This window comes from Phoenix dactylifera, chromosome 13 (genome assembly GCF_051530095.1).
Source record: "Phoenix dactylifera cultivar Ajwa chromosome 13, Ajwa_hap1_PhDact_Kaust_v1.1, whole genome shotgun sequence".
NCBI lineage: Eukaryota > Viridiplantae > Streptophyta > Magnoliopsida > Arecales > Arecaceae > Phoenix > Phoenix dactylifera.
Genome location: NC_143202.1, coordinates 25,245,866 through 25,389,076, shown reverse-complemented (window position 1 = coordinate 25,389,076; position 143,211 = coordinate 25,245,866). Strand labels below are relative to the sequence as shown.

The 143,211-nt window shown below is 37.9% G+C and overlaps 9 protein-coding genes, 1 long non-coding RNA gene and 2 other non-coding genes across 21 annotated transcripts; 2 read left to right on the top strand and 10 right to left on the bottom strand.

Moving 5' to 3' along the window:
* Positions 1-8,544: 8,544 nt before the first annotated feature.
* LOC120112141 (uncharacterized) lies at positions 8,545-10,022 on the top strand. 2 transcript variants are annotated; one of them, XR_015972734.2, is made up of 4 exons: positions 8,545-8,695; positions 9,434-9,496; positions 9,609-9,762; positions 9,844-10,022. It is a non-coding gene; the product is annotated as an uncharacterized LOC120112141 (long non-coding RNA). The 2 variants fall into 2 exon arrangements; XR_015972733.2 differs by having other exon boundaries at positions 9,609-10,022.
* A 3,105-nt stretch (positions 10,023-13,127) lies between these two features.
* LOC103711043 (GDP-L-galactose phosphorylase 1-like) lies at positions 13,128-15,924 on the bottom strand. The gene is made up of 6 exons (XM_008797016.6): positions 15,400-15,924; positions 15,140-15,255; positions 14,717-15,019; positions 14,439-14,624; positions 14,029-14,289; positions 13,128-13,663 (listed from the first exon to the last, which is right to left on the bottom strand). The coding sequence occupies exons 1-6, from the start codon at positions 15,509-15,511 to the stop codon at positions 13,331-13,333; spliced, it is 1,311 nt and encodes a 436-aa protein (XP_008795238.2). The 5' UTR covers positions 15,512-15,924; the 3' UTR covers positions 13,128-13,330.
* Positions 15,925-20,084: 4,160 nt separating this feature from the next.
* On the bottom strand, positions 20,085-44,260 carry LOC103711044 (phosphatidylinositol 4-kinase beta 1). Of its 3 annotated transcripts, none has more exons than XM_039130794.3 (16): positions 41,993-44,260; positions 38,390-38,578; positions 38,236-38,284; positions 34,716-34,848; positions 33,881-34,364; positions 33,103-33,183; positions 32,898-33,020; positions 31,866-31,935; positions 30,381-30,478; positions 30,178-30,282; positions 27,340-27,393; positions 24,259-24,402; positions 24,095-24,148; positions 23,943-24,017; positions 21,206-21,289; positions 20,085-21,022 (listed from the first exon to the last, which is right to left on the bottom strand). In XM_039130794.3, exons 1-16 carry the CDS (start codon positions 43,763-43,765, stop codon positions 20,921-20,923), a joined length of 3,618 nt encoding a protein of 1,205 aa, XP_038986722.3. In that variant the 5' UTR covers positions 43,766-44,260; the 3' UTR covers positions 20,085-20,920. The 3 variants fall into 3 exon arrangements, 2 of the variants coding, with proteins under 2 accessions (XP_038986722.3, XP_008795239.4); XM_008797017.6 differs by having other exon boundaries at positions 41,999-44,260; XR_015972732.2 differs by lacking the exons at positions 20,085-21,022; positions 21,206-21,289; positions 23,943-24,017; ... (1 more) ...; positions 24,259-24,402; positions 31,866-31,935 and having other exon boundaries at positions 27,358-27,393.
* Positions 44,261-48,468: 4,208 nt separating this feature from the next.
* EMB3144 (AAA-type ATPase family protein) lies at positions 48,469-69,436 on the top strand. 6 transcript variants are annotated; one of them, XR_015972755.2, is made up of 18 exons: positions 48,470-48,822; positions 50,556-50,811; positions 52,601-52,976; positions 53,611-53,869; positions 57,728-57,859; positions 59,619-59,693; positions 59,772-59,897; positions 59,987-60,096; positions 60,174-60,252; positions 60,374-60,511; positions 60,605-60,716; positions 63,288-63,451; positions 63,575-63,680; positions 63,846-63,922; positions 65,980-66,123; positions 66,216-66,386; positions 68,838-68,955; positions 69,059-69,436. XR_015972755.2 is itself a non-coding variant. In XM_088710004.2 (17 exons), exons 1-16 carry the CDS (start codon positions 48,547-48,549, stop codon positions 66,357-66,359), a joined length of 2,574 nt encoding a protein of 857 aa, XP_088566130.2. In that variant the 5' UTR covers positions 48,470-48,546; the 3' UTR covers positions 66,360-66,386; positions 68,838-69,436. The 6 variants fall into 6 exon arrangements, 4 of the variants coding, with proteins under 4 accessions (XP_089783144.1, XP_089783143.1, XP_088566130.2 ...); XR_015972757.2 differs by having other exon boundaries at positions 48,469-48,822; positions 63,846-65,583; positions 65,673-66,123; positions 68,838-69,436; XM_088710004.2 differs by having other exon boundaries at positions 68,838-69,436.
* A 4,441-nt stretch (positions 69,437-73,877) lies between these two features.
* On the bottom strand, positions 73,878-78,300 carry LOC103711098 (uncharacterized). The gene is made up of 5 exons (XM_026806218.4): positions 77,048-78,300; positions 76,348-76,849; positions 75,261-75,462; positions 74,675-75,172; positions 73,878-74,486 (listed from the first exon to the last, which is right to left on the bottom strand). Exons 1-5 carry the CDS (start codon positions 77,340-77,342, stop codon positions 74,043-74,045), a joined length of 1,941 nt encoding a protein of 646 aa, XP_026662019.2. The 5' UTR covers positions 77,343-78,300; the 3' UTR covers positions 73,878-74,042.
* Positions 78,301-85,316: 7,016 nt separating this feature from the next.
* ADH (alcohol dehydrogenase 1) lies at positions 85,317-89,698 on the bottom strand. Its single transcript, XM_008797019.5, has 12 exons — positions 89,537-89,698; positions 89,232-89,324; positions 88,898-88,990; positions 88,164-88,300; positions 87,873-87,919; positions 87,008-87,333; positions 86,847-86,929; positions 86,584-86,659; positions 86,298-86,359; positions 86,054-86,149; positions 85,791-85,952; positions 85,317-85,630 (listed from the first exon to the last, which is right to left on the bottom strand). The coding sequence occupies exons 1-12, from the start codon at positions 89,571-89,573 to the stop codon at positions 85,514-85,516; spliced, it is 1,329 nt and encodes a 442-aa protein (XP_008795241.2). The 5' UTR covers positions 89,574-89,698; the 3' UTR covers positions 85,317-85,513.
* Positions 89,699-95,503: 5,805 nt separating this feature from the next.
* Positions 95,504-98,832, bottom strand: LOC103711045 (alcohol dehydrogenase 3-like). The gene is made up of 10 exons (XM_008797018.6): positions 98,689-98,832; positions 98,437-98,573; positions 98,246-98,292; positions 97,567-97,892; positions 97,396-97,478; positions 97,059-97,134; positions 96,652-96,713; positions 96,386-96,481; positions 96,126-96,287; positions 95,504-95,819 (listed from the first exon to the last, which is right to left on the bottom strand). Exons 1-10 carry the CDS (start codon positions 98,723-98,725, stop codon positions 95,703-95,705), a joined length of 1,143 nt encoding a protein of 380 aa, XP_008795240.2. The 5' UTR covers positions 98,726-98,832; the 3' UTR covers positions 95,504-95,702.
* An 8,211-nt stretch (positions 98,833-107,043) lies between these two features.
* On the bottom strand, positions 107,044-112,817 carry LOC103711048 (uncharacterized). The gene is made up of 5 exons (XM_008797021.6): positions 112,510-112,817; positions 109,457-109,521; positions 109,183-109,358; positions 107,568-107,676; positions 107,044-107,424 (listed from the first exon to the last, which is right to left on the bottom strand). The coding sequence occupies exons 1-5, from the start codon at positions 112,778-112,780 to the stop codon at positions 107,116-107,118; spliced, it is 930 nt and encodes a 309-aa protein (XP_008795243.3). The 5' UTR covers positions 112,781-112,817; the 3' UTR covers positions 107,044-107,115.
* A 1,133-nt stretch (positions 112,818-113,950) lies between these two features.
* LOC103711049 (uncharacterized protein C57A10.07) lies at positions 113,951-121,034 on the bottom strand. Of its 2 annotated transcripts, XM_008797023.6 has the most exons (4): positions 120,945-121,034; positions 119,601-120,666; positions 115,590-115,714; positions 113,951-114,568 (listed from the first exon to the last, which is right to left on the bottom strand). In XM_008797023.6, the coding sequence occupies exons 2-4, from the start codon at positions 120,196-120,198 to the stop codon at positions 114,248-114,250; spliced, it is 1,044 nt and encodes a 347-aa protein (XP_008795245.4). In that variant the 5' UTR covers positions 120,199-120,666; positions 120,945-121,034; the 3' UTR covers positions 113,951-114,247. The 2 variants fall into 2 exon arrangements, with proteins under 2 accessions (XP_008795245.4, XP_008795244.4); XM_008797022.6 differs by having other exon boundaries at positions 119,601-120,945.
* Positions 121,035-124,636: 3,602 nt separating this feature from the next.
* On the bottom strand, positions 124,637-124,709 carry TRNAA-UGC (transfer RNA alanine (anticodon UGC)). Its single transcript has one exon. It is a non-coding gene; the product is annotated as a tRNA-Ala (tRNA).
* A 1,235-nt stretch (positions 124,710-125,944) lies between these two features.
* On the bottom strand, positions 125,945-130,147 carry LOC103711050 (uncharacterized). The gene is made up of 5 exons (XM_017843779.5): positions 129,649-130,147; positions 128,547-128,644; positions 128,401-128,466; positions 127,546-128,192; positions 125,945-126,192 (listed from the first exon to the last, which is right to left on the bottom strand). The coding sequence occupies exons 1-5, from the start codon at positions 130,026-130,028 to the stop codon at positions 126,142-126,144; spliced, it is 1,242 nt and encodes a 413-aa protein (XP_017699268.5). The 5' UTR covers positions 130,029-130,147; the 3' UTR covers positions 125,945-126,141.
* Positions 130,148-130,335: 188 nt separating this feature from the next.
* Positions 130,336-130,417, bottom strand: TRNAS-GCU (transfer RNA serine (anticodon GCU)). Its single transcript has one exon. It is a non-coding gene; the product is annotated as a tRNA-Ser (tRNA).
* Positions 130,418-143,211: the final 12,794 nt, after the last annotated feature.

Here is a 143,211-nt window from a genome sequence, read left to right as displayed (position 1 = left end):
ATGTGTATTAATGCATCAGTTCTTATGTGCGGCATGGACCAAGATATTGAGCAAGGATTAGGGTTTAAGGATCGGGGCGGTGATCGGTAATAATCCAAATCGAAAGGGGAAATCATGCTAATAGATGCGCTGATTATGCCTATGAGTTACCGTGTCTCAAAGAGTTGCAAAGCCTCACATATAGACGATCGAGCATGGCATATATATATATATTAGTATGTAAAATGGTGCATCGTAACGGATATTCATAAGCTTTCACACGTATGCATTATGTAGTAGCTTTAAGTAGTAAAGAATTTTTTTTTGGTTATAGGAAAGATTGCTAGGGGGGTAGGCAATCAAATAAAAAGCTTTTCGAGCTTATATTTTATAAGCATGGAAATATGTGATTTACATGCGATGCACAATTTTCGTGTCCCATAATCCTTTAATGCCACGAAAGAAGATCTTAGCCTGAAGTAAACGTGCATGGAACCATTATTGGATGTAGGTTTTTGTCGAAGATTCTTCCACGATCAATTTTATCACTTCTTTTTTTTTTTTTTGAAGCATTCATCTCCTTCATAGCTTGAATCAATAAATATATGATTGATTGCCGCGCTGCCCAAAACTTTGGAAGGTAGGTTTTTGTCGAAGATTCTTCCACGATCAATTTTATCACTTTTTTTTTTTTAAAGTATTCATATCCTTCATAGCTTGAATCAATAAACGTATGATTGATTGCCTCGCTGCCCAAAACTTTGGAAGGTAATTTTAATGCCAGTTTTGACAAATTGGGCAATAGCTACTTTGTATATTAAAGATTCTATTTGAATTTAGCTAGCTCATGCTCCGATGGCTTAGTATTCCTAAATTCGATTCCAGAAATGGCCATCTCTCATGAATAAATAGAATTGGAGGACTCCTAACCCATGACTAGAAAAGAGAATTCAACATTCAAACACCTAATCCTTCAAAGAGCTTCCATCCACTTAACCAGAAGACCATAGAGATATCTTTCTGTGTTTTTTTTTCCCTTTTAATTCAATCCCTCCCCAGAGATAGAAATCTACATGTTGGGAATCTTTAGTAAGACATTTGGAAGTAGATTTTCTGAATGCGTGGTGTTGTGGAAAGGGCTTGAATATAGTCCCACATCGGCTAGTAGCGGAAAGGTTCTGTGCCTTAATTGAGGGGCAAAGCCATTTCCTCTCGAAGCACCTTTTGAAGGGCAAAATCGTGAGGAGGGCTCCGGGTACGCTCGACCCCAAAGCGGACAATACCTCGGGAGGAATGCGGTCCTCTTTTTCTGCTAGCTTAATGTGGGCTATGCTGTTGTGCGAGGCTCCGGCCAAAGCGCCGTCCCCACAACAGATGGCGCTAGAAGGAGGGCCTCCCGCACATAGAAACTCTTCCTGGGCCTGGTGGGCTGTCACGGGTAAAACCGGCACAGGACCTTCCCGCTAGGGAGGTTATGTTGTGGGAAGGGCATAAATATAGTTCCACATCGGCTAGTAGCGGAAAGGTTCTGTGCCTTAATTGGGGGGCAAAGCCCTTTTCTCTCGAGGCGTCTTTTGAATGGCAAAATCGTGAGGAGGGCTCCGGGTACACTCGACTCTCAAAGCGGACAATACCTCGGCAGGAACGCGGTCCTCTTTCTCTGCTAGCTTAATGTGGGCTATGCTGTTACGCGAGGCTCCGACCAAACCGCCGTCCCCGCAATACCTGGTATTGCTGTGCTTTGCAACAATAAAGAACTTGCAGCATTGTCGAGATCTATCTCTGTGTGGTGAGCAAATCACAAGACCTTCTGTGATCAAAGGAAGATAATGCCAATTGCATCGACCATCCTGTTCCCTGACCTTTCATCACACTACATACATATAGCAATAAATTTAAGATTGAATCAATGAAGCCAGCTTCATGCTTCAGCTTAGAACTGGACACTCTGTCCGGCCTACTGAATACCTGAAACCAGTCCACAATAGGCTCTGCTGCTGGTTGAGTGCGAGGCCCAGGATGAGGAGAGAAGCCTAACCATGGCATTAATTCTTCTAAGATCCTCATGTCTTGTCCATTTGAACACCACTGCAACCAACCAAAATCCATCAATGGTGGACGAAACCATGCCTGAATGACACTGAACCTCTTGTCTCCACAGCACTGCAGCTTCCCTCTCCCTAGTGCTATGAACACACTTGCTGAGATCTGGCTCAGCTCATACCTTGTCATTGGTGTTGCCTCCTGTGAGATACGGGCTGAAGTCGGCAGCCCCAGCCGACTTCGGCCCCGTCTTCCTTCTTTAGAAGGGGCAGAACAGAGGATCGCAAATGCGATCCTCTCCGGCTCCTTCGGGAGCGATCGGGGCGAGGCCGCTGCGGACATCCCGCGGCACCTCCCCTCCAGCCGATCCGCGGCCAATCCGGCCGTGGACTACGCTCGACCGCCACGATTTTCGCGGCGGAGAGCCATTATGAAGGGGCTACAAAACTCCTTCGTTCCTTCCCCTAGGACCACCTTCCTCTCCTCCCTCTCCTCCCTCTTCTTCTTTTGTTCTTGCCTCCCGAGTGACCGGCGTCCCCTTTCCGACCGAGCGCCGTCCGGATCCCCCTCGCGACCATCCCCTGTTCCGAGATCCATCCTCTCCGTTTCGAGCGCCGCCGCCGCTTGACCGCCGGATCGAACAGCAGCGGCCGAGATCTTCCTCCCGCCGCCTCCGTCGACCGTCGGTAAGCCTTCTCTTGCCCCGTATTTCATGATTATTTTTTTTTCTATTTAAGCCCTAAACCGAGGTCATCCTCGGATCCTCCCTTCACGGCCGAGCCGCTGTGGCACTCTGCCGCCGGCCACGACCGCCCTACCGACGGTCGCTTTCCCCGCGAGCTGCCGGCCGGGCCACTGTCCGGCCAACTAGGCCGGCCCCCCTTCCTCCCTTATTTTTCCATCTCCCCTATCCGTGGGGAGATTGGGAAGGAAGAAGGCCCGTTGTGGGCCGAACTGGGCCAAGATTGGGCCCATTTCACAGTGGGCCCAACTTGGGCCCAGTTCACGGTGGGCCCAACTTGGGCCCAGCTTTAACCTGAATCCGAATCCGAACCCGAACTCGAACCCAAAACCAGAACCCAAAATCCAAAATCCGAACCCATTTGGCCAATAAATGAAATTTTGCAGTTAAGCCCTTGACAATATGTTATTTCATAAAAGGGTCTTCTGTAATTTGTGTTTGATCCCTAGAAGAAGTATTTATTACATAAAGGTCCTCAACTATATTTGTTTGGTCCCTTTACCCCAGTTTTATTACGGAACGGTGCTATGCAATTAGATATTGGTCCCTGAAACGAATTTTTATTGCATAAATAATCCATTAGAAACCAACTTTGGGGGCCTTATTAGGCCAAGTCTATGCGGGCCCATTGGGCCATGTCCGATATAGGCCCTATCGGGCCATGCCCGCTATGGACCAACTCTGGGCCTTGTTGTGTTGTGCCCAGTAGTATTATTTTTGGATTTTGCTTAGCTCTGAAATTAATAAGGGATTAATTAAATTTAAACAGGGGAACCTGATCCGCCTACCTGAAGTAGAAATTAAGCGAGAAGAGGTAAGTAACTTAATACTTCAAGTGTGATTTCCAAATTATTTGATAAACTGACATATGTTTTGTATTCAGTAAAATGAGTCAAGCATGTTAAATTTTATTTGAAAATCATGTTATATACTTTAAAATCCGTGAAATATGACTGTACAGTTTATGAAATCTATTTTTATATATATACATTCTCAGCGTGGCTATGATCTGTTATGTTCTGTTCTGGCCTCGCCAATGGGGATTATACGTTGGACCTGTCGACTTGTAATCTGTGAGGAACCGGTTTCGACACCATGCCATCGGTGATTAAAATAGTGGTTTCTGGACACCGTTGCCATCGGTGACTAACAATAGTGGTTTCTGGCACTCTGTGCAACCCATGCCACTGGGTTAGTGGCCGTAGCCTATCATGTTGAGATTCTGGTATCAGAGTTTTCGGAAAAATGATAATAAGTTTTGAAAACAGCAAAACAATGATATTTATGATTTATTCCAGACATTATCCTGTATTTTAATCTGATATGCTCTGACCCTACTTTGGGGTATTTTGTTGCTTACTAGGCTAGTGTAGCTCATTATTTTATTTTCTCTGTTTTTCAGATCCAGAAGCTTGATCGCATGGGATTGGGGAGTGCGTTAGATTTTCCGATGATTTCTTCGATTATTGGCATTTTAGTTAGATTAGTTATGTTAGCAAATGTTATTTTGAAATTTTGTAAGACTGCTTTTGAATAACTTTAATTATTTATGTCAATTTTAAACATCTGTGATTATCCTTAAATAAATCTAAATAATTATGTCAGTTTTGAACATTTGTATTTGCTTTGATATGATCCGATGCCTTGCACGCCTGTGCGGCCCGCCGTGCGGGCGTGCGGCGTCTGCCGCGCCTCGGGCTCGGGGCGTGACACCCTCTTCTGCATCCTAATCAATTCCTTCTGGTACGCCCACTGCTCCAAGAAGTCTTCTGCGATCTGCTTGCCTGCAAGTATCTCTAGCAACCAATTGATATTTTTAACTAGTTTAGAGATCTGTTCTATCAATGGCTTTCCTCCTATGTTTGCTGCTGTCTGACCAACAGGAACTGAACAGTAGGATTCTCCAAGCAGTTCCAGCAGATAATTCAGAGAAGAATTGCAAACAACTGATAATTCAGCCCTATGTGCGCGGAACACCGTTGGATCACCCACCGAACAGATCTCAAAGTGCTCGGAACTCCAGATGAATCTTTCTTTCGCATGAAAGATACAAATTTGATGAGAAATAAACAAAAATATCGAAAATTAGTACGACTGAAGCTGAAGTAGCTACTTTCAAAGCAACAAGAAGAAAGATAACGACTGAAATGGAAGAGTTAGAGATGAAAAAAGAATTTCTCATTTCGCACCGCCATTCAAAACAGTACGTGAGATGAAAAGAATTTAATTTTTTATTATTATTTTTTGTATGTATAAAATCGAATCTATTGGATTAGAATTCTGGAGCTTTGATAAAGTAAAAGCTTCTAAATAGAATAGTTTTGAATATGGATTTATTAGCAAAAAAAATCGCCCAGTTTTGAATTGGCGAAACAAGAATTTCAGGTCCAGCTCTTCTCCCATCAGACTTGGGCAGAATAGTAAAAACAAGTACAAATATTTGTGTTGGAGAAAAAGTGGATTGCTCAAAGCACGTGGATATATCGCCGGCCCTTGATCGCGAGCGCGATGACAGCAACCCTCAAGGTGCCCGACCCCAAGGCGTCCGGCCCCAGAGCTTGCAGCCTTAATCTCAGCTAGGTTGAGCCTGATCGACCTCAAACCCAAAGAAAATCCAGTTAAAGGAAGAAGCAAACCCCTCCACTCCACCGAAAATCAAGTCCCCCTCCTTCTCATCCGGGGTCCAATCCCGCGATCTCCGTCTCAACGACTGCCAACGATTAAATGTGCACAATCTCAACGGACCGCCAGTTAGCCCAAAATCTCGGGCCGTCTACGGTAACTCATTAATTCACACGATCAAGTCTAATCACTATGGTAACTCATTAATTCGCACAGTCACGTCCAGTAATAGGTAACCCATACATCTCTCTTATAAAAAGGGGGACTTCTTCCTTCTCAAGAGAGATCTTTTCTTTTAGGTAATCTCTCTGCTTGCTTCACGAAAAAAATCTTTCGGACTTAATCATCGAAGGACCGGCGCCGGAACCCCCGGCCACCGTCTTCTTGCAAGTCCCTCGGAGAAAGTTGCTCGCCGCCGCATCCCGTGTCGGCTCCTCCTTCTTGTTCCGCGGTCACCCCGCATCCAGTTTCCAGTAACAATTAATAGCACAATTAATAGCACAGAAAAAATGGGTCCTCATCATTAATATGCACGACCGTAGTAATTATGGCCCATTAGAAGAATCGAAGACTATATCAAAGTTGCCGACCCGGATGCAATTCGTGGGAGTTGATACGTTTCTTGTACAACTTGGGCTCATAAGTTACCTGGACATCATTACACCGTGCAGGTAACGAAAGCCTTCCCAGGGAACCGGACAAAGTTTTATTTTTGTTACACAAAGCCTTCCTATGTCGGTATCATCTCTCTTAGTATAGTCAATTCTTGCGTCGAATCTAATCACAATTATGCATATCAAACACAATGATTTAAAGTGTTTTGCCTGACTCCTTGGAGCCTAAGGAATTCATTTCAAGGTAAAAGAGGCATTCGACCGCAACTTTTGGAAAGGAAAAGAAGCAATCACAAATCCTTGGGGACTCAAATAGTTTCGGGAAAAGGAAAATTAAAAAAAATCAACAAAAAATAGTTTTTTGGTTTGGTTAAATTTTTTTAAAAAATAAAAAATAACATTCTCGTAAAAATAAGCCAAAGAAAATATAAAAAAGCTATTTTATGGATTAAAAAGTAGAATTTTTTTTATCAAAAGTACCTTTAAACTATTAAAATTTATGGATAATATCTTCCTTTTTATTAATAATATAATAGATATTTCATACAACTTTTTCAGAAAAGTAAATGTTCAAACAAGCATAAGCCACTTTGTAATGTACCATTTTTTTTTTTTTGCCACCAAGATGCTAGCACGGTTGGAACAGGGCTAAGATTCAACGGAAGTGACCCAGGTTCGAAATGCGTGGGAGTCGATTAAATGTGGGGACCAAATATCCCCTGCCTGGTTTGTCCGGTGGAATCGCCATCTGGTCCGCCGGTACCTAGGTGGCGCTGGGGTGACGTACTCACAAGTGGGGCAACCCACAGGTCGGAAAAGGCACGCGGAAACTTGCGACGTCCATCGAACATTCCCTAGTGAAAGGGGGCCCAGTGGAGGCTGCTACGCAGGTGGGTTCGTCCCTCCCTCCACCTATTTTTTCATCAAAAAAAAATGTACCACTTTTTTATGATCAATCAAAAAAACTAAAATTATTTTTTTCGACATAATATTTTTAAAAAATATTTTTTAAAAATATTTTTTTTTTATGAATCAAACGGGCCATGAATGTCTTGAGTAGATATATTGCTGGCCCTCTGATCGCACATCCTTTGGCATAAATGATTACCCACGGGTCATCTATTATGTCTGGTTGTGCATGCTTACGTTAGTTTGATGGATCAGTGAATAATTAAAGTAGAAGAAGTGGAAAGTTGGCAACGGTAAGTTCCATTGGAGGTGGAGAACCGCACGCAATAGCTTCCGGTATAAATATGCGAATTTAACGCCTCCAAACCTCCGAATCCACCGCCACCGACGGCCTACAAATAATAAAAGCTTCGAGCCATCTCTTTTTGACTTCGCAATGACACGATAACTTCGGAGTTCAAGATTAGATCTTGTTGAAACAGATCTAAATAAAGTAATATACCTAGTTCTTAAAATGAAGAAAAATAAAAAGATTTGAGAAGATAGAGAAAAAAAAAAACATAAGATAAATAGATACCACAAATCTTGGAGCACCGCAGAGATCTTACTACAATCAAAAATGATAGATTAGAGGAGCAGAGCGGCCTCTCAACAAATCGTAACCTCTAATGCACCCCATTTCACCTACCTATCTAGAACGAGGAGAAATTTTTTTTATCAAAATGGGATTTACAGACCTCACAAAAATTTCCAAATATATTGAACCAAATCGTAATGTGGGATGGATCAAAGAATTTAAGACGCACTTAACAGTTCTGCTACGTGTTATAAAATTTTTTTTTGTCAGGTACAATGTAGAAGTACTTCTATATATTTGCTCAAAAACTATGCAAGCAACGTTGCGCCAATATATACCCACTAGGTAAATAAAAAACTAAGATACATATTATAAAAATGTTATAAAAATAAGATACATATTATATTTACCGACAAAAGTCATAGTTGCATAGGGATGAACTTGAAACCTTGCCTAATTAATGAAAAAGATTCTATTCAGAAACACAACATACGGTATGAAATTTCTTTAAACACTTGCTCTCCACCGAAGGTTCAACCTTTTTTGAAAATATTCTCATTGTCATCCCCAACCTAGTCACTGCTTCGGACAAGACTATGCTTAACTGAATTCCATTTTTTGAGGAAAGAAAAAAAAGAGTCTTCCAGATGTCTTCTGATGGCATGCCTGGACCTTCCGACGCGTTGCTTCAATGACTCAATATGAAAAACGACCAGCTCTACAACTTTTGGTGCCATAGCATATCATTATATCTTAATCATATTATAACAGCATGAGTTGGAGCCTTTGTGCCTGTCACCTTTGCCTTGATGAAATTTATAGTAGTTTTTTCATTAAAAAAAAGAGAATTTTATAGCAGTTTCGTCTCAAAATTTTGTTGATAGCCTGATTGAAATAAGATGGAGTATGTCATTGTCTTCCCCCATAACACCATCCACTGCCACGTGTGCAGAGACCAGTATCTTCTCTACACGTGTATGATCCTCCTTTCGTAGTAAACCGACACGCGTCCGTCAAAAAGCGCCCAACTCCTCTATATAAGGATCTCCCATCCTCTGCATTCTTCTCTCTTCTTCTTTCTAAGCAGATAAAGAGAAGAGAGAAGGTAACAGCATGAAGAAGACATCTCCACGTCTCAACATAGAGAGGAAGTCTTCAATAGAGGATGAGCCTCGCACTCTCAGGCTTGATCAGTTCCAATATGCAAGGGTAGCCATTTCATTCTTCTTTGTTACAACTAAAAAGATTACTCTTAAGTTGTTTGCCCATTTTATTTTGTTAGATATATGGTTAAGCTTCCTTGTATCCTTATATATGGTTTTGGTTGGATCCTTGAGTTAGAATTTGGTATTTGGAATTCTCCCACTTCATTGTTACTGATGATCTCTGTACAGTCCCTATTTAGATTGCCTATGTTGTGATATTAGTTATATATGTAATATTTTTGGTAGATAGATGCATATGTAAGTATGGTGTTAGCTGCAGATAAAGATTAATTGGAACCTTGGTTTATTTCTTTCTTGCTATTTTTTCTTATTCTCTTGTAGTTGGATGTTGACAGGGTGGAGAACTGGATCTTGTTGTACTTAGTATCTCCTAGGGGGCTTGTTTCTTTCATCTTTGGTGAATGAAACGAGGTGGATTTGCTCTCTCTTTTTTATTTTATTTTTTTGAAAACAAAAGAACAATGTTTTTTGGTTTTTATTTTTGCTTTCTTTACCAGTGACCTCTTGATGGCTTATTATGTTAATTTCTTAGTCATATATATTGTGATGATTCTTCTTCAGAAAGAAGAAAATTGGGGATGCATGGTTCTTACTAATGACTTCTATGTGGTCTCTCAATAGATTGCTCACTTTATTTTGTTAGCTATACCTAGCATGAGTACAGTTAGATGCACTGAAGTAATTAGCTCTTCTTTTTTCTTCTTTTCCTTTGTTATTTCAGGAGGAAGCATTATGTGTGCTAAGCACCAAAACCATAGAAGAGGCTCTTAAAATATTCACAGATGTGAGAGTCATATTTGTCATCTTTGGTTAAGATTATATGAAAATTTTGCCTAGTTAAAACTCCAAAGAAGGTTGTTTAGGTAATGAATCATGATCAAGTATTGCTTTTTCAGGGTCTGAAGCCAGTGCTCAGCATAAGGGACAACAAGGATTTGGATGCTGATGCTGAAATGTTGGATTGCGCAGAAATGGAGCATCTAAACCTCCCCTTGCTAAAGAGAGAAACAGTTTCCTCCCCTTTTTAGCTAGTCTTTGCGCATATGATTGGTCCAAATTTTCCTTTGATCTCCTTAATTTCTTATTTTTCTAAGTTTTTTTTTTGAAAATTTAAATTTTTATATAAAGCAGGCATGTTGAGTGGTGGTGGAATAGCTTATGTAGCTATCCTCCATATGGGGCTCTTGAAGAACTACTCGGACTATTTGATCTTATTTTCTTTTAGTTTTGTCACTTGTACAAACCTAAGAAGCTTCTGTACGGGATGTTGTTAAAAGAATTTCTAATGATGTCTACTATATGTTTTCCCAGCTATGGTGCTGAATAAGGACCTAGAATTTTTGGCAGTTTAATTTGTTTGGATCAGAGGTTTATTCTCATTTGGTTTGACTTGCGAATTCATATCACTTCAATTGTGAAGTCCCAAAGATATTGATAAAATCTATTAAGTCAGTGCTTGGATTACCACCTTTAATCTGACCTGCTCGCTTTGGAGGAGTCAGTGAGAGGTCGGTCTGTCTGTGCTCCTTGGGATTCTTGAAAACTTCAGAAGTCAAATGCATTAGAAAATTAGAGAGGAAGGACCGAAGGCCTCTATTTTATGCATTAGAAATTTCGAAGGCTGGAGAGTTAATGCCACATTACAGAACTTTGATGCTTATATTAATGCAAGGATTACGATCCAAACTAAGGCTGAAAAGATAGTGATTTTATGCGCCCGCTACTAGAAATTCTTCCTCTTTTAAGCCTCTTTGATAGGTCAAAGCCAATGGAAGTTAGGAGGAACCTCACCCTTGACATGAATGAAGCTGCTGCAATATGAAGCACCTCCCTTGGCATTTTGTCCCTCACAGGGCACGGTTGCATTGCTACAGGAGGGGAAGAAACTAGCAGATATTAAAGTTTCAGTAACAACTTAGGATCTTATTCAGAAAAACTAGTTAAAAGATATTATTTGGATTTTCTGATTCTATCTAAGTACCAAAGATCTACTTAGTAAATAACCGATATGGGACTCAATACATGCTTGCATAGATCATCACATTCTCCTCTTGTTTAAGCTTTGGCATTCTCGTTAGGCTGAGAATCCAAATCCAATCACAAATACCATGATTAACTCGTAGTCAGCTCAAATATACTTGTGTTGTATGGTTTTCTAGTGTACATAAGTTATAGGCTGGATCCACTCTGATATTGTTTATAACAACCTAAAATCTTATCCAAAAAAGCTAGCCAGAAGATATTATTTAGATTATTTAATCCTATATAAATATTCTATATCTATTCAGCGAATAACCGACGTGAAATTAAACACATGCTTGCACGGGTCATCACAATTCCTATCAAGGCTTCCCTCATTATTGATTGGACACTGAATGCATTTGAAAGTTGAGCTCATAAAGTTATAAAATTATGATGTAGTTCAAAGAAGAAGCTTTTTTTTTTTTTTTTTTGACCATTGTGTTGTACTATTAAAGTTGGAAGTTTTATTTTCAAGAAGTGTAGGCTATTATTGATCATCTTTAAATAAGGGGAGCAAACTTGAGTTTTTCTGAATTATGAAAGAAGATAAAACAGTGTGTCTATGCGCGCATATATGTAGATAAAGATGGGTTTTGCTCTAAGAGAACGATTTACTCGCTCGATTTTAACATCAATAATGAAGCATCAAAATTGAAGATTTATATTATGGTCACCAAAAAACCTAGAAGTCAAAAATTACATGTTTTACTAGTTTTTAATATATGCATCGTGTGGATACGAAAGGGCAAAATGATATAAGCTCACGTTCTATTATGAACTAAATATCAAAATCCATATGTTTCAGCGTGTATAGATTATAATCAATAAGGTGAATTCTCAATTGAAATTATTATGCATTTTAGTATGTTGGCATAATAGAAACTGTCTACTTTTATGCCATATAATACATAATGGTCAAAATATATGATTTTTAATTTCGAGATATTTTTAATGGTATAGATAATGACCAATCAAGTAGATCTTCGATTTAGATACTCTATTATTAATTTTGAATTCGAGAAGAGCCGCTACTCTCTCCTCTTCAGAGTATGCATACATATATACGTACATACATACATATGTATATACAAATACATATATACATCAAATATCTATATATATGTATATGCACATAAAAATCCCATAGGAATATATGCATATGTATATGTATATAAAAGGCCCCACAAGTAATGGGCTATTTAATAGGGATAGCCTTCTTCCCAATAACTGCAATTCTCCAAATCCAGGTGAAAGCAAGATTTGATTGCAGATCATTTGGTACAACAGCCAAAAACTTTACCAATAGCAACTTCATTAGAAAGATCCTTTGATCATAGAAAAATATCTATACTTCTGTATATCCACGAATAGAAAACTCTAGAGTACTCATCATTTGTTTTAAGGGCGCATTGGCCTTTATCGATATCTTCTAGTGTGTATGTATGTATGCATGCATGCATGCATGCAGTGCTAATCACAGCCCTGCTAATGGGCCCAGATCATGGCCCTAATTTTGATGTTGATTTGGGCCAGGCTTTGGAAGCTACACGTTGCCCATATGTGGCCGCATTGAACGAGGAGCAAGAGCCATTTCATCCGCTATCAGTGGCAGTGGTCCATCCAATCCACGCTTAGCCGTTCTTCTTCACCTCCTTCATTCCTTTAATCGAGCAGCTGCTTTCCCGTTTGCATTCTTGTGGTTCTTCACCTTATCCTGCAGCCTCCAACTCTTACAGCCACTACCTTCTCTATGTCTATGACCTCATCATTGGTGCCCCCACCATTAGTGCCACATTTATCAAGGACCTTTGTCTATAATTCCAGTAGATCAAGTACCTTCACTGAAAAATATTTCATAAGAATTGTTGCAAACAAGCTGAAAGTGTGCAAGAAGATCACCTATTGGAAGCAGCACTTTTGAGTATATAGAGTTTAAGCTGCCTGTGAACTGCTGGAACTATAAGAACACTTCTTATAGGTGCAGGATTCTGAATAGCAGCAGTTCAATTGAGTTCAACTGCTGATGGATAAACATTGATCAGAACCAGTAGAAGAAAAAAAGCACATACATAAGTAGAATTGGCATATTTCTTCATCTGACGTTATACAAGTGACACAAAACCATACTGATTTCAGAATGGAGAAAAAGAGAACTCCCTTACTTCTCCAATGCAGCCCGTCATCCTCCATTCATCCAGCATTGAAGCACAGGTGGAAAAGAACAAAACTTCACTAAAAGCTGTTGGTTGTAATCACTAGCTTTTTCTAATTAGGTCAAATTATCTTGGCACTCATTTTCACAGTGCTCTTACTAGTTGTTTCCTGCTGCTCATTTAAGTTCATGGATCCATTAGAAACATCAACAAGAACAGAAATGTACATAGAACTAGATATGGGTCGAAAACAAGCAATAGATTCAGCATCTGCTCGACATTCTAACAGTTGGTACACAAGCCAGCCAACCACAGAGAACACACTAAAGAAAAATAAGTTCAGGCAGTGTTGCTGCAAGCAACAGTATATTAACTGCCCTTATTTGGTTCAGAAACAAGCAAAAGCAAACAGCAGTAACCGATGCAATGAAAAGGCTCATCCTTCATTGTTGAACCAGACACCCTTCTGGGAAATGGGTAGTGTCCACAGGGGTGGACTGATGTGAGGTTCTTTTATTCTCGTTTACGTCCGCATCTTCCACTTCAGCCTCCACCAATCCTATGGCTTCAAAGATATAAGCTTTCACTTCTTGAAACCTCTCTTCAGAGAGGGAGACCTCAGCCAAGAGACTCCAAGCGTAGTCCTCTGACGCCTCTTCATAATCTTTTTTCCGCTTCAGCACGATATGCCCACTGATCTCCCATACAGCAGGGTTCACTTGAGTATCCAGAATTTCCTGGCTCACCTCACCGAGAGCTTGTTTTTCAGCGTAGCACTGCACCATTTGCGCACACGAAAGAAGACCAGCAATCAGCAAGGCTTGTATGTATTACATCATTACATATTTACAATTATGTAAATAGGTTCAGGCATTCTTGGTAAGTTATCTTATGATTATATCCACAAAAAATTTAAAAATAGCATACTTTCACAAATTATATATTATAATTATGTAAATACCAACTAATCAAATCATTTAACCTGACGTAATCTACTTTCGCAAGATAAAAATTGCATACTCTTGTTTGTTGCTTATGCCTATTGATCCACAACTGAGCAAGAAATTTCAGAAACATGGCCAGCATGGAAGGATCATAAAATCATGACAGAGGTGGATATGAACAGCAGGGTGACATTTACCTGTGGGAAGAGGAAGATCCTCCTGCCTGAGTCAGAAATAAGCACATTAAATGGGATGTTGTTTTCTTGAAGACAAATGCAGGAGTTGGCTACCACATCAGCTAGGTCCTTCAAGGTGTTGCCACCCTCATAAACCAGGCCTCTCACAGGATAATTCATCAACAGTGAGACCTTCAGACCACTATTGGCCGGGCCCTTAGCCATTGGTATCTTTTCCGTTGGGGCCTTCTCCACCGGGAAGGGCAGCGACAAGTAATAAGCCTGTCGCCATACAATCGAAAAATCATTCCTCTACCAACATAAACTTTTTTTCTGACTTCATTATCACAAAGTGGGATGCAATTCAAATAAAACAGCGAGCATAAGCAGTCAAACAATAAGAAAAGAACACATAAAGCTGGAGCAGTAACCTGGAAATGCAGGTGATTAATGGTGGCAAAGGCACCCAAACTATTGTATCCCAGCCTGAAGTAAGGGTTCCCTGCTTCTGCTGCCATGTGAAAGGCAAGCAAGAAGCTCTCGGCATCGATCCTCTGAGGCAAGCAATCGAGCAAACGAGGAATCAGCAGCACATGACCATACTCGATGGGGCTCACCTGTAACCATTAGACACATCAAACAATCTGTCGTAAAACTGGATGCATGAAAATCCATACTAACACGAATACATCAAACGATGGCATGTTACATTGATCGCGACGACGGTGGGAGAGGTGGCTCCATCAACAGGGGCACTCTCAAAGAAGTGAGCCTTGTTGCCTCCCCCGGCCTCGAAGCGGAACAGCACCTCCTCCTGGCCAACCTTGGTGAAGTTAAACTTGGCGGGATCAAATGGCTGGAGGACACGGTCGATACGGAACTCGGTGGGGCGTTTCTTGAGGTGGCGGCCCTCGTTCAGCTGGGCAATGAACCCCTGCTCCCCAGGGATCACCTTGGTCTCGCAGGTCGTCACATCATACCGGAACAACCCCTTGCTCATTCGATCCTCCCACTACAAACCGCCCCCCAAAAAAAATCGACAAATCAAAAATAATCACATCACCGTAACACATCACAAAGATCAAAAACAACAAAAAGATCAGATTTTGAGGGTATTCATATATAAGAATACCTGTCCAAGCAAAAGGGAGTTGAGGAAGAAGTCGGCCAGCGGCTCCTCGGCGGCGCCCGATGGAGAATCCGGCAGCTCCGCCGCGCTCTTGAAGACATAAAGGGGAAGTTTCGAGACTGCCGATGATCCCAGGGAACGAAACCAAACACATATAGCATCAATAAAATCGCCATAAAGAAATCTCAAAATTTCAGTAAAAAATGGATTTTGCTGAAAGGACTTCGCTGATTAGATCAAGATGATGGTTTAGGGGTCTTTACCGGGCAAGCAGCACTTGCCGAGGCAGTTCCGGCCGCAGCCACGGGGCTCGGCGGCGTCCTCCTGGTAGTTGGAGAGCACGGTGGGGACCCTCTTGATGGTCAGCATCTCCATATAGCCTTATAGAGCACGTAGATAAGAAAGCAGAGAAGGGGAATAGTTGGTCGATTACGAGAAGGGAAGGAGGAGCGGGGCAGCTAGATGACCGCCGCCTGCAAGGAAGAGGAGGTCGGAGGGGCTTCCGCCGGCGGAGGGGAGGGCTCCGCGGCCTCCGTGTAGGGCGGGGCTGCTCTTCTTGTCTAAGAGGAGGCGTAGGGCCACGCCGGCAGCCCGGCGGTGCTCCACTCGAGGGTGATGGTGGCGGGGGATGAGGCGGCGGTGGGTTGCCCACCGGCCGGCTCCAAGGCTAGCCGTGGTGGCCCAACTCGGAATCCCTTCGATTCGATCGAGCTCTCGTTGCTTCGCGCTCGCTTCCTCGCCGCCCGTCTCTTGCTTGGAAGTGAGAGAGGGAAGGGGGTCTTGCGTTCGTTTTATAGAGAAGAGAGGGAGGTTGGTTTGGGCTTGGATTTGTTGGACTCTGGTGGGCCCAAATTGCCCTTTTCAATAATATTTTAATTATTGTTGTATGCAGGACAAAGTATAACATGCTATGAAATTACCAACCCAATACCTTTTCTTTGTTTCCAAGAATGCCATTGAAAAAAAAAAGAATGCCATTGAATATATTATTAGTAAATACTGATAAAATGAATGTACTATAAGAATTTAGTATTTGGTGGCAATTAGTATTCTGTGGAACTATGAGTCATGACTTTAGCTAGTTAAATATTCCATAATACAAGAATTTTTTTTATAAGATTTTTCAAATCATCAGCTTCAACATTCAAATTTGAGTAGTATTTTAATTTTTTAACGCTGATGATTTTGCTCTCTTTCTCTCTCTATGGTCTTTTAAATTATTTTTCTTTTAAAATATAAATTATTGTTGCAAGATTTCAACTCAAAATATTAAAAATTTGAATTTTTTTAAAACATCCAAATATTATCTTAAATGAAAAAAAATGTTCGATCATCATTGAAATAATGAAAAGCTATGTTTAATGGATTTATGCTAGGTTTGCTATGCATATTGACTCTATTTTGTTGCAATCAAATAATTAAATCCAAATTACTTTATATACTCAATTTGGTTCGTTGATATTTAAATGAAATTATCTATTTTAATACTTAATTTTATTATTAAATTATTATTTGGTCTCTCTCTTCTAATTAATGGACTTATCTTGACACAAAACAAATAGGTAAGAAACATGCTCTTTTGCTTTTATATAATTTGAAAAATATTTTATAATATTTGAAAAGGGAGATTTTTTTTTTTGCTTGGTTTAGACAACAAAAAAAAAAAAAGCCCAACAAAGTTGGGTAAATAGACTTTTTCAAGTTTATGACTATATTTATTTATGAATCAAATCCAATCGAACTGAACTGATGGGCAGTTTTCTGTAATACTCATCTTAAACTATTTTTTTATCTCCAGAAAAAAAACTATTTTTTTTTTGCTACATATATACCAAAAATGGTTCTTGATTTCAATTCACTTTTCATCTGTTTCAATTATCAAATTTTTTCTTTCATATATGATGTCTTTCTTATTTAAAGGACTAATTGTCAATTATTTCTAAGGAAAGAAGTTAGGAGGTCAAGATATAGTAATCTCTAAAAATTACAAGAAAGTTTGAAAATAAGTTGTTCCTCAAGCAATGAAAAAACAAATGATAAACAAGAGAAATATTTATTCATACTATGTTAGTGTTGAATTTCGAGAGAGTGTCCAACTATCTATGGAACCCACAGGCCAAAAGATGGAATTAATCTAAAATTTAGTTGTTTCATTTTCGCTACGTTTATCTCACCAGTATATTCAAGCACTCTTAGCCTCTTGGTACAACATAACCCAAAGATTACCATTTTCAAATTTTGTCACACTCAAGGCTATCTTGGGAAGTTCATCCAAAGACATGAGCTTATTTTATACAACATGGTGACATCACTGGACGTTTAAAAAGAAAAAAAGAGACAGGTTTCTACCTTTGAGAGATCCCAACCAAATCTTTGGGAAAAAAATATATTTTAGGAACAGTAGCATGTGGACGCTGGGGATCCAATGAGGTGCGAGTGCGTCTGAGGACGGTAAACGTGGCGGCTTCCTCCCCACTCACGTCTTTTGTTTGTATATCCCGTGGTCCTTGAGCACCTTTAGATTTTTCTCTGCCTCCATTTCTTCTTTTCTTTTTTTTGTTTTGTTTTTTCAGAAGTCCGTACAATCCTCCCCAGGAATCCAATGGTGTCCTTTCATAATTGATACCGCTTGGGTAAGATCTTGAAGGATTTTAATCACATTTAGCTGTTCTTGAATCTACTTCACTCTAGGGACTAAGCAAGAGAAAATTCAGATCAAATGGTATAAAATAAACAGGACCCAGGGATGGAGTGTGAAAAATTATATAGAAAAGCAGCATTAAACAAATGCAGATAAGTCGGATGCATGATGAAATCAAGAACTATAATAATAATAATATTATTATTATTATTATTTACAGCGTGACCAAGGGGTTCCAGGAATGAGGGATAGATGTGATACAACAAATCAACAATGTCTGCCTCACATGATAAATATTCTCAATCCAAAACAAGAATATTATATGTCCTGCCCATTTGGATGCAACTATCCTTCATGAAATGGATGAGATAGGCTTTATTTCTTGTCCATACTGGCTCCATGAGACCAAATTCTGTCTACAATTCTTGAGAGAACTGTTGCTCAGTCGCAGCAAACAATATCAAAATACCCCCATGTCATGACCAAAACAAAAACAGGGAATATTGCAAGAATAACAATCCCATCCATGCTATATATAAAAAAAAAAAAAAACTCTATTTTCGCTTTATGATCAAGACTCTATAGTTTTGGCTGGTGTGGACATGGAATTGTTAGTCGAAGTGCCTAATAAATGGCTGTGGTAGACCTCAACAAGCATGAGTGGTGCAGAAAAGTTCTTCGAGGTGAACCGATTGGTTTTGGCGGTGGGTTGCATTCAGAAGACCATGGATTCATGACTTGGTCATTGGTTCCTGCTAGCATTTGGTCTCCTCTGGTTTGAGGTCCCTGTCCAAAATGTTCCAATTGATCAGACTTCCTTAATATTCTTGACAAGGCCAGCTGACAACCATAAGAGAGAGATAGAGGGATATGAATCATGGGAATTTCAGGACCGTAAGTTGAGCTGCCCTTTCTCATGGTCCTTAAGCAGCCAGATCCATGACTTCAAGTGGATTTTACAGTCGAGGTAGGGCTACTTGCGGGTGCATTTACGACAGCATGATGACAATAACCTTTTTTTTTTTCTTTCTTGGTTTTCATGTGGGACTAAATTACTTGCTCCACGAGAACTTGAAAGGTCATAACTAAAAAGAGATACGTCAAAAAGGGAAAAGAACATCCTCTCTAAGCCTGGTCAGAGTGAATGCGGATACCAAACTTGTCCAACTCATACCATCTAGATTCTTGTATAGGCAAAAAATAATGGAGACATCTATGGCTGAAAGATTGTTAATTCGACCAGCCCTGGATAAGAGGAAGAAACTCTATTAAAATGCTTTCAGGAAATAAAAGTCCTGGCCAAAGAAGAGAAAAGAAAAGCTGTGTCAAGAACATCCTCACCTACAACCTTCTGTTGCACGTTAAACAGATCTTGCGATACCATTTTTCTATTTTTTCCGGAGGAAAGTATTTGAATAATTTATTGGAAACTGAAGAGTCGAGCTAATTGTAATCCCTCGTTTTTATTTTTTCATATGTCTGAGATAATATTCTGAACAAGATTCCAGGATCTAAGCTGCTCGTGGTGAAGACACAACCACATGCCCACGCCACACTAGTCAAAGGACCTGCGGCTAACCGGCCAATTTGATAGTCCCCAATAATTGATACAAAAGATCTGAGCTTGATCCTAACCTCACTCTAGTATTCAGCTGGTGTTTAATTTAGAAAGTATAGAGCACCCAATCCAACAATTACTCTTTAGCCCAATAAAAAAAAGGAAGGAAGGAAAGGAAGAAGAAGAAAGAAAGAAGACTTAACAATATGATCGATGGTCATCTTCCAAATGATTTTGCATGAAGAATGGGGAAAAACTGACAACTAAATGGCATATCTGAATGAATGCACTGAAAAAGCTCAAATACAACTCTATTTTAATGCAATATAATCATATCATGGCAAATGATTGTAAGAAGTGCATCAAGGAAAAAGATATCAGAGTAGAGATAATCCTACCCAATATTTCCCTACCCAATATTTTGATGCTTCAGCCCACACAACAGAGCAAAAAGGAAAACCCCAATTTAAAATGCAACTGAGTCGCAGGTTGCAAAGAACAAATGCAACAAAAATAGTGCATTTCAGGATGGTCTCAATTGCATATAATTATGGTAGCTCTCTCCTTTGGCACTTAAAAAAAAAATATCAATGTTCAGTGTGAGTGTAAATGCCCAAACTTTGCTTCAGAGAAGCATACTTCTTTAGCTTGCCCAGAGTAGTCACCAACACAATGATTCTGCAACTTTAATAACCAAAACAAAGTCATGGAAACACTGCCTCGCAACTTCTATAGTTCACCCACCAATAGAAATAAGAATGCATCTCCTTATGAAAACAAGCATTGTTGGTGAATATTATACATAGTTTATACATAGTATCCTGAAATCCAAATCAAAGTATGCAAGGCTAACTGGAGAATTCCAAGCAAAAAGTGAAACAACAAAAGAAATGTTCCAAGGAATCATAAAAATAAAGCCAAGATGTCAATGAGCGCAGACTGGAAGCAGCTGGGCCTCTTTTTTTTTTTTCAAAATCACCAAGTGCTTCATTACATTTCTGCCAAGAATTGAATGCACAAATGTTTTCAGGTATCTCATAACCTCAAAGCTATGTTTGTTCACAAATCACAGCTATGATCAGGGAAAACTTTTACAATTCAGACAAGAATCAACTGGGCTCCTTGTACACATGCTGTCTCCGTGGCCCTCTTTTGTCCATTTGACATCAAATTAACCTCTTCTGTACAGTCACTGACAATTAAATCTCTTTTCTTTTGAATATCTCATATATGCTAACCTTTATATCTACAACAATGTGGGAATGCAGCTCTCAGTTACAGATCACAGAAACAATGTCACCACTTGCAATTTAGTCTTGTATGTTTCCTTCTAGAATCTGCCAAAGATTAAACAACTTCATCTCCCACAAGACTTGCAATGCAACTTTCATTCAAGGAAGTCACCACGTAAGACCAAAGTGTCAGAGGTGCTGAGTTATTGACATTAAACCACTTGGTCAGGCTCAAAAAACCCCTCTCTATAGAAACCAAACTTCCTTTGGCCTAACATCCTTCTGTAGGTTTGCTTTTTATGAAGGAGAAAAAAGCAAATCGGCAAGAAGAACCTGTAATAGATGAAAGCACCTCACAAAATCCCATTCAGTACCCGCTGGTAGTAATCGTACTGTCGTGTCCTCCATGCATCTAAGCTGCTACTTATCAAGGAGAGCACCAACGAGACACATTGCTGCTTGAAATCATCAGATATTGCAGTGAGAAAATTTCTGGATACTTCTTGTAACATATATTTTGTTATCTTAATGAAGCTGGATGGAGATTTCCCTTACTTTTCTCAAACAAGGGAGGGAAAGAAAGAAATTTTCTGGATGCTGAAACAAAAAGATATACATGAAAAGTTAGGTAAACAAACCTCTTCTGTAAGGCTCAAATGGAACCGTTTCCTCAAGTTCTGTATGGTACGAGGACCGCCTTTAAAGCAGGGGAAGCCAGAGTCCTGAAATTTACAGTTGATGCATAGGAAGTGAGCTCTCTAACATTACATTCACAGAACCAGTTCAGTCATTTCCAAGTATCCAGAAATTTTGGTATGTAGAATTCTCAAAGACAGAATGCAGCTAATAGATGACATTTACATGTTCTTTTGTCAGATTGTGCAATAACAAAAAAAAATTTGGGATTCATGGGCAAGGAAAGAGGGGCCTTTGATGAATTTCAGATGCCAAAGATATTCGACAAGTCGGGAAAATGACTTTTTGTCGAAAATCTTTTTCATCTTCCTTCCGTTTTTCTTATGCCACCTAATGATGCAGAATGAGAAACACAATAATGACAAAGTGTTTTTGACGATTTTCTTATACATTATGGTAAGCAAGAAGAGCAACTTCTCAAGTCACAACTCCTTGCTTATTTGGGTCACAGAAAATGTTGGTTCTTGGTTCTCAAAGAGGGAAGGTAAACCATGAGCCTTGAGCAATTGGGCAGATGGTATAGGGCTTTCTTGGTTTGGGGAGTAGGACGAGCAAGGAAGATAGGACAGCCGAGGAAGCCACCAGAGAAGGCATGTGTTGCCCCATTACAAGTTGGGAAGCAACATTCTGGCAGCTTCAGTGGCTCTTAATCTTTGAACAGCCAATACCATATGAGACAGGGGGGAGGGAGGGAAAGAGATTTTGGAGTTGAATCCATAAGGGGTTCCAAAAATATCAAAGGTGGTCAACAGGTCTTTTCAACTAATTTGAAGAAATGTGTGGGAAAGAGGGTTTCTTGATTACATAGTTTGGATGTGATGAAGGCATTGCTGGTAAGTGTTGCTGCGTAAACTGGAAGGTGAATAAAAAGGACCGAAAGACTAACTGGCAAGGTTCACCAAATCGATACCAGAGGTTGTATTGACCAGCAACCGGTTCGATATGGTACAAGTCTGTATTGTACCATTTCAGAGCATACCAAAACAAGGAGAGCTAGAGAGGGAGGAGGAGAGGAAGAGAGAGAGAGAGAGGTTTGAGCCATCATCGTCGTTAGGGGCGAGAGAGCAGGAGGGAGAGAGAGAGGGAGGAAGGGTAAGAGGGGGGGAGAGAGAGAGAGACTTACCTAGACGATTTTGTCGTCATCATTGTCGTATGGTGTTATCATCGAACCGATCGCCGACAAATGGCTTCAGGGATTAGTGTTTTAAAATGGGGGAGGGATGAAGCGAAGCAAAGATGAACGGGATCAGGCAAGCTTTATATTCTAAACCAAAGTCTTGAACCATGCCAGTAACCAACCAGTCCGGTTCATACACCTCGAATTGGCTGGTTCAATATGGTTCATCTAACCTTGCTGATTGGCAATTAGAAATTGAAAAGTTGGAGGTCGGATATGAGATCTTAAATCTAGGTAGTCGGGGAGAGAGAGAGAGAGAGTTGAGTAGGTTTCTGGATGAGATAGGTTCATGTACAACTTTGAACTTGACAAGCTAGGTTGGAGAAGGAAGAGGAGAGCAAGCTTTAGTTAATTTCTTTATATGAGTATTTCACTTATAACATATGAGCAAAAAGTTCATTATACATACAAAAGCTGGAGTAAGATTGGTTGCTTAGACACTGGTATGCAAAAGCGAGATAGGATAGGACAAAATATATAAAAAAAATCATTCAAAGGTCTGTTGTATCGCCCCATACCGCCCCATACGGGCCGTACCGTGACGTACTGAGAGAAAACTAGTACGAAACACACATTCAAGTCGGTACAAGCTCTGTACCGAGCCGTACCGACCTATACTGAGGCGTACCAAGGTGTATACCGGTCCATACTAAGGCGTACCAAGATGAAAATTGAGAAAATGAGTAAAAGAGCTATTTCGGCACAGAGGTATATTGTACCATACCGAACCGATAAGGAACCGATACGATACCCAGTACCGAGATTGTGAACCTTGATTAGTGCAGGGATTCTCATAATAACCCAAAACATCCAGAGGTCATTAAAAAAATTCAGACTTTTTTGTTTAAGCACACCATGATATATGTTTAAGCTCTCAAACCCACATACTATGATACATGAGGATAAACTAACGACATATATGGATATTTCATGCCAAACACTGATACAATTAGTCCATTTACCATTACAGAGTTCATGATGAAACCCATCTTATACTGATGAGGTTAAATAAATATTTAAAGACTTCTTAAGAAAAATTAAATTACAAACAAATATAATTAGAAAGAACAAGGTAACTTAATATGGCAAAAAGTTCTCCAATCTAACATTTAGAAATAGGGTTTTCATAGGTATAAACAATTTTGATTGGTTAAAACAATGATTCATATATTGGTGCATACTAGTATATATTGGATTGTATTAATATGATACTAGTATCGATAACCATAATCCTTTGTATAGGTACCATACCAACATGTACGGTACCTAGTTTTGCTGTACTAGCGTGTGGAGGTGTACCATGTGTCGGTGTACTATGCTACCATACCTGTAAGGTGCCGATATGGGTATTGATACTAGTACTTCAAACCTTGAGTTAAACAAACATATTCGTGAATGTGAACCAATCACTAAATATTTACCGATAAATCACAACTAAGAACTAAATGCAGTAAAAGAGATGTACATTCTGAAAATTCAAATCAATAGCGACTTTGCATTACCTGCAGCATTTCAACAAGAAGTATGATGCGCTCCGCATGCTTGCGACATGTAAGAAAACCTTGAATGCATAGCACCTGCACAAAGCAAATTATCGAATTTATTCGAAGTTGCATTATTGATTACAACGAAAAGGTCAACATTGATCACATACCTTGAAGTAGTCAAAGAATTCGCTAGGAGTTCCTTCTGCATCAGAATCCATCACCTAGCGGCAAAACATCCCATAAGATGTCAAGTAAGAAGGCAACTGTTAGACAAGACAATAGTTATTAAATACAATCCTAAGAATAAATGCTGCAAAAGTTGGTATTTGACCTCAAGAAGCTCTCGAGTCAACTTAAATGGTGCACTCTCGAAATTTACACCCCCAGGAGAATTAGATAGCATGAAACCAAAATCGATATGAATGATATGTCCTTCTTCATCCATTAAAAGATTTCCATTGTGTCGATCCTTAACCTATACAACCACAAAAAATAAGCTTTAATTACCCAACTCCATGCAATTGCAGGAGCTCGAGAATGCCAACTTTAGAGTGGCAATAGTAAAGCAATGAGAACTGAAAGTCACAGAATAGTATAAAGGAAATCAATGGCTAGTGGAAGATCATTGATGGTGGCAAAGAGCAAGTACTTTTTTCATGAGCCAGTGCATTCTTTTTTTTTATAAAATATACAAGTAATATTATATGCGAGTAATAAATAGGAATGATGCCTTTCTTATTACGCATTTAAAACTATAAAGAAGTTCTAAATCATCATTTATGAAAGAACTAACAAAGCAACAAGCAGAATGAAATTCTATCTTACCCAGAAACATAATTAAAGAAAATAAGTATGAAGTATATGGAGGACAGGTCTAACATTGTGCAATAGCCACATGCATGCAGTTACAGGGAATTAACAATACTTGGTTGCAAAGCACCAACACCCATTTTAGCACAAGTTAATGATGCTTATTCCAATCACATATTATCTTGAACCACCAATTATGCAACGGTTAACAGTGCAAGATCACATGAAGTCAACAGACCAAAATCAAGAAAAAGCAACATTATTCATATATACATGGACATTATCGAGGATAGACAGGAACAATATTGCATTATGCTAAGTGTAGTCAATACCCAAAGTATGTACACTTAAGATAACCAGCACCACACTCAACAATAAATTGCTTTATAGCACAATATAATGATGAATAATTTAAAAAATAAGGTAGACTAGGACCCAGTCGACTGGATTTTCAAATCAGATTTGCTCAGGTGAAATTGGAAGATGGGATTCCAACACTGATGATCCATGTCATGGATGTAATCTACTACTTTTAAACTACTAACCGACCAAAAATTATGTAATTTGGATATCCCTATCCTATGCATCAAGTGGTCAAAGCAACTAGTTTAAATAACACCTTACAATGCCTATGTTTGACCGTTTGATGCATAGGATAGGGGTCCCCAAATCATATGATTTTTGGTTCAGAAGCAGTTTAGAGATATTAGATCACATCAGTGACTTAGATCATTGTTGTCAGACCCTCATCTTCTAATTTCACCTGACCAGACCCAACTTGAAATTCGGATGACCAAATCCTAGTCCACCTCTTCAATACACACCATAATCCATGCATGAAAGTTTGCTATATAAAACTAGAATCATGTATGGTGTCAGATTTCATGAAAAAGTCCACAATATGCATTTAAATAGGATAGGTGGAGTAGGGAACGAAACAATATAGTGGTATAGTCGTAGTAGTAGAAATGGATAAGAAGGTAACCAATCTCAATATGCATTGTCTGCCACCAAATAGATAGCATGTGTTATAGGGAATGAAATAATGAAGCTGAAGAAATGGACAACAAGGTAACCATTATGAATGTGTATTTTTAACACAGATACAATTGCTAAGAATTGACAAAAATACAATTACCTGAAGTTCATTCACAGGGTCCCCGGAAAAACAGCATCAATAAAAACACAAAAGAAAGGGGTAGGACAGAATGAGCATCAAATAGAGATCACACAAGGTTTACGATATCATTGTGCATCATATCATGTTTTCCCCCTCACTGGTTACAGTTGATGTCAAAGTACAGCATCACTCTTTGCCTCGCCAATTAAAACTACTTCCAGCACATATATATGGGTCATTACAGCTTTCTCCTCTCTTCTTTAGTGTACTACAAACTCTCTCACTCACTCTCTCTCATGTGTGTGTCTCTCATTCTTTCCCATTGTTTGCTTGAGGAAGCCTCCTCTCCTGAGAGGAAGCTAAAACTTAAATCTGGTAAGTGGATGCCTTTAGTTTGCTGCCAGAGACAACTAAACAACTCTCACTTTCCAATTGAAATATACGCACTCCACACACACCACATTAAGTTAAGTTCTCCTAGGAAGAGGGAATCCTAACTCCTGAAGCTTAGGAATCATAGGATTTAACTTGCAATGCCTGCGTTTTGCATCGTATGCAAGGTTTGAAGTTTCAGCTGGAAGACTCAAACCAACCAGCTTCAGATGGAAGTGATCCAAAAAACCAATTCCAGTCAGTTTTGGTTGAAAGTTACTGAAACTAGACATGAATGCTTTTCTCTTAGTTTTATTTTATTGTTTACCATCATATGGGGATCATTTCACTACTTTTTAAGTGCATAGGCTACGTAGTGGTGATTTTGGGTAGTTTTTCTTCTCTGCTGGAAAAAAGGATTGATGATAAACATAACTTTTAACAAGGCAAGGCCTCCACAAGACCCTACTGCAGTACTTTATCAGAGACCAATGTGAACAACTAACCGCAAGAAACTACCATCTATTTTAATATAAAAAACATATAACATCCTAAAAATATATGCATTTAATTTAGACAGCAACTTAAATGAAAATGGAAAAAAAAGTTTGGAATGCTAAATTTAATATGTTTGCCTTTTCTATTAAAAAACTGAAGAAAATATTTTGAATAACCTAGGCATTGAAAAGTTTAACAAATTGTTAGATATAGTGAATTTTCAAACAAATGAACATCAAGAACTAAATAATATATAAGCTCACAATACAAAATACTGTTATAATTTATGAGTTTCATTTATATGCAGGATTAACTTTAGCTTGAAACAGTTGAGACTACATAAATAAAAAACTTTCTAAAACTAAATACTCCAAAATGTTGTCCAATAAATTTTCTTAACTTCCTTCTATTCTTTTTCTATATTTTCAAGTTTTATATTTTTTTGATTTTTTGACTTGACTCCAAAACTTTCATTGATGCACAGGCTAAGCAGTTCATTGTATCAAAAAAAAAACATACACAGAGGAGGACCAGAAAATTGTGAATTCTTAAAATGACCATACTGCTTCTGAACCAGAAATCAAGCACCCAAAAAGAGGAATATAGTAATACCTGAAGAAGGTAACATAATATGGAATATCCGGCCATGCTCTCCACAAAATTTCTCTGTAAGGACCACCAGGCATCCATACATCAATAGCACATATCATTTTCATTTACATAAATTAACAAAAATCAAAACTAATGCTTGGTTTGAGGAAGCAATGACAGGAAATCAATCAAATGATAAGAATATAAAAGAGTCTATCCCAAACTACAATTGCTGCAAACTCAACAGGATGCCAACAATAGCACCTGACACTGGAACAAACTACATAAGAAATATCCCTTCAAGTTAATTAAGAGAAATCTTTGTAATGTTCTTCCAGGTCATACTACTCAGGATTCATAGTCATATAAGATTCCCAAATAAAAATGTTTCTATGACCAATCAGAACTTTCCAATATTAACCAAAATTATAATATAATATGTAGTCCACACACCATAACTTAGCATTCCCATAAAATTTCCCAATATGGATGCAGAGCATAATTGTTACACCTGAATTCATGCTTAAGCCAACCCACCTAACCTCAACTGGGAAATACATCAGCAAAAAATTTATTCACAATAAGGTGGAAGGAAAGCAAACTTGTCATTTACTCATTTAGAACCAATTTTCCCACTCATCTTTTGTTCCAGACCCTCCAACCAAACCAACGCATTGGGTTTCGATGACACACCATAACTTAGCATTCCCATAAAATTTCACAATATGGACGCAGAGCATAATTGTTACACCTGAATTCATGCTTAAGCCAACCCACCTAACCTCAACCGGGAAATACATCAGAAAAAAATTTATTCCTAAGAAGGTGGAAGGAAAGCAAACTTGTCATTTACTCATTTAGAACCAATTTTTCCACTTATCTTTTGTTCCAGACCCTCCAACCAAACCAACGCATTGGGTTCCGATCATAACCTGAAGTAAGAACTAAAAACTTTGCAGACAAAAAGACTATGTCCCAGGGAGAGGGGTTCCAGATAGACTATCCCTATTGTAGGTTTCCTACACTCAAAACAAGCTGGACTATAAGGTGCTCGATAATATACTCATTTTGTGCATACAGAGAAGAAGTAATGCTAGGATGCCTAATATTTATGAAAAGATAGTTAAGTAGAGTTTTCAGTCCACGGAGGATGGGAGGTGTGATATCAAAACAAAACGGAAACAGGGTTAATGTGAGAAAAACTTCATAACTCTCTTTCTGAAAGTGTCTAAAACTCCTTAAAAGAAAACTATTAATAATTCTCTAATTCAGATTTTAAACATCCTCATCTGATCGATCTGCTGTATACATTATCTTGGCAGCTTGGATCACCTATCATCCCAAGTCCCATGCACAAAATAAGTTGGAAATCTGTTGCTTTATAAGATTGTTATTGTGCTTTCCCCCTATGTCATATAGGAAGAACTAATGTCCTTACACAACACCCACTACCATATTGCTATTTTATTTGTGAAATTCTTTTCATTGATTCTTTAAATTTTCATAAAGTTTCTGTTCATGAATATATCATGATATGAACCCAAATTTTAGATCCCCGCAATTGCCAAATGTTCTGAACGATTGATTGCAAACAATTTATTGGTTACTTCCTGAATGAGTTTGAGTCCTACACATCTATTAGAATGTTTCTCATATTCTTTTGCACAGTTGCTTCCTTCTAATCTCAATTTTTTTCCAACATCACTGAATGCTTATAGGAATATCTGAATGCAAATTGATCAGATGTTACTCATGACTTTCCTTGCATTACGAAAACATCACACATGTCGAGAAATTTGACCATCACTTCCCATCCAACTGTAGAGTTAGGAAGCAGATTATATTCAAGTTTTCTTGCCCTTGTTGATTCAGGGCTCTGATTTTCTTCCATATGCAGTACCTTTTTCCTCTATTACTAGGGTAAGGTAAGAGCTTATCACCAGTAATTTTGTTAACGAGATTTGAAGCAGTCAAAGGAGAGAATGGCATACTCCTTATCTCCCAGAAAGATAAACACAGATTCCCTAACTTGTTAAAAATAAAGTAACATGGAAGGCTCCCAACCAGCAAACAAAATCTATGCACAAAGCCAAAATGAACTCCCCACTGGAAGACTGAACAACTAGCATCATTAGACTAACCAATACCTTTCCTGCTTCTAACTCAAGTCATTATTAGATGGATCAAAGAAACTAATTTATGATATCAATTTCATAGAGTTTAGATGCCCAAAGCCAAACGGAGAGAAAGAGTATGCGAAGGGAACAACTCATATATTGCTCAAAAATCGAGGTGGTGCAAGGAATGGGAGCAGTGGAAGGAGCAGGAGCACGGTTTAAAATGGCTTCAGCAACATAATTCAACGAGTCTTACTTGTAAAATCCTAGTTTACATTAAAATAATAAATATGGTTCTACAAAAACGTGATTAAAATTTGCTCCAGGAAAGCCTACAATCTTTGTTAAATCAACCTCCTACACGGAAACAAACTTGCAGTATACAAATGCCACAGCATTGACAGCACATGGGTGCACACTCGACAAAAGAGCACCAAATATGTGCACAACAAGATTGTCGCATGAAAAAATAATTTATCAATATATTAACAATTGAATAAATATTTCATGATTTAAGGATATCGGAAGAAAATTCAGTCCCAACTGAGGGAAAATTACAAACGATATAGAGATGTTATTGCAAATTATTGACAAGTTACCAACTAGTATAAGCATTGTAAATAAGCAACAGATCATGGAATATTGCAGATAAAGGACATGTCAATTTAGAAAATGAGCAATACAATACAAAATGATTGAGCAACAAGTCATCCAAAACAGAATGTACCATAAGGTAGATTACCTGGGCAAGTTTAAAATTTGGAGAATTTTCTTCATATTTGGCTATGAAATAATCATGCAAGCTTGAGATATTAGGAAACCTACTTTTTATGGAATGAATTGAAGCCTACACAAAAGAAGGGAAAAGTAAGATGTTAAGGCAATGATAGACAATAAACATTACAGGAATGAACTTTATAAAGTTTAAAGGGAACGAAGAATCACCGTATCAGGAATAGTCTCGATCAGGGCTGTATAAGAAGATGTAACAAGAACCTCATAAGGACGTAACCAAAGTGGCAGGCCAGCTTCTTGGTATATATCTGACAATGAGATCCATAAGAAGCCTTTTAAGTAACTAAATGGCAAGAAGTTATGCAAAGAAATGACACATACAAAAGCAGAACAACCAAATGATTAGCACACCGTTTGGGTATTTTCTTTTTCACCTCATAATTCTTTTCATAGTAAACTTTTCGCTATTCTTTTTTTCTGATGAATGTATAAGGTTGCTATAAGTGGACTTTGTACACGCACCTTAGGAAAAATATTTTACAACACTGAGATGGTCACATAGCATAAAGTGGAGATTTGAGCATAAAAGAGGCAGCATATGCATGAGACTTAAAAGTAATGTGGTGAAAAATGAAACAACTAAATCAAAAATTAGAATATCTAAATGCTGCATCAACAAAGCATAGAATAATGAAAGCCAAACTTGACTTTGATAAGGTGGTAGGCTTGGATTTTGATCAACAATGGGAAAAAAGGATTTGGTCACAGGGAGGACCTAAGGTAACTTAAATGGAAGATGAGAAAAAGGTTCTGTGAAAGCTCACGATCACATGAGAAATTGCATCTATTGCTTACAGAGAAGTGAATAATCAGAATTCATGAAGCTGACCACAACAGCAAGCCAAGCCTAGGCCCTAGCTATAATGACAGTCTGTTTTACAGAAGACAACTAATGAACTAGAAAAGGATCCCTAAAATGAGCACAAGACCCAAGCTAATAAAAAAAACAGTATCTCCAGAATATCTTCTACATTTCAGTCACAACAGTGTCCAACTCTGAAAATGTTAAAGATGACTGCTTCATATAATTCAATTTCCAGCTCTATGATCAATAGAAAATTCTTACTGGAGAGGTCAGCGTTGATTTTTTTTTTATTTTTTTTTTTGCATCACTACTGTTTTCTGTTATATTTCCAAGCAGACAGTTTAGGAAACAAGAAAGGCAGAAACCCATCCATGGTCAATTTTACTTTTTATCAAGTAAAGAATGTTTATTATTTCCAAAGCCCAAGTCCGAATATGTGGTGATGAACTTCTCTATTTCTTGACGTGACAGTAGAAGGATCATTTTATCTCTAAATAATAATAATTTCCTACAATCACTCTGAAAACTGGCAACTATTTATTTTCAAGATGAATTTTTTTTATCAATTTGGAGCAGTAGAATTAGCAATCAAAGACCAGCAAACATTTCTCCCATCACTTAACACATTAGATTCTGCTGCATCAAAAGAGGCGTGAAATGTAACAATGAAGATATTCTGACATTTGAGGATCTAAAATTTAGGGTTTTAAAACAGATGCTTAACATAATCATCAAAATCCATAGAAGGTGAGCAGAACCCAATTATACGCAATTAGTAGCAGCTTAATATGACTGCTGATCAAGAAAAAGACAACTGTATAGATTACTACCATAGAAATGTGAAACAAGTTGCACAGCCAGATGCTCTTGTCTGCAATCATCACCGCTCTTCACAATCATCTGTTTATTAGACGGATGAACAAGAAAGTGCTTAAGGAAATGACATGAAAAGCAAAAAACTAATTATATGAGCAGACAGATTTGATCTAAAACTATCAACTACCATAATCTTTTTTAAAAAGTTTAAAGTCTTGTACAATCTGCATAATTAGATATTAGAAGTTCAACACAAGATATTTAGTGCAACATCACATACTCTACTGAATTCAAAAGCAAACAAAACCTCCAAATTTTAATCTTTACTTCAATCGCGGCATGAGGAGCTAGAAACTTATTGCGAAGAAAAAAAAAGCATGGTTGTCAAAATCCTCAGCAAAGGTTTGTTAGGAGGCAAAAACATCTTCAATACAAGTGACTTGCATGAAATTATGCAGCAAATTAATGGTGGAAGCATTGGAGATCTAGCCTGAGGGAGATTATCAATAAGATTTTAAAGGTGGAGTGCAAGAGTTGATGATATCAGTTAGCATTCAGTCTGCCATCAGCAATGATGTGCAGAAATTCTGGTTAAGGCTTCCCTATATGAGTTGAGCACTTCAATGATTTTTGGACTAACATCCAAGGTTCCTTCAATCTTGCCATCGGATACCATGCAAGTACTTGACTCATGCAAAAGAAGGGCCAAAAACAACCCAAGGCACAGAGAACAAAAAACCAGGATGAAGCTTAAGGTCATCACAACTTGCATGCAATATCATCTAAATAGTTTGCATCAGAATCCAAAGGTCAAGAGGTGAAGAACACAAGTTATATAAGCTGACAAATTCACAAAAGAATCATTATGACATTATATTGTATGCAGTGGCCAAATAGTAGAATTCACATTTCCTTGCAGAAGTACAAGCATGCCCATATGATGGGTTCTTAGTTCCTCCATAATCTTATTAGTATTTTGCCTGCCCACTCAGAATAACTAATGTTCATAGCCAGATCAGAGAAGTTTAAGCAAGAAGGTCACTTACAGAACATAAGTCCCAACCAGGTGATTTCCCATACACTGATGACCTCCGTATCCTTTCCTTCTTTACCTCCCAAAGTTCACCAGACAAAGCATCAGTGGGTTTAGGAGTGCCACCATTCATCACCTGTTAGAGATTATGCCTCACTGTTAACTCCATTCACCAGGTACTTCTGAAATGATTAAACAGTAGATCCAAAAACCTTCACCTCTGGTTTTGCATCCTCAGAATCCTGTCCAGCTCCTTTCAAAGGTAGCCCAGGTGGAGCCTGTCCTTTCGCTGCGGCAGCCTAAAGTAGGAACTCAAATTAATCAGCAACGACTCAGGTTCCATACAACCGTGCCTGATGGCTTGGACTTCATAACAAATGCGTAACTAAAAATTGACAGACAGTCAACATGATAACAGCAATTTTTTATGGCCATCTTGAAAACAACAGTTACGATGACAACCACCAAAACAACAACGAAAAACTGCCTAGTACTGCCTAGCAGAAGTTTATAGAACTAAATAAGGGTCGGAAAAGTTTTACAGACTGCTAATGAAGTGTATGAAATATTGAAATATCAATATCAGATTGATAGTAATGAAGAAAGCAGCAAACAAGCGACACTAATCACTAGACAATATTAAGGACCCTTAACTAGTAGTATCAATTACAAAACAAGTCAACAACAAGATGACCCGGCACTTGAACAACATTTGACGATGCATCTACTTCTGATCTAATGCCGATTTAATAACAGCACAGTACAATGTCAATTACACATCCTGACTTCATATTATATTTTTCCAAAAATTAAGCTAAAATATAGCATCACATACTCATGCCAACACCGAGCAGTCTACAAAAGCTAGCCGTGCAAAAATTATTAAACATTTCAAAAACCATGATGAAATACAAAAAAGGGGAAAATATATCTGGTCTGACTGCTATACTGCCAAAACTTCGAATATATAATTATATCTTTCACTTACAGGCCCACCTTTACTTCCTCTATGGCAATGGTGCTTGGAACACGGCGATGGTCTTTTCGACGTGCTGGCTCTTGATCATCCACATCTTCCATGTTGACCCCAGGAACTGCTGTCAGATTAACACTTATCCATTCCAAGTTGTGATCAACATTAGGTCTTAGCTCACGAGCTGGATATTGCCCATTTACAGCTTGCTGGATGCTGTGTCGAGAGTCAGGCCCTTCACTATTCTTTGAGCAGTCTTCAAATTGCTTCTCAATAGAGAAACTGACATGAACAAATTTTACTTTGGCCTCCCATAACTGAGTCATTGCTTGGTCAATAGCCTGTGACGTAGACATCAGCATCCTATCTGTAACATTTTGATGCATGTCATACTGCCTCCATAAAGGATATGCCCACGGAGGAGGCTTTGGCAATTGTGCATCTCCATTTGCTAGAGGAATCCCCCCTTTAGAGAGCTTTTGAGCATCGGAAGACACCTTTGTATGACTGGAAAAAAATACATAGTGTTCATAAAAATGTTGAGTGTGACAATCTAACGTTCTGACTGCATTTTTTTCATTGATCACGGTCATCAGACGTAAGATACTGGTAGAAACAACTTCTATAACTAGATAATTTTAACATAAAGCATGTTCCAGAGTACCATAAATTACTTTTAAATTATAGCAATTCGATTTTTGTTATAAAGAACACACTATTTCAACAACTGTTTCTCTCTCTCTTTTTTTTCTTTTTTTTTTTTGCTAAGGCGGGTGGATCATACCTGACAACTGTTTCCCTTTCTTAGAGCAAAAAAAAAAAAAATCAACCGGAAGGTGTCTATAACATCTCATATACCTTGGTGCTTCACCTTTTAAGACCTCAACACATATTAGGTAAGGTGCCTTCTCCCTAGAATTCAGAAGAACAGCTTCATCCTCAGGTATATGAACCACCCTGTACATTCCCTTTCCCATTGGAAAGCAAACTCCTGTGATAATAGATGAAATGATTAAAAATTGTGGAAAATCAATAGTATTCAATTCATATTGAAATGTATAAACAAGAACTAAACAGACAAGAACCTGAGGTTACGATCACCCCAAGTTGGAAATGGAAGCCAGCTAGCAATAATATCCAGTATTTACCTATTTGATGATTCGAATATCAGGAAAAAGAAGTAGAAGCATGATATTAAATTATGACCATAGCATCCCCACCTCTCTTCTCTCTCTGAAGAAGAAACAGAAACATATATCTTGAACTATGTGGTTTAGGATCAATCAGGATGGCCTACAATGATGCATTGAAGGACCTAAAGGGTTTAAAAAACTAGGGTTTAGGTCAAGAAGTTTCCCTGCTGACCTATTACAGAAACCAGGGGGAAAGGTGTCTTTTGGTGATTGTAGAATTCAAGGTCAAAAAATACCTGTCGTAGGTCTTTAGAATTTAGATGAGGTAAAGGTCCAAAGGACAAGTTTCTAAAGAACACTTGTCAATTGGTGGTAGTCTATAGTAATCCCATATCAGCAATTTGGGTCACATATTTTATATCTATATATAAAACAAAAGTGTGGTGAGGTTTAGATTAGGAGGACAGATCAAAGATAACAGAAGAGAATTCAAGAACAGAGCACCGGCGAAGGGGGAGATAAAAAGGGCCAAAATTGACCTAAAGAAATCCGTAGTTGTTCCTTTTAAAGTAGATCACATACAATGATTTTCATCAAGCTTAATGCACCATTTTATAGATTTTATATAACTCATTTTGAAAATAATCTAGGACTCTTAATAACCAGATAGCCAATCTCCAAAAACTTTCCTAAAAATATAAAATTCAAAATCCCACATACTCCTATATAGAAAGACACCTAAAACAGCAAGATGTCCAACTTTTTTCAAACAAATCATACTTAAAATGGGACTCTAAAATATATTGTAAGCATTATCTGAATAAAATTTCTGAAATTTCAAAATTATCTAGCATTAATCATTTTTTAATTTGTCATCTCTAAGCATCTTATTTCGAGCAAAAATGTTCAAGGCTTTATATTTCAGCCAAAACAGACAGGTTTCAGCAAGAATAAGAAACAAAATTCTAGCCACAAGCAACTTTAGGTTTCAGGTTACAGCCAGAACTGATCAGTTATGATCAAGTCCTTCCTCTATCAATGAAACACACAAATATACCTCTCAAACTATGCTTACCATTTCCAGGACAGTATTCAAGCCTGTAACTTTTGGCCAAAACTAATTGGTTTAGGCTAGAAAGAAGCTGTGAATTTCTAGCTATACTCATTCAAGTAAATTTTTGGACTTCTCCAAGTCTCATCTCTTATTCACCAAGAATTAGTTGAGCAATATAAATAGATGACGAAAAACCACTTCAGTTGCCAATTAATCAAAAACATACGACACGAAAGTATATCCCAAGTCTCAAAAAGATATAAGTAGATGACGAAAAACAACTTCAGTTGCCAATTAATCGAAAACATATGAGAATAAAGCAAACAAGATAAGAAAACCTTGATTTCTACGTATAATAGGTTTTACTCAAAATTTCAACTATGGAATAGAAAATATATAGCTCTGTTTAACAATTAGTCACATAAAGAATGCTACTATGCCTACACATGAGCAACAAATACAATCTTCAGGAAGCATTTTCTTGAGATTAAAAACATTTCTTTTGCAGCTACTAAGAGAACTGGAAACAATCAGGAGTTCAATTCAAAAATTCAAGAGCATGCTGCACTCACAGGCATGTAGACTGATTGACAAGATCTAAACTTGGGTTTGAGAGATCGATCTTAGATCTTATAAGCAGTTTAACGAGCTCATACTTCACTTACATCATTAAAGTTTCATACTACGTTAACAAATTAACATTCTAACAAACCTTAGTATCTTAATTCAAAGGTAAGAGATTATCAAGATTCCTTGGTCACCCTAGTTTTTAATTAATAACTTTTTGCGTCTACATCTATAAAACTTAAAATTTAAGTTGTCTTTGTTTTTTTTAGTGCAATCCAGTTTTCTTGGGCAAATGTGTGTTACTCCCTTATTAGCATCCTCGTGTCATTTATAAAAATGAAAATAGATGCGTGTGCATTTATACATATACCCCTCCCAGACCCCTGGTTCAGCACAATAAACCCCTCCCCAACCCCCCAATTCAACCTGGTCCAATTTTAAACCCCTCCCAGCCCCATCCAGACTGTCCAACCCTCCACCCCCCCTTCGCTCGTGACAATTCGAGAGCTCACCCCCTTCCCCCACCGCTCGCAACCGTCCGAGATGATCTCCCAGCGGATTGAACAAATTGAGCACTGAGGAGCTGTGGGTTGCCTCAACAATGTGAGGAAAGCGCCGAGGGGGGTGAAGGAAGGGAACGGGTGCCGAATCGAGAGCCACAAGAGGCCATCACAGGTAAGCCCTTGACCCTCCCCCCTTCCTACCTCCCTCCCTCCCTCTCTTTCTCTCTCTCTCTCTCTCTCTCTCGCTCAGGGTTAGGGTTACGGTTTAGAGGGAACCTCCCCTTTCCTCCCTCTCTCTCTTTCTCTTTCCTTTTCTCCCTCTCCCTCTCCCTCACCCTGTTTTTGATATGTCCCGAAATGGCACGGTATGGACCTGTACCAACCAGTACGCCCTTTGGTACCAGTTCAACAAATATTATTTAGAGGTCTCTGAGCTAAGGAACAAATGTTAGTTGGTTATAATGATGTGATGTTTTGTTACTGTCTGAACATCAAGAATTATTGAGTTCTAACTTCGTCATATTTTAAGATGTATGGAGTTGGAAGAATTTTTAGTCTATATACCTACTGTGTGTAGAATGGTCTCTCACCGGTGGATCAAGGTGTAAAAATGGAATTATAAACCATGATCAATGGTGAGGATTTCCAATTTGGATGGCTCATCATTGCTTTTGAATCATTAAAATCTTTACTAAAGATTTAGCATTACATGTACATGTGTGTGTATTTGTATGAATGTATGTATGATCTACATGTTCAAAATATTGTCTCCTCATATTCACAGAAACATACATATGAATTTACATATGCATACATATAGGCAAATATATGTGTGTGTGTGTATATGCACATGTATATATATGCATATAAAGAGCATATGTGCATGTATCCTCGTATATCTGAATGTATAATAGTCTAGACAAGGGTTGCCTGGGCATATGGAGACCTATATGTTGCCCAACTGGTGACCTAAGTGAATTTGATGTGAGAAGATTCTTAAAATACTTCATATAATTAAAAAGATTGCATTGATATAATTAAGATATCCCATGAGCAAGCACCACTTGGAGATAGTTGACAATAATAATGTTAAAAAATGCAGTAAAATCTCAAAAAAATACCTCCATTTTTCTCAGCAGCAGCAAGATGTGAATTGATCTCCATGAGCGACTAGCAGCACAAGAACCAAAAGAAAACAAATTGAGAGAGGTTTTAGAGATAAAGAAAAAAAATATTAAGCACACAACTAGATATCACTGGATAAGCCTAAGCAACCTCACGAAGAGCAATTTTGCGATCTTCAATAGGAAAAATGTCCACTAGCCCATATGATGTTTCGCACAGTGATTGAACAAACTCCAATGAAGCATGATAGGACCCCTTGCGAATTTCTGCTATCACATTATTTGGTAGAGGCGGCTTTCCATGCTTTTCATTCCGTTGTCTTGGTGAACCAGGACGCTTCTGCTAAGCACAAAGTGAGCAGTAAGGAAGCACGCATATAGATCAAAACAAGTGCCCAAGGCACAACAGAACATCAGCATAATCTATTTTAAATTGTTTCAGTATAATCTGCTTATAATGGGACCTTATATTTTCAAAAGCAGGCAATCATGTCATAGTACTACAGTAGTATGACAATAATGACAAAATGTGGTGACAAGTATGACATGTAAGGATCATGCAATCACAAAATTTTTGAGGTTATTCTTCAAAAGCATGACATATAAGGATCATGCATTATTCTTGAGGTTATTTAACAGGTGAGAATTACATGATAGGAGATATCTTCTGCAATAAAATTTTAGATGAGAGTTGGGGAAGAGAATAATAAAAACAAAATACTTCATTTAGAATTCTAAAATCATTCTAACATTCAAATTCAACTTGCCAACATGTTTGCCTAACATTCAAATTCAACTTGCCAACATGTTTGCCATCTTGTTTGTGATTGCCTATACCGTCCTATAATGTATAAAGCTATCACATCAAAGGCTCTTTTGCTGTAAAAAGTCTAATCAAGAAACTTGTAAAGCACAACATTGAAAAGCTGTGAAGAACTGGTAGGTGTTGAGTACCTGAAAGGCAACAAATTTTAGCTCATTTATCAATATAGAATATGAAAAATAGGCCTTCTAAATAATCTACGTCAAAATAACTGAAGATCATATTATAGGGTTAGTGGATTATCTCCAGTATGCGATGACATGATTGACATGGAGTTGGGATTCTGTAAAGCATGCAATCTCTTGGTTTCTCTTCGACTACATTTGTAATTGAACGAGTTTAATCAGCACATGATGATACATAAAATTAAGAAATTATGCAAAATATAGGTCATTAACGATAAAAAAATCAAGCATTTCCAAGTGGATGATTAGGAATCAATAATTAGAAAAAGGAAAGATGACATAGTAGTATAGTTACATGTTCAGCATAGGAAACATCTGATCCTGCAGAATGCTAATAAGGTTATGCCCGTGGTTTTAAATACCAGTGGGACAGCAGGGCTTTTCACCATCCCGACTATTGAGACAAGGCACCATCCCAACTGTCAGGAACAAACGAGCTGGAAAATGCTCTGGGACAAAATGGGCCATCAGCTGTGCCAAGTGTCGAGATGTGGGAAATCCCGTTCCACAAAATAATGGGGATGGCCCCATTCCATAGTATTTAAAACCATGGTTGTGCCTGATGCATCTAAAATAGATCCTTTCATGACATATGGATTGCCCTTATCAGAGTTTTCACAGAAATGATATGTTGATACACATCTTCAAGGTTATAAATATTAGAGCAAATCTCTACTCAAAAAATGTGCTGCCTTATGAAACTTATATTTTAGAGATTTGTGCTCAAGATAGTTTGACTTTGCAATTTTCACAAAAGAACTGCTTCTTGTATACTCTTTCATGAGGTTCCTATCCCCTCATGCTTCTCTAGATAACAAAATTTGTCGGATCAAAATGGAAATCTATTTCCCATAAAAGACTTCCTTGTAGTGGGCTAGAAGAAAGTTTTATTCACAGAGAAAGAACAAAAGAAAAGCCACAATCATCTAACTGGTGAATGAGAATCAATGACCGATGTAAACAGTTAACTAAAGTGCCCCTTACAAAGGCACCATATACAACATGTAAATTTCACAAATAGACTCGCCATCTACAAAGGTACAATAAAAAAGGTATGCTTGCAAAGTATCCATTAATCTGCACAAAAGATTATGAAATATCTTGTATTTCATCTATCTTAATCTCTCACGAAATGGCCCATGTAGATTTTAGAATTAAAGAAACACCAACAAAAAAAAGCTACAAAGCATGGCAAAGATTCCTAGGCTAGAACCAAGATAAATGCACAATCTCAAGAACACACAGTGATTGATAAGAAAAATAAAGAAGCAAATGATCGATAAACTCATCCACATCCATGTCATGTAAGGTATGAATATGTGGAGTTTCAGTTTATAAGACATGTGCAGCATTCAAAAGTGAAGAATAACAAGGATTCTCTCGACGGAAAAGGGATTTCTTGAAGATTACTCGGGCCATCCAACTCCTAGGCATTCCACGGATCATCATCTTGTAGTTTTATGATAATTAATCAAAGGATTTAGCATGCGAATTTGATTTGTAATGAACAAAGTCTCTTGTACAGACAATCATTGATAAGTCATGTTCAGAAAACAATGGCAACAATTCCTGAATTTTGTAGACAACAAGCAAATTAAGAACTTCAGAAATCACAGGGAACAACAGAAGAACCAACTAGTGATCTTATGATCTTACGGAACAATCAGAATAGTACTATTTTGCAATGTTATTGAAGAATCGAGTTTCCTTTTATGTACAGATCTGGTAAGGGGATCTATCTCACTATCAACAAGATTTTTGGTGACTCAAAATTTTCACCTTGCATAGGATTCAGATAGAAGATTACGAAGGGACAATAAGGTTGTCCGTTGAGAAGACATGAGAATAAAATGAAGGCAGATAAATACAATAACAAGGAGCTTCATGAGAGCTATCTGGTACAGCTAGTATTTTTTCCAAAAACAACATAATATGGAAAGTAGAACAGTTATTATGTTCTTTTTTCTGTTTTGCTTATCTTCATGCATCTGGCATGTTAATATATTCTCTGTTAACAGGAACAGTAGATATAACTTTCTTGGCCAACCAGATTGCATTCTTGGAGTCTAAATATTGCAACAACTATATTATAAGTTGGCATTGCCAACTGCTTTGGGGACTGGTTCACTTCACTGTTCGGGGAAAGCAAGACACTAAAACCTAAGATCATCAACTTTAACGAACCTGATCAAATATTTTAAAACTTGTAGGCACTAAAATGAGGGCTTTTTTCAGAGAGAGAGAGGGAGGGAGGGAGGGAGAGAATTTCTGATTAATCAAGTAGTGGGTAAGAGTCAGGCACAATATCAGCACCATACTCAACCTTCCTTGCATTTCCCAGAACCTTGCCGGTCAAGAAGCATAGTGTTAGAACATCGTTTGTTACTGTCTTACATTACAGGTGTATTTTTATTATCCTGATTCCTCGCAGAAATAATTATTTTTCGCTTGTTAGGATATGGTAATAAATATAACAAAAAAAGATACATCTATAAATGGTGGACGGTCAAAAGATTCATCTCTGTTTGTCAAGGTGGTTGACATTAGAATGCAACACCAATGTGCTTTAAATTCCATGACTAAATAAATGAGAAGAAACTGGATGACAGAACAACCTTATGATAGAGTAGTCAAATTCATAATCAAGCATCCAGAATGCATCGGCAAAGTACTGAATATTACCAAGAAAGAAGTACATGAAAAGTGGCGCAATGCAGAGACTAATGGCAATGAAAGCAAGACTCACTGTTACCTCCTTGTGTATCTTTGAACCAAACAGTTCAGAATCTTCTACAGAGCGGTCTCTATCCCGAAAAAGCCTCCGGAAGAAGTTCTCTGTCCCTGGGCTGCTCTCCAGCGAACCACTGGAAAGACCATTCTCACTGCTACCCCTTGTCTTAACATCTTCAGGATGCACTCTAAACAACCTACGGAATGACAAAAATTCTGAAGCATCCTCTTCCTCAAAACTCCCATTTTGCTTATTGGCTTCCTCATTCCTATTATGCCCTTCATTTTTCTTCTCCTCATGCTTGTCCTTAAAAAACCTACGGAAGAAGCCATCCTTTTCACTTTCCTCAGTGCTCCCATTACACTTGTCCTCTTCATTCTTATCATGCCCAACAACCTTCTTTTCTTCATTCTTGTCCTTAAAAAGCCTACGGAAGAAATTGTCGTCCTCAACACTCCTGCCGAATTTGCCTTCCTCCTCATTCCTATCATGCCCGCCATCTTTTTTCTCTTCATTCTTGTCTTTGAATAGCCTGCGAAAAAAACTTTCCTTTTCATCCTCCTCGATACTCTCATTATCCTTATCTTTCTCCATGTTCCTATCTTGCCCACTATCTTTTTTGTCTTCAATCTTGTCTTTGAAAAGCCTGCGGAAAAAACCATCTTTCTCATCTTCCTCGATGCTCCTCCTTGCCTTATCCTCCTCATTTCTATCATTGCCACCATCTTTCTTCTCTTCATTCTTGTCCTTGAAAATCGTACGGAAAAAACTGTCCTTCTCATCCTCCTCTCCCAATTTCTCATCTTTATCACGAAACAATCTCTTGATAAAGCTTTCTGAACTTGCAGTCAGCTCCACATCTTCATCCTTGTTGATACTGAGCAGTCTCCGAAAGAAGCCATCCTTTTCTGAATCCTCATCCTCCTTATCCTTGCTATCTCTGAGCAACCTACGAAAGAACCCATCCTTGTCTGAATCCTCCTCTTCCTTATCCTTGCTTTCCCTGAGAAGCCTTCGAAAAAAACCATCTTTGTCCGACTCCTCCGCCCCCTTCTCCATGGACTTCCTAAAGAAAAACGCATCCCGTACTTTTGGCCCCGGGATCAGCTTCTTCAACAGCTTATTTTCCTCTGAAGAGGTCAAAGCCCTGCTGTTCCCATCTCCACTGCTATTGCTCTTGCTGCTCTCCTCAATCGGGGGGCTGGATCCCAATGCCGGGGACGAGGCCAAGGACAGCAGCCGCTGCTTGGACGAGAGTATCCGGTTGAGCACCGGCTTACTCTTGGGACTGGAAGGGGCGCTGGCGGAGGCCGGGGGCACACGAACCAGCGGCGGCCACTCCCCCATCAAGGTGGCGGCGATCTGGCACTTCTCCTGGAGCCGGCTGATGCCCTCGTTGTCCTCGGAGTCTTCAAGCTCGGCCATTAAAAACCAGTGCACCTTGAGAGCGATCCGAAGGGATTTCGAGCACGTATCGATGACGAACTTGTCGAGCGAGGGGCTCGGCTTGTGGACGAGCATGTAGCAGATCTGGAAGAGGTAGCTCTCAATGCCGGCGAGCGGTAGCGTGTACATCCGGTTGCAAAGGTAGTCGCGCACCCCAGGGTGGTCATGCTTGTAAAGGTAGCTCACCGCGATCCACTCGCAGAAGAAGGCCGAGTCGAAGAACCGGATCAGCCACCCGTTCTCCCCGCTGCTCTCGCCGCCGGCGACGATGGGACTCGTGCGGGTGATCTCGCGCGGGGAGTCGTCGACACCGAAGCGATTCAATCCCAGCAGCCGCACCATGATCAATCCCCCATCCCCCGCAGCTCCCCTCACCCCATCCAAACCCGAAAACACCTCCAATTCAAACAAAACCGAGAACAAACCAATCCAAGATTCCGAACCCTAAACAAGAAAATCCTCTCCGAGAACCCACACAGACCCTAGAAAATAAGCCGAGCCGAAACCCTAATTAGGATTTGAATTAGGGCTTCGATTCGGGTTTCCTGGATCGGAGAAAAGGGTTTCAATGGTTTCGAATCAATAAGAAATAATTCACTGAAATTTACGGACAGAGAGACGGAGAGATTCTCGGATTTCAAGGCGGCGGGAGTAGAGATAAGCGGAGAGAATTCTTCTCTTCAATGGGGGTTTCGCGAAGGGCTTTTTAATATTTTTCGCCGGATTCTAGCTTTGTTTTATTCCTCTCTCTTTTTTTTCGCTCCTCCGCCATGTCGTCGGCGAGAGAGGGAAAGAGGGGAGGGAGGCGTAATGGGTTGCGGTTTTACCTCCGAGGCAGAGGAAGGGAAGCCTTCGACTTCGCGTCCGCTCAGCCCACGTGGACTTCACTCGTCGTGTATCGTAAGGAATCCCTAGTTGCCAGCGCGACTTTTGAAGTCCAGGTAGGATGCATTGTTGCGGGTGGGACTCGATTTGTACAACGTGTAGCGGATCCGACCAACCTGTCGAATTCTTTTTTCCAACGGGTTAAATTTGAACTGTCTTCCGTTCGATCCTGGCCGTTCGAAATAAGATCGACGTGGAACCTTGGCGCGCCGCTGAATATAAGGATTATCGACGTTGGGATGAGCGGATCAGAACCGTTGGATATAATCCGACGGGTGCTGGATGTTGATGGTACACGATGAAGTCGAGACCCATTGAAGTGTTGCACGGATTTCGGAGCTTTTGGAGGCGAGGGTACGGCGCCGGTTCATCGTGAGGGCCTGTAGGCCATTTGTGGGGTTATTTTTATATAAATATTCTTCAAATATCAAATTTTATATAAATATATTTTTAAAATTAATATTTACATATATATTTTTTTCATAAAATATTTATTTTTTTTATTTTTTTATTTTTGCATATATATTCATACCATCCAATACCATTAAAAAATTAACGGTTTAAAATTAAAATGACTAAAATACTCTTGATGAGTAGATATGCAAAAAAAAAAAAATTATATGAGACGATCGTGATGGAAGGTAAAAAGCAATTTCAAAATTTTATTTTTCAATTAAAATAAATATAATTTTTATTAATAATGTTAGAAGAATTGAGGAGTATTTGTGAAAAACAATAATATAGAAATAAATATAAATTTTAAAAAATATTTATGCAAATTTAATTTTTTAAAAGGATATTTATATAAAAAACTCTCATTTGTTTTAGTGTTTTAGTTGAAGACAAGGACATTGCTTAGGACAGGGGGCACATTTGCTTACAAGGAAGCACAATGCAAGGCTATCATGTTTGACGTCATAGTTGGCAAGTTTTGTGGGCGTCTCACCAATATGTGGACCACCTGACCAACCACCATGTCGTCAAGGAGCGGTTGCTACCCAATTATTGACTGCCGTTGGGTAGGATTGCAAAATCAGAGCATGGAGCTCAACTGAACAATGAAAAAAGGATCATGTTTGGGTAGTGTAGCTACTCGATTAGTGCATGACATATAGAACCAATTATATCATGCATGCATATCTTTCGAGAGAACAAAAGGGTTGGGGGGAGAGAAAGGAGGAGATACCAAGGGCTCACGCTCGAGAGGGGAAGCCGTTGGTGGCTGTCAGCTCTCTTACAGTGCTATACCCGAAGCCGAGTTGTGAGTCATGGGTGGGCATTCGCTATGCTCACCGCATGTTGCGGGCCGATTCTATTATCTTGAAGGGTGACTCGGTCCCAGTGATAGGCTGGATTCAGGAGGGCCGAGTGAGTTGGGCAGAGACCACCCCCTGCTTCGGAATATTTGGTCGATGGTCGGAGGTAGGGTGGCGTTCCAGGCAAACACGTTTTTAAGAAGACCAATGACGCTGCAGACTGGGTGGCCGCGCATATGGCCAATCACTCTGGTAGCACATTGTGGACCCAGAGAGTTGAGTTGCCTACGACATTCCGTGATGTATTGTTTTATGATATTATTGGATGTGTCCGTACTTGTATAGTCTGACTCATCCGCCTTAGAAAAAAAATAAATAATAATAATAATAATAATAAGGGAGTTTATTTTTTCAGTTTGGTTGTGTATCCTCCGCTCGTAGTATTTTTTTTATATAATAGATTTGTACTTGTGTACCATAATATTAGATAGTTTAGCAGAGAGTTTATTAATCAATTTGTGAATTTTCTAATTATTGGTGATGTCTGTGCTGATTATTTTTTTTTTGGTATAATTAATGATATAACAAATAGATGTCAAGAACGTAAGGAATAAAACCAAGTTGAAATGAAGTTCGTATAGTTATAGTGACCATGGTCCCAACTTTCTTTTTGGTTTTAAATAGCCACGGCCTCCAACTAGAAAACATGGGTCATTAAACTTTTAATTTTTCTGTATCCATGCAATTTTAAATTTATTATGTCTTGCTAGCTCTTCAATATCTATGGTCATCCATCATGCAATTCTCTAATCATGCTCTTATCCTCTCTCTCCTTCTCTATTTCTCCTTGTGCAAGTATTTGTGTGGGCATAATATTTCAAGAACTTTCATATTTGCACGCGAATAATAACCATTTCAAATAAGAATTAAAAAAAGATAGGAGCGACCAATCAATGACTAGCCAAAACATAACTGGTTAATGCAAAAGTAGATGATCTTAGAGCGGGCATGCATGAATCCATAAGCATAACAAAGTAATGTAGACATATATTTTTTCACTTTGTTTTGATGATTATTACTGTCTACAGTACCAACATATATGTATACACGCACAGTGGATAACTGCATTATGGTTGTGTGTCTTTGTTTAAATGTACCCTCTTTCAATTATTATTTGAAATATGTTATCGATTATAACTATGAAGTAGTTAAAAGCTTAGTCACATCATACCTGTTGAAGGGAAGTTGACAGCTCGGGACATCTGGAGTTTCTATTTTGTTTTCGACAGCATATCGTACGGTGTTTTTCACCTGAAAGCTCCTACCCCCGAGTTTTCTCAAGGTCAACTTCAATGGATCTGTCTTGTATGAAGGTATAAGGGGCGGTATGGGTTTTGTTATTCGGGATCCGTCTGCCAGGGCCGTGGCTGTCGGGGCAGTCAACCTTTGACTTATCGATCCTGGGTGTGGAACTGAAGGCCGCTTGGACGGGCCTTCGTGGTGTGTTTTACAGGCCAGTTTTATTGTCCCGGAGGGGGACTCGGCCACAGTTATCAGTTGGGTTCGGGGGGGCCTAGAGGTAATGGTAGTGCCCACCCTTTGCTTTGAAATATCTGAATAATGGTGGGGCTGGAGAGGCCTTCAGGCCAAACACGTGTTCCGTGAAGCTAATGGGACTGCGGATTGAATGACTGCTTATGTAGTCAGTCACTTCGGTAGCACCTTATGGGCTGGAGATGGGAAGTTGCCCCTGGCACTTCGAGGTATTTTGTTTTTCGATTTTATTGGGTGTATCCATACTCATCAGGTATGATCTACCCGTCTTAGCAAAAAAAAAAAAAAAAACAGTTAAAAGCTATCACATGGTCCAATGGCAAAAGATTGGTTTTCAGGGAGTTGTGATCAAAATTTGGTGGAGTTAGAAAGGTTCAGCTCAATGTCTTCTTCTAAATATTCCTTAGAAAGGCTTTACTCCTTTTAATTGTTCCTATCCCTTCTTTCCTTTATTCCATATCGCGTGTTCATTTTCATGTCTCAAGAAAGGAATCCTTGGAAAACCATCTTTTTTCTTAAAATGTATATTATTTTGGAGCAACTTCTTGAATGATTGCTGAGAATACTTCATAGCATCTTGATATCAACAAAGCAAACTGAATTTCAATCTATAACAAAAGTAAGTTGAATTTCAATCTAGGTGTTAAATATCTTTATAGGAAGTTAAGTTCTATATCTAACATGGATTTAATCTGGAGAGTAATAAAACTTGGAATATCTCTTGATGTTCTGACCATTTGACTATTTAGCAAACATTATGGGCCAACTCCATCCTTGTTTATCTTTAATCCAAGTCAAAACAAGCAAAGCTGTAAAATTGATCATCCAACTCACATTTTTGAATCTCTAGATATTGAATCAATTCTGATTTCCAGTTTCAAGAAACACACACATTGAATCACAAGAAAATATAAGATCATAATCATCTATGCGATCTTGAGAATATCACAAGAATAATCTTCTGCATAGCATTTGTAAAAAACCAGAAATGTTCAATTCTAGAGTATAAGGGACTTATAGGTGCACTACAATTCAATCAGGGATCTATCAACAACTTTTTGGAATAAATAAAATCAACAGCCCAAAGAACAGTTTGAGACTTAGATATAATTTTATATTTAATCAGGGACCTTCAAATAATTTCTTCTGAACGTACTAAATAGAAACTAAAGCCGTCGTTTTCACTGCCGACTTTGTACGGTTCTTATAACTTAGGGACTCTTAAGTAAATTAATGTTCTCCCGGGCACGTATAAATAAGTTTTCTCGTTGAAGTCGGTTACGGATTGGCGACTCCGAGATAGATCCGACCCGTTATCACTTTCTTCTAGCACCGGCCTCGGTGGATAAAGAGCGGCCGTCCCACCCTCGCTTTCTGGGGTTTAGGGAGCGAGAACAAGAACGGAGGAGTGCTTGAAGACGGAAGGGGATGGCCTCGCCGGCTCTCAGCCCACCGGCGATCTCGCGCTTCTCCAAGCCCTCGCCCCTGCTCCTTCCGCTCCCCGCATTTTATAGAGCAAATCTCGAACGCTATCAGCTCAAGAGGCGCCTCTTTGTCTCCGCCGGACTGAGGCATCGTCTCAAGAACGGCCGTTTTAGGGTATGGAGCTCGGAATCGGACTCCACCGTAGTCTCCAATGGCGAAGCGGAAGCTATGGAAGGAGCAAGGACGGCAGAGGAGATGGAGTCGTATCGGCTTTTCGAGGTACGGCTTTGTTTTGCCTGTTTTAGGTCTTGTTGGTGATGAAATATTCGTTTTTGGGGATTGTTTTGAGGTTCCTGATGGCGTTCCCATCGTTTTCTGATTTCAGGTTTTTTTTTTTTTAATTAAATATGGGTAGACAACTCAGTTTAGGATGTATTCTACGCGAAGAAGATTCCCCAAAACATGTGCACATTTTTGAGCATTTAATTTGATTTTTTTTATTTTTTATTCGAAAAATTCGGGGTTGATCTTTGAGCTAATATACTTGAACCGTTGCTAAGCTGTGGATTGGTTGTTATATACTAATACTGGTGTTCGATGTTTTGACTCAGTGAAAAAAGAAAAGAGATTTTCTAATGATACCAGGCATATAAATGATACACTATCAATGTAATAAATTTCACAACTAATGGTTCATGGTCTTAAACTTAATACTGTAATTTAGGCTTTGGGCCATATGATATTGGTTCTGGTCTCACTGGTTGTGGAAAAGTCAAATTTTATGTTTGAAGGCATACATAACACAAACTACAGTGGGGATATCACATGACGTTTTTGATGAGTCTCTTTTGGTAAATCCCTGCTTTAGAGTCAGGAATCTTAGTAATATTATGCTCAAACAAGAAAGTTTTCTGGTGCTTTCTATAAGATGCTAGGCATGTTGAGTTATGTGAGAACTGCGTCCTCTTAGAATTTTACCCGTACGGAGGGAAAATGAAGAATTCTAGGGTTTACAATTTGATTGAAACAAACTCTGAAGTTCTGGTATGGTAGACTGGGTAAAAGGAGATATATGAAAAGATAGAAGTTCAAGAAGGGAAAGGCTGGGGTTGATACTTGAAAGTGAAAAAAAGAAGCAAAGAGAAGACAAGAATTAAGAGGGATAAAATGGTACTTCAAAGGTCTTTTTTTTTTTAAAAATAAAATTTGAAACAGAATATAGGGAATGCCTAATATCCACGAGTAAAAGAAATTTTGTGGCCTTTTTGTTCCACTTTGCATATATTATGTTTCTTGTCTTGCAGCTTCCACTTTCTGTGGCAATTAAGTTGGCTTCTTATTCCATATAAGCAGGCTCCTAATCTCCAAGATCTGTTAGATTTCATAATTCTTCCAGAACTAAATTTTCTGATGGTTGGGCAGTTGGATACAATCGTAGATGTGGTCTCAAAATATATTCCTTAAGATAAATTGTCATGAAGGGCTCAGCAACCCTGAAAAGTTGGGAAAAGGCTAGATGGTTATGGTTTATGTCATGAAGGGCCCAAACTAGAGTGTCATGTAATGCAACAAGCTTGGATGATGCTCAATTGTTGTTCGAAGATCTTGGAAACATGAGTGGATGTTAATGGATGAGTTCTCTGGAGGCCTTCTCATATTCCCATTTTTGCTACTTGAGAAATCCCTGGGCAGAAAATGCTTGTGGATGGTGGGATTCTGACTTGACTAATAAGGAAATTAAAATTCTGGGTTATAGATAGCTTACTAGGGTACCCCATGTTTTGAAAGCACTCCATATCATACCAAGACAGTCATCAGATGAACCTAATAAACCGCTCTCTCAAATCTTTGGGGAACAAATAAAATAATTAAAACCTAAAGACATATAACAATTCTAGCTGAGGCACTATTCTTATATTTGTCAATTGATTTGATTCATTTTACATCTTGCACCTTATGGAGATCAAGTGTCTATTCCTCACATTTGCAAAGTTTAAAAATTGGGTTTGCAGAAGTTGAAGGAGGCTGAGCGACAACGTATTGATAAATTGGAAAAGTTTGAGAATAAAGCAAATATGCAATTGGAGAGGCAGCTTATCATGGCTTCCTGTTGGAGCAGGTCATTGCTGACCTTGCAAGGAAAATTGAAGGGAACAGAATGGGACCCCGAGAACTCTCACAAGATTGATTTTAGTGAATTTTGGACGCTTCTTAACTCAAACAATGTCCAATTCATGGAATACTCTAATTTTGGCCAAACAATCTCTGGTATGTGATTCATCATCTTGACTCCAAGTCTTGCATTAGATGTTAAAGTGGACAAAAATCTCTCTTTTTTTTAAATGCATTTAAAAGAAAAAGCTTACATTTAGTAAAGAGAGGCTGGTCATTTTGTTTTGGTCTTGTATGTTGCAGCAAATTATTATAGTCTTTTCTAATTTCTTCGTGAGAGCACCAAATGGCAGAACATCTGAAAGTGCATGGAAGGCAATTGCATTTATTAATTTTTGTATGCCACTTATTGATAGAATTATGCTGGACATACGAGACAGCTTTTCATATGATACTGTAACATGAAATACAATGTGATGTCTATCTGCTTATGCTTGTTTCTTATATCAAGATCTGATTGACTCAAATTCTCTTGCTATTTTAGATAAAATTATTACAAGTTCACTCAATATAGTAGGCTTGTCATGGCGATCTACTTAAGAGTTTTTTTAGTCTTTTCTGTATGAGAACCTTGACAAATGACTGGTGCCTATTTCAGAGAATTAACATTTGAAGAACCTTTCCATTTATTATATTTCAAAAAAAAAAAAAATCAGATCTGAGATGTCTGTTAGGTGTAGCCATGATCTGCTTAGGAGTTGAAAGTGGTAGGATTACTCTCTGCAGCCAGAGTTTCTGAAAGAAATTCCTTCAGGACACTTTCTCTGTGGCTCTTCTATTATACTCCATATGTATTGGAACTGGTCACCTGGCATATGAATTAAAAGACATTAGCTATTTATAGCTTCTGAATGGTTCACCGAAGAAACCTCAAGTGAAATGGCTGATTCATCACTAACATTGTATATTTTTGCACGGTAAATGAAATTCGTACGGACTGCTTATTGTCTTTCTTTGCTGATGAAATCATGTGTTTGATGATGCTAAAAATGTCTGAGTGACAAACTGAAAAATGCTTGATGATTCATGGGTTTTGCAGACATTCCAAGTACCGCAAATAACCAAGCAAATCATTCCTCCTGTTTGTCTTAGAGGCTGTACATTTGTTGCAAGAGCAATGCTAAAACAATGAACAATCCTGGTAGGCAGTCATTAAACAGGTTTAGCCTACCAATTTCTCTACCTTCAGGGGACTACTTTCCAAACACATGGTCCTTCCCTCTAATGTGTAATTACTTAGGTGCTGACCTAATTTATATTGGTTAAAAATGTGTATTCTTCTTCTTCTTTTAATTTGTTGAACCATCACACTTGTTGGGGTTTGCAAGAGATCTTAATCCATGATGAGACGTTCGTGGATGACCAAGATCCGTGGCATTGATGATTGTAACAATCCTCTTTTTTTCCTGCCTATCCTAGTTACACTGAAATGTTCGAACCGCTTTCGTACAAGTGCTATATTGACATGACTATCACTATGCCTTGGACATGCAAGCACATAAACATCACTCTTCTTGTAATTGTTGCACGTGGTGTTCGTCCACTCATAATCTGTAGAGTAAAAAGTCAAATTAGACTGCCTCTGGACCCTAAACCAGGATCTTTTCCCCATGTGACCATTTAATCTCTTGGATGCCATGAATTCTGTTTAATTTTCTGCCCCCTCCTCTTTCTGGCATGATTTTAGTTGGACTTAAAGTTATAGGATAATAGACTTATTATTGCTCCTCCAATTTTGCTGTATGAGCATACATGCCAAGGCATCTACTAGATGCTCCTTCCTCGGTTGCTTCCATCTTGGATATCTTGTTTGTCCTACTTATATCAGTGGCTTTATGCAATTTTTGACCATTCAATATAACATTCTATTTAAATTATTCTGCAGTAATTTTACCATATTATAAAGATGGAAGAAAAGGGGAAGGAATTGAAAATTCAAATAGAGAAATTGTATTTCGCCGCCATATTGTTGATCGACTGCCAATTGACGGTTGGAATGATATTTGGAATAAGCTGCATCAGCAACTGATAAATGTTGATGTTATTAATGTGGATTCTGTACCTGCTGAGATCTACTCCACCGTTGCAACTGCTGTTGTATGGTCTATGCGGTTGGCCCTCTCGATTGCAGTATACCTTTGGGTTGATAGTGTGACAAGACCAATTTACTCCAAGTTAATTCCCTGCGATTTGGGCAAACCTGCACCAAAAGTAAGGCAGCCCCTCAAGCGCCGTGCTCTTGGATCTTTAGGCAAAAGTCGGTGAGTGAAGACTAGTTCTCTTGAGATATTTGTCTGCTTATTTCTTGCAGTTGAATTCCTGCAAATATTGCTTGCTGCTAAATTTTCTTGAGGCAAATGCCTGTGTCTATACGTTTATAAATATACTATACATATACTCATGGACATCTGAGAATAAACATGACAAGACTAAGAATCATAAGTTTTTAACTAGTGCTGTGAAAGGAGAATAATCATGCATGAAATTAACTTAAGTAAATCATCCTCTACCGGTTCACCAGAAGGTTCTTGGTTTTGATGCTTGCAGGCAGTCCTTAGACTTGTGCTGCCATTTAACTTTTTACCAGTTCACTTAGCACCATGTGCAAAATTGCTTTGATCCTATTCAGAAGTTACATGAAGTGACTTAGAAGTCAATATACACAGTTTAATATATGTTAGGCTTCCTCACTTGAATTTTATCTGTAAAACCTGTGTAAATGCCAAACATTTGTAGAGTGCACTTGTCACTTTAGCAACATTTCTTTAGTACGGACAGCCAGTACCGTTAATTGGACGGAAGAGTATATATCCTGAGGTTGATGAATGCAATGACATGTCAGACACCTTAAATCTCAAATGGTTTTTCCGGCCTCTTATATTAGCTTCTCCGCAGGGCAAAATTCATATCCGCAGAAGAAACTACAGGTATCACCTTTGATGATTTTGCTGGCCAGGATTACATAAAGAGGGAATTGCAAGAAATCGTGCGTATCCTTAAAAATGATGAGGAATTTCAAGATAAGGGCATTTACTGCCCAAAAGGTGTGCTTCTTCATGGACCACCTGGAACTGGAAAGACTCTGCTGGCTAAAGCCATTGCTGGTGAAGCAGGTCTCCCTTTCTTTGCTGCAAATGGCACTGATTTTGTTGAGGTGAGTCCCAACCTAATGTTGCATTGAGTGAATATGTAAAAGATAGAGCGCGACCTAATATTGCACCAAGTGAAGCTCAGGATCCTAGCAGACTAACATTACTTCCACTATTCACATTCTACTTGATTGAGGACTGTTCATTGATAATGATAATCTTCAGTTGTCCTCCTTTTAAATTCGATGTGTCTTATGCTATTTAAGTAACTTTGTCACAGCTATTATTGCTCTATCATGTCGATAAAATGACTGCTAATTAAACTGCACATAGTTCTGCCCATGGAATGCTGTACCGGCCCGTACGGGCCGGTACGTACCGGTCCGTACGGGCCGGTACGTACCGGTCCGGTCCTAGACCGGTACCGGAACCACAAGAAAACCGGTATCTCCGGTTTTCTTGTGCGAACCGGCCTCGTACCGGTGCCAACCGGCCGGTTCGCACCGGTACGAATTTTTTTTTTTATATGAACCACGGCGCGAGGCGCTGTGGTTTTTGGCTCGCGGTACCGGCCGGTACTGTACCGATACCGGCCGGTACGTACCGGACCGTACCGGTACCGTACCGGTCCGGCCCGCCACCCGTACGCCGACCGGTACCGGTACGGCGGACCTTGGTTCTGCCATTTCTGACGGGATCAAATTCAGAAAGTAGCTGCTATTTAATTAGCAATATAGAAAATAAACAGTTATCATATTTTTTGTTTACTGTAAATATATGTGGATTACTACTTGAGAATATACTGGTGCATTTGGTCCATATGATGCGTAAGAAAAAGATAATTCACACAAGCAGGTAAAATCTATCTTGTTTTCCATGTATAGTCCTCTGTATATTTTTTTTTTAAAATTTGTTTTTTCTGGTGACACAGACAACCAATTAATGATGCACCTTCAGTTGGCTCTATTGTTGGTCCTTTGCTAAGGATGCTTCAGAAATGTTAGAGGAAAGAAAGGTCAAATGTGGAAACACACGACACACAATTCTTCCCCATCAAGCACAACTCTCTCTTCTCTTCCCTTTTTCTTTACCTCTCTACCCCAACTGAGTTTGGTTGGCAACTTTTCCTGCACCACCTTTTACAACTAGCTTTAAGGACCAAAACTGTTGATTCGAATTGTATGATGCTGTTTGATATGCACTATGCCACGGGGCTACCAGCAGAATACCGTGGTACGTTTATCCTGCATCGCTCTGTATTAGTCACAGTGGGTCCATATAATCTCATATCATATTCTATCACAGCAGTACACCATGTCTGGGGTTGACATGGCTTGTTATGTTCTTACAGTGGGATTAGTTTTGCATCTTAGTCCCCTCAACCTCTCCAAAGTTGTCTTGCCATCAAAGAAGGGTTGGATACATAAAATTATAAGCAAAAACATACAAATTAAAAATTAATCCAAGATTTAAAGAGGTAGCACTTGATCCAAATTATTTAGTTCTAACATTTAAATTTATTAAATTGATGATAGGCAATAAACACATTGAGAATCTTGGAATTTTCAGTAAATTCATTTATTATCCTTCATTCAAGAATGGGTTAAGGGAGTTGATAAATGAGTTTCCTTTTTAAAATGTCAATACATAAACCCATCATAAACCCATCCAGTTGAAAGTAATTTTTGCTGCATTCTCTTTTCATAAATTTGTAAGCATGTCATAGTTTCACCTAAAATGATTATTTGTTTTTAGTTAAAACAATGAAAGTTAATAAAAAACATGTTTCAACAACTTGTTTCACATGTTATTCTTTTTGATTACTAGGTTATACGTGATGTTCTTCCATGGAATATATTTTATTATATAGTGTATTACACCTTTGGGATTGTGTTCATTAGCAACAAAGTGTATTTAATTTGACCTAATATGCTTATGGAAGAGTATAATTTTTTTGAACATTCAAATATTTACTTCTCATAAGAGGGCAACTAAACTAAGTTTGCCTGCCAAAAGGATCGAATTTTTTTTTCCTTGCATGGGTATCGTTTACTTTGGAACATTTATTGAAAATTGGGTACCTTTATTGTTGGTGCATGCCAAGTGTTGGCATAATGTAGTACCACCATACTTGCTCTGTGCCAGCCACTAGCTAGTCTTAGACATGGTACATGACGCTTTATTCCTTCCTGGATGTGGTGTTAGTTTAGAGGGGAGGCTTCTACTGGAAGTAAAAGAGGAACGGGGTGGGGTGGCATGGATGGTGGCTGAAGGTGAAGTTATCTATCTTGGTTTGGGTCTTGAGCTATTGGTTCTCATCCCTCAGTGACCTTCTAGTGCTTCCCAATCATTGCATTGACTCGTAATCTTTTAGACTCGTTTCATATAAGGTCTTCATATACATAAGTTGTGATGGGGTCTGCCAGAGACAAACACAACCTTTAGTATTCTTCACAAGGAAAAGAGAACTCAAAGGGAGTCCATCACAATATGTGTCTTCATCAGCAATTATTGATCTTATAGAGTGGCCCCAAGCTGCTCCTATCCAATATGTGAGTCTCCAAATCTATCAAATTTATACACAAGGATTCAAACTCAAGAATTGCATTGATGGCCAGCTGGTGTGTTATGATCCTCGATATGGGGATGGTATGCCTTGATAAACCTCAGAACAAATGAGCTAAAGAAGAGTAAAAGAAAAGTTTATTAGGCAATACTGAGTTGGTATGGGTTTGATATGCCTTGAGATGGCAAGAGAAGGGTTTGTTTCACCCAAAGTGTCTATCAGCCCCTATTGTTCTGGCTCATGGCTAGTGGTGTCTATCGGCTTGTGTGGGGTCAATATGCACAAGATTTCAATCTCTTTGTGCATCATGCGTATATGACATCTGTATTGTTCATAATAATGTTATGTGAATCACCCTTGACCATAGTTTGCTGTGTTGGTACCAGGCTCCGGATCGGTTGTTGGCGGCACGGGTCAGTACAGCCCCGCATTGTGCCATGCCGGCCCTGTACCGACACAGTAAAGGCGAAGGAGAGGGAGAACGAGAGAGAGAGAGAGCGGGAGAGAGAGGGAGAGGGAGAGGAAGGAAGAGAGAGGCTGGTCGGAGCCGGCCGACGGACGCAGGGGAGCTCTGCACGGAGGAGGCAAAGGCCGGAGAGCCGTGGAGACAATGGGTTTGCCGATTTTCACTTAATAATCTGACAAATAAAAGGGGCCTGGAGGCAGAGCCTCGCCTCTGCGGCTCTCCGGCCTCCACCTCCTTCGCATGGAGGCTCCCCGGCCTCCGTCGGCCAGCTTCTCTCTTCCTTTCTCTCTCTCTCTTCCTCTCCCTCCCAGCCTCACTCTCTCTCTCGCTTCCTCTTTTTTCTTCTCCTTCTCTTCCTCAGTCGCTGGTTCTGGTTTCGTTACCGGAACTGTCCCGGTCCATCGCTGGTACGACTCAGGACGCTCCGAACTGGACGGTGCGGGACGGTTCTGCCGACCATGCCCTTGACCTTTAACACAACCATGAACACCCTTATCTCCAAAAAGAATTTGCACCATAAGGAAGTGCACAAGTTAATGGATAATGGCTTATGATTGAGATTACAACTGAATGCTTTTCTTGTATTTTTCTTTCCCACCCAAACCTAACTTTTTATTTTTGTGTATATGTAAATCAAGTATACATCATTGTTCTCAGTATCTTAAAAATTGTTTGTTAATGCAGTAATATATTGCATTTCAATCTAAGAGGATCTTCTTTCATTTTTCTGTGAATTGTACTGCACTATTTACTGAAACATTGCGATTATAGGTCAAATGTTCTTATACAATAAATATTGCGATTATAGGTCCATATATTGTTTTCCATGTGTCTTATCAGTTTTAAGTTTTAGCAAGAGAACAAATCCACTTTCTGACAGAATTAGTGCAGATGTTTGTAGGTGTTGCAGCAGCACGTGTTAAGGATCTTTTTGCTAATGCAAGATCATTTGCACCATCTATAATCTTTATTGATGAGATCGATGCAATAGGTAGTAAACGTGGTGGGCCTGATATTGGTGGGGTAAGATGGAACCTGGTGTTTTCTCTTCTTATAGGTTTGATACTTTGATGTTTATGCAGCGTGAAAATGTGCATATATGGCCATGGGACATCTTGTTCTGTGTATTTACAGACTTTGATTTCGTCACACAAAAATTGCAATTCCTACTGTTTTCTTTATTCTACATGCTAGCTTTTATTGATTCTTATGACTGTTTTAACAACATTACATCTTGTCATTTTTTTTATTCATTTTATGTTCTGGATTTTTTTTCTTCTTTTTTTTACCCCAGTGGAGTTACTGTTTATTGACATAATGAGGAGTAAACTGATAACATTCCATATAGTTATGCCTGAGTTATCACATACTCTAGAAGTAGTTGATCTTGTCAACTGTGCCAGTTAAGCATTGGGAAAGATTTGAATTATTGCTAACACAAATGAAGGTTGTCTTGGAAAAAAGTTAAATTTTTACCTTTGCGGGAGTGAGAAGGCTTCCTTATCTCTCATAACTTCTACATAATGAAAAGCAATTCATATTTGTGAGGGTCTGTGGACATCTCTAATGTCCACAGCAATAGCTGAAATAAATTTCTTAGGCAACAGATCCAAGAAATATTAATCAATAGCAAAGCCATTAATCATAACATCTGTTTAATGCATAAAAGACTTACATTATTATTCTTTAATTGAGTGTTGTGCACTAAAGGTTTATGAAGAAAGGTCATTCACTTATAAGAGAGGACAGAATCTATGGATGTGGGAAAGGTGCGGTCATTGTCCTTTCCATAAGGCATCTAATGATTTATTTGAAAGAAAAGAATCAGCTAAGCAAATCTCTTGATGGTCATGATTGGTGGTTTCAAGTTCATCATAGACATCATTAGAAATTGGACACCTGCATTGTGGATCAAATAATGAAAAGAGCAAATTAGACATCAGGTGATATGAATAAAACACTTTATCGTCTCCCAGGGAGGAAAGACCTCTTTCGTACAGGAATGATCATTTTTAACATGTTTGAATGGTCACGTCTCCTTACACTTGGGATGTCCATCGCATTTGTTCAAAAGTTGATGTTTCATCCTAGTTTGAATTGGGATGGGAGATATGGTAAGTGAAAGTACCACCAGTAAATTGGGAATCCATATGTTGGCCAGTAAAATTGATGTTCTTGGCATTGCTAGGTAGCTCAGGTTAGGGGATTAGTGCTCTTTTAGCATGATGTCACTGAAGGAGTATTAGAGCGTGTAGGAAAAAATCATGACCTAAAAATTTGGAAGGAAGCATCACATCACATTATGAAATTACCTAAAATGTCATGGGTGCTACTGGTGCATGTGAGTGGGCATGGAGGGAAGTACTTGCAGCTTCACACCGCAACTGGTCCCACATCCAATATAAAAGTTTTTGGTTACACATTAATTTATTCCATTTTTTCACCTAACATACTGCTGTTGCATAAATGCCGTACACATAGCAGCATGAGGCTCTGAGCATGCTTCTAGGGTGGACATTCTTGTGTGCATCTAACATTTCTCTATAATGTTATTGGTTACTCATTAAAAAATTCCCATCCATGTTTTGTTATTTAATATGTCCTTGCATCAAACATGCGTGGAACAAATCCTGATGCACTCTTAAAATAGCAGCAAGTGCATTCTGCTTAGTGTTGGAAGGACTGTAGCTTTTGTCCTTTTTTTACCCCCAAAACTAGTAGTTACTGCTGCACAGTTTCTTGTCATGTCCAATGACTCAAATGTGAGTATGCTTAATTTTAGGGTGGTGCTGAAAGGGAGCAAGGCTTGCTTCAGATTTTAACTGAGCTGGATGGATTTAAAGAATCAACATCACAGGTATGCTATAGTTTATAATTTTTTTAATTTCCAGATGGAAGATGCTATTAATATAAACTGCTATAATCAACTGTTCAGGTGTTAGTTATAGGTGCAACCAATCGCTTGGATATATTGGATCCAGCTCTGTTGAGAAAGGGTCGCTTTGACAAAATTATTAGGGTTGGCTTGCCATCTAAAGATGGAAGGTTGGCCATACTGCAGGTAGCTTATTCATTTCCCAAGATTGCGCTTTATTTAAGTTTGTAGTATTCCTGGTGGATAATCTAATTCGTGCCTTATGCACATTCTAGGTGCATGCTAGGAACAAGTTTTTCAGATCAGAAAAGGAAAAAGAGGCCCTTCTACAAGAGATTGCAGAGCTTACAGTAGATTTTACTGGAGCTGAGCTGCAAAATATATTGTAATTATTTACCAGACCTTTTCTATTTGATCAAAACCTAACTGAGAGACACTTGAAAAATTCAAATTGATGGTCAGGAATGAGGCTGGTATTTTGACTGCAAGAAAGGATCAAGATTACATTGGAAGAGAAGAGCTATTGGAGGCTTTGAAGAGGGTAGATCATTTATTCATTTGCTTTTAGTGTTGGCATAAAACCAATGCTCATACTGTGATTCAAGTGAACTGAACCCTTTCTTGTGCACAGCAATTTTCTTACACATTCTACATGTTTGCAGCAAAAAGGTACCTTTGAAACAGGTCAAGAAGACAGTACTGAAATCCCTGAGGAATTAAAGCTTCGGTTGGCATACAGAGAAGCAGCTGCTGCTGTTCTTGCATGTTACTATCCAGATTCTCACCGTCTATTTATTGAGGTTGGTCAAAGAATCCAATTCTCTTTATTTCATATCAGTGGTAGTTCTTGTTGTTTCTCAAATAATGCCTTGAGATATATCTATGTTTTGCAGACTGATATCCACTCCATCCGTAGTAAGCCAAATATGCATTATGCCGAAGCATCAGGAAGAGCATTTCTGAGAAAATCTGATTATGTAAACTCTATAGTGCGAGCATGTGCACGTAAGTTTTTATCATTCTACTTTGTTAATATTAATCTTTAGATATTCGTGCAGTTACAGTGAGGACTTCAAAACGTTATGCTCCAGTCCATTGTAATCTTAAATGTATTCTCTCCACTATACTTTATTTTCCATATATATATATGTACATATATACATGCATGCATACATACATATTTATAAACAGACACATGCATATGCATAAACAGGATTTCCTCTAAAAATCTGACATATTGACATTAAGAGAAGCTAATCCCTCTAATATGGAAGTCTTGAAATCCTAATATACTGCCAGGGCAAATCTGGTTTCTTAAGCTCAATGTTCGGCCATCTTTAGTTGGGTCCAAAACTTAAGCCCTCCCTGATTAAAGCAAGAGGGTTTCATGTTGCAGTCTTGCTATGTTAGCCTTCAGAGAACACTTACAAGATGCAATTCCATTGGAAGATGAGCTTTGAAGGAAATGAGCATGACATTGCATAATCATAGATGAATGCAAGGTAGAGCTCAGGGTTAGCTGAAATGAGGTGGTTCGGGTTGTACCGAACCCGAACCGATGAAGTATCTGAATGGTTTCTTCATTGGTTCGGGTGGTTAGGATGGGATGGTTCAGTCCCGTAATAAGCCTCCAAGCGCCCCTCCCCCCAGTTCCTAACCCTTTCAATCGATCAATCAATTGATCTTTCTCCCCTTTCCACCATGATGGGAGCTTTGAAGCTCCACAATATGCAATGTCAAAGACCATTGATGTCGACAGCCTTGATGCTCCCCTTGATCAGCCTCAACGGTGACTCCGACGCCTTTGATTGTGGCCGAACCTAGGTATTGCTCTCCCTCCCTCTTCTTCTCCCTCTCCCTCCTCTCCACGCCCCTCTTCCTTCCTTTCTTCTTCTCTCCGACCCCCCGGGTTTTCCTAATGTTAGGGTTAGGATTTTCTCTCCCCCTCCCCCTTTCGCTTTCTCCTCTCCCTCTCCCTGTTTCAGTATGACTCGGCATGTTATGATGCGGACCCATATCGTACCCAACCGATTGCTGACTAGTATGTGCCTCGGTACTGCTTTGGCAAACCTTTGTAGAAACAATTTATTAATGTTAAAGTTAGAGTTTTTTTGGTACAATATTAAAGTTGAGTTTAGGAATACTAGAATTGCTGTTGATTAGAAAATTTATGCTCAATTTTGGAAACTTTTATTTTAAACAACATCGGAAGCAATGTTTGCCGTACTGCACCATACTGGATCGAAACCGCCCTGAGATGAACCATATCGTACCATACGGTACTGCCCAAAACAGGGGTGCATACTATACCGTACAAATCCGTATTGCTTGGTTTTCGGTGGTACCCTAATAAAAAAGTAGAAAAAGGGGTCAAGATCTATCTTGGTATGTGATGAATCAAAGAATGCTGAACCAGCCCATACCGGTCGGTTCAGCATGTACCGAACTGGTCCAGTTTGGCGTTAAAAAATGGTACTAGCCTGTACCGGTCCGAACCGGCTAGGCCAATTTTTTTTGAGCTTTTGGAGGCCGAACCAGTGGTACTGGTTCGGTACCGGTCCGGTACTGATCCGAACCAGTACCGAACCGGTCCGGTACCGGTTTGAACCGGTCCGAACCGGTATCGAACCGGTCCGGTGGCCGATCGGTACGTCTGCTGGTACCGGTCGGCGATCCTTGGGATGAATATTATATCATTTCGACCATATTTTATCGAACCGGTAATGTACTGATACGGTACCTAGTACAGAGATTGCGGATCATGATTGACAGTATTGCTTGTGATTGCATCGTTCTCATGAAAATTATGAACATTCTTGTGCAAGAGGGTATAGAAAGACTAACTAGTTTATTTGACCGTCATTATCTTGGCTTCACTATCAGTTAGAAACTAGAACCCTCATACTCTATCATTTTACTTTTACTATCATAAGTTGAACTTCTCTTCTTGTACATTGAAGAAAGGAAGACAATGCAAAAACTCAAAGACTTTACTAAAAATTATAGAACCTAGGAAAATCGTGAAAAAAGCTGAATGCACTAGATTACTAGACAACAGAGTTTGTATGGTGGGGATGCCAAATTACTTTGTGTTTATCTCCTGCTTTCTTTGAGGGACATTGTATACCCCTCTGAATCCTACCATCATTTAACGTAAATCATCTCTGCGTTTTAGAGAGATGATTGCGGTTTGTACGTTCGGGAGTAGTTTATGAGAATGGTCCTAAATCTACCGATTGTCATTTGCCAAATGCTATTTTTGCTTTATGCTTTGCTTGTTATTCTCTTACTTTTCTGACCTTTACTCGAATAATTTTACTTGTGATTTATGCTCTTCTTAAGTTGGATCCATATTCCATAATCTCATTCTCACCTATGACAATGATGATTTATTGTCCAACACATGTTCATGAATATGCTATTCAATTTTGCTTTAAATTATGATTTTCTTATTCTTTTTAAACTTTTTAGTGTTTTCATAATTTTGTATATACATATACACACATTCAATCAGATTTATTGACCAAACTTTGCTAATAGTATGTGTTCTGTGCTGTTAAATGTTTAAAAAAATAGCAAGAGTTATTGAGGAGGAGATGTTTGGTGTGGAGAACTTGTGTTGGATTTCTGCAAAGGCTACATCAGAAGCATCGACTCGTGCAGAATTTTTGATTCTCCAAACAGGGATGACAGCATTTGGCAAAGCATACTACAGAAATCAGAGCGATCTTGTGCCCCATGTAGGTAGATTTGTTCAATTTCAACAGTCCATTCATTTTGCCATGGGTTCTGCAAATGGCTAGCCTTTTCCTTGCCTGAAAAAATAGCTCAGATAAGTAATCTAAATTTATTTAAGGATGCAGCTTGCAGCAAAGTTGGAAGCTCTCAGGGATGAGTACATGCGCTTTGCTGTGGAAAAATGTTCATCTGTGCTGAGGGAATATCGTTCAGCAGTTGAGACAATTACAGGTATTTCAATCTATATTATGAATTAGTTGTAGTTCTTTAGAAGGCTAAAATGTGTTTCAGATGCAACATCGTTAGCTTAATGTCAAGACTGAAGTATTATGTCATGTATTGGTATTATGTGATAGTGTGTGCTGCTGAAGAATGATACATTTTGTGCTGTTTTAGATGTTTTGCTTGAGAAAGGACAGATTAAGGCAGAGGAAATTTGGGATATATACAGAAAAGCCCCACGAATTCCACAAGTATGCACATAATTCCCTCTCTCGCTCTTTCTATTATTTTATTAGGAATGGCAGAAAAATTTCTCCCATTGAAACACTATGGCTGTTTTTCAGCTTCCATTTCATAATAGTTATTTGTGCCTCTAGTATATTTTGTCATATTTGGTAGACATTGCATGGCTATAACCTTTACAAATGAACTGATCTATAATTACACACAATTTTTTTTTGATCATTATCCAAATTGAATTACTTCTTGTTGTGTGCTTTACTTCCCTGTTGCAATCAATTGATATTATCAGTCTCGATCAAATTATTTGTAGCATGAGAAGGCTGACATGCTTTAGGGTCAGAGCTCCGGAACTATAATTTTATACGAGGGAACCAATAAAATGCATTTGTCAATATACAGGAGACAGTTAAAGACTTGGAATATTCACATTGTGGGCTTGCAGTCCTACCACTGGGTATATGTTCCTTGTTCTCAATGTTTGCACCATGCTATTTTTTCTCTCCAACTATGGATAGTTTCAAGTGGTTGATGGATTTGTGAGATATAAGTTTGAGTTTGACAGAAAAGCATTAGGAGAAGTGAATAATAATTATTGTTATGTAAAATTTCTTGATACACTTTAAGCAACTTTAAAATGCACTCTACACAGGAGATTAGTACTCATTGCTTGCTACTTCAACAGGATCTGCCTTTAGCCAGGAATCTTGAGAAGTCTTTAGAAAAATGGCATCATTTTTATATCCCAATTTTACTTTGAAGAATGTTTTCAGCATCCTGAAAAAAGATCCTAGTTTGTGCAGGTCTTTTCGTGAACCAAAAATAGCTTTATGTTAAATGCTGATAGTTCATGCTACATGTGTTTGGAAAATATGCTGGATGTATGGTGGAATTAGGAAAAATACAGTTGCAAATTAGTAGATGACAGTTAGTACCATTGGGGCTAGTATGATGGTTAGTATGCATGCAATGTGGGCCATAGATGGCGTTTATTGTAAAGGGGTCTGGATTTAGACTCTAGAGGGTGGGCCTTGGCAGAATGGTAAGGTTGCTCTATTATGACTTGGGTGTCACATTTTTTAAACACGAAAGCGGCTTCTTTGCATGCGGGGGTAAGGCCGTGTACATCTAACCCTCTCCAGACGATGCATAATGGGAGCCTCATGCACCGGAACATCCTTTTTAATCAGAAATAAGGAGGGTTTGTCGAAGAAGACTTGGTTCAGAGTAGTGAGGATTGAAGGAGTGGAAGACACTTCAAGTTGCATGACTTAATTATGTTGGAAAGGAACCAATAATGAAGAATGATCAATGAAACTATTGCAAATATATAGGATAGAGCTTGTTTTTAGGTCTCCATTTCTGATAAATGGTGATATAATGCTTTAATTCAGGCAGAAACTGATAAAAGGCTGCAGTTGTGATAACCTGGAGATGTGGTGGATATTATTTCTATTTTCTAATTCTTTGCAATATTATAGATGCTTTTTCATGTAATATTGTATACATGAATGCATACACTTATAAAAATCTTGCATTTTATTTGCTACATAAAAGGCCTGTTTAGATGCCTCCAATAAGATCTTCTGGCAAGACAAAAAAAATAACACGGAAATTGGGGTGGTTAATGGAGCAGTCAGCTGAGCGGGGCATTATAAATTCCTTTTCAAAGGTGATTTATCTTAAAATATGATTAGTGATTAGTTGCCCCACTGGCTGCTCTGATATCCTTCAATTATTCTGTTTCAATTATATTTTCAGAAGAGGAGCCCCGCCAGAAGATCTTATTGGATCAGTTGGATCTTCTCGCATTCAATTCAAACAGGCCTTAACTGCTAGTTCTACATGGTTCTTCTTTGCTATGCTCTGGTGCTTTACAACCTTGAAGCTTTTATCTTACTTTTATATGGTTTCATTTCTTGCTTGATTTTTAATTTTTTTTATATTTTTTGTTGTGCCGCAGTTGTTTTTGTTCACAATAACAACAGTGATGTTTGATGTTGTGGAACTTTAGGCATGTAAACATACTGTGTGCTTTTTGATATATTTGTTTTGGTCATTGTTGCAGCCACCTGTGCATCCAGTTGATGAGTATGGGGCACTTATTTATGCTGGAAGATGGGGAATTCATGGTATCTCCTGTCCTGGGAGGGTTACCTTTGCACCTGGAAATGTGGGTTTTGCTACATTTGGTGCACCCAGACCTTTAGAGGTACATGAACTTGCATTTAAGGTGGTCTTTTAAAATTTAGAAGTAAATATCCTATGGTTGCAGCTAATTCCTGCCATTCTTAATTTCTACAGACACAGATCATCAGTGACCAAACATGGAAGTTAATAGATGGCATTTGGGACAAAAGGATCCAGGAGATCAAAGATGAAGTCTCTATGCAGGTTGAAGAAGACACAGAAAAACCACAGTTGTTGATGGCTGACCACTTCCTTTGAGGATTCCATTTGATTAAACCTAGATAGGTATTTTACTGTCTTCTTTAGGGGAAGTTCATTTCATGTAATAGAATGAATCTAAGTAATCCTTCTGGATTTGAAGTATTGGGAACATGATTTCACTAAGTACATCGAACCCGGCCCACATCAACTGGATCCTCCAGCCCATATCCTGCATGAAAAACAAGAGACCTCTGATGGTCCTTTTTTTCCTTTTTTCCTGTGATGTTTGGGCCTCTCCCTCTCTCTCTCATCTTTTCTGAACCCCCACCCTCTCCTTGATCTCCTCCTCCCTCCATTCACCGCACCCCTCCACCTCACCTGTTCCTTCAGGAATACCCAAACAGGCCATAAAAAAGAATTGAAAGGAGGCTACATAGGAAGTAAAACTTGGGTGTGATTAACTTCTCTTGTCCTTGGCCAAGAATTGCTTGCCTTCCTGGTTTGTTGCATTGCTGGCTATGTAGGATCCTTATTGTTTGTCTGTAAAATCTTTGAATAGGAACTAGACTGATGCTACATAGGAAAAACTGACTGATGGTGATTTTTATATTTGCAACTCTTCATAGTGGAGATTAGTGTTTTAAGTACCGGTAATGGACCTTGCGTCAATCAAGTACCGGCTTGGCACCATACTGGTGCAGTTACACTAAAAATTTCTTTTTTTAAATTTCATCTTTCCATTTTTTATTGTATCGGTTTCTTTTACTGTTTCATAGGTTTTTCAGGTTATTCTTCCAAGTTCTAATGGTTTTTAGGGAAGCATGTTGGCATCTTAAGCAATAACATGCTACAATTTTTTCTCAGAATTATTTTTATTTCTAATATTATTCACTTCAAAAATCAGTATATCTAAAGAATAAAAGAAAATAATTTCAAAAAAATCACATGGATGTGTAGATCCATACTATACCTACAAGATATCAAGAAATTATGCTAAAAAAAACGGCATTATTTTATTCGAACTTCCGCCATTTTTGGTGGCAAAAAGTTGGTGATGGTGGTTGGGAGGTGGGATGTTTTTCCTAGAAGCTTTTCTTGTGTCTATTTGTAGTAGGGGTGGTTGAATATTTTGAAATAGGAGAACTTATTTTCCGCCTCACTCACCCTCTCTTCTACCCAAAGCACATGAAAATAAAAAAAAAAGAAAAGAAGGAATGTAAAAAGGGTAGCAAAACTTTTTTTCATCCGGTATCAACGGGTTCGGGTGAAAGCTGCATGTGCCTCTTGCTAACTGATGACCTGTTGATACGTTATTAACCAGATGGACCCAGTTTGCCCAGAAATTAGGTACCAAATCTGGTTTCTATATTTGATTCCTCGCTGGGTCGGTATGGTATGCTCCATACTGCCCGGTTGCTGGTTCTTAAAATGCTGGTGGAGACCTTTATATATGCAACATGAATACTGATATGTATGTGAAGTTTTGCTCACTGGATGTTAGTTGTCTTGTAAATTTTAATTGAAAACTGGTGATTGGAAAACTTATTGGGTATTGGACATTTAAGTAAATTATGAGCCCCCTTCCACCTCCCAAAGAAAAAGAAAAAACCGGTCCTGGATATCATCTCAATATGGAACTAAAGATTCCAACTCGAAGAGATGGTATATGCATTGTCACTGGCATTGCTTGATGTTGCATATATGGAGCAGCAGGGTGAATTTTGCTGTAGGAGTGTTGGTAAAGATTGCATGCACTATGCATACTTGCAATGAACCTAATGTTAGGACCTCATTGAGCCAAGCTAATTGCATTTGCTGACTTGCTTGTTGCACCACTAACGCCCACTCTTTGCAATGTTCCCTCGCATAGCTTAGTATCTACGCTTCCTCCCAGTTGATGGTTGTCATATATAATCTTATTTATCCATTTATCATTTTTTTTAAAAAAAATTTCTTGCCTTTTCCAAGTTTTAAGACCCATTTTTTTCCTAAAAGCTTTTTTTTTTTTTTTGTAATTTTCCCCCTGATATGACAATTAAAAGGCACAGACAAGAACTAATTTGCTGGTAGTGCTGATGAAACTAGATACTGGATAAGGAGGTTGAGTTGGCTTTTTTTTTTTTTACCAGGAAGACTTTCATAGGTTGGACAATTGGCTTTGTAAAATGTCAAGATCATTAAGTGATTAACTCTGGAGAAAATTATTTGTAGAATACATCTTCAAATTGAAGAAGATTCAGGGTTCTGAAACTAAATTCAATTAAATGCATTCCGTTTCAGATTAAAATTAAGAAGCATCCTAGGCTCTGGATATATATCTTGAGCATTTCTTATACTTATCAATTAAAGTACAATTCCCTCCCACTTTGCTTTTCCAAATTTATTTGTAACTTAGCTATCTTTTACTTGCTGAATTTTATGTTGATCTCTATTAGTCCTGATAGAAACTTTTGCATAGTTCATTCCTATTGTTAAAGTTGGAAAGGCTCTGGAAGACCTATATACATCAATGTACCTTTGGTGTTTCCATGGCAGGCGCACAGGGATGTCTCAATTGTTTCTTCATGCAGATGGACTTGGGGTTTGGCTCTGATCCAGTTGAGGTGCATGCAGTTTTGCTGCCTAAAGTTACTGAACAGAAGCTTGTGTTAAGGTGAGTGAAGATACATGTAGCCACTTTGTCCGAACCCATCAGTTTATCACTCCTCTCTATGAGTATATTGTTTTCTGATGAACAATGGAGTGGCACCAAGCAGGTCAGGCACTCCATGCTAGTTACTTATTGAGATCAGTCAATTTGCTTCTCCTTCCAAATGAATATATTGTTTTGATGCGCAATGGAATGACGCTCCAAGGGGTTCAGGCACTCCATGCTAATTACTTGTTGAGATCTTACAATTTCATAGGGAGTCATCCAAGCCTCACCCAAAAGTTTTGTAGGCGAAAGTCATGCAACTCAGCACTCTCATGGTTCCACAATCTATCGAAGACCAGAACCAGTCTTTTGAAACATATCTGAAGGTACTGAGATCCTATCATCTTCTGTACCAGTGTGTGATGTGAATGTAATGATACAGATTGCTCCCTAAATGTTGTTAAAAATATATTTCTGCAGTTAAGTGTGCCTTTGTTCACGATGCCTCTGTTTCTGTTAGTGAGCTGTTTATTTGCTAGTTTGTTTTTTCTTGGACATGTCTTCCACTTAAATTTATTGCATTCTTGTGTAACATATTTGTTTCCTGATATTTATCTATTTTTTGAAATTATTATGAACTTCTCTTGTGTTTTACTCCTTGAGCTTGATTTCTTACTCAGATAGTGTTGAAGCCACATGATTTCCAATCAGCAATGAAGTTAGAATCATCATAGAAACGACGCCGGGTGGTTAATGTTATAGCTATATTTCTTTACCATTTTGTTGTTCACTTTCAACAGAGATCTTGACTGGTCTCTTGAATCTTCCAACAGATTCTTTTAGGTAAGTCTTACTAGTAGTGTCTCTAAATGAACTTCCAAAATCAACTCTTCGACGCATTTTCATGAGGGATCAATAGTATATTCAGATTAAACCTCAGCGGTCAAAGAATTATGTTTTCCCTACTAGTCCATGACTTGATGAACTTTACATTCACAAAAAAGCCTCTTATTAAAATGATAATGCCCCGAACTTTAAAAATCTTCTAGGCATAAACACCCTAGTTATAATTAGAATTTCTGTTTAGTTTTGAAGATGTTTCTTTAGCAAGTTTTTTAGAACCTATATAAAGACGTGATTTGGTAAAACTAAAATTTTATTTCTATAGACAATTGAGGCCCTTGATAATGATAGAATTTCTTATTTAAATATTTAGATTTGTTTGGGGTTTTCACATTTATAACATTCAAAGAGTAATTTTTTTTCTTAAAATTTCAATGTTTGTTGGGAATTACTATCTTTAAGCAAAGTAACTTGGTGTTGGCTTGTTTGTGTCGTAATTTTGTTTAAAATGATGTTCACACATAACTGTCACCATCTCACCACCTTGTCCACATAAGCCTCTTCTTATCAAATACAATATTATCTATACAACATCACTCAAAGTTAAGAAGGTTCCATGGAAGAATTGACCCTCAGAAATAATTCAAAGGATGTATTAGCATCTTGCTCAAACTTATGTTCAACTGCATCAATAAACAAACATTTCTTCTACATAAATTTTGTGCACAACGAATATTCTGGAGTGTCTAGTTCAGCATGCTCACTTCTAGGGGATGCTCACACATTCTTGAGATGCTGTGATGTACTCTAGTAAATACTCCTCCTTTTAGATTCAAGTATAATATCTCAAATTTATAGATAGATATATATTATTACATATATCCATATATATATATATATTTATATTTGAGGGAAGAGAGAGAGAGAGAGAGAGAGAGAGAGAGAGAGAGAGAGTTGGACTTGGCTGTGGTCGAGTGGATATTTATTCAGATCCGATTAGATCCAGATTAGATGATGATAATTCTAAATCTATGATCCAAGTTGTTTGATGTGATCCACTACCTCTAAATTGTTTGCACATCAAAAATCGTATAATTTGCAGATCCTTAGCCTATGCATCAAATTGCATGATTTTTGGTATGAAAATAATTTAAAGGCAATACATTCAATATCTCTGACCAAATCTAAATGAAAATACACTCAAGTGTAGCCAAGTCTGTTTGTCTCTCTCTCTGTGTGTGTGCATACATACATACATACATATATACATGCATGGATTTTACGTGGATTTGAAAAGTAGTGCGAACATTTTCCAAGACAGGTTTTGAACCAAGAAAGCTATCTCAAGGGTTTACCATCAAAATTATGTGCAATTTTTTTTTTGAGATGGATATAATTGTTGATAATGGTTTCTGAATTTCTGTGATTTGGTATCATCTCAAATCTGGAAAACATAAGGAACTTAAATCCATGCAACTATAGATTACACGAAAGGAATCTGCAATCTGTTCTAAACCCTTGTAGTGCCTCCTCCATGGAAGACCTGCAAAATCAGAGAGCTTTGTTAAGTTTCAGACCCTCGACTTTGTTTTCCCATACGGTTACTCAGAAAATGATGGAAGATTGTGTTACCACTTGCAGTTACATTGAACAAGTAGAGCTGGTTTCCAGCAGCAGTAGCTGTGATGAGAGCACGGAATGGTTCCAGTTCATATGATAGTAATGTTCTTCCTGAATGCTCTGCTACCTCCATTCTTAGAACCTTTCCTTCTACATTCTCGCCAATAACTTCTGGCCCAAAAGCGTTGATCAACTTCTTAGGTGGACCAATTTGTTCAATTTTGTCATTTCCTTCAAGATCTAAAATATTATTGGAAACTCATTCCTCATAGTTCTTCCTAAAAAGAAAAGGAAATGGATAAAAAGAATCAAGGAGACCTGGGACTGGTATTTACTTGTAATGGACCCCTTTAATCAGGTGGTATCCTGTGCAGGTGCCTTCAATAACTTTATATGCTGACGATCCTCTCCCGTTCACCTTTTCTATGAAATGGAACCGTTTTCTTTTCCTTTTCCTTTTTTTTCCCCTAATTAGATGGAACTTGTTTCTCATCCAGTTGGTAGCCATGCTCTCATGGATGAGAATATGTGCGCCTGCGTAAGGGAGAGTTCGTTGACAGTTGCATTGATAGGGTAGTTGATAGTGAAGAAGCATGAAGATAGGTTTGCCTTAAATGATGCTAAACTTCAGTCCAAGCAATGTGGCCCTGCATGTAATCCTCCACATGTTGCACTTTTTTTCCTCAATAGCAATTCATCAGTATGGATTTGGTAGTCTGTACATGTAGAGGATTTCCTCTTTAATTAGAATTATAAATGAGAATGAGACAGGTCCAAGATGATGTACAAATTTTCTTAGTGCCCATGTAAAATTCAACCGTCTGGTCAAAAAACTTTTTGAAAGTCCAGCAACATGTTTTCACATTCAACTTCCTTTGAATCTATCCATCCATTACTGAATGCAAGTTTTGGGAATGCGTCTCCATCTTAGAGTTCCACTTGTCCATACGCCCCTGTTACAATACATGATTAACTGGTGATTGGCATGGGCAATTCTCTAGCTCAATCCATGAATTAGAGACAATCATGGGCAATTGGATGTCTCTAGCTCAATCCATGAATTAGAGACAATCCCACTCTCTCTCCTCTCCCCCAACCGTGCTCCTTTCCAAAAGTAATTCTTTCCCCTCGTCCACCTTTTTCCTCCGCACTCTACCCGTAGTGCATATGCATCCTATACGCTAAATACTAGTATTTGCTGTGGCTTTATTTTTTTTTTTTTGCTGGTTCTCATTCGCGTTCTGTCTACTTTGGTTGGTTAATTATTCTATTCTGTTCCTCCTGTTTGTGTAATCGGATATTTAAATACGGATCGAATAGTTATCTATTCATATCCATATTTTTTTGATGAATACAGATACAGATATTAGTCGGACGCTCAAATTTATCTGTATTCGGATATGAAAACGGATCCGGATGGATGTTATCCGATCTGCTTTCATCCCTAGATGCGGGCACCTATCTTAATTTTACAAACATATATATATATATATATATATATATATATATATATATATACATATATATATATATATATATATATATACACACACATATATATATATATATATACACACACATATATATATATATACACACATATATATATACATATATATATACATATATATATATATATACATATACACATATATATACATATACACATATACATATATATACATATACACATATACATATATATACATATATACATATATATACATATACACATACATATATACATATATACATATATACATATATATACATATATACATATATAGATATATACATATATACATATATACATATATAGATATATACATATATACATATATACATATATACATATATAGATATACATATATACATATATACATATATAGATATACATATATAGATATACATATATACATATATAGATATACAGATATACAGATATACATATATAGATATATAGATATACAGATATACATATATAGATATATAGATATACATATATATATATATATATATATATATATATATATATATATATATATATACTCTTTAGTGGAGTCCTTAAAAAATAAAGTGTATGACTTTTTCCATTCAAAATGATAAGTGGCATTTCAATAATAATAATAATAATAATAATAAAGGGTTACAATTTTTCAATGGAAGGGAAGGCAAAGGGACCAAATTTATTAAAGAGAAAGAAGAATACAGAGAGATAAGAAGAGAGACATAAGGGGCTACATAAGCACATAGTCGTCTAAGTAGTTAAAGTCCCTTTCTTTAATAATAATAAATATAAAACAAGTATTAAAAGACTCCAAGATTCAACGCTAATATATATATTGGATAATAATGGATGAAACGAAACTTGTACAAATGTCCATAGATTTCGTAGTGTATCATTCTAGCTAAAACCTGTCAGTTTAGTTTTCACACCTTGTTCTAATCTTCTTAGGCTCGAGAAGAGATTTGGATGCTGCAGGAATACCCTATACTTTGAAAGACTCTCCTTTCTTTGATTCTCTAGGGGACCTTTCCCCATTATTGTTAATCACTAGCTCACATTTTATAATTTCTAGTTTTCTCTTTTGCTTGCAAATTAAGGAGACTGCATTATTATGCACTAAAGAGCTCATAATTAATTAGATTCTGAAAAGGATCAGGTTGGGATCTATGTCTTCTGGAATGCTGCTTGAATGAGGCTGCTCGGGGAGGGAGAGTGCAATGCTTCTTGCACTCTCTAAGTAACTCTCAAATCTTTGAGCTGCACTCGTTGTCTTTGAGCTCTCGTCACTTGCTCTTCCTGCCTCTAAGTTCCATGCCTCCTCTTCCTTCGCACCAATACCATTCTCTACCAACAAGTCATGCGATGCGAGGACTAGTTCTTCTTTCATTAGATGATACTTGAGCACATGCTTACGAAAAGTCCAATCCCCTGTCACCGAATCAAATTGATATAGAGGGAGGAATCGGTGACCGTGCGCTGCGACGAACTCGACCGAAGCAAGGATGAAGGCAAACTCTTCTTTGGACATGTAGTATGGGAAGCTAATTCTAGTCCATCCAGGCTTCAATCCACTGTACCCCTGTCAAATATGACAATTTGCATTAAGATTGCAAGTGTTAAGGGAACCATCCTTGCTACAATAGGAATCATAAACCGTAGTCATAGTTTGTGGAAGATCAGATATATGCAGTCTTACCTCTGCATCCAGAGAGACTGTTTTACCAAGAGAAAGAAGAAGATATTGGTAATGGATGCTGAGATTAATACCTTCAGAATAGCCGAGCGAATGCGAAGAGAGAGTGTGTTGTCCACTCCAAGGAGATGGTGGCCGTAGGGACCGGCGCAAGCACAGCCCCCACGAGCCTGGATGCCAAAGAGGTCATTAAGTAGCCTTGCAACGAAGCGCCCATGGAGGGGCTTGCCTTCCTTGTTCTCTCCCTCTGGCCACCTATAACCTTCTCTTCTTACTCCATGACTAGTAGTCCTAAGTCCATACGCCTCACTGCTCGAGGAATTCATGGGAGGGTACACAAGGAAGGAGAAGATAGGGAGTCGCTTGACTTGCTTGTTGCCTAGTACTACGATGTTCGTATTGTGGAGGAGCCTTCCGAGTGCTGTCTCAGCATAAACTCGCTCTTGGAGATCGATGAGATCATGGCCAATGTACTCTTTCACCCAAAAGGCCATTGCAGCTCGAACCTTTTGGATGATGGGTGGAGTTCCACTGTCCTCCCTCTCCTCGACATGGTCATAGTACAGCGTATCCTGCGTTTTTTTTTTTTTTTTTTTTTTTTGCGATGTCTTAGATTCTCATCGTAGAGAAAACTAAATCTTACCATGAACTCATCTCTACCTTCTCATTGAAGCCATTAACGTAAGCAACGGTACCACCTCCACAAGTTGAAGGTGGCGAAGACCTCAGCTGATAGAGGGCTTTATGCATCAGAAGGATGCCAGGAGTTCCAGGGCCTCCAAGAAACTTGTGAGGACTGAGAAAGACTGCATCGTATCCATCTACATCTCCCGATCGCATGTCGATTTCTACATATGGGCCACTGCATCTCAACACAAGACTTATATAAGCACAAATCATGTTGCTAAAGCCATGAACATGCACATGAAGGCCCAGACACGATCATAGTTCATTAAATATAAGTATAGTTTCCCCAGTTACACGGGGAATGACCGGAAGTTAAAGATGGTTCAGTTTAGGTGGGAAGCAAGATAGCTTTGTGGATGGTTTTGTTTGATCTAAGAGCTTTCGAAGTTGGATAGTCATAAGAGGTAGCTGGTGCATCTTAATTATGAGTAGGTGGGAAGTAGTTGCTTGGTTACGATGGGAAGCAACGTCTCAAGTTGAAAGTTGTTTTGATCATAATCCAAAGTTGAAAGTAAAAGAAAGGAAACGGATGTATTCACATGTTAATTAGGCTTGTCATGAAGTCATGTACTATCACAAGGTCTTCCCTTAGAAAATGTATCCCAAGGTCAAATTATAGTTTTGATGTTCTCCAAGACTCCAACCATGATAGCTGGCCTGCTCATGGTTCAAGTCATCGGCTGATGTGGAATGGCGTCTAATTCATTCTCAGCAAACAAAATATTATATTGCCTGCTCAATTGAGTATTAGATTAAGGATTTTGCTGCTAAATTAAAATGGAGCAAGGGGTTCTGACCAGGTTGAGTGTCAAACCCACCTTTGCCACTCTTATCTTCTTTTTCCTTTTCTTCTTGAGTGCTACTTTGAAATTTTGAAAAAAAAGAGTTCTCCAAACCAGAACAGAAAACAAAGACAGGCTTGACATGGTGCAGCTGAGCACTGTTCTATCAAGGACCCAATCCAAAGACCAACCTCATCCCATAACATGAGATGAAAAATATGGAGGCCATTGCTTACCTTGCATCCAATGAGATGAAAAATATGGATGCCATTGCTTACCTTGCAGCGAAGTCAAAGCACGCAAATGCACCGTGCTGGTGAAGAAGACGAGCCAAAGCCCGAGTGTCGGTAAGGATTCCAGTGACATTACTGCAAGCCGAGAAAGAGCCGAGCATGGACCGGTTTGCATACTTCGGTGACATTAGTTCAAGACTCAAGGCCTCCATGTTGACCAGGCCCTCGTCATCCATGCCTATCTCCACCACCTCTGCGAGGCTCTGACGCCATGAGAGGAGGTTGGAGTGATGCTCGTATGGCCCGACGAAGACTACCCATCTTTCCTCATCCCTTAGGCTCTGCAGCACCCTATCTCTCATGATTGGAGGCACTGCAATGCCTATCACTTCCTGGAGTCGCTTGATGGCCGCAGAGGAGCCTGAGCCGCAAAATATGAGTGCATCATTGGGTCCTCCTCCCATGCATTGCTTGATGTACGTCGCCGCTCTCTGAACCATCCTTGTGGTCTTGCTCCCTACAAAGCTATCATCTGTGTGGGTGTTCCCTATAAGCAGATCAATTCAGAAATTCATTTCTTCCATCCAATTCAGAAGACAATCTATCAATTTATAACTACAACTTACATGATAACTTGCTGAAAACTTCTAAAAATTTAGATGCTTTAAGTTGTTTGTCTTGTTACAAACAAAGAGAGGAGGAGGAATGACCAACAGAAAGGAGCTAAGGGGAATAACTAGAGTACCATAGACTGGGAGGACTTTTTCGATGATATAATTCTCAATGTATTGCAAACACCTTCCTGATGCTGTGTGATCTGCATACGTGAGAAGGCGCTTCCCAAATGGGGTGTCGAACTCCAAGCTGCTTCCGATCAGCTGAGATCGCAACCATGCAGTCCTCTCTTCTGCTGCATTGCTTCTCTCCGACTTCGTCTGAAGTAAACTAAATAGCACAGATTTGGTGTTAGGAGAGTAATCATCGAGATTTGTTGAGTCATGTGCTTGATCGATCTCCATGATTCTTTGAAGGGAAGGCATGTGTTTGGGTCTGGAGAACTATAATGGTGCCATGCTTGCTGTCAATTTAAAGCTTCATGCCAAAAACAAAGGCAGAGAAATTAGTGTCTGAATTCAAGTCCGGAAAAATACTAACATCTGCAGTCTGACAATAGGACTTGGCACTAAGTATTAAATGTTGAAACAAGAGCACCAAGGGAGGGACATCCCACTGACTAGGAAAATAAAATCATCTGGAATTATGTAAGCCTGGGATTAATGGTCAAGGCGGTTACTTAAGGGAAAAAAAAATTCACCATTGTGATGTTGCCCTGAAGGCCAAGGTTGTCAACCAGAGCTCAAATGACTAATTATTTATTTGTTTATTTCTCCGTTATTCATCTATTCTAATCTTTGGCTGCCTTAAATCATCCGTTTTCCTTTTTTCTTCTGGCCTCCATGACTCTGTCTTCTTTGAGGATATCAAACATGCCAATGTCACTCAAAGAAAAACTTTAAGTTATTAAAAACCAATATATTACAAAGAGGTTGTAATCTGGCTTGTGCATTGACTTTTTTAGGATATGTGAGACATGATGAGATGATTCATCAACAGTAGAAGGAAGTCAATCCAAAATATGATGAGTATTTTTTACATTAAACTGCGACGTATAACTGGCCACATTTATTTATCTATTTGTTTTTGATGGAAGTCTACATTTGAATACTTTAAGCAACCTTTTTTGACAACACTGCTGGCTGTGGTATGCTTGAGCCACATAATATTTAGAAGAACAAAGGAATGTTCACTTCCACATTTTCTCGCCATGACAAGGTCACAAGCGCCCTAGATTTCTTCATATGCCTGCAACTTTCAGCTGTTATTTCTTATTGCAATCCAAGGGTAGGTTCATGAACCTGAAAGTTAAAATAAATCAATAGTGATCATTTTAATAATGTAAAAGGGAAACCTTGCGGGGATAACACCTAGTTCGTTTAGATCAATTGCCTTTGGCGTGTGACTTGGTATTTCAGAGCTCATTGCATTCTCTTTTTTCTATTTGGTTGGAATGGTTCCAAGTCCATTTGTCTTATGAAGTCTACAGACTGTAATTGAAAAAAAAAAGTGCATGATTGCTTGAGAATTTTAAATATTTGGTGGTTACGTATGATGCTTTCTTCTCATGAATTGCTGCATTGATCAAAATTCTAAGCTTGAGAGTATAAAAGTCTGTTTATAGTACTTAACAAAATTTCAAAGAATTAATGCTTCCATTAATGCAAACTGTTTTGGATGTTGACCTAAGTAGTTGTAGTTTTTCAAGTCTCAGGTTGTTATGTTGGTCCTTTTTTTTTTTTTGCATCATATGGTTTACTTTACGGGTTCAACTTGCCTAAGTCCTTTAAAAAAAAGGAAGAAAACAAAATTCAGGGGAAGGATGGGTTCAGTTCATTTCAACAAGTCATATCGTTGTTAGGTTAGCAGCTTTTCCTTTTTCAAGATGATGCATATATATTAGGGTCAGAATTGCTTGTGGACATCTTATTGATGTTAAATAGTAAGATTTATTGAATTTTGTAAAAAGAAAAAACTAAATTTGATATGTAACCTTATACGAAGGACACCTCTGAATTTATCGATGTATTTTTATTTTTCTTGCTTTGGAAATATATATACATATATTTTAGACAATCTGAACTAGTTTGGGATTAAGGCTTAGATGGGTCGAATCGAGTTGGGTTTCAGAAATATATCTTATATACATGACTTAATCTAGAACTCCCACATTAAAGATTTGTGTTAAGAATTTATCTTTAGTAGAATCTGCTCAAGAATTAATGGGTAGTAGTCGTTGGGTGCTTGTGATTGAGAGCAACATCTTCGTTGGCAATAACTATTTCATCATTGTAATCAGCTCTTGATAGCTTAAGAAGAAGCATGTTGGACATACATCTGCATGCAGGGGATGGATGTTTACCAACATATGTTGAGTCGAAAAATCCTTTCCCACCTGAATCATAAATGGTGTCTCTAAAATCTTAACCCACAATTGAATGTCTAATTGTCCGATGCTTTGCTACTAAGCTATGGTGGCATTTATATTAAAGTTTTGTACATCTTAAATTTAATCTGATGGAGGGGTGGGGATAGAGTAGAAGAGGAAAGAGGGTCCTGCAGTCCTTCAGAAACTAACAATAAAGTTGTGAGGACCCATGCGGGCGTATGGCTGAGTCGCAAAATTCTTTCCCACCTAAGTCATAAATGGTGTCTCTAAACTTTTAACGCATAATTGAATGTCTAATTCTCCGACTCTTTGCTACTAAGCTATGGGGGCATTTATATTAAAGTTTTGTATATCTTACATCTAAACTGATGGAGGAGTGGGGATTGAGTAGAAGAGGAAAGAGGGTCCTGCACATTCTCACAAACTAACAATAAAGTTGTGAGAACCCATGCGGGCGTATATTTAATTCCACATTAGTTATTGATCGGGAGATCTTGGGTATCTATATAGGACTAAGGAACTCCAAAAATACCTTCCGGCTAGTCTTTGTCAGAGAGGTCCTGCGTTGTGACAAAAGTACTTGCACGGTGAATTATAAATGATATGGATTACAGAGGGGTCTTCTGAAGAATTTTTAGTTCTGCTCCACAACTTTGATTGTGTTACCTATCGAGAGGGTGGAGTTAAATTTTGATCTTGGTTCCTTCTTGAAGATGGCATGCATCTCAAACCAAGACCAAAAAAGAAATTGGTTCCACCTAAACTAATTTAATAACTAACTTGAAGATTATAAGTTGTTGGCATAAATTTTAGTGAAAAATGGAATGAGATTGGTAAAAAGAATATCATATGTAAAACAACCATATAAAACATTTATGTCTAACTGAGCTTATGGAACTTGGATCAGCTGATTGTCACCCTCTCCACAATGCATGTTATAGAGAGAGAGGTAAATGGGCGAGCTTGAAACGTATCATTTCACTGCAATCAAAAAAAAAAAGAACCACCCTGCGCCGCCGATCCCTGCTTAACACCTTGCACTAACATGGTGTTCGCAAATTAGCCAAACAATGAAAAGGTCAGTGAATTGAGGGGAGATCTAGCAGTACTCAATATAAAAAAAATCTATATTTTTACTTTGTTTCTTTTGATAAGAGGAAGATGGTGGAAGTTAGAGTGTTTTTTTTTTCATATACCTCTTTTGTTATGAGGAAGAGAGTAGAAGTTTTAGACCTCTAAAGGTATGATTGGTGTTCTTAAGGAATTCTTTTATGATTTTTAAAATAAAAAATTTTAAAAAAAGTATTTAGTAGTATTATGTGAGAAATATTTCTAAAAGAAGTAAAAACAAAGCTTCTGACTTCTACTTCTTGTATTCTATAAAATGGGTCCTTTAAAGCCATCTTTTACAACACATGAGTATCAAACACTAATTATGGAAAAATATATTTTATCTAGAAAATAAAATAAAAATAATTTTAAAATAACTTTTAGAAAACAGAAATAGCAAAAAATATTTCTTAAATTCTGATGAATTCAACTTTCTCTTGCCTCCGCCAGCCAATTTGCTGGATGGTTTCCCTTGTAGAAAGTATGGGACACTTCAGTGTCCAAAATAGAAATAGAAATGAAAATGAGGATAAATAAAGGAATATGCAGTATCCAAAAACCATTAATAGAGCAACATATAAGCCCTTTTGTCCTTGGGTACATTCCAATTCCATGATCTCCTAACTTCTAGTGCTGTCAGTCCTAATAGTTCCTTAAAGCCAGACTCAAAGCTTTCAACCACTTCACAGTGCAGAGGGTGACTGACTTCCTTTGTCACCCTATACAGAGTTCTATTAATCATATACTCGATGCTGCAGAGGATCGAATGTATGCAGTCTTACCCCTTATGCAAAAAAGCTATTTCTATGTTTCAAACATATAGAAATAAGCAATTTTACCATTACATCAAGACTCACCCCAGAAGGGCCACTGGACAATGCGGTTCAGGGTAAAGGAGACTCAGTAGCTGCAGTGGGGTCAGAGGGAAGCCTCTCTCATGACTGAGCTGACAATGGACTCAGCATTTGGGCATGACTTGGAGTAAAAGCCTACTTGAAGTTGCCTCAAGGACTGGTATTGAAGAGAGGAGATGAGAACCATGACCAAGTGGAACAGAACATAGCTCTAAATGATGATGAGGGGAAGGGGAGGGGAGGCGCATTTGAGTGAGGAAGAGCATAGATGGAGAAACAGGTAGGAAGATGGCCACTAGGAGTGGAATGGATTGGAGTGGAGAAGTTGGCAACAAGGAGCAGGCCTTGTGTCACAATGTCCAAGAGATTAAAGGGGATGCAAACCAAGTGCCAAAAAGTGGGACAGGATAGTTGGTGGCATGTGTCTCTTGTTCCATGGTTTGAGCCCACCATAGTACTCCACCATGCAGCTTTGATGTTAGACCTTTTGTTTTGTGTATGAGTGGGTACATGTGGATTAAATATAGACTCCATTAAATTTTGCAAAGAAAGAAAAACTTCATCTAGGCTTCTCATAGAATTGCATAACAAAGTGCCTGCTACTGAAAAGAAGTCCCAAAGCTGACCTTTTTTCCTCTCAATAGTCTGTGTACACAAACTTCATAGTAAATGTGTCCACAATTGTCGCAACCCAAATTCGACACATATGGTCATGTTACCGAATGGTACAACCCACGATAATATGAAGCCAACCATTATATCTTAACTTCTAAATCCATCACAAACAAAATATAATAATTGAAAGTCCAATTTCATCATCCATTAAATAAAACCAATACAGGTTCATAGTGTCTAAATCCAAACATAAATACTAAACCCATAATTCTTAATATTTAAAAAATTATTTACTACAAATTCATAGTCAATTAAAATATTAAATTCTTCTATAAAATTTTCAAGCTTGCTAATGCAAACTCCAAGCCTAGACTATCTTTCATTCTTATCGACTCTATACATTTGAAGAGAGAAAAATAAAAATAAAGATATGTAAGCGACACAGCTCGATAAGTTAACCTTTCACTACATAACCGGATCAAGCATAAGTTTTTGTATGAATCGATGCATCATTAAGTAAAAATAATAATTATTGCGAGATAGAATATTTTATAGCACAATATATTAAAACAAGTCATAAAGCCAATTATGCATGCATAAATCATTCATATTTGATAAATATGGTTCCAAATTTATTTTACTAAAAAATTCATAAATCATTCTTCTGCTATTTAATCATATCATAGTTCCAAATATTGCTCACAGATATTTATGCTACAATCACTATATACTTGTGACAGGGTCGTAATCGACAAACATCAACTAATATTACCTGTTGGTAGGATTGTATATTAACTACTATTACCAGTTGGCAAGGTCGTATGACAACTATTATTATCCACCAGTAGGGTCACATACCAACTACTATTACTCACTTGTAGGGTCATATGCCAACTACTGTTATCCACCGGTAGTGTCGTATGGAACTGGATATTGATCTACCCCACTTTCAGAAGCCATATATAGCTATTTAAGAGCCTTTTTGTCATAATTCTTAAAACAATTTTTTCTTAGGTCATATTTTCTTAAATTATGGTTTTACAGAGTTCACAGCCCATAAATAAGCATTTAATAGTAGAATAATCATGAAATTATTCTTTTCATAACAAAAATATAAATTTCATAATTATGGAGTTCATAGTTCAAATAGTGCTTAACAGTAAAATAATTATGGAACCATTATTTCACAATAAATCATGAGTTTCATAATATCATATGCTTGATCTTTGATTTTAAGAAAATATGATATCATCAATATTTAATACTATTTTTATATTTTTCATAATACCAGAAAATAAGTGAAAAATTAAAAATTAATAAGGAGCGTTAGGGTTACTTACCTCTTTTGTCTTAGTCTTTCAAACTTCACTAGACTAACCTGCAAAACCTATCTAAAGATATTAAGAGCAAGATTAATTCCCATTCAATCACTTTAATAGTATTGAAATAACAAGACAAAGAACGATTGGCCAAATGACGGTGGCCTGGTTAGGTCAGGTTTAAGCAACTCGATGAGGCATAGACTTGATTAAGGCCAAGGCCATTCGATAGAGTTCATCATTACTAGATTTTATATATACTTAACAGGACTGGAGTGATCAGTCTGTCAGGCTACTCGGGCACCAAGGCAGATTAGGGCCCTTTTGTAAGGGTTAACTTGGGTATAGAGAGATGGGACACGGTTTATGGATCTATGAGCCTTCTTAAAGAGTAAAATAGAGAGATGAGAGCGAAGAAAGAGAGAGAAAATAAGAAAGTTGTTCTCTCTCTCTCTCTGTGTTTTTTTTTAATACTCTTTTCTCGTCGGCAAAATAGGGGAAGGAGGAGGCGAGCTAGTGGTTGTGACCACGGTTGTCCGATGAAGCTGTCGCAGGCGGTGGTGGCGGGAAGCAAATGGCGGCTGACGGCAGTGGTCGGTCGGCCGAATTCAACTTAAAACAGGACGGAATAGGAGAATTTTGGCTTGGTTGTCCTTTCCACTCGCCGGGGGCTGCGGAGTCCGACTCTGGCAAAGGGGCAATGCATATGGAAGGGGTTATCTCCTCTTCTTCTTTCCTCCTTTTTTTTCCCACTATTTTCTCGTTGACAAAGCAGGGGAAGGAGGAGGTGGGCTAGTGGCTATGATCACGGTGGTCCGATGAAGTAGCCATAGGCGGGGGTGGCGGAAAGCAGAGGGTGGCCGGCGGGGGCGGTCGGTCGGCCGAATTTAACCCAAAACAGGGTGGAATAAGAAAATTTTGGCTCGGTTGTCCTCAGATCCTAGTCCATTCACCGGCGACTGCAGGGTCTGGCTCCGGCCAGGAGGCGATGCATGGAAGGGGTTGAGGGCTTTGGCGATGAACACCAGTAGCGGAGGCGGTCGGAATAAAAAGAAAAGAGAAAACAAATAGGGGCGGCAACAGGGGTTGTCCTTCTCGGCTAAATTCCGGCGATCACCGGCCATAATAGAAGTTCCAAACAGTCTGGAAGGAAGAGGAGAGGAGTAGCTTGATGGTGGTAGGGCCCTTGCTAGTTTTTCGTGGAGGATTCAGCCGCGACAACAGTGCGAAAGGTGACCAGCAATCGGAAAGGAAATCGAAGAATCTGGCGATGGCTTCGATTGGGGCCTAAGTTATCCGGTGGGATCGAATAAAAGATTAGAGGGGCTTCGAAATAGGCCGGAGGACGCCGGAATCCGCCTCAGCATCGGATTCATCCAATGAAGTCGGAAGGAAGGAGACTCCCATCGGGTGTCTTCTTCCTTCATTGCACGTGCCGGGCACGTGCGCACTGTCTCTCTTTTTTTTGGCACGTGTGCACTGTCTCTCTTTTTTTGTTTTTGTTTTTTGAAGCCGGCTGAGCCTACTGACTTTGGTCCAGGACAGGCCCAATTGGCCTGGATGTTACAACAATGTGCCGCCAAGTCTGCAATCTTTTTAGCTTCTTTGAAAATATGTTTAAACCTAGTATTAATTGCAGGAGCTGATCCAAACATTCAGCATTTTGACTAAAGTAAGGCCCTTCACCTCTATAGTGATTAGAATTTTCATCGGAACTAAATGCAAAGACTACATTGTAGGCTGGTTGCTCTAATCTCCATTGCACCACCATATAGAAAATGTCCCTTTGCAATTTGATCGAACCAGGATTTGGAGGGTTGCAAGCTAGTTGACAAGATCCAAGTAAAGGCAATTGCATTACATCAATCACCATTTATCATTACAACTCTCGCTTGGGACCATCTATCTATATCAATTGCCATTATTTTCTTGGACAAAGATACATCTATTTTTTTTTAGGGTTCGGATTGTATCTTTCATGCGAAAAAATGATTCATTTTTTTTTTACGACATCAACCTTGGATCGCACAATGACCGCTTCAAGATCAATGCAGGCAGATGAAAGAAAAATATTAAAGTGCTTCGAGACCTGTGTAAGGTGTGATTCAGTAATTGATGTGATAAAAGCTGTTATCTTTCCTCCAGAAATGTGAGTAGTAGACATTATATCACAAAATTTTCTTCAAGATGTAGACATTATTTCCTCTTCAACAAAAGGGAAAGGCTTACAATCAACATGGAACAAGACATGCCTCATTTTCTAACTTCTTCTTTCCAGAGTAGCTTCAAGGAAGTGGTGAAATTCTGCTCTAACCATCCATGCGAATGATGCAACGAAGGCCATCTCCTTTGAGCATGTAGTCAAAGGCCTTGTTGATCTCAGAGAAAGGTACAGTGTGTGTGATGAACTTTTCCACCTCTAGCTCCTGCACCATGTAACCAAAGTTTCAAAAAAGATCAGGGCATTTCTAAGGGACCAATCGTGACTGCTAGATAATTGTCGATAAGCTTCTGAATTTCCATTCATCAATACCTCTGCATAATTTATCTAGTTCTACCTTTAGAAAGATTGTTTCATGCATTTACCTTGTTCATGTACTTCTCCACAACCGAAGGAAGGTGGCTTCGGGGCTTATAGTTTCCAAAGAAGGTTCCCTTGAGAGTCCTTTCATTCAGAAAGTTTATAGGGTGGGTCTTGAATACGGCTTCTTTGTGAGGCACCCCAACCAACACAGCAACACCCCAACCCTGACATCCAAGGTGGCATTTTTAGAATACTACAATATTCCAAAACAAATTATTAGTGCAAAAGGCTTTCGAACTGCTTGTAAAGGGGAGTCAGAAGATACATCGTGAACGCATTCAAACGCAGATATCATGGCATTTATGTTGCCTGTGCATTCGATGCTCCTATCAACTCCACCGCCAGTCATTTCAGCAAGCACCTGAAAAATATTCAGTGCTTCTAATGTTGCCATTGCATAATAGTCGTTGCAGCAGTATAGCCAGTACTCAACATCTAATTTAACCTGTGATATATTACTAGCACCATAATTATATTTTCAGAACATGAAAGTTCATTATGGATCAAACCTCTTGGACTGGCTTGTCGTAGTCCATTGGATTCACAAACTCAGTGATGCCGAACTTTTTTGCTGGTGGCACGAAGGGAGACTTTTAGCACCAAATTTTGAATAAGTTCAGCAGGAATCAGATGTCAACAGATTAGCCTACGAATGGAAATATAGAATACTGCATGGTTTGGAAGAAAAATATGCTAAAATTTTGGTGCTCATGTCAACAAAGGTTAATTTGGCCCTAAACTAGTTTTGTTGATATAGTATGACACATTCAATAATCAAAGGAAGCAGTGCATCACCTTCATCAAATTTCGCAGGATTTCTATCAACACCGATAATCCTTGATGCTCCTGCAATCCTGGCCCCTTCAGCAGCCTATTAATAAGAAGCCATAAATCAAACATAATTGTTTGCCTAATATTAGTTTGATAAATCAAATATAAATGAAACTAAAAACAGTACTACATGGAGATCATGTATCAAGAAGCATGAACCCGAGGGCCACGCAACTACGCATTCGGAGCTCCATTAATCAGATAACTGAAATAGGAAAGATACTTACAGCAAGGCCTACAGCACCCAATCCAAAAATTGCCACCGTCGAACCCCTTGGTGGTTTCGCAACATTAAGAGCTGCACCAAGACCTTAGAAAGAAAACAACATGGGGAATTTCATGTGTCTGTTTTGGAAGTTCTGGATGCATGACAATCTTGGTGTCTCACCTGTTGAAATGCCACAGCTAAGAACACAGACTTTATCAAGGGGAGCCGAGGGGTTGATCTTGGCAACACAGCCCGAATGGATGACAGTGTACTCACTGAAAGTGGAGGTTCCTAGAAAATGATAAATTGGTTTTCCATTGATAGAGAACCTGGACCGCCCATCACTGATCATCACCCCTCTGTCAGTGTTAATCCTAAGGAGATCACACAAATTGCTCTCCTCATGCTTACAGTGAGCACACTCTTTACATTCTCCAGTGAATACAGGGAGGACATGGTCTCCTGGTGCAAGATCTGTTACGCCTTCACCAACACTCTCCACGATCCTAATATCACCATATGGCGAACAAGAAAAATGAATTAATATATGCTGAATAGAAAAAAGTTCATTAAATCAGTCTTCTGGATGAAAGAAAAAAGGGGTAGTCCGCTGGGAACATAATTTATTTACCAATCTTACTAAAAAGATCTCAATGAAAAGCTTTCAGAAACTAATAATGGTTGCAGAAATATAAGACTATTGAGTGCTGCTCAATTTTGTATTGAGTTTTCAATCTATGATAACCTTGTCATTAAGTCAAATGTCTCATGTATCAAAGAGTCAATGGACAGCAACACCTTTAATGAAGCAGATGAACCACAATTAATCCCTTTTCAGCTATAATCTTTTTAAAAAAGAGGAGTGAAAGAGACACCAGGTTCAGCATGCTATATTGGTGATATGAGTTGCATGGGTATTTATTAAGATCACTTTAGTCCCATAAATTTGAAATCTCATCTAACAAATCATTAAACAAATAAAACTAAATAAGAACGGTTATCAACAAACAGATTTGCTCAAAAAATAAGATTATGGAAGCCATACCCTCCTGCTTCATGGCCAAAGATTCGAGGAAACAAGGGAGTTTGGCCCTGCAAATTATAAAACCAATAAAATTGTAGAATCTTAACAACATGAACACAGAAAATAAAGCTGATAGAGGTATATCACCAATAGATATCAGCTCTCTCTCTCTCTCTCTCTCTCTCTCTCTCTCTCTCTCTCTCTCTCTCTCTCTCTCTCTCTCTCTCTTTCATTTAAATGTTAAGTGGCAGAGGAAATTCTTGTGAAGAAAACGAATATTGTTTTTTTGATAATATATGTTAATGAAAATACCTTGGCTTCCCAGAAGTACAGATCAGTGTGGCAGAGGGAAGTGTAAAGGATCTTCAGCCGGACTTCCTTTTCTTTTGGAGGAGCAACCTCGACCTCCTCGATCACTAATGGCTTCCCAGCTTCCCATGCAACTGCCGCTGTATATGAAACAAAAATTAATAACGCAAAGCAAAGACCAGTGTAGTAAATTAATTATTTCTAACAATATTTTTTTTCTAATTAGCAATATATTAACTTCTTTGATTAAGAAAACACAAACATCTGCCTGTTTTTTGTTTTTTTGTTTTTCTGGGTAGAAGAGGCTAGTAGGCAATAAGCCACAAAACAGAAGCAAACATAGCCAAAAATTTTAAAAGTGTCATAACCCCTAAACTCATTGAAGGCAAGATTTGAGCCAAGTTTGTGGTACATCTTCCAAGAGATTTTACCAACTTATTGGGCTGGTACTTTTGATGCCCACTTTTGAAAAGGCAAAACTTCTGCAACTATTATGAAAAAAAAAGATCATATCAAATTTCTGCAAAAAATTAGCTCGACAAAAGCCATTACCTCATTGAAGAATAATTAAGATTCTCTAATTTGGACAAAAGATTACACTACTCAAAGATCTTGTAACTACAGAACCGCAAACGAAATCTAAAACAAAGCTGAACATAGCATAGGGACATAAACACAAAATGACACAATACAAAAACTTTTAATTGGATATCCTTTTAATTGATTTAAAATGCTACCTCGGCATTGTATGACCTGACCAGCTGTGCTTTCAATCTCTTCCACCTTGCGGATTTTGGGCTGTACAGTAGCAAGTCCCCTGGAATCATTAACTTAAGAAAAGAAAGAAAAAAAGGACTTTAGAAACTTACTAGAGAGCCTAAAATTAGCAAAAAAGAAACAGAGCAGAGAATTAAATCAAATCTTTAAGAGAGAGGGAGTATCTGCGTAAAAAAAAAATCCAATCATACCAATCTATCCAACAGAAGTACTTTCAAAAATGACCCCCAAGAACAAAACTAACTGGAGATACAATGGAAGAATTCATGAATAAAACTATGGAAGGTTACAAACCTTGGCATCTTATGACTTGACCACCTCTGCTCATACTCTTTAGCACCTTGTGGATTTTGGTATTCAAGATAGGAAATCCCCTAGGACAAATAACTACACACAAAAAAAAAAGAGTGGTAACTTTAGAAATTAATTAGAAGGCCTCTAATATTCAGAGAAGAGAACCGAACCAAATTCAAAGGAAGATTCAAGAACACACAGCATGGGGGCATTAATAGAAAACAGAATATCAAACCCTCCAATTCCATCCAAAAACTAAGCTCCCCAAAATGACCCCAACATGGTGGGTTTACAAGGCTACAAACCTCCACATCTCATGAGTCGACCAACTTCCATCGCCATCTCTGAAACTCTTCCTCAAGTGCCCCTGGAAAGAGCAGTTCGTATGCAACAGGACTGAGCAAACTGGAGCACAGAGAGAGAGAGAGGTATTTATACACACGCAGATAGTGAGAAACAGAGAGAGAGAGTTCAAAGAATACCCACAGAGAAAGCGAGAGGGTGCAAAGAATCTAGGTCCCCTTCGCCTTCCAACTGTCGGTCGGAAAAACCGGGAATCGGTTGCGGTGTTCCTTATCTAGCTTCTTGTTAGCCGGCTACATTGAGTAAGACAACGGGTTTTGGCGGGAGTAGTTACTACTAATCAGGGTTTTGGTTGTCTTTTATCGGCAGGGGAATGGATTAAGGTTCCGAGAGATTGGATTAATAGTTGAGCTAATCGGGGTTTGCACGGCCGCTGGAATTTAGGTGGCAACAGGGAACACAGTCCACTGGTTCGCACCTCGAGTCCACTGAAATCAAGGCTTGGGTCCAAAAACATGGGCGACCAAGCACATGTTTTCGTAACTAGAGATGATTCAATGCACAAGGTTTTCGCCGCTGCAGGATCTGAAAATAGCTGAATGTTCGAAGCGACGAACTATACAGCCAAGACCTTGTTATCATCTAATAAAAATTTACTATATGTGTAGGGCATGACGTTGTATTAGTGAGATTCGAGATTCTCCTATAAAGAAGGAAAGAATTGTAAATAGAGAAGAAATTAATTATCATTGACCCGTGATTTATGGTCTTCCCTATTAGTGAGATTCGAGATCTTCTTATAGAGAAGAAAATAATTGTCATTGACCCGTAATTTATGCTCTTTCCTTCTTTGTAATTATTTCCAAAAATATATTGTAATTACCTTCTATAAATGAAATATATAGTAGGCTAGACGAGGTGTACGAGTCCCTTGCTATTACTCAATTTGACATTCTCTCTTTCATAGTATCAAAGCCTTCTAAATGACACATGTCGTCACCGTGTCTTCCATCTCTTCCAACCCAAACATGCCTCCACCTACCACTACTCAAAACACTATTCCTACTACTAGCCAGCCCAAACCTTCCTCAAGTCTCTACCACGGTCAGCATGCACAACCTTGTCACCGTCAAACTCACCACCGACACTTCTCTTCTTTGGAAAACTTAGATCATACCCTACCTACTTGGCCAACAATTGTTTGGTTATGTTGATGGAAGCTTTCTCATACCTCCGGATAGGGGGCAAAATATATCGTCCTGCCCATAACAAAAGGGCCACCCAATTTCGGCTCAATAAACACCAACGCCGACCAGACGTGTCTTCGGTCCGGCCTAGAATCAGCCCGACCTCGGACTCCGCCGAAAGCCCCTTCAATCTCCTGTATTCGCCGACTCGTCCGACCAAGTTCGGGGCGTCTTCTATATTCGCCGACTTGCCCGACCAAGTTCGGGGTGCCTCTTATCTTCGTCAACTCGCCTGACCAAGTTCCAGGCGCCTTCTATCTTCGCCGACTCGTGCAACCAAGTTTGGGGCGCATCCTGCATTCGCCAACTCGTCCGACCAAGTTCGGGGCACCTCCTGTATCCGCCAACTCGTTCGACTAAGTTCGGAGCGCCTCCTATCTTCGCCAACTCGCCCGACTAAGTTTCGGGCACCTCCTATCTTCGCCGACTCGTCCGACTAAGTTCGGGGCACCCTCTTCAGTAATACGCCCCGACCCTTGAGCTCGGGGCGCTCCACCGAGCACACCTCGGAACTCGGGATGGTAGGTTGGCCTTAGCACCCGTCTAGCCAACTTCGCCAAATGCCTAATGCGACCTCTCGACGAGCTCGGCCTTACAACGGCTGCATCCATGTTCGTGCCTACGCCCTCCTTCGTAGCTGTACATTGCGACGCCACCACGCTATGCTACTTCGGCCATACTTTGCCACGGTTGTCAATGCCTTACCGTTCCCAAGAATGGACTCCACCGCGCACCACAGCAAGCTTTGGCTGCGTGCCACTCCCTCTCATGATGGGAATGGGCCATACCCTGCTACGGCTGTCAACGCCTTATTGTTTCCAAGAACGGACTCCACCGCGCGCCACAAGCAAGCTCTAGCTGCACGCCACTTCCACTCATGATGGGAACGGACTATATCTCCACTACCTAAGCGCTCCTACTGAGACTATAAAGAACCCCAACAGGTAACGCCTAAGGAACTTTTGGCCGGACCAACTAGATCCCACTCTAACTTGATCGTCGGAGGGCCCGCACCGGAAACACCGGTGAGGCTTTGTATAGGTACATCACCGACCGCAGGAGGTGGCTTTCATCCTCTTCCTCCACACTCTGGCGTCTCCTTCGACTCCTCCAGCGTGGTCACCCTTGGGCCAAATTTGAACCACAATACCTCCGCAATACATTGAGTCACCTTCCACCTCTTCCTCATCCTCTACCCGTATACTCAATCCATCCTTTCAATTGTACTTCCAACAAGACCAAGTCCTCTTGAGCACCCTCATGTCCTCTATTTCTGACAGTATCATGGCCAAGGTTGTTGGCTTGACAAGTTCTCGGGCTCTTTTGGTGGTCTTGGAGCGTATGTTTTCTTCTCACTCTCGGGCTCGTGTAATGCAAATCCGCTACCATCTTTCGACTATCAAAAAGGGCAACTCCTCCATTTCTGATTATTTTCAAAAAGTTAAATCTCTTTCTGATGTTCTTGCTGCCATTGGCCAACGTCTCCAAGATTTTAAAGTTGCCCAATTTCTTTAGCGGGACTTGATTCTTCCTATGAATTGCTAGTTACGGCAATCATTACCAGAGTTGATGCTATGTCTCTTGAAGATATTTATGGTCATTTTCTCAATCATGAGCTCTATCTTGATCATCTCAGAATAACATCTCAAAACCCAAAATTTTCATGGATGGCACGGTATGGTATTCTTTACCCCATGCCTTTCTCACCGAAATTTTTTCTATTCTAGAAGATCCTGGTTGTCACTCGGTTGCCACCAAATATGCCTTCCTCTCTCTTTTCTATACTTTTCTATCTCTAATTTCTCTCTCCTCTCTACTTTCTCTCTCTAGAATGTCTCAAGAATCTAGAGTCGGGTCATGTTGACCTGATCAGCAAACCTAAGTTGACCCCTGAAAAGAGGCCTTGAACTGCCTGGGTGCCCGGGGTCGCCTTCTGGATCAATGACCCGGCCTTGTCAAGGTCCATAAAACCCACTAATGATGAACTATGTTAAACAACTCTAGTCCTCATCGAGTCTATGCCCTATGATTTATTGATCGAGTCGCTTAGGCCTAATCCACCCGAAATCGTCGAACGCTCGTCTGTATTTCTTATTATTTTAATTAGATTAAAATTGTTAAATTGAAAGTAATTATGTTTTTAATATTTGTATAGGATTAGCTGAATTGTTTTCTAAAATTTGATGGTTTAAGACGAAACAGGTAAGTAGATATTGCACTTCTTATTATTTTTCAAATGACCATTTTCGTGCATATTTGCTTGTGGAAATATTTGTGAAAGTTATGTTTTATTATGAAAAATGTTTTTATGAATATTTTGATGTAAATAGTTTTGTTATGAAATATAAACCTAATCATACCATTTAGTATTTTTTACCTATTTATGTAGATGTTCTAAGAAAAGATACAAGTTTTCAAAGACTCTCAGATTGCTATGACTGCCTCTAGAAATAGGGGTCAATTGACACCTTGGAGCTAACATCCAACGAAAACGGTCCTCTGCTAATGGAATAAAGTTGGTAATGAATATAAACTATGATATCTTGTCAATTACGAAAATGACCTTATCGCGGGTTGTAGTGACCATAGCATGAATATCTATGAGCAATGTTTTGATTCATGCTAGGATTACATAACATAAAGAACGATTTACGATTTTAATTTCAAACTTGACACTATGTTTATGAAAGATGGATGATTTGTTCTTTCATGATTTGCCTTATGACCTATTTTTAATATACTGTGTTATGAAGTACTTATTTTGGAATATCTTTTATTTTTCTTAAATGATGCATTGACATGGAAAATTTATGCTTGATTTTGTAAGGTAGTAAAGGTTTACTTACTGAGCTGTATCGCTCATATATCTCTATTTTTATTTTTTTTCTCTCTCCAGGCAAATAGGATTAGTAGGGACGAAGGTTGGTCTAAGATTGAAGTTCACACTAGCAAGCTTGGCGATTTTGTAGAAGAATTTTCGTATTGGCTATAATTTGTAGCTAATGATTTTTTGAATGTTGAGTGTGATGGGTTTGGTATTGATGTTAGATTTAGACGCTCTGAACCAATATTGGTTTTATTTAATAGATGATGAAATTTAGACATTTAATTATTATAATTTATTATGATGGATTTGAAAGCTAAAAGTAATGTTAGCTTCGTGTTCTAGTGGACTGTACCTCTCAGTAGTATGGCCATGTTATATTCTGAATCTGGGGCGTGACAAGGTTAACTATAAGGTGGATTCCACATATTGGGCTCACTGCAAGTACATCATAAATTTTAGAGGCTTGATCAAGGAGCTAGAAACGAACGACTTGCATCCATGCCAACATGCTGATATTGCTCGACTATGATAATAATTTCTTCGAGAGGGTTTATTGTTTCATTCTACATCTATTGATCCCTTTTCCATGTGTCTTATCTAACTCTTGTTACCCAGCAGAAGCCTTATAGAACTTGAGTGGAAACTTACAAACTCATATTACCATTTCTTGACCAACTAGAACCTTGTTTTCCTCCACTTCTCAGTACTGGGGGACTGGAACTTTTTTCTAAGGTTACAGCTAGGTCATTGAAAGACAGACTCATTTGGAAATTATCAATAAGGTTACTGTTTTACTGCTAAAGGAAACGGGATAAATAACACTGCAAATTCTATGGAAATTTTTCATTATAATGGAGAGAGAATAGGCTTATGGAGGGCACATAAGAGCAATTCTGAAACAAAACATTGGATCTTAAAATGAAGACCTAATAGGTAAACCTACAAGGTGTCGAATACATACAATAAACATAATGAACCACTTAATGATGCAGATGAACGTTTATTTATTTTAATCACTTGTATAAATCATTATTTTGTACAATTCTTATTTAAGAATGCCCTTAGAGAAACCTAAGAAATATTTCATTAAAATTGCTCGAGACTCTTGTTTGTTAACAAAAGCCCAAGAGCAGGGAATCCATCTAGAGCCAAGCCTGGTAGAAGATTAAATCCAATCGACAATATGGGACTTAAGAGACCAGGAGTAGGGAGGGCCTATATATCTAGAAATGTAGTAACTTAAGTTTGTCGATGACGAATAGATCTTGGCACTATGACTATCGACCAAAAGAGTCAAGCCACCTTGTGATGTTTCCTTGCATAAATCCACCTGCACTAACTTGTCTGGCTCATGATACCTTCATGTGTGAAGACCTTTTCTCAATACACTACATGTCACTTTCTGTAGTGGGATTGTAGAATGGAGATTTATTCTCCTTTAAAAGAACCCAGGACCAGTTAAAGGAAATCCAAATCAAAAATGACACTAGAAGATGCCTCTGGATAACCATCAATAGAATAATCCAGCATTTGTTCCATCAGGCCCTTCTAGAGAAGCTTAGGTAACAACTGAGAAAAGATAACCTTTTTTTTTTGTTTTGACTGAAAGGGAGGCAGGAAAACACCATCCAAAATTTTAGTAAAAAAGAAGGTAAAGAAAGTATCAGGTTACAATAGAAGCTTTTGGTATTTGCATCCCCTATGACACTGTGGCACAAGAGAGCTGGGCGCAGAACAAGCCGAGAGATACAGCAGACAGAGGAGAAAGTGATATGGATCATTCCAAACCAAAAATAACAGAGGAAAAAGAGCTGCAGCAAATGAGAACAGATAACTGTCTCCCCATAATCTCCAGAAGAAGCTCACATCGCGTAAGAAACAAAAAGGCAAGCGAATTACAGACAAAGAGATTACGCGACCCAAATTTTATTCAACTGGCATAAAAGATGAGGACTGAGCTCATCTCACAGTCAGGCTCAGTTGCCTATTTTATTACAAACACAAAGGGAAAGCTAAGATTAGCATGGCATAGGACATTCTTCATGTTGCAGTTTCTTTCTCTCCAGAGTGGCTTTAGAAAGGTATAAACCTGCTCTAACCGTCCATGCGAATGATGCACCGAAGGCCTTCCCCCTTGAGCATCAAATCGAAGGCCTTGTTGATCTCGGAGAAAGGTACACTGTGAGTGATGAATTTCTCCAATTCTAGCTCCTGCACCATCCATGCAACATGGGATAGTAGTGATGGTAAGAATCCAATTAGAGGTACATCTGCAATAAGACTAATGACCAAAGAAGACAAATATACTTCTCTAGAATCTTACAATAAATCGTCATGTTTTGTTAGCTAAACCTAAGGCCTCAAAGTCTCTATCCATTACAAGTACCATTTTTAGCCATTAGTACAAATACATTAAGAAAGAGATTTTTGAGAATGATCAGGCAGAGCCTAATCACTTTCATTAAGCAAGACAGAGCAATACAATTTAAGCAAGAGAAATTAGAATCATTTGTTTACCTTGTTCATATACTTCTCAACGACCGAAGGAATGTCAGAGCGCGGTTTATAGTTTCCAAAGAAGGTTCCCTTAAGAGTCCTCTCGTTGAGGAAGTTCATAGGATGGGTTTTGAACTCAGCTTCTTTGTGAGGCACCCCAACCAGTACAGCAACACCCCAACCCTGAGGAAATAACATTTTCAGATTGCTATTATATCTGAGCCTCAATTTATGGACCACAGGGTTTGAATTGCAAGTATGTAAAGGGAGTCAGAGAATACATCATGAACACATTCAAATGCAGATATCATGGCATTTATGTTGCCGGTGCATTCAACGCTTCGATCAACTCCACCATTAGTCATCTCAGCAATCACCTGAAAAATATTCCATCTTTCTAGTTACAATCATCTACATTCTTTTTGAGACAATACAATCAGTTCAGTTGATTCCAATAATATAGTTTTAACTTCTATAATATAGCAGGTGTCATGGAATGAAGGCCTTTATCACCACATAGGAAGTATTATCATGTCCAGAAACAAACCTCTTGGGGTGGTTTGTCATAGTCCATTGGATTCACAAACTCCGTGCAACCAAAATTCTTTGCTGGTGCAAAAAAGAAAATGAGATTTTTAGCACCATGTTATAAAGAAATCTAGTATCGATCAAATGCCCACACAAAATATTGGAATCAACATTTATGAGTAAGCGTTAACTAATAAGAGCAGCGCAAGTGCAATAGCAAGAGCAAGTGTTGTATTTTAAGAACACTCTGAGTGTATTTTTGCCCAATATGAAGTTTTATGCTACTAAGAGTAGAACTACATCAAATGAATTCTCAGGGGGAAAAAAAAAACTTTGTTCACAAATCGCTAAAAGTTAAATTAGCCTGAACTAGATTCATTGATGCAGTAATATGGATTCAATGATTAAGAGGCGAAGTTGTTTCACCTGCCTCAAACCTCTTGGGGTTCACATCAACACCAATGATCCTTGACGCTCCTGAAGCTCTAGCTCCTTCTGCAGCCTGAAATAGAAGTGGATCAATCAAAAAATGAAGCCAAAACACAATATTAACACATGCCCACAAGGAAGAAACAGAAGGCCAGACCTCAGCAACAGAACCAGGTGCGGTTGCAGGTGCAAGAGCGGCTGCAGGTGCAGCTAAAGCGATGCAGATGCTTTCAGAACAGCGGCAATGTAGCATTTAGGAAGCGGGTGCTGATTCAAGTTTATATGAAGTTTCCAAGCACTAAATACAGAAAAACGATACGAGAATGATACTCACAGCAAGACCTACAGCTCCCAAACCAAAAATAGCCACTGTCGAACCCTTTGGTGGTTTTGCTACATTAACAGTCGCACCGAACCCTTAAGAACAACAATTCAAAAGAAGATTAGAATCCTCACTATATCTAAATCTTGAAATCTTATGTATATGACAGCCTTGGTGTCTCACCTGTTGAAATGCCACAGCTAACAACACAAACCTTATCAAGGGGAGCCAAGGGGTTGATCTTGGCAACACAGCCGACATGGACGACTGTGTACTCGCTGAAGGTGGATGTTCCTAAGAAATGGTAAATGGGTTTTCCCTTGATACTGAACCTCGATTTCCCGTCATGGATCATCACTCCACGGTCTGTGTTTATCCTGAGGAGATCACACATGTTGCTCTCCTCGGACTTACAGTGAGCACAATCTCTGCATTCTCCAGTGAATATAGGAAGGACATGGTCTCCGGGTGCAAGCTCAGTCACACCCTCCCCAACACTCTCTACTATCCTAAGAGCACCAAATGATAATAAAAATAATCGATAAAAAAAAACTCAGTACATATCTTGACCATGAAATTTCAAAAAGAAAATAATAATAAAGCAGGGGTTGTTCCAACATGAACAGAAATAGCAAACATAGATAGCAAAGCTTTCAGGAAAAAAACAGAATTTTCTCTGAAAAATAGTGCTTTTCAATTTCACATAACTCTCGATGACAGGATCAAGGCAAATATGCCATGGATCGAAAAGTAAACAGACAAAATTCTTAAGAAATTTTTGTATCAACTTGCAATAAACAAAGTTCAGAAGAAACAAAAAAAAAAAAAGAAGATGGCAATGATAAGGTTGAGGAAGTCATACCCTCCAGCTTCATGGCCAAAGATCCGAGGAAAGACAGGAGTCTGGCCCTGTAAAATTCAAAATTATCATCATTTTAGCAATCCAATCCAAAAAAAACACAGAAATCACTCATTCAATCATGACTCGGAGATCGATCATAAAAGAGAAAGAAAGAAAACTTTTTTTTTTTCCTAATAACACCAATAGATTACCTTAGCTTCCCAGAAGTAGACATCGGTATGGCAGAGCGAAGTATAAAGGATCTTCAACCGAACCTCCATCGCCTGCGGCGGCGCAACCTCCACCTCCTCCATCACCAGCGGCTTCCCCGCCTCCCAAGACACCGCCGCTGCATTCCAAAAAAAAACCAAAACTTCATCACCAATAATAATAATAATAATAAGCATTACGATCTACTGGAAACTAGAAATCAGTCTCTGAATGGTGAGGAACATGGAACAAACCTCTGCATTTGATGACTTTACCCGCAGTGCTGGCCATCACCTCCCCCTCAATTTCCAATACCTCTCTCTCTCTCTTCCTCAAAACCCTCTCCAATGATCAGATCACTCTTTCAGGCTACTTTGCACAACAAAGTTGGAGAAAGCCGGGTGGTGGCTCCGCTATATGTAGCCAAGAGAGAGGTCAAAGACTTTGATTTTTTTTTTTACTAAATTACTATTTTATTATATATATATATATTTATATGTATTGAGATAAGATGAGCATGAGTGTCCATAACATTTTCCGAAGAAAATCTTCCGAATGATGCACGATAAAAGACGCAACTCACTCGAGAGTCGAGAGCTCTATACACGTAATTCAAAAAATATCAAACTCTTTTAAAATTCTAAATATATTTTATTTTTTAATTGCTAGATATATATTTTTACTAGATTAGCATGATAAATACAATTTTATCCAAAAAAAATTTACTAAATTATTATTTTATTATATCTATATATATACATATATTGGGATAAGATGAGCATGAGTATACTAGAATGATTCGAAACAAGAATCTCACACAGCAAAAGACGTAACTTAGTCGGCAATTGTATTGATCTTTTTGGCTTGAAAAATATCAAACTCTCTTAAAATTCTATATATATATATTTTTTATTTTATATTTATATTATTTTTTGATTGCTAGATATATATTTTTACTGGATTAGCATGGTAAATCCAATTTTATCTATAAAAAAAAAAAGCTTGATTTTTCCCCATAATTTCTCAAGGACCCACAATTTCCAGTTACGAATTCCCGTATCACGGCGACAGATTTGCTGAGCTTTGATTCGGACTTTTGGATGGGGGGAGCGGGAGAGGGTTCACAAGGTCTAAAACCATGGTCTGAAACCGGAAACCGGAAACCGGAAACCGGAAACCGCCCCCGGTATTCGGAGCCGGCCGGTTCTAGGGCCTCCTGGTCTCGCCGCTGGCGTTGACCGGTTGCACCTTGCCTCCTAGGCAAAATTGGACACTGCATTGTGACATGGTGAATTGAAGATGTGTATTGTAAGATGTTTTAGTCCAATTGAAAATAGATTTGAATCTTCTTCGTCCTCCGCAGCATCTATCATCGGTTCCTTCTTCTTAAAAAAAGAAGAGAGAAAACAAAAACATACAGTTATCATCCATCCATCAAATTTTTTTATCTAGAATTCATCGTCGCTAAGTCAATTTATGATCGCTATGGATTCAATCTCGATGATGATGAAATATTTTGCTTATATTTTTCTCACATGCCAATTTCATATTTTTCAGAGATTTTTGTTCTTAGCCGACTTCTTAATATGGTGTTCCTTCATTGTTGTTTTTGTCCTCCTGCAATCTAGGTTGATCATAATTAGAATTTTGTCAATAAAAACTAGTGGAATGACTGATTTATATATATAGTGAATTTTACAAAAAAATTATATCAATATAACAAAAAAGGGAATTTAATATGCAGGCATGGAAGATTTCAAGAATTAATTTTTGTCGAAATTATTGTAACATAAAATCTTGTAAGGATGCAAAGTAGAGTCTGTGCTGATTAGCATTATGAGATGGAAATAATCATTAAAAGAAAGATACCTGGATTCCTTTGATCTTAAGTATGTATGACCAAAATAGCTTATTTCTTGTAATAGAATGTTCCGAGTACTTTAAGCCATTAGCTACTACTGTTAGAATCTGTTTAATTACCTTCGTATTAGGCAATTTAGGTTCTTTCTTCGGACACATTCGACCTATGTTTTAGTGAAAGTGACAAAAGAGTTTTGGAACGCAGTGAGAGAAAAGATGTAATGGTGTAAAAGTAAGCTCGTGCGCATGAAAATTATAAGAAACATGGCTAAATCAATGCTTTCCCTGATTCATGTCTTATCATGTATTTTTACGAAGTAGACCAACCCAGTCTTAGACATCAAATGTAATTAGGACTGCAAATAGGTCGGATCGACCCGTGACCCGACCCGACTCGCGTAAGATCTGACCCGACCCAAATTTTAGGATCCGCAGGGCTGGGACAGGTCCTAAATTTGGATCCGTTCTATTTTTTGGATCAGATCAGGTCCACCCAAGCTCGACTCGGACTCGAACCCAACCCGACTCTTTTTTTTTGGGTTAACTTAGTTTGCATTTTTTTTTTTTGAAATCTAATGATGGTCAAAATTTGTAGGATGGATCCGATCCGACCCAAATGATTCGTCGGATCAAAATTTGTAGGCATGCACCTGACCCGATTTTTAACTGGATCAAATATGGGTCTAAAATTAGGACTCGAACAAGAAACCGAGTCCGATGAGGGTCACTCAAGACCCAGCCCGATCTGACCCATTTGTAACCCTAAATGTAATAGACACTAAAAGAGATATCCTCTTGTACATGTGAAAATTCCAAACTTCATAGTCATTTTAGTTCATTTTAGTTTATCAACTCCTCCAATGGAAGAAATATGTACCTTGGCGTTTCCCCTGTAATGATGACCAAGGCAAATCCCTCCTAGTTCGCCTTAGGCCTATTTTACCGACCAAAAATGATTCAGTCGTAGAGTAGTCTACTTTTTGCCTTTGTGTATTTGCTTGTTTGTTTCTACATGCCAAAGATCATTTTAGACTCTCATTCTAAAATAAATTATCTATATTTGATCCGATCAAGGAGAAGAAAAACTTTTCATGACCTTGACTCGAATCTTTCGAAAAATTTAAAAAGGTGGAAAAATTGACAGTAGGATTTAGATCCCATTTTCTTTTATTGATAATTTATAAACTATAAATATATAGCCTCTATTTATAATAATGAGGCCCGCTCTTATACAAATCGAGTCAAAGTCCTTTTCTAATTTAAATCGGACTAGCTTTTCAAGAATAAATATTGCTAGTAGAAATAAATACATAAAAACTAAAATCTTATATGAGATAGATTTCGACTCGTACATTGATTTCTATCACTCTCCCATTTTTTTTTGGATTGAGAGATACGTCTGGTTAAAGTATTTTTCAAAAAAAAAAATTATTTGACCGGCTCGTTTTAGGGCCCAATAAATGGAACTATGCTTGATCTCTAGTTGAATGACCCCATTCGGAGGTGATGTCATGTCGTAGGTTTTAAAAAGTTAATTTAGAAAAAAAATATTTCAATCGAGCGTTAGTCGTCATATGAGCAGGTTATGATCTTTAGAAGTTTGATATATAATTTGACTTCTTGATATAGCGGTTCTCGCTCTTGACCTTTGTCCAATCTTACTTATAATAGTTAAAGTAGTTCATATCGAGTTCGGTGATCATTTAAGATTAATATTAGCTTGGTTCTGAACCACAATCTAATTTTAGAGGAGATATTAAGAAATCCAAGCCTTTTTTTTTTTGGCTAAAATGAAAGTATCATATATAACGTATACAGATACAACCAAGAAAATAAAAAAACAAAACATTCTGGAGCGCACCATGCAATTCCATTTCTCATACCCATAGGTGGTCCTCCGAATGGTTGGTAACAAAAAAAAAAAAAATCCAAGCCTTCATTAGTCAATTAGATTGAGGAACCAGATGCCGGAGATAGAATGGTGTATGCCAAATAGCATGTGGAGAAGATATGAAATCCCCCTGTAAATCATTTTCTAAACCACCTATTACCATAATGGGACACAACATAACTGAATTATCCAATATTTCCAAGACAAAGAAATCATCCCCGGGCTATCCATCCACATCTACTTTAGAAGGGACACCAAGAAAAACCCCTTGCAGTAGCCGTTTTTTCCAAAAGCTAGATGTGATTGAAGGACAAAGAATGGCGACATATGAAGTGATTGAAATAGATCACGATTGATGTGAATAAAAACCATTAGCACCTTTGTGCCGACGGAAAACAATGTCCAACATTGTTGTTCTCTAGACAAATGACACACCATTAATAGGTAAGCTATTGATGCAATTTTAAGTGCAAGTTGGAGTGCTCTACGGCTTGATGCAATGAACCATAGCAAAGATCTTGATGTGTTCAACAAAAAGTTGATTGAGTCGTGTATTTGATCGATATTGCAAATATTGTTTATGGGTTTTTTGTTTTTTTTTTTTGAAGCATATGAGGAGAGATTTTGAATTTGAACCCAATAGATATTTCCAACATGACAATCCCAAGATTCTAGTGATTGACAACGATATTTACGACTTTAACGCGTTCAGATAAAAAACAATCGAATCTTATCTCATGACACCATGTACCACTCGACTACCATGGGTCATCTCTAATAAGATCTATTTCTTTTCAAGCTACATAGGAATCTCCCCTTACATATAAAAAGATGCTTCGAGATATTTTAGAGCTCTCTTTCCTAATGTCACTTCTAAGGTGCCCACTTGCTAGGATAAGTCCATTTCAATAAGCATCACTTTTTAATAGGAGGCACCATAATCTCTTCCATAGCTATTCTTGAATGGAAAATATCATAGGAGAAATTATACTCTACACCAGGTGCACCATATCAGCGGTGCACCATGAAAACTATCAGAGATGATGTAAGGAGGGTGCATGATAAATGGAGTTCATAGAAACAAAAAATTTGATTTACGTGATGTGCTGACATGGTGCACCTAAGTTAGGATATAATTTCTCGATAACAAATTTTAACAATTGTTGTTTTCGAAAGCCACCAAGGTGGTAGCCTGGTGGTAAGAGGGCGATAATTTCGCTCGGGTTGCCCGGATTTGAAAGGTGTGGGCGTCGATTAAATTCGGGGACTGGATGCTCCACGTCCGGTTGGCTCGTTGGCGGTCATGCTTTCCTTCCACCTGTAGCTTAGTGGTGCCAGGTGTGACGTACTCACCTTCAGGTAGGGATGATGTGAGTAAAACGGTGTCCGCCCGTATCGAACATTCTCCTGGCGGGGTGGAGGCCCAGTGTATGGAGGTTGCTACGTGAGGGTGGGCTGATCCCTTCCTCCCCCCTACCCCTCTTTTTTTTAACAAAAAAAAAAAAAGCCATCAGGTGGGGACTAGTTGGGATAATGAACCTACGGAACATACAAAATAGTGATGCCTTTAATTATATTTTTTTTTATTTTTATATGGCTTAGTTCAAGACACTGGAGAATTTCACATGGCTTTCCTTCGCCTGCCAATAGGCTCCAATCGGTGTGCATGTGGTCGAACAGAGTGCTTCTTGCTACTTATTTGTTCTGCTAGTTGTTTATACTTCAAGAATGTGTACCTGCTTATAGGAGAGTGTGGGGGGAAAAAAAAGGGTTTAAGAAAGGGGTGGCTCCCACCTAAAAGATGAACATGCCGCCGTTCATGTGCTGTAGTCCACAAAATAGCAAGTATGAGCCAGAGAAGATGACAACGTTGATCGTTTTGGGTGCGAACCGCATCCATCTCGACTATCATGATTGAGTGCATTTGGGATCGGCGCTGCGCTACCGATGAAATGTCGCTGCTCCACGACATATGCAAACTTTTGGAAGAATGTGTGACTCCTTTTAGGCTACACATATCAAATAGTGCAGCTAGCTGAATTGCCTCCTACGCGGCTCATCACTTCAGTAGTTTCATCTAAAAGAATCACGTGTCTACTCCTTTTTCTTTGTGCTAAGTTATTTTTTCTAATTTTGTTGGCGGCAATCACACTCCTTGTGTGTGAGGCGCCGCGGTTCGAAAAAAAAAGAAAACAGTGATAGAGGCTAGACCATGGTTTAGATGGCACTAAGAGATTGGATCAATGCGATAGAGAGTGAGGGTGTGGCTTGAAACGGCAAGGTGAGGGACCAAATGATATTTTTATGTTTTATTATTAAAGTAATTATTGGGCAAAAATGACGTATGAGAGGTCGAATTCAATGCACAACCACTCGTGTTAACATATAAAATTAACGTAATTCTCTTTTTAGTGTTTGTTTCCTAAGAAAAGTCATGTCACGAGACAGAGACTTGTGGCGAAGAAGACAAAGGAGGGAGGATGGTCACGTCGAGAACCCCTCGGCAATAACTGAGCCACTTGGTGTGGAAAATTCTTCTTGATGAGGCCTTGACGTGGGAGATGGATAACATGGACAAGGGAAAGCCTTTTTATATGGGATGCAGTAGATAAGCCTTTCTAATGTTTAAGGCCCTGTTTGGAGAGCTTTTGGAGGGCCAAAAAGCACTTTCTGGCCCTCCAACAGTACTTTTAGATGAAAAACTGTGTTTGGTAATTTTTTCAAAAAGCTGTTTCAGCTTTTGCGGGAAGCTGAAAACAGCTTTTGGGAGGAAGCTCCAATTTGGAGCTTTTGGGAGGAAGCTGTTTTAGCTTTTTCGGAAAGCTGTATTTTTGACAAAAATGCCCATATTAAAATAACATAATTACATAGTTTATCTCTATATAAACCTAAAAATCTGCTGGAGCCAAGAACCCAAGCCGTCAGACTCCCTTCCATAAAAAAATGTATTTTTCTTTTCAATTTTTGTATGCATCTCTTGAACCACATTTTAGAAGAAAAAAATTTTAATCCTTTTCCATACCTTCCAAAATCAATCTATTGTTTTTTTTTTATCATCAACCTCGCGGCCCACGCTGAGGTCCTCCTCGAGCGTGGACCACGAAGAAGAGCCCCTGGACCGCGAAAAATTATTTTATGAGAAATTATGAAAAATTATTATGGGAAATTATTTTATACTAATAATTATAATATTTTATACCTTTATTTTTGTATTATACTATAAATATAATATCATATTATATTATATCATAATACATTAATATGTTATGTTAAATAATTTAATATTATGTTATATTATGGAAAATTAATTTATACTAATAATTATAATATTTTATACCTTTATTATTGTATTATACTATAAATATTGTATTATATTACATTACATTATAATACATTAATATGTTATTTTAAATAATTTAATATTATGTTATATTATGGAAAATTAATTTATAATATTAATTATAATATTTTATACCTTTATTATTGTATTATACTATAAATATTGTATTATATTACATTACATTGTAATACATTAATATGTTATTTTAAATAATTTAATATTATGTTATATTATGAGAAATTAATTTATACTAATAATTATAATATTTTATACTTTTATTATTGTATTATACTATAAATATAATATATATTACATTATATCATAATACATTAATATGTTATGTTAAATAATTTAATATTATGTTATATTACCAAATATTAATTTACTCTAATAATTATATTACTATTATGCTATATTAACATAATATTATTTTATATTACAATAATATTATACTATATCGTATATTTATGTATTAATTTATGTTATGTTTTATTATGTTGTGTTGTATAATACTATGCAATGTCCTTTATGGTAATTTTGTCATATAAAAGTACTTTCTCAGTTTGTTTACCAAACACAAAACAAAGTACCACAGCACTTTACGAATGTAGTTACCAAACAGCAAACAGCTTTTTATAACAGCTCTACTTCACACAGCTTTACTTCCAACAGCTCTACTTCCAACAGCTCTACTGCCAACAGCTCTCCCAAACAGGGCCTAAGACTGCAACTACTTACAGTGCATCCAATTGATCTTGTGAACCTGTTCTCTATGATTTCAGTTGCTAATAAACACTGCACCATGTCCCTGGCTTCATGTGCTGTTGTAGTTCTAGCTACTTAACGTCGAAACTATTGGTGCTGTAAGAAAAAAAAATATAATTTCTCAGATTGTAATTGAGGGGATAACAACTGTTTATAACTAAAATATCAAAGAGAAAAGAAAACATTCAGGTGGTATGGTTATACAGAGACAGGATCAACAAAAGAAGAGAATAAATCGACGATTAGTTCCCTTCCAATTACAGTTTCCTACACAATTTTCTATCCCAAGGAAGAGCTGCTGCAAAATTTGACAATCTGCATTTTTTTAAAAAAAATAAATAAAACCATTATTAGTTTTCTAATGATTTTCCACTTTCCATAATTATAAATAGCACTCCTGTTCACCTCATTGAAAACATCTCAGGCAGATTCTGCATCAATTTATTCTCCACTGGTTTTGAACTCTTTAAGAAATTCATCTAGAGTTCTTCAACCTCTAAACATGTGAGATTTTCAGACACTTGCCATATGCACTGAGGAAGTTCCTAGGTTCAGACCAAGTTTGGTGGCTTCCCATCAGTAATCACCAACCATATGATGAGCATGAGACAATCCTAAACACATCTCCACTTCATCCACTTCTCAATGTTTTTATTGACACTAAAGCAGAGGCCTTACAATTTTAATTAATTCTACTTCAATGAACTTTGTCCAAAAATATTAAAATTTAATGAACTTTCACTCTCAGGCACCTGTATAAAGCAAGAGCCAAGATATCATTATCAAAACACAGTGATAACAAAGAACATGAGTTTGCACCGTATCTCAACAATCTGAATACAATCGAACTAGACTCAAGGACTCAAATGGCGTCTGCAACTGCCATTCTCTTTGTTTTCTGCTTAATGGCCTTCCCTTTCCTGCCTGTTGTCTATTTATCCTCACATCAGCTAAACCCCAAGTACACTGGCATAAGTCCAAGTCAAAGGAAATAAGTTTAAAGACGCCATCATTTTCTTGAGTTAAGGCTGTCTCCGCATTAATGCTGGAATACTTCACATACATCGGCAAGTCTTTGAATCGTTCGAGCTCCTCCGGGACACGGACAACCCTCTCTACACCAGGAGAAGACACCTTGAAAGCATCAAAATTGAATTAGCTTCAACTATTGACAGTATCCTATAAGATTTTCTTTGATAATTAGCAAGACCACAAATTAATAGGAAGGAAAGTGCAGCTTTGTATCATAACAGCTTAACAATGATTAAATAAAATACCTCCAGGGATATGTTCTTTGGTATTTTTCCAGCAAGCTCAGCTTCATCCAAGTGTGATTGATAAGCAGTAGAAAAGGCCTCAATGTCACTCATACATGGAGAACCATATCTATAAAATGGCGGTTGATTAGAATAACTTTTTACCAAAATAACAAGTAACCGGCAGTGATATCAAGCGGAAGATAAACTTAGATTGGTGCTGAATTCCTAAGCAAGTTTGATTAGCATAGAAGGGCCAAACTTAATGTATTATAAATTTGATGGCATAATAACGCATTCCATAATTTAAATATGGCAGAAGAAAACTGTAGCAAAGCACCCAGCAAATAAAAAAATTCAACTAATCTTCCAAGTAAATTCTATTAAAGGGGCCTACAGCTGAGTACAGATGCATAATTATACACTTCTACAATGACAACTATTTGTCATATCACATTTCTGGGACAAAGAACATCCCAATTTCATCATGCTAAGCTTGCACATTTCTGAACTAGTTTTCCTGATCAACTTCATTAACTCAAAAACTTGCATAGTATATAATTTTCCCTTCATATTTGCCCTCTTTAGGACCTACAATGGGAAGAAAAGGCTGGTTTTGGTTGACAATTCGAACTGTTACCTTGTTAAGAAATGACAGCACACTAAGAGTTCCTCAAACCACCACAATAACCGGCGAAGTTTTTGCACAATGAACTGTATATATACTCCATAGATTTTTACATCTTTTAGTTGTGAATGTTGTTATAATGTGCTTAACAACCATGTATATCAGCCAGCACATCAGGATTTTATAAGGGCTTCTTCAATAACGCTCAATTGGGGAACCCACCTGCATGTAACATCCAATCATTCTTAGTTGTGTTCACAAACACAGTTGAGACTTCCATGCTAGGTACACTATCACCTCCAGACCTTGTTGAACTATGATTTGATGTGGACTTAGCTCCTATTTTCCTCTTTAAAAGTAAGTGGTTTCTCCTTTTGGATAGTGGCTATACCTTTTCGTGTGCAAATGCACATATATATATCTGAAAACATAACAAATATTGACATCTTCAGGTCAAATCATTTGGAGGGAATAACTCATGAGTGATCTCCATCATTACTTGTAAAGAGTGTTACATGGGACCAGATAGTTTACCCAACAAAACAGGATTGGATGTTGAAGCATCAAATCATGGTCCACTCACCAGTCCATGATATCTACCTAGATTTCCATTTGTCAGATGAAATTCTCCTGGACTCCAATAACAACTTTCCTATACAACTTTAAGTCTCATATGAGAAGATTTTGTTCAAGTGCATTGCAAATCTGATGATTAGTCTACATGCTTCAACTCTTGTTGTTCAAGTACTACATTAAGAAGATTAAAAATACATGCTTTGTAGCAAACTTGTTGATTGATGGTTCGGTTGGTGACAGCAGTACATGCATATGATACTGAAGAGAGAGATGGTGCAATGCCAGTTTTGATCTCTCCAATGTTCTCACCTATTCAATTGGTATCTTCATTATATGTTGATTTATACACTTAAATACAAGTAAACTAGCATAAACTTAACAACTGTTGCAGAAGCTACTTTGTTGGCCGGTAAAATGCTGATAGATACTTACTTACTGGAAAGCTTTTCGATGCGCAAACGGATGGTCAAATTTGTAGATGTTTTAAAAGCATATATTTTCAAGTCACCGTCAAATAACATTGAGACCTCTTCTGCAATAAGCAATGCCTCTTTGTCCCACCATGTACCAGCAAGAGAGATACCACCTCCTTCAGCTCCATCTCCTACCTTCAGAAGATTCAAATTGATTAGAAAAACATTGTAGCTCCTTGAAACTTGTAGAACGTGTGTTGGTGCATGTGCAATTTCAGAGACAAGAAGCTCACATTGAGATCTACATACTCCACCTCAAAATCATCTTCAAAGTCCTCGGTATCATCCATCATGATCTCTACACAGTTTAAACAAACAGTCAAAAAAAAGTTAGGTAGAACATCCTTAAAAGAGGTTATGTACCAGAGAAACATCACGCTTCTGCTTTGGAAGATGAACTCCGATAGGACTTTCAGTCGAGTACAGATCTTAAAGATCTTCAATCAGCACAACAGTGATAAATAAGCTCAACCAATTTAGATCGCGCCATGTAACTCCAAGAAAGCATTATTTCACATCATGTTGACAGAAACAAGCTACTACCGATCCTTCATTTCATAAGGATTGTATCTTCCGCATGGTTATCACTTCAGATAAAAGTGGGCATAGCATTTTTTTCTCTAGCTGGTTGGCGTTAGCCAGCCTAGGAGAAGTTATGTGTGATGAATTTTAACATAGAGATCTCATTAGACATAGTTATGCATGGTAAGATTTACAGTTGCACCTCGATGAAGAGAAGGGGAAAAGAAAAAAAGAGGGTGTATGGACCTCATTGCATGTTTTAAGAGAAAATAAAATAGGATCAACCTGCGGTTACAAGGGCAAAAAAAACAAGGGAAAAATCAAAATCAAGAGAAGACATTAGATGGAGATGATTCTACTACTAACAGTAACTAAAACTAGGGGAAGTTACAGCCTTAAGCCCATTCAAGGGGCCTTATAAGACAGATTTAATAAAGCTGACTTTCTAAAGTCACTTCTCATGGATTATAGAATCGAACAAATTCTTCACAAACAAAATATTAGAAGCTTTGATGTAGGAAAAGAAAAATGTAATACAAAAATAACTTTATAATTAGAAAAGGAGAAGACATTGCAAGCGTGATAAAATTTTAGCAAAGCCTCAGCTGATATAAAGTCCATGAAGCACCCCAAATTAATTATTTTAAAGATCTCACATATATTGTAGAGTAAAAAATAAAAAATAAAAGGACTATATGGACCAATCCAGAGCAAAGTCGATGAACTCATGTCTTGTATGGTCATCACGTTCCAGTAAGACCCCAAATAAATTTCTTCATGACAGCTAACACTGACCTCGTACAATTTGAGGGGCATAAAGAGGTCCAAATAAGTGTTATACATATGTGAATATTGAGGCAGATGAGAGATAAAAGCAAGTAAAAAAGTACACAAGAGCAGGCCAACAAGCGGAACAAGCCTGCTGAACGAATTTGAATGAGTTTGACCTTGCCCGACCAGTTACGATCCCTAGTAGGTGATTGCAGGTGCCCAAGTGATTGCATATGCTGATAGCCTTGGACAGGACAGAAAAAAAATTAATTCTAGAAATTGGAAGAAAATTGATGACTGTGAAAGAAAATCAGATTTTAGAATTACAGCTATCATAAAACCAGAAGGAAAGCCGGAAGGAGATTGAAGGTTGAGTATTTTTTGGCCATTAGTATTAATTAAAAAGAAAACTGATTTCCTTCCTTTCAAATTTTTGTTCTTTTAGATATTTTCCTGCTCCTCTTCCTCCTCCTCCCTTAGTTCCCTTTATATATAATAAATGCCTAGAGAGTCTTGGTGACTTAGGTCTATATAGGCACCTGGGGATCCTAAAAGGCTACTACTCAGAAACTGATCTAATTTCCATTCAGTTTTGAGTTAGTGCTCACCCTTTCTTATGTTATCAACCAACACTATGTTACAGGCAGAAAACATACACAAAGGTACCTCCTCTTGGATATCATCAGATAATGCACCTAAAACAGATGAAAAAGTGAAGTGTTTAAAAATGATCACCAGCAAAAGCTTACTACCACAAAAAAACTACATGCTATCTCCATATGTAATTGGTACACTAGTTTCTTTGCTCTTCCCTAGATGATTAACGGTATCAATACACCCATTGCATATGCGTCACTCTGCAACCTCCCACTCCTTCTGCCCAGCCTTTTTTTTGCCCATCATTTAAGCTTTCTGAATAGTCTAAGTTCAGGTTGTTTCCTTTCATATCTCATGAAATGAACCAGGGTGAATCCTCACTTTTCCACATTTTTTTTCTTTTGGAAGGAGAAAAAAATAACTTAAGATTTTCCCAAGTCAATAAAATTTATATGTTGGTTCTTCCACTTCTCTCTAAACCTTACATTAACTGTTTGCATAAGAAAACTTATTAAGTAGGAATGATTAGAAGAAGGATTTATCAAGCTGACCCAAAATAATCAGACAAGGAATGATAATTGTAGTGCAATAAGTAGATAAATAAGACAATTGCCTAACAGTTGATTTTGCTGTTTGACTTGAAATTGATTAGGATTTTTTTTTTAAAAAAAAAAAATGTATGTGAAAAACCTAGTTCTTCAGACTTCTCTGCTTCCATCACATGGGCAAGGAAATGGCATTCTCTATAATCCGATGTGCCGACGACGACAAGAGAACTCTGGGACAGCATATTAATTTATCGAATCCTGATGCATAAAATATTGGCTTTCCCTTTTGAGGCCTTAAGCTTGAAATTTAATTCCTAATTCTATTTGACTCTTTTTGGCATGCTAAGTCAGAGATGTTGTGATCACTCTTAAAATAGAACTAAGTAGTACCAAAATTGAGCTTTGGAGAATATCAATCATCATCCATCTCTCAGTTGGTTTGTTCTGTTAGCAAGTAGCAGGAAAAAAAAGTAATATCATGTTCTGGCTTAAAAATAAAAAAAGAAAACATTTAATCATGTCGAAATTATAAAAAAGCTAATAACTTCTGATTTGTACAACAAAAGAAATAAGCTCAACATTTTGTTGTTTTGAAACAAAAGTAGAATCTAAGAGTAAAAAATAAAATAGAAAAAGAAAAAGAAATAAGAATCCCAATTCCTATAGTAAGATAGAAAAGTTCTAACAAAAAGAAAGCGACGAGAAGTAAATACAGATAACATTTCATCTAACAAAAGCAACGAGAAACACTAGCTTCCATGCATCCAACTAGCAATAAAACTTGCACTGTCTTCAAAAATAAATACAGATAGAGTATGAACAGAACCATGGGAGCATTCAGTAGTTACCATCTTCAAAATCTTCCATAAATTCTTCTTCCACTCTTTCTTCTTCTTCAGCTCTAGTTGTAGTTTGTTTAGGAACTGGTTGCGCGTAGGTGTCCCTCTTCTTGGCGTGGCTAGTGAGAGAAATATTTGCAGAATACGGGGAGGGATAGGGGCATTTCGTGAAGGGGAACGCACACCGCGGGCAAACACTGGGTCTGGGAGAGGCTAAGGAGGCGATCAGAGGAGAGAGCCGCCTCCTCCCAAGCACGCTTCCTCCTGGAACCAAATCCATTCGTCGCAGCGGACGGCGACAGGGATTAACGGCTAAATATAGCCAGGAAGGAAAAAATCTCATGTCACCTTACCATGTAAATCAGATACAGATACTATTTGTATATAACCTCTTGTGTATGGCAACTTGTGGCAAGCTTCTTTTTTTTTTTTTCTGCTAGAACGGGCGATTCATACCTGACGAGTACAAATGCACCCAATAAAATCAGAAAACAAAATATCTCGGAGTGCTCGAGGCAGCTCTCCATCCCCAGCCCATAAGGTACTATCCACATGGCTGGCCGCATAAGCGGCCACCCAGTTCACAACTCTATTAGCTTTTTGGAATGCATGCTTGGTCGAAAAGATCCCTCCATCATTCACCAAGGTTCACAACCACAAATGTTGGGAATGGGAGGTTTTGGTATGCATGATCCACTGTATCATGGGCTATTGAATGAATCATGGATGGTCCGTGATTTGAGACCGAGCGTATCCATTACTTGTGACACGAGCAACACTATGTTTGTCGTATTGGCCAGTTTTAGAAGTTTCTTTTTTTTTTTTTTTTTGCTTAGATAGATTATTTATACAATTTTAGTATGGATACATCCAAAAAGATCGAAAAATAATACATCTCGAAGCACTCTATGCAGCTCCTTCTTACTCATAGGGCAACTTCAAAATAATTAGCCCCGTATAAGGTCATCTAGTCTGCAGCCTTATTGGCCTCTCTGCAAACATATTTGAACTGAAATACCACACCACCACTAACCATGACTAAGATATCTCGAAATAGAGGATTGACACCCACACACACCGCCGGTGCCTTCCTAAATCTTTCAAGACTTGATGGGATTATTGGCGATCTTTGTTTCTAGCAAGATTTAGGTCATGGGGTTACGATGCCTACAAGTTTTAGTGCATACAGTGGCCAGAGTGTGATGGGCTGCGTGCCGTCATTGTATAGAGAACAGATAGAAAAATCGTACATGCAATTGTAGCGTGCAATTGTAACGTTATTTCATCAAAAGAAACTTACAAGCTCTGCAGTGCCGCCTTCACCCGATTTTGGCCGGCATTTCTCTCTTCTTAGTTGTCCTAAGGGATGAAAAACTCTGTCATCTTCCACTTTAAATAACCAAACTAACTGCTTGGTCCTTCAAATCAACAAACAAGCAGATCATCATCATCCTTTAAACTCATATTTAAGACTTAATTTGAGAACAATGAGGAATGCCTAGTTATATGCCAAGGCACCGTTACAAGGTCCGGTTTAATATCACCAAAAAGATTTGTATTCTTTCAACATGTTTTGTTCTCTAAAATCCTCACTGCAAAACTTCATTTTTTTTCTCATAGACACAGTACGCAAAAGAAAATGCAGAGATGATTACAGTTAGTTTCAAGATCCATACTGCATCTGACTCAAGGTTAGGATGTTTAATCTGCGAAATTGTCAAGGAACAAGCTCCATCCAACCTTGATCCTACTGGGTCCAAGGAAGAGAACCTGGATAAGGAACTGGACCGCAGTAGCTGAACAAGCCCTTCAGCTCAGGGCATCCATTGGGATAAGGGATGGTCCTATGAAATGGATCCCTCTTAAGTTTCTTACGATGAAGAGAACCTAAACATCCATATGGGTCTTCTTGGAACTGGACCCTAACAGAAGCTTCACCTTTCTTCGCCGCCTCTTTTGCAGTTGGAGAAGCAGCAGTGCCGAAATAGAAAAACCTTCCTTCTGGAAATCCAATTGCCGAACGATGTAAATGTGCGAACCTCTCCTCCTTGAAATCATAGCTCACAACCTGCCATCAAGTAAAGGAAGTATGTGCTTTCAATACATCGTAAAGTCTGCTCAAGACCCTACTATTATCCATGTTATAAATGGCAAAAAACAGTCATGAGATGTGAGAACCAAAGCACGAACTCGACCATTTACTAAATGCACTGCAGAAGTGAGCATTTTGGGCATCCAGGTCGAATCAATAATTATGCATAAAAAACAAGCTCTATCTAATTGAATTGGTTCTCGGGACATCTCCACAACCAACATGTGGAGAGGACATGGCCTTTACTCTTCCATGTAGAATCCTACTGAAAATGCATTCACCTAGACACATCTTGGCAAAATCAAATTATGTCTAATGCTCGGGAGTTCTTTTTTTATGAAGCGGAAAAAAGGGGGGGGGGGGGGGGGGGGGGACTTGATTGATCAAACTTCCACCACCTCCAGTTCTTTTAAAAGGAAATAAAGATATTCCATAAAAGAAAAAAGACAAATTATATAAAGTTCAGAACTACCAAATGTCCGATTAACCAATTGTTCATTTCAAAAGGTTCTAAAGACTGTAACAGTATGCCATATAAACCTTTGGTCCTCGAGTTGAAGCAAGCAACCCTAGAACTACCCACCTTCTATTAACAAGCATGCTTTTCACAACTTTTGAATGAAATAACGTTACCAAAGGGTATTTTTGTTGGAAAAGCTTAGATCAATGTTTAGATCAATTCAATGATTTAGAGGTCGTGAAATACCATTCTTGCAAATTTGAGCTACATGCTTGAGTCAAACCTGAAATGGGCAGCTCTCAAGTGGCAACCTTTCAGGCGACCAAGAACTTAAAATGTCATTCAGGAAAATCTCTTTCTTTTTTAAGACAAAAATATCCTAATCCACTCCCCCCCCCCCACACCACCCAAAAAAAAAAAAAACTTGTTAGCATGCCTCCAAATTCTGAGTCAAACAAGATTATTCTTCAAGATGTTTGGAGAAGCATAAATGGCCAAAAAGAAATGAGCATCACAGGAAAAGAGACAGAAGCTCACAGTAATATTCTGAGGATAAGTGCCAGTAAGTTCTCGAAACCGACACACACTAAAAAGAAGGTTCTCAAAACTGTCTCTTGCATGCTCTTCTGTGAGTGCTCTGCTCCTCACACTATCTTGTTTCCCTGTGGCAGGACAAAAGCATCTCAATGTCATAGGAGAGTATTCAATAGCCATAATTTCCAAGGAACAGGTTATGGGACAATTCCATGTGATCTGCAAGTCAAATGTCACCAAAACTCAAACATTTAAAAGGACTTCATATGATTAAACCATTAGGAAAAAGGACTTCATATGATTAAAGCATTAATTTTCCCAAAAATGTTGTCAAAACCAATTTTAGGTAATTCCAAGGCATGACGACAAGGGAAGGAGTGATAATCCTTTAAATATGAGAAATCAATCTTAGATGAAGTTAGGGTTGGTAATGGGCTCAAGTTAGGCCAGCTTTGAGTCAAGCTTTGGGCCCGGCCTGATGAAAATTCAGGTAAGGCTTGGACCTGAAACTCATGGTTAGATTAAATTTCATGCCAGCTGTCAGACTCCTTGTTGTTTGGCCTGGCACCTGTCCCGATCTCCCCATTAAAATATCTACGCTACCCTCCTCTCACCTCTCCATCCCATCTTATTGCTCAACAGCTGCCCCTCTCTCTTCTCCTCCCCTCTCAGTGCCCCCCTTTTCTCCCCTCATTTGATCCCCTTTCCACTCCCCCCCTCTCTCTCCCATGATCTCCTCTCTCTCTCTCTCTCCCCCCCTCTCCCCCCACCTCTCCCCCACACAAACACGATCCCCTTCTCCCCCACTCTCTCTCCACCTCTCCAATCTCTTCAATCTCTCTCCACCTCCCTAATCTCCTCTCCCTCCCCTCACCTGATTCGCTTCCTCTCTCTCTCTTCCTCCCACCACCTAATGTTCTTTCTCTCTCTCATCCCCCAAACCCCCACCCATGGAGGACAAAACCCAAGGATAAGATCTCTCTCTCTCTCTTTCCCCCTAGAGGGCTTTACTCAGGTCAGGCCCATTCAAGCATCAGGTCGGCTTAGTTTTGAGCTCAAGTCGTACTTTAAAAAAAATCCAGGCCTAGGCCTGACTCGAGGCCCAAAAGGCCCGGGCCTGAGCAGCAGGAAAACCCTACCCAGCCTAAACCGTTCCAACCCTAGACGAAGTGTATAATCACATGATAATTAATAGAAGGATAAAGCAAATGCCAGAAACAAGATCTATATATCAATATTAGAACTTAAGTTATGAAAAAACAAGGAAAAAGGAAATTAAAACAAATTTCACTAAGGATAAACATGAAATCAATATAGCAGTTGCAAAGCTAATAGTCCACTAAAGAATGAAAAGAATCACTCGAGTTGTCAAGTTTGTATTCAAGAACTCAAGTATTACAAATGTTCTGAATTGCCGACATACAAAACTCACATGCAGACAATTTTGTTGGTGGCTCTGACTTTCTTGTGAGGACATTAATGACTTATTTCAGTAATAGAGAAGTGTTTGGAAGGTACATAATTATTGATTTCTCATTAGCAAGAAGACATAAAGCAACCATATGTTAAATTGTAACAGCGTGGTTTAATTCCAAATGAAATATCCTCAAAAATAGAATCAACCAGTTATTGGCAGTAAAGATATTAAGTATGCAAATTAGAGGCCGGGAAGTTCTGAAATTTGCACCAAGTGTACTGACGTAGTATGTAGTCCTCCATTGAATGAATGGGCAAGAAATATTCTTACAAACTAATCTAATAAGATGGGACATAGCTAGTTGGCCAGGCTAGTTATGAAAAATTAATCAAAATGTAGAAAACGGGTGAAAACTTAACATTTTGATCAAAAACAAGCTCACTAGATATGCAGCCTCTTTCCGGTTTCCATCCAGCCTAACATAAATGTTTGGTAGCAAGCTCACTAGATATGCAGCTATTTTCTTGTTTCCATCCAACCTAATATAAATGTTTGATTTGCCCCATTCTAATCTAGAAGCCTAATCATTTTAATTATGACCACCAATTTTTCAAAAATAAAAGCATTCCTTCAAAGTCAACTAACTTGTCCATTTTGCTCTCAGATTGTACTTCTGGTATGTCAAAAGAATCACCAAGCTGACATCGAAATTTTCATGGCACCATCTAAAGCGGTTTAGTTGATCATCTGTTTTCACAAAGCATAAAAATTTAAAGGAACCCCAACTTATTAGTCTTGAGAGTAAAATGATTCAAACTAAAAGCATCCCAATGCACGAGGCTCCCATCACTATAAGATTTGGGGAGGGACAGATGAACACACTTTAACTCATGAGCGGAGAGGCTATTTCTGTATTTCAAACCTATAACATGCAAGTCATAATGGAGCAACCTTACCATTGCGCCCAGGTCTACCCTTTAACTTGCTTCAGAAATTGCTCTCACTTATTCAGCTTGAACTTTTAAATAAGTCAAGTAGCTTAACACTAAGTTAAAATCATGATCCACTAACATTAGGTCAAATAGTGGTCCATTCCTGGTGGCATGGTGGAAACACACATGTGCCACATTCTTGAATATTACTCATATGTTTGTCCATGCACATACATCTTCTATATGTATAGAAAAGCAGTCATGCTTCATTAGTTCGTAGTCATTAAGCCTGTAGGAAATTATAAAAAATCATACCCTGATTTCACTTAATTGATCTAATCTATCTTTACTGGTTGGCACCATGCATATGCACCTGCTTTAAAAATGATGATGTTTGAAGTACAGGGATAATATAATGATTGGTAATACTGAATCTGTAAAAGTGTGTTCAACAAATGCATTTTGATGAGTTTAAGCATACAAATACCTGATAACCTATATTTGATGGAACAAAATGAGTTGCATATTACTGTCCCAGAAAAATAGGCAATAGAAGCAAAGACTTTGTGCACCATGGTGCTTGATTAAACAAGAAAGAGAACTATTTCATGTTTTTGTTTAAAGAAACCAGCATTGTTAAATGTGTATGTAAATCAATAATGTTGCACAAGTGATGTTTGGCAGTAGAGATAAAGGATGTCAATTGCGAAGAAGCAGATGCAAGACCTAGATGCCAGAGAAGCAGCAATGCCCTAAGTAGGAATGCTGGATCAAAAAATCCACTTGTTTTAAAGCCAGCAAAATTAGTTGTTTAAGAAACTAGTAACATATGAAATATTGCTAAGTGGAAGTTCAGCATGACCAACATTGTAAAAGTATTGATTGGGATCAGAATGGTCAATTATAAAGTCTGAAAATATCAAGATCTGAATCGAGTGGTTGGAAATAATGATAACACACATTTGCAAGATTAACACGTCGTTTATTATGTCCACCATTTAATAACAAAAACTAGTTAGCCAAATCGCTGATGAGGTGGCGAAGATATCATGACATCCATATAGTAAACCAGGTTCTTGTATGACCAGCTGTTGCAAGAGTACAAGGACCTCAAATCACAGAGCTAATGAAAATAGTTGTTGATGATGGTGGCATTCCTAAAAAAAAGTAACTAAATGGATGAGAAATTATGATGTAAACAAATAACTGCTTTATCAGCCAGCTTAACAAAATCAAGAATGACCATGTATTTGACAAACAGATCATTTTCATTCTTTAGTGGTAGTGCATATATGCTTATGGATGCAAGGTCTATTTTCTAAGCTCGTCCAATACTTCCAACCTGAGAATCCAACCCAACACTACAATCACAATTATAAAGTAATATGCAACAGTATAAGAAAATAGAGAGTCACTCACAAAAGAAATGTCCAAGCATCGCGGTGAAACACTTTTGGGAACAAGATCTATTCTACCTTGTTCTTACTGTTCTATAAAATTCAACCACAGTTGCACCCTGATTCCACAATCAGTCAACACCATAACTTCAGATCAAGCACAGCCAAGATAGAACATCACATCCGGAACAAAAAAAAATTGAATTCAGCAGATGAGATCAAGTGAAAATTTATAAACAATCACCAAGAGAGAAAGTGAACGAAATACCAAACCACCCTTTTGATTCTGCGACTGCCCAATAACTCTGTGCTTCGCTTCGAGGGCCAGCATCCTTTCGAGTCTCCCCACCACTAAATAAAAGAAGAGCTCCCTCATCCTTAGCTGCAATCTCCACCCCTTCTCTTATATGTGACAAAAAAGTAGCAGCTTGACCTTGGTGCCTCTGATATGGCTCCAAGAACCATGAATCCTCACGGTCAATCTTCCCACAGCTGTTGCTCGTATAGATCGAATGCCCCGCAACCATGACAAGATTGTGGAGATTCGCAAAAGGATAAGAACCCGAACCAACACTCAGATCATCAACCCTTCGGTAACCCATCATTCTAACCCGGCTCTCATACACAGATAGAACAATCAGAATTGTCACTCCAAAGGACAATGAGATGAGAAAAATTGCGACAGGGTGCCGCTTGTAGAAATGATAAAAGCGATTTCCGATGGATTTAAGCATCTTGAGGGGTTCGGACTGCGAATTTTTGGACCTTCGGACCTTCCAGGAGTTTCCTGATTCTAAATCAAAGTCCCCTCTAGGGTAAGCATGAAAGGACTTGGGACTTCCTGGCCCGTATGACTGGTTATTCATGATGGCAGGAAAGCAGCGAGATCATGAGTACCCAATGGATACTGGCATCAAATTCCCCCAAAAGCCAGTAAGAGATTAAACCCACCAAGACCAAACTTTGGAACGAAAACTTGTACAGATTCCGAATTTCTAGTCTCGCAGTACAGATCTCTCACTAAAACAGGTGAAAAAAACGAAACGCAAGTAGATTCTAATGAACAAAAACAGAAAGAAGGGAACTTTCCCTCAGGAAACTTCTTTTTGGTGAATATAGAACTGTATCAAACAAAACCAGGGGAGGATTCAAAGGATAAACCGATATGATACTAAATTCCTAATCTTGATACATAAACCCTCTTCCGACGGAAAAGGAAAAAAAGAGAAATTTATTGAGAAACAAATTAAAATTATCAGAAGACACTCTAATTCGGTGTTAATCGGCGCTCTAGATGGACACGAAGAGAACTTCAATCAGAGCCAGATGGAAATCTGCAAGAAAAAATGCATACAGCCGTTAGATTTCTCTTCCTTCAACACCACGATCTAATCATTGGCAGCCAAAATCGGTTTTTTTTTAAGAAAAAGATGGCATCCGGCAAAGAGAAATCAGAATCAAGATGAAAAAAATCTAATTTTAAACAATTTAAACAAGAATTTCGTGGCGGACAACGAAAAGTTGACAACAGCTGTTGTTTGATGGAGCTATTTTAATCGAATTGAAGAAAACAGGGGAGGAGAGAAAGGAAGACGAGAGAGAGAGAGCGTACCAGTTTCGGTCGCCGCAGCGGTGGAAGAAAGAAGGGGAAGGGGCGCTACCGGGTCGGGTCGGGTCCGATATTAGTACAAGAGCTACTGGGATTTCGGATCTAAATTTTATTTATACACACACAACCTGGAAAAAAAATAGTTATCAAATAATTTATCTTGAACAATGAACAGTTAAGCAAACTAAAATAATTTATATTTAGAATAGTTAGCTAATAAAATATTTAATTATTAAATCATGAATACTTGCCACATGATAGTTAACCATAAATAATAATTGACTAATAATTAAAAGATACATCTAATTTAGAATCAAGTGCAAATGCCAAAATTTCACATACCAAGAATCACAAAGTTGCAACGTAGGTGAGTGGGTGCGCCGTCTATATATATAAAAAATATAATATAACGTAGGTGAGTAGTTGGTCAGAGTGATGACTCGATTGGATATTGTGTTTGTGGGTTAGAATGACTGCCCTACCAAGGGGATGATCGGCCACAATCTATCACTTGTCATGTGAGACTATGATCTAAAAATTAGATTAACTATTTTAATTAACTATTATTAAATTAATAATACATTTTTAACCATTCTTTGTTGTAAGATAGATATTAAAAAGATAAATTTAACTAAAATAAAAGCATTTTCTTTCTTTTAGAAGTACAAGTTAAAAAGTGGTTTTGGCAATATAGAAATTTCAGGACAGACAAAAATAGGAGAGCTATTGATTTTTACTAATCTGATGAATGTATTTTTGATGGAGATGCAGAGAGGTACTTAGACAAAATGGAGTAGAATTAGAGAGTTTTGATTTAATATTAATATTAATATGATGTTGTTATTACTATTATTATTATTTTATAATGTGCATAGCTGCAAATCAAATGAACAGGAGGTTACGTAGACAGGCAAATGGTTTCTAGAAATACCACACCTAAGAGTCTGAGATTGGTTTGTCATCAATTAGTAGTTCTATAGTCATGGTGACAAGTTGACCTTTAGTAAAATATCTATTTATCCTTGCATTTTACCCTTTTGTTTGTTCACTAGCACTGCAGATGGCACCTTTATCCTTCCATCACAATATCTTTTCTACAGATACATTTATCTTAGTTTAGATCTTACTCTGTTTATTTTGCAAAGAGAAACAATAGAAATAGACCATAAAAAAACTCAAAGGATGCATGTTAATCTGCTCATGACCATCTACCTTCTTATTGTGGGCCTTGGATGTAGCAGATATCTGAGGTTTCTCTTGTAGATGACAAACATAATGTTAAGAATGTTAAGTATGTTGTAGAACTTTTTCTACCTCCCTCATGCATGCATACGTATAGTTAAAAATGTATAAGAGATAAAATCTAATATATATATATATATATATATATATATATATATATATATATATATATATATATATATATATATATATATATATATTTGCATGTCACTGTACGTGTGCGATATTGCATGGTACGTAGCATGGCTCCTAGCCCCAGCCCCAGTTTGAAGATACGCCCTTTTCATGAACTTTGGCTAGACAGGAGGCAAGTAATGCTCCATTCTATACGTTATGTCAGCCAACCAAATAGGGAGCATTTAATTTGTAGAAAGGAAGGGATATTTTTGTAATGACAGTATTTTGCTTTAGATTAATCCAACCGGTAGTCGTATTAGGTGCCAAAAAAGAGTCCCTAACAAGATATTGCCCATCTCTATCTCCAGAAAATAAGGAATAAAATTGAATTACACTCATTGCATGAGAGGATTTTGATAACCAACACATATTGCTTTCATAAATATTGTCATGCATATCACGGGTACCAAGTGCCAACAGGCCAACATGCAAGCTTGACAAGATGGCAAAGTAGCCACCATGCATGCTTGCCAAGATGCCAGCAAATTCATGAAGATAGCAGCAACCGATGATACCACCCAGATCGCTTATAGGTCATGGATTCAACACAAGCCATTTGATGTATGTTTGTGATGCCATCAAGCACTGATATATTTGAGATGTTTTGCCATATCTCTTTCATTTAGGTGATTGATGCACAGACTCTTGATTGATTCTTTATTGTTCTGTGTGCATTGGCAAAAACTGGTTATAGATAGATAAATAGATAGATGGATAGATGGATAAAAGAGAGGTGCAGTGATTATACACTAGAGAGGGTATTCATGGTTGATTTTCTACCATCAGCTTGTTCTTCTGTAGCATTAGCAGTGATAAACTTATTAATGTGCCCAAATCAAATGAATGTTGATGGACTGAAACATGAATAAATAATGCTGCATATTTGAAGCTAATTAACCTTATAACTGCTACATATTTGAATTTCACCATATATCCATATATACAGTTTAAACTTTTCATGCCCATTAGTCAGGCCAGCACAGTGCACTGTTTCCTGCCATATTTTGCAGCCACCAAAACTCCCACAGCTGTTGTGGTGCAGGACCAGTCACGCCAAGATGGTGTAGGATCGGTCCCGGGAAGGATGGCTGCAGCGGTGACGATGCACTCTTGGGATTATTGCCGTGCGTTGTGGCTTTAAAATAGGAACAGAGGAAGAGGGAGGAAGAATAGAAGGGGAAGAAGAGATGAGGAATGACAGAGAGGAGGAGAAGAGGTTTCCTACATATAGGGCCCAAATACACAATTTGCATAAATTTCCTTACACAGAAATAAATCCTAATAAGCCCACGAATAACATAAATAAGCCCTAAAATGCAAACAAGCTCAGAAATAACATAAAACAAATATGAAAAATAAAATGGTGGACTAAGCGGGGACATAATCAGCTCCGATGTCCCCATCATGTTGTATCACATGCTCCAATTAGAGTAACGTAAAACATTACGATATCAATATTGCTCCTTAAAATGACCACATAAGTATGACAATAGATAGAGAACAATAAGATTTCTGCATCAATAATTATGGCTGTCATTGCTTGAACGCCGAGTTTCATGTTCTTTCCACCAAATCGGTTCACCGTATTTGTTAATGATTCATAGTTTCGCACATCTTGCTTCATCTTCATCCTCTGGGCTCGACGGCTCTAAATTAAGGTCAGTAATCAGATCGAGTTGGATACTAAGCTAGATCAAAAGTTTGTCAACTCGAATTCGACATGTTTATCAAATAGATCAAAAATTCAAATGCAAATCCGGCTATTTTATTGAATAGATAACCTAATCCAACGCACAATAAGTTAAACCAAGTTAAATGGGTTAAATAGTTAAGCATTATCATCTCTACTCTCGGCCTCTCGAGCTAAGGTAGGAACGGTAGTTAATCTTGTAGCTCGGGATATTAATTGGATGCCTTCCTCAATGGCTTCTTTTAGAGGGAGCGATGTTGTGTCAAGATGATACTCCTTTGACAATCTTCGATAAAGTGTATTTAATCTCCTCCATGTCAGCCTGTGTTGGAACTCCTTCAAATATAATGGAAGCCAAAATGGTTATAAGCTCAGAGTTAGCAGCACCAAGTCATTTCCAAGGCAAAAAATTATTATGAAAAAATTACTATATAGCTTGTTGACTCCATGGTGTGAACTTGTAACAACTTCAGGCTCTATTTAGTTGCTAAAAAACGCAAAAGAAGAAAAAGTTACTAAAAGCAGGGAAAGAGAACTAAATAATTAATTTTTTGTGTGGTCCGTGTTTCACCGTAAAAAAAGTAAGTGGAGATGCGGGGGATCGAACCCCGTGCCTCTCGCATGCAAAGCGAGCGCTCTACCATTTGAGCTACATCCCCAATGTGTTGGATTTCATAGTCGGAATCTATTTATTCACTTTTAAATCTTCAAACGACTTAAATAAAGCATCTACTGATCATTATCTCAAGTGATTCTCTAAATGAGTAGGTATTGAGCAAGTGATGAGAATGATGACTTGCAAAGTGTGACAGATGTGCTAGGTTTCCAAGAGGCTTGCCTTCCTGGTATGGAGATCATAAAACACTACTCATAAAGAGCAATCAGTATGGCAAGTGTAGCTATAGAATTGATGTAATGGAGGCCTAGTCTAGAAGGAAAGATATATATAGGTAAAAGATGTGGAGACTAAACGCATACTTAAGAGGCAAAATTGATAGAACTCCGTGATTCAGTTTTGAGAGCAAGTCCAGATTGAGAACTTGCATAAAAACAAGATTTCTAGGGTACTGAACCGGCTACGTGCTATCGTATCGTACTAATACTTAGTATGTTAAACCTTACTATATGACACTATATATTGATAATGTAATAGAATAGAATAGTATCAATACGAAATTCTACACCAATACAGCGAACTTTAATTTAAGATAGTGAAACTTGATGTTAACCCTACCTAATATCCTATAACCATACCAGGATTTTAACCTAGGCCAGAATCCAATGCTTGTGAAATTAAGGTATTGAGTAACGGCAGCCTGAGACAAAAGTTGACACCTTCCTTAAATCGACCCTCTGCCCTTGCCTTAACTTGCAAACAGTACATCATTTGAACTAAACTCTGGTGACAACTAAAATCCCTCCTTAACTCAATAATGTTACCACCAAAGCCAGATAATTCTTTTTTCTGGAAACAAAAAATAACATTTTTTTAGCTTTTGCTATTTCATCCTATTGGATGCAGAGTACAGTAGGTTAGAAATAAATTAACCTGGTTATTTCAGGATAATTCATCCGATCACTTAGAGATATTAAAGCCATAGCAAAGAAAGATGTGGTTGATTAAGCCAGGCTGACAATCTGAAAATTAGTTCCAAGATAAAATTATTGACCAAGTCCCAACTTACAATCAGAATTCCACATGGCTAGTAAGCTGCACTACATTTTCACGTTTAAAATAGAGCTGGATCATGGATGGGTTACAGAATAGCAGCAACTTAAAACAGAAACCAATTAGCTCAAATGGGGAATTCTCACAAAATCAGCAAATGAGAACTTAAAACACACAAAATCAGTGCCGCGAAAGAAAAGGAATTTATTGTTAGTCCCTTGAAGCTCCGTAGAAAGAAAAACATTAAATTTATAACAAATGCTACAGAAAGAAAGACCAGACACAGGTAAAAGGCCACATATGTGCTCCATTAACAATAGACAGTCAAAATGCCCATACATTAGTTTGAATGAGCACACTTAACACAAAAATTTACAGTGAATTGAGTGCCGTTATGCATTTTCGGGGAGAGATTTTATCTTTCATCTCCTTGAATTCCAACTTGATTCAACATCAGTATGTTGAGGATGCCCCTGTGTCACAAAATAAAAGAACAATGGATACAAAAGTTTTGACAGAACCTTAGTCATAGCATGCAGCCACGGATCCAAAATAAAAAAAATATAACAAATCAGCTAATAATATATCAGCAATAGACAATCACAACACATTATCAGACAGATCACAGACTTCTAGGTTGGTGAAACAAAGTTTTAGTATGTTGAAGTTAACTTATTAATTTGACCACCCTGTATAACCGAGACATGTCAGCGTCACTTCACCAAAATCTCTCACAACTGCACCTATTAACTCAGTCCACGTTAGATCAACAAAGTGGAGAAATATTCAACAAGTTATAGCATTGAAAGTGAAAGTAAGTCTCTGTAAGTGAAAATAAGGCATTTATAATCCTACTTGTGATAGACAAATTCACACTATAGCAACATTTTACCAACCTCCAAGCAAGACATAGATAATCCCGACAAGGAATGTATTTAAAATAGACAAATTTACAATTACAAGCAACGTTTTTGTAGCAGACAAAGTTTAACTTAGATCATACATTGCATTTGAAATTAGAAAATCTTGCATATAAAAGTGAAAATGCAAGGATAGTCATTTTATCCTTTTTCTTAGCATGTGTCAAGGTAGCCTGCAGGGAAAGTCTCTAGGGTGGTTGTTCCAGAAACCAGTGTTATGAATCCCATCTTGTTCATCTTGCTTGGGAGGGTTTAAGGGTATTGAGGGAGGGCTTACCCCACTCCCCCAACCCGATGTGTTGCCCATGCCTGTGGGCTATGGGTTCTACCATAGATACAAGCTCTCTTTGCAAGTCAAACCAATATCAACCCATTAAATCATGGCCTTCCATAAGCATGATGAGATATAAGCTCTTTTTACTAGTCAATTCTCTATCAATCCATTAAATTATGGCCTTCATAAGAAAGGTGGCATATATATAAATCAAGTGCATGGGAAGCCCGTATATCCTACGTTGCTATATATGGCAATTTGCAAGCAAAGCCATGTCCAGAGACAGTAAAAATTTTCAGGACCTCTTCTTTGAGGATCTAAGGTATTTCCAGTAATGATATGCACTTGAATGGTTATTACATTAACATATCAGTTCTCTAGCATCCCATACAATACATCCACTAGAAACCACATTTCCTGATTTCATTGTTTAACAAGGAACATTCATGACTATTGCAAATTTAGTATGACCTCGTACATTCCAAAATCATAAACATTCGCTAACTAAAAATATGGCATTTTACACATACTATCAACCTTCAAAATCAACGGAAAATCTTAAGATTGTCTGGAAATCATATCAGCAAACAAAGCAAGCACGATTTTTAAATGAGTTTCAATGGGAATTATACCTTCCACGGCTGTGGTTGTCCTTCTATAGGACCAGGGTGGCCCTGTGCATAACCAGTACCTGATCCTTGCATATAATCTGCCCCATATCCAGGTCCTGCTCCTTGTCTGTTATCTCCACCATAACCTTGTCCACTGTAACCAGGGACCGACCCCTGTCTGTAATCTCCAGTGTAACCAGGGTCTGAATTTTGCCTGTAATCTCCATAACCAGAAGAGCCACCATATTTATAATCTCCTCCCTGTCCTTGTGGGAAGTTCCTCTGCTCTGGAGGGCCAAAATTACCTCGATTTCCTTGGTTAAAATCTGTTTGATACGAAGACCCTGGACCTCTCCGTTCTCCCTGGTAACCATCTCTTGGCCCAGCTGGTGCATAATCTCTTCGCTCACCTAGCCCAAATTCCCTCCTCTCTCCTGGTGGACCATAACCCCTTCCATCTGTTCTGGCCTCACTATAATTCTGCTGTGGAGCATAATTTCCTCCATCTCGTTGCATATAGCCCTGATTATCAGGTGGCAGGTTTCCTTGCAGTGGTGGTCTGTTATAATTTGGCCTGTTGTATCTGTTTTGGTTTCTTGGTCTTCCTTGTCTCCCATATTGAATTGGAGGAGGCCTCGGAGTGATAACCCCATTGTCATATTTGTCGCCTGAAATATTTCAAGATGAAGGGGAAATGCACATATAATTCTCATATAAAAGTTAAGAAACTCTCATTAATTAAATGTTCTGGTTCAATGCTTAAAAAACCAACGTTATATCAAACATCATACATGTTTGACTCATAGTCCACCATAGAAGAGGATTTCTCAAAACTTGCAAACATAAATAATAAGAATCAAGTGGAAAGTAGCAAACCTCCATACTCCTTGTTTACTGGATCAATATATGAGTCAGGCAAAATGAAGACAACTCCAGGCAGGCCTGATTCCAATGATGTAAGATGTAAGTGTTCAAATCCTGAATTGTATGGATCATGCTTGCCTTGAGAGGACAGAACTCACCTCGAAACTTTTCAGACATTTCTTCGGTCATTACAGCTTGAAAACCAGTGTAGGTTGTGGTGCTTAAAGCATACATTCTTTTCTTAGCCTCCTCCACACTGCAACCATCAGCAATTGGTTAACTTAATACTTCAGAAGATCCATGTCCATTATATGAATGACCAAAAATGCCATATATAGTTGAGGTCAGAACGCAAAATATCAAAGCAGATGCCGCAACAGGAAATGGATGTAAAACAAAACAATATCACCTAAAAATAATGTACATCTTATTTTTTTTTAAAAAAAAGGTTATTTAGCCAAATACCACAATGCAGGTCATTTTCTTTTTAACTGAATCAAAAATTAAATTCTAATTTTGTATGGTAAGATTTGAAGAATAAAATCTGCAACTGAACTATGTTTGGGACTGTTTTGTATAGTTGTTATTTTTGTGTTTTTGTTTACCTACAAATTGGCGAAGCACCACATGGAGATTGATGTTGAAGATTGCATTTTTACAAGTCTTCTGCTATTCGTTGCCTTTTATTTTCACTATTTCCGGAAGAAAATAAACCTTTGCTGCCAAAACCTCTAACAGTTTAAAAAATGAAAGGGTTTAATCATATTTTGTTCAGTCTATTTCATATTTCTTCTTGGGTTTATGAAAACAAAATGAAGAAATACGAAACAGACTCTTAATTAGTAAATCAAACATCCATAGCCAAAAAAATGGATTAAACCCACACCACTAGTTGGACTCAGAATGGCAGATGATACTAAACACAACAGAAGCAACTAGAACTCAAGGGAAAATATCAAACATTCCAATTCGTAAGACAGTATCCAACTGATTATGCTCCACATGCTAAATCCAAATACATATTCAAATTCCACCATCCATCTCATCATACATATGCCACCCATCGAAAACCTCAAACCAAATCCCAATTATTAGAAACCTACCAAATCCAATTTCAAATGGAAAAAGATTCCACTTTGGCCAGCAAATTAGTCTGCTAGCTTCTCTAATTCAACGATCTAACCAAGATTTCCTCATAAAACGCTTCATTCAATTGAATACCACCAAAGAACTGAATCCAAGAGAAGAACGAAGGCTCACCTTCCGACGACCTTGGCCAGGGTCTGGATGTAGGTCTCGATCATCTCCTCGCGCGTGGGCGCGGGGTCCTTGGGGAAGTCCATCGTGATGAGCCAGTGGTTGTAGTCGCAGCCCTCGAACAAAATCTCGTCCGGCGATATCTTCCTCTCCTCGCCGCCGTCCGCACGGCGGTCAGCGAGCATCGGCGACGAACGGAACGAGAGTGATTGGATCCGATAATGGAGGCTAGTGCGAGGGCTTCCGAGAAGCGCCGGGGCGGCGCGGAACCGCCAGAGAGGGAGAGGAGGGGAAGAAGAGGAGACGATCGAGGAAAAGGAGCGGTCCTTGAGGAGGGAGTAGGAGAGGGCGAGGGCTCGGCGAAGGCGGAGGGAGAGCGCCATGGCCGGAGGGTTTAGGGTTCCGGCAAGCTACTAGGGTTTGAGAGAGGAAGAAAGGAGGTGACGGGAACTCAGGTATTTTCTTATTATGGAACCCCATGTCTTAGTACATATGATCACGTGCACTGAGAAATTTCGATGAAAGGCTATTAGTTATATTTAATTTGGACAAGGTGTTTTACGTAATAGTGTTTGCATGATAATATTACCAAAAATAGATGTCATTTTATTTACACATAACTCCCTATCTGATGAAATATTACAGAGAAATCCCTCACTCTAGGTCAAAAAAAAAACTAAAGAATATTTTCGACGCCTGAGAGATTCGAACTCTCGCGGGGAAACCCCATGTACTTAGCAGGCACACGCCTTAACCACTCGGCCAAAGCGTCAAGATGAATGAATGGTTAAGTTCTATATATATAACGGATAACTATTACACTGAAAACAAACCATCAAAAGTTTGCATCATAAACGTGTAACAATAAAGATACGGTAATACATATTATCTGGTAACATCTTTAATTTTTGGTTAATTATACTTAATTAGACTTATCTTAGCTGGTTGGCATCTTCCTCCATATTGGATTCAAATTCCAATGGTGGCATCCCCTAGTATTTCTCATTGAAAATTTCATTAGAACCTATATTCCGTAAGTTACATATATAGTGCAGCTTATTTGGAAAAGAGCTAATCAAACACCTGAGTCTATATTGGATTTGGATGAAGGAAAGTATTGGTGCCAAAGGACTCTAATTACATACAGAAACAAGTGTAAGTCGTGGTGGCTTCCTAGGTCTTTTCGCATGTTGAACTGTGAGGTTATCCACTTACAAGAACATCACCCTTTTGCCATTTCACAGCAACATTTTTATTTTCCCTAACTATCTCCTGGTAGACGCTCAGGGCTTCTAGAGGAATGTGTTTCCATCACCAAAAGCTATCGTTCACATCTTTTATGTTTGACGAGGAGAATATCGGACATCTTGACCTCCGCTTAAACCGACTATTTGGACTTTGGTCGTAAACGAGGTGAATGGCTTCGAAGTAAATTGAGACTCTATCATGATTGAAGCAATAAAGATTACTGGTTATGCTAAAGTCGTAGTAAAGGCATGATCAGTGCGATTGTTGCTGTATGCTATTTGTGCGGGACGATTACCACATCGTTAATGTGTAATTGATTGTTATCTCATAGTTAAGGTACACCGCGCCAAATCCGGTAATGGACGTCTATCTTAACCCTATATAAGGGGGTAACCTGAGGATCCTAGTTAAGTGAACACAGTCTTCTCTCAACATATTCTCTCTCTTCCACTATTGTTCACCCGCCCTGTTTCCAAACTGCGGAACCACGAAGCCCGGAGGAGCATTCTCCACGTGGCTCGTCGGCCCTCTACCGGCCAGTCTATAGCTCTCTCTTTTCCTTCCTCACCCTCTCCCTCCCTCCCCCGCTCGCTCTCTCTTTTTCTCTCTTTCTTCCTCCTTCTCCTCCTTCGGCAATGGATTTTATTTCCGTTGTTGGAACCGTGCCGGTCAGCTAGTGGAACGGCTTGGAACGCCCGAAACTGCCCAGTTCGGAATAATTTCGCCGACCCTACTCTGAATCTTATTGAAGAAATCCTATCCATCTAAAGTCTAAATCTACACTGCACCTCTCGAACCCAAAAAGAAACTTAGCATGCCTAGATCCCACATTGATATACCCAGGATAATGGTTACTTAATTTGCATACCCCCTATTCACTGTAAAAAGAAGAAATTTCACAACCAAAAAGATTACAAGAAATATATTATATATGATAAGGTTCGCGATACCAGAACTGGCACCCCTACTAATAGTCAGTTGTGCAGTGTAGTACTATATCGTATCGTTTTGGCATGTGACAAAAAGAAACTGGCAAGAAAAGAGGAGAGGGAGAAGGAGAGAGAGACAAAGAGAGAGAGGGAGAGAGAGACAAAGAGAAGGCAGCAAAGAGTGAGAGAGATGGAGGGGGATAGAGAGCGCTTTCAAAGCCCTCTCTCCTCCATAGTGCATAACAGGGTGGAGCCTCTGTTTCGAAATAAAAGAGGAACTTCAGCCTCTTTTCTTTTGAATTTGTTTTTAAAGCGAAATATGCAGTGGCACTTATATGATACTCTATGGAGTTGGAGATTGAGTGTAATTCCCATGATTATGGAAGACCCATTATAACTCTAATTATGCAAGCTTCTTGTCGAAAAGCAAGTCAGCAACTGGCACCATAAATGGTTAACTTCAGCTGGACAAGAATTTGAAATATGTCGGTGACCATTTTTTGGAAATCACAAATGAATCAGGCAACTCGGTTATTGTCAAAAAGCTGGAAAATTTGGATGGAAATATCCTAAAATATCTCCCATTCAAAAGCTTAATAGTGTGAGTTACTTCTAGTTTTCTGTAGGTTGCTCGATGCTATTTTTCATTTGATTTAGAGGAAAAAGGTTAGCACTTAAAAACAAATCATCAAGGCCACTCAATCAAACTACTTTTTTTTTTTATAAATTGACTTTCTCCTCCATGTAAATTTCGCCTAAAACTAAACTAATTAATATTTGAAAAAAAATACATTTCAAATTTCTAGAGACCCCACAACCAAATGTTTATGAATTTTTTATAAACTTATAATCAATTTCAAATTTAAGAAAGCATTTACTTAAAATGGTTTTCCATCAATTTAAGAAGGAAAAAAGGAAAAACTAATAAAAAATATACTAATAACTGATATACGCATTACATTTTAACCTCAAAAATAGCGGATAAATTCTAACCAAATTTGCTTGGTTTTAACCAAAATTTTTTAATTCCCATTAAAACTTAAAACCCTGTTAAGACCAATTAGGACAATCAAAATAAAGCACTTCAGCAATTTTATAACTATGCCGACAGATCAACAAGTCATGTAACCATACAAGAAACTATGACAGTCCGGCTATTTTCTTATTTCAAATTAATAACCAACTTACGTGAAAAGAAATTATAGTGATGCATAGTTGATACCAGCATCTATTGCATCACCAGATGTAAATGTAGGGCCAGCATTTTTTTTTTTAACACTAAAATGAAAGTATCATACTAAACTTGTACGAATATAGCCAAAAAAGTCAAAAAGCAAAATATTCCAAAAATCACTAGGCAGTTCCGCCTTGTCCACCCATAGGTGTCCACCTGAATGGTTGGCAGCAAAAGAAGCCAACCATTTGGCAACCCTATTGGTCTTCCGGAATACATGCTTCGCCTGAATGACAAAGATTCTCCTTTTGCCTGTCCACATGATATCCATAACTATTGGCTTCCCAACTGCCAGAAAGAATATCAAAGAAAAAAGAATTGTTCAACATCAACACAAAAACAGACAGAAGGCCAAAGCTCATCAAATATTTATTTAAGTATCACCCTAGAAAAGAATTTTATAAGAAACAAGGAAATGTGAATGAACTAATATGAGAACAGCAGATAGGACTTCAGTGGTAGATAACTTTTCAGCAAAAAAGGAATCATACAAGAAATTATTCTAATTGAAAATGGAAGAGAACATGACAAGAAGGACAAAATATTGTCATCCAACAAAGTGTCTAGTAAATCCCAAAGTGTATGAACCACAGGCTAGACAACACCACCCTTCTAGAATATGTTATTTACAGAGAAGTCATTCAGCTATTAAGAAATTTTTATAGGAAAGCACTAAGAGTTGCATATTTCATCTTTTTATTTATTTATTTATTATTTTAATTTTTTTTTGATGGGTTTTTCATACAATGCGTGTACGAATACCTCCAATAAAATTAAAAAATATAAGCTCACGGAGTGCCCGAGGTAGCCGATTAAATACAGGATGTTTACTTTTTTTTTTTTCCCATCTTCCTAGGTGAAAAAAACAAAAACAATAGTGACATGACTCATGTTTTAAATACTACATTAGTTCCTAAAGACTTAGCATTAATAAGTGTTGACTCTATAAGTAGCACATGACCAAGCAATAAGAAGTGTGGCATTGAGGTACAAATTGAAGCTTAATTGTCTTGACTACATAATATATAAAATAATTGACGTAAACCTAGGGTTACTTTGAGGAAGCATTTTGCTTCCAACTGATGAGCAACAAGGGTTCGAAATTATTGTTGGATGTTAAAATATAATATTTGCTTTCGTATATCCATTATCGCTATCCAACTTTCATTTCAAACTAGAGAAAAAAAATTTATGAACTTCAATATTAAGTTAAATTAATCGATATACCATTCTACACTCATAAAAATCTAGCAATTCCGAGGGTCATGTTAGACTGTTTGCATTAATTGTAGATTACATCCTCTATGTATAAAATGGAAACATCGGTAATTGCCAAGTAGTAGATAGCAAAAGATAACAATTTGAACACTAAATTAACAAGATAAATGTTTCTGATTTGAAATCCATTATAATCACTTGGAACACAAGCATGGTGACACCAAATTAGCATTAGTATCCGCAAAACAATCTTTATCTACTGAATGTAATACAAAACTTATATATATATATATATATATATATATATATATATATATATATATATATATATATATATATATATATATATGGAGCTGGAATTTGTTTACACTCGAGTGGATCTCCACTTAGATTCAGTCAAATTTAGGTCAGACAATGGAAGTCTTACATTGGTGATCCGAACTGCTGGATATAATCTAGTACATTTAAACTGCTTACACACTAAGGCCCTGTTTGGGGGAACTGCTGGCAGTAGAGCTGTTGGAAGTAGAGCTGTTGGAAGTAGAGCTGTCTGAAGTAGAGCTGTTATAAAAAGCTGTTTGCTGTTTGGTAACTACATTCGTAAAGTGATGTGGTACTTTGTTTTGTGTTTGGTAAACAAACTGAGAAAGTACTTTTGTATGACAAAATTACCATAAAAGACATTGCATAGTATTATACAACAGAACATAATAAAATATAACATAAATTAATACATAAATATACGATATAGTATAATATTATTGTAATATAAAATAATATTATGTTAATATAGCATAATAGTAATATAATTATTAGAATAAATTAATATTTGGAAATATAACATAATATTAAATTATTTAACATAACATATTAATGTATTATGATATAATGTAATATATATTATATTTATAGTATAATACAATAATAAAAGTATAAAATATTATAATTATTAGTATAAATTAATTTCTCATAATATAACATAATATTAAATTATTTAAAATAACATATTAATGTATTATAATGTAAAGTAATATAATATAATATTTATAGTATAATACAATAATAAAGGTATAAAATATTATAATTATTATTATAAATTAATTTTCCATAATATAACATAATATTAAATTATTTCAAATAACATATTAATGTATTATAATGTAATGTAATATAATATAATTTTTATAGTATAATATAATAATAAAGATATAAAATATTATAATTATTAGTATAAATTAATTTTTCATAATATAACATAATATTAAATTATTTAACATAACATATTAATGTATTATGATATAATATAATACGATATTATATTTATAGTATAATACAAAAAATAAAGGTATAAAATATTATAATTATTAGTATAAATTAATTTTCCATAATATAACATAATATTAAATTATTTAACATAACATATTAATGTATTATGATATAATATAATATGATATTATATTTATAGTATAATACAAAAATAAAGGTATAAAATATTATAATTATTAGTATAAAATAATTTTTCATAATTTCTCATAAAATAATTTTTTATGGTCCAGGGGCTCTTCTTCGTGGTCCACGCTCGAGGAGGACCTCAGCGTGGACCGCGAGGTTGATGATAAAAAAAAAAACAATAGATTGATTTTGGAAGGTACGGAGAAGGATTAAAATTTTTTTCTTCTAAAATGTGATTCAAGAAATGCATACAAAAATTGAAAAGAAAAATACCTTTTCTTACGGGAGGGAGTCTGACGGCTAGGGTTCTTGACTTCAGCAGATTTTTAGGTTTATAAAGGGACAAACTATCAAATTATGTTATTTTAATATGGACATTTTTATCAAAAATACAGCTTTCCGAAAAAGCTGAAACAGCTTCCTCCCAAAAGCTTCAAATTGGAGCTTCCTCCCAAAAGCTATTTTCAGCTTCCCGCAAAAGCTGAAACAGCTTTTTGAAAAATTTACCAAATACAGTTTTTCATCTAAAAGTACTTTTGGAGGGCCAGAAAGTGCTTTCTCGCCCTTCAAAAGCTCCCCCAAACAGGGCCTAAATATCATATGATTTAGAGACTGTTAGCTTATGCATTAAGTGATCAAAAAAATGTTCAGTTTAAATAATATGAGATAGTATGTGCTTTTTTGACCACTATATGCATAAGTTAGAGATCTTCAAATCATATAATTTTTGGTGTGTAAACAATTTAAAAATAGTAGATCATATCCAATGGCTTGGATTATTGATGTGAGATTCCGATCGTCTGATCAAAATCTGACCAGAGATCCACTTGAGTGTAACCAAGTTCAACTTGTATACATGTATGCATATATATATATACATATATGTATATATGTATATGTGTATGTATATGTGCATGTGCCTGTATATGTATGTGTTCATGTATCTGTATATGTATGTGTGTGTATAATATACATATATATAGACATGTATGTGTGTGTATAATATATATATATATATATATATATATATATATATATATATATATATATATATATATATATATTATATACAGGGCCGGCCCAAAGAAGGCCCACCACAGAAAAGGATTTAAAGAAAATAAAAAGGAAAAAGCCCCTTATGAGTTTGCGGCCCACTGCAGCCTTAGGCCCCTAAATTCATTGGGCCGTCCTGTATATATATAGACATATGCGTTGCTGCTCCCGGGTGGTAACAAAGTATGCTGCGAAATGGCTACAAAAATCTAACCTTATCATGAGGTCTCGCTGGGCTTCTTCAAGATTCCTCAGATCATCACCGTTCATTTTGTGGACCCCATGTCCGGGCGTCTTTCGATCGCGAGGTAGCAACCGTATGATCCCTTGGAGGGAACATCAGATCAACGGCCATAAACAAGCGTCGCATCCCACGTCATACAATGGGCCCACGCATCACTGCACCCCATCTTGCAAGCATCGCTAGCATGCAGCCTAAATATATTGGCACGTGGGAACGCGTACAGCACGTGTTCCTAATTGCCAACCTCAAATTACGATATTCTTAAAATATCGGTCCACTTGGCCGAGTCGTATCGCGATATGATTTCGGTATACCGCGGGGGCCTAATAATAAAAGGGAGCATCTTATCTGGAAGCACGTGGAGCGGCTTGGTTAAATGTTCGTTTAGAGAATAGTTTATAAAACTATTCCTACCGCTGAACTCCATGAGGTATCGCATCGTTAGGAGGGGTTGTTTTTGTCTCTTTGCGTCGGAGTAGTTTAACTGAAAAGTTACATAGGTGCTAGCTCTCTCGTTGGGAATCCAGTAACGGTCAGTGGGCCTCTGGAAATAAAAGTATCTGCACGAGTGGAGGGTAGCTGGAAATCCACTGATCGGATGGTTCTGGGTGCGCCATTATAAGAAATCATTCATCCGCTCTGAATATAGTTTGGGTCTGGTGGTGTTGTTTTTTTTTTTTACTCTAGAATAAGTGCAACCAACCAGGATAAAAAGCAGATAACATAAGAATAGAGAGACTTTTATGAAATATGTTAGCAGCGAAAGAAACAATCCAATCTGCTGCTTTTTTCGCCTCCGATACATATAAGCAACCTGAAATGAGTCATTGTTTTTTACTATCCTGCATATATCTCTGAGCAGTAGATGGCCATCGTCCGTTTACTCCTCATCCCGAATTCATTTGATCACTATTGCTGAGTCTCCTTCTAGAAATATATCTTTAGCCTCTAAAATACGTCTCGCGAAGGTGATGCCCTCCTAAGCTACTCTGAGCACTGCTCCAATGGTTGTTATGTTACAGGTGCAATGCCCTCCTATGAATATTAGTTGCTAGATAAGTTGGATTGTTCGCTTGGATTGTTCTCTATTAAATTTCGCAAGGACCATTTAAGTCTCATGCAAAATCGCTCAACTACTAAGAATATTAGTTGCTAGGTAAGTTGCAACAACCAAGACTCTAGTTATATCATTCACAAATTTACTAACCTAGAAGGGAAACCGAAAGTACAAGAAGTTGTGATGCATATTTCTTTGCTTGAGAACAAAATATCATGTCACTTTGCTTGAGAACAACATATAATGATAATGTAAATATTGTTGACCATTTAATACGCAAAAATTTTATTTCACCATATCAAGATAGAATAAGAAAGTGAAAGAAAAGGACAATTCAAGGGAAAGCATAGATCATCACATGCAATTTCTTGATTTTGAATATGATCTTATATAATTTCCATAGCAAAATTATTTTATATAGAATCAGGTTGATGTCTTGCCACTCATCTAATATGTGGCATGATCTGATCCACAATGCAATATGTTTGAATTGTAATTTAAACCGCATGACAATCGAGAAATTTACATTCTAAGAAGTGACAAAACATTCCAACCATATTTTATTTCCCTGCACACCAACCATGACAAGAATCTGCACGTGGCCATTCTAGCCTAATTGTTGGACTCAAATTTCCTACAACAGTAACTATTCGCAGACGATCAATTCTAACTATATATATATATATATATATATATATATATATATATATATATATATATATATATATATATATATATATATATATATATATATATATATATATATATATATATAATAGTAGCTCACGTCAGCCTAGCACGAGTACTACCAGCAGAGTCAAAAAAAATAAAATGACACGAGGGTGAAGGGGCAGAGTCGAACCTTGTCCACACGTCTTCTCTCGAATGATAAGCAGCAAAGGAGGCAATTCTGTCAGCAATCTTGTTCGTCTCCCGATAAACATGAGCAACCTGAATAGAGCGACCTTCGGACACCAATCTCTGGATATCCCGAAATAATAGAAGGCTATTGCCCTATCGCTCAGCCTGATAAATCCACTCAATTACCATAGTAAAGTTGTTGAAAAAATTAAATGCGCACGCGACCATTTTTGGGCCGCGTGCGCAATAGCAGCTGGCGCCGCTGTGGTTTTCCTCCACGAAATCACCGCGGGTGCGTCCGCGGAAGGCACGGACGTGTTCACAAAAAGACTAAAATACCCTTTCTCAAATACCCCTATAAATACCTCTTGATTTCATCTCTTTCAGGACACGAAAAATTAAAGAAAAATATCAAAAAAATTCTGGAGAAAAGTTCTTCCTCTTAGCCACTTCTGATTTTTATTTTGCAATTATATTCAGTTTATTTATTCTTTTCATTTCGTTCTTTGCTGGATCTGCAAGTCCGATCGGTTTCGATTTGGCTTCTTCCGAGACGTACCGAAGAAAAAATTTAGGGTCATCGTATCTCTGAGGAAGATTACCGAGACACCCGTACATGGGGCAAACACTTCTTTGGGACAACTCTACGTGCTTCGACCTACCTTCAATCGGGATATTTTCTCTTACTTTTATTATAAATTTAATATTAGTGGATCGGTAGGATTTGTAATTTTATGATTTGAATTTATTAAATGAATAGATTTATTTTGTGCTAAAATAGATTTCTTTTATACTATAATAAAATTATTTTGATGTCGAATAATATACATATATATATTATTCCATTTAAGATTTTCTATTAATTGCAATTATTAGATTTATTTGCTTAGTTAGGTGATATATTGCTAACAATCCAAATAAGTGTTTGTTTATTTTTTTTGTTAGTAATATATAATTCAGTAAATCATTTTAAAAAGGTAATAATTTGTTTAACCTCCAAGAGGTTTATCATACCTCCATTTGGACTCCTCAAGGAGTAATTTTCAGATCCCATTCAAACGAAAAATTCGAAAATTGGTTAATACATAATAATTAATTCATTAAATTGACCTATTAGATCTCAATCAATTATTCTAATAAGGTAATAAATTATATAATTCATTGAATTGACATTTTAGATCTCAATTATAATAATTGATTTGCTACCACAAAATTAGTAATCAATTATTCTAATAAAGTAATAAATCTTATAATTCATTGAATTGACATTTTAGATCTCAATTACAATAATTAATTTGCTGGCACAAAATTAGTAATCAATTATTCTAATAAGTTAAATCTTATAATTTATTGAATTGATATTTTATATCTCAATTACAATAATTGATTTGCTGGTACAAAATTAGTAATCAATTATTCTAATAAGGCAATAAATCAATTCTAATATATAATTCATTGAATTGACATATTAAATTTCAATTACAATAATTGTCTAGCTAGCACTAAATTAATAATTAATTATTACTAATTCAAAAAATTCAAACAGAAAATTCGAAAATTGATTAATCCATAATAACAAATTTAAGTTTGCACTTAGGCTTTTGTAAAAAATTGAATTTGTGTAATTTATAGTGATTATATCCACTAACTAATAGTGTCAAAGAAAAGCTTGTCAAAAAGGCAAACGTACCTTAGAAAGGCTAGTACTTAAGTGAGCCTAGTGCTCCACCACCGATCTGAAGCTGATCTAGCTATTATTTTTTGGATATATCAACTAGACATTCAAAATTCAATACAAATTTTAGTGCAATCTTTTGACATAAACTTTTTACCTTCATTTAGGTTTTTGTCCCTTCTCTATAACCTTGAACCTATGGCCTCTAACACTAGTGATCACCTTAGTGCCAAACTTGAAAAATTTGATGGCCATAACTTTAGGATGTGGTAGAACCAAATGCGGTTCTAGCTCACTACATTGGGGTTGATCTCAGCCATAGGTGAGAGCACTACTGAAGTTGATAACGGGTCCAACCCAACTACTTCACGATTTGCTACTCGCCAAAACCCAAACCCAAATCCAAACCGAAGTTCATCCTCCTCCCAAACTAAACCTTCTACCTCCACCAGCACACCCTCTAGGACATCTGATGAGATAAACTTTCATTGCATCCATAGAATCCTAGGTGCCCTCTCTGAAAGGCTGTATGACATTTATTACATAGCCAAAAGTGCCAAGAACTCTGAGACATCCTAGATAGCAAATATGATCTCGATGATGCTGGGGTAAAGAGGCTCAAGGCCTCCGACTTCAATAACTTTAGGATGGTGGACTCAAAGCCTATGAATGACCAAATCCATGATTTTGAAATTCTGATCCACTAGCTTAGGACTAATGGAACCAATTTGGATGAATCAATTCAAGTAGCCTGTCTGATAGATAAACTACCTAATTTCTGGTCTGATTTTGACTCTGAGCCATACCCAAGGAGGTCTCACCCTAACCCAAGTTTTGAACTCCATTAGGATTAAAGAGCAGCACAGGCTCTAGAGTAAAATCTCTACTGGGAACAAGAATGATGCTTATAATGTAGAGGCCCCATCTAGAAAAAATCAGAACCGACCCTTTAAAAATAAGCATTACAAAAAGAAATCCTAACCACCATAATGGGAAACCAATCCAATCCCAGAAGCAGAAGAAAAAGAAAGAGGAAGGTGGTGTTCGTTTCTGTTATGTGTGTGGTCGGACCAACCATTTGGCTCCTCGGTGCTTCTATAAGAAGACTGCACCTCTTCAATCCAAGAAGAAAGGTCCATACGCAACCAATGCTCAAGTCAACATGGTGATTTCCGGCGCTGGCTTCTCTGAGACCGCTTTCAGGTCTGTTTCCTTCCCTCTTGAAGTTAACATGACTTTACAAGCACTTGATTGGTGGATTGATATTGGAGCTGGTATTCACATTTGTTCGGATCACTCTTGGTTTTCTTCTTACCAGGTCTCAAGTGGAGGAGCTGTGATCATGGCAAACAGCTCGGAGGTGCGTGTGCTAGGAGTGGGACGTGTAGACTTTAAAACTTACTTTTGAAAAAGTTCTGTCCCTGCACGGCGTTCAACAAGTTTCGGTTGTTAGGAGAAACCTAATTAGTGGTTTCTTGCTTGTCCAGCAATGCTATCGTCTTATTTTTGAGTCCAATAAAATTGTAATTTCTTATGGTATAATGTTTATTGGAAAAGAATTCCTAAGTGAAGAATTGTTTAAGTTGAATGTAAAAGCTTCTTTAATAAATAAAAATCTTTTGATTATGAATATAGAACCTCCTTCTATTTGGTATGGTAGATTAGGTCATATAAATTATAATACAATTAAACAACTAATAAACCTAAATTTAATACCAAAAAGTGATCTTAAGAACCATGAGAAATGTAAAATTTGTGTAGAAGCCAAACTCCCTAGGAAGCTTTTTAAATCTGTTAATAGGGATTCAGATGTATTAGAGTTGATCCATAGTGATGTTTGTGACTCTGGTAGAATCTCTAGGGGAGGTAACAAATACTTTGTGACTTCATAAATGATCTGTCCAAGTTCTGTGACATCTACCTAATTAAAACCAAGGATGAGGTGCTCAGCAAATTTAAGATTTTTAAGATCGAAGTTGAAAACTAACAGGAAAAGAAAATTAAAATTCTTAGTTTAGATCGGAGAGGTGAATATACATCTAATGATATAACTCAATTTTGTGAAAATCATGGAATCATTCATGAAGTGACTACTCCCTATTCTTCCCAATCAAATGGAGTAGCAGAAAGGAAGAATAGGACTTTAATGGATATGGTTAACTCTATGCTTATAAGCTCACGAATATCAGATAATTTATGGGGGGAAGCTCTAGTTTCAGCCCGTTATATCCTCAATAGAATTCCTTCCAAAAATAATTATCTAACTCCATATGAAGTTTGGAAATATAAAAAACATAATCTTAGCTATTTAAAAGTGTGAGGGTGCTTGGCAAAAGTGAAAATACCTGATTTTAAGAGAAAAAAAAAGGGCCTAAAACAGTGGATGCCATATTCATAGGATATACAGCCAATAGTAATGCCAATAGATTTTTGGTGATTAATTCAGAAAAAAAGTGATATTAGTAACAACACTATCATAGAAGCCAGAGATGCAACATATTTTGAAGACACCTTTCCACTTAGGACTAGAGTAGATAGTGGTATTGCTAGTAGCTCTAGTAGAATAAGAACAAGAGAAATAGAAGTAGAAGCAGA

What these genes read in the sequence shown, in the direction of transcription:
- LOC103711043 (XM_008797016.6), bottom strand. Translation starts at nt 15,511, where the DNA reads ATGGAGATGCTGACCATCAAGAGGGTCCCCACCGTGCTCTCCAACTAC. An exon ending in CCACCGTCGTCGCGATCAAT is followed by an intron (nt 14,625 to 14,716) that starts GTAACATGCCAT and finishes TAATGGTTACAG; the next exon opens with GTGAGCCCCATCGAGTATGG. An exon ending in GGATCTTCCTCTTCCCACAG is followed by an intron (nt 13,664 to 14,028) that starts GTAAATGTCACC and finishes CAAATGGTGCAG; the next exon opens with TGCTACGCTGAAAAACAAGC.
- LOC103711044 (XM_039130794.3), bottom strand. Translation starts at nt 43,765, where the DNA reads ATGGTGCGGCTGCTGGGATTGAATCGCTTCGGTGTCGACGACTCCCCG. An exon ending in AGATACACAAGGAGGTAACA is followed by an intron (nt 38,579 to 41,992) that starts GTGAGTCTTGCT and finishes TGTGCTTAGCAG; the next exon opens with AAGCGTCCTGGTTCACCAAG. An exon ending in ATTTGAGCCTTACAGAAGAG is followed by an intron (nt 21,023 to 21,205) that starts GTTTGTTTACCT and finishes GATTTCAAGCAG; the next exon opens with CAATGTGTCTCGTTGGTGCT.
- EMB3144 (XM_088710004.2), top strand. Translation starts at nt 48,547, where the DNA reads ATGGCCTCGCCGGCTCTCAGCCCACCGGCGATCTCGCGCTTCTCCAAG. An exon ending in AGAGCGATCTTGTGCCCCAT is followed by an intron (nt 63,452 to 63,574) that starts GTAGGTAGATTT and finishes TTAAGGATGCAG; the next exon opens with CTTGCAGCAAAGTTGGAAGC. An exon ending in GTGCACCCAGACCTTTAGAG is followed by an intron (nt 66,124 to 66,215) that starts GTACATGAACTT and finishes TAATTTCTACAG; the next exon opens with ACACAGATCATCAGTGACCA.
- LOC103711098 (XM_026806218.4), bottom strand. Translation starts at nt 77,342, where the DNA reads ATGCCTTCCCTTCAAAGAATCATGGAGATCGATCAAGCACATGACTCA. An exon ending in TTAATGGCTTCAATGAGAAG is followed by an intron (nt 75,173 to 75,260) that starts GTAGAGATGAGT and finishes AAAAAAACGCAG; the next exon opens with GATACGCTGTACTATGACCA. An exon ending in TTCGCTCGGCTATTCTGAAG is followed by an intron (nt 74,487 to 74,674) that starts GTATTAATCTCA and finishes CATATTTGACAG; the next exon opens with GGGTACAGTGGATTGAAGCC.
- ADH (XM_008797019.5), bottom strand. Translation starts at nt 89,573, where the DNA reads ATGGCGATGGAAGTTGGTCGACTCATGAGATGTGGAG. An exon ending in TCAGGTCATACAATGCCGAG is followed by an intron (nt 88,301 to 88,897) that starts GTAGCATTTTAA and finishes TTTCATATACAG; the next exon opens with CGGCAGTTGCATGGGAAGCT. An exon ending in TGTACTTCTGGGAAGCCAAG is followed by an intron (nt 87,920 to 88,163) that starts GTATTTTCATTA and finishes TATAATTTGCAG; the next exon opens with GGCCAAACTCCCTTGTTTCC.
- LOC103711045 (XM_008797018.6), bottom strand. Translation starts at nt 98,725, where the DNA reads ATGGCCAGCACTGCGGGTAAAGTCATCAAATGCAGAG. An exon ending in TAAAGTCATCAAATGCAGAG is followed by an intron (nt 98,574 to 98,688) that starts GTTTGTTCCATG and finishes TTTGGAATGCAG; the next exon opens with CGGCGGTGTCTTGGGAGGCG. An exon ending in TAGCTGTGGCATTTCAACAG is followed by an intron (nt 97,479 to 97,566) that starts GTGAGACACCAA and finishes GTTGTTCTTAAG; the next exon opens with GGTTCGGTGCGACTGTTAAT.
- LOC103711048 (XM_008797021.6), bottom strand. Translation starts at nt 112,780, where the DNA reads ATGGATTTGGTTCCAGGAGGAAGCGTGCTTGGGAGGAGGCGGCTCTCT. An exon ending in TGGAGTATGTAGATCTCAAT is followed by an intron (nt 109,359 to 109,456) that starts GTGAGCTTCTTG and finishes AATCTTCTGAAG; the next exon opens with GTAGGAGATGGAGCTGAAGG. An exon ending in ATCGAAAAGCTTTCCAGTAA is followed by an intron (nt 107,677 to 109,182) that starts GTAAGTATCTAT and finishes GCCATTTTATAG; the next exon opens with ATATGGTTCTCCATGTATGA.
- LOC103711049 (XM_008797023.6), bottom strand. Translation starts at nt 120,198, where the DNA reads ATGAATAACCAGTCATACGGGCCAGGAAGTCCCAAGTCCTTTCATGCT. An exon ending in AGAATCAAAAGGGTGGTTTG is followed by an intron (nt 115,715 to 119,600) that starts GTATTTCGTTCA and finishes GTCCTGCCACAG; the next exon opens with GGAAACAAGATAGTGTGAGG. An exon ending in CTTATCCTCAGAATATTACT is followed by an intron (nt 114,569 to 115,589) that starts GTGAGCTTCTGT and finishes ACTTGATGGCAG; the next exon opens with GTTGTGAGCTATGATTTCAA.
- LOC103711050 (XM_017843779.5), bottom strand. Translation starts at nt 130,028, where the DNA reads ATGGCGCTCTCCCTCCGCCTTCGCCGAGCCCTCGCCCTCTCCTACTCC. An exon ending in AATGTCTGAAAAGTTTCGAG is followed by an intron (nt 128,467 to 128,546) that starts GTGAGTTCTGTC and finishes CATTGGAATCAG; the next exon opens with GCCTGCCTGGAGTTGTCTTC. An exon ending in AGTAAACAAGGAGTATGGAG is followed by an intron (nt 128,193 to 128,400) that starts GTTTGCTACTTT and finishes GAAATATTTCAG; the next exon opens with GCGACAAATATGACAATGGG.